Source organism: Rhea americana, unplaced genomic scaffold (genome assembly GCF_003343005.1).
Source record: "Rhea americana isolate MKP2758 unplaced genomic scaffold, rheAme1 scaffold_512, whole genome shotgun sequence".
In the NCBI taxonomy this organism is placed as follows: Eukaryota; Metazoa; Chordata; class Aves; order Rheiformes; family Rheidae; genus Rhea; species Rhea americana.
Window position 1 is genome coordinate 1 of NW_028186660.1, and position 136615 is coordinate 136615.

The 136615-nt window shown below is 39.2% G+C and overlaps 1 protein-coding gene and 1 long non-coding RNA gene across 2 annotated transcripts; one reads left to right on the forward strand and one right to left on the reverse strand.

Moving 5' to 3' along the window:
* Nucleotides 1-19544: 19544 nt before the first annotated feature.
* Nucleotides 19545-87396, reverse strand: LOC146588439 (uncharacterized; the record flags this gene model as incomplete). The annotated part of the gene is made up of 7 exons (XM_085318002.1): nt 87334-87396; nt 85420-85525; nt 78795-78862; nt 62206-62311; nt 27156-27250; nt 26840-26866; nt 19545-19718 (listed from the first exon to the last, which is right to left on the reverse strand). Coding segments are annotated over exons 1-7 (639 nt in total), but the record flags the coding sequence as incomplete, so codon positions are not given.
* Nucleotides 57119-61909, forward strand: LOC146588440 (uncharacterized). Its single transcript, XR_014897424.1, has 3 exons — nt 57119-57202; nt 58818-58983; nt 60284-61909. It is a non-coding gene; the product is annotated as an uncharacterized LOC146588440 (long non-coding RNA).
* Nucleotides 87397-136615: the final 49219 nt, after the last annotated feature.

Genomic DNA, 136615 nt, shown 5'->3' on the forward strand with positions numbered 1-136615 from the left:
TCTATAAAGCTCAGTGTTTCACTTAGGGTGATGTAGTTGCGTTGGATTTGTGCTATTCAAATTTAAAGCCGAAAAGGACATTGAATTTTTAGCTAAAGACTTACTAGGACCCAATCACCTGAGGTCTAATCCAAATGTGGACTCTGTCTACTACGCCAGGTACTTAACATGTTGATCTGAAACACCTAAGCAGGACTGAAGATAAAGAAAGGTGACCAGTTTGTGACAGGTCACCAGAAAACCTGAAAATCCGTCTGGTTTGTGGGACATGAAGATTCACATGACTCTAAACCTAGTACTGTCTACATTGCATCTAAGTGTCCTAGGAGAATCTGCAGTTTGCTCAGTTTCATGTTTCATGATGAGATAGAACAACTGCTTATTTATAAAAAGAGAAAAGATCTTTTTTGCAATCAAAGAAAATTGCTGGTCCTGACGTCAAACTCAAAATGATCTTGTCCTTACAAAAATGGGCTAGGCAAATCTACAGGTAAATGCCCTATTCATACCCAGAGGAGATTTAAGACAGCCCCTCAGAACCAGGTTCCAGGACAACTGTGCACAATCTCCCCTCAACCTTTGCATGAAGGGGAAGCAAAAGACAGAGCTGGTCAACTTTGCATGGAAACTTTCTGGAAAAAGTAAACAGTTAATCAAGGAAGGTTAAGACAATATGAAATTTATATCTCCAATCTTTTTATCTGCCTGTAGAATACTCCTTATAATATTTAAAATAACATCATTATTATTAAGTGTAACAATCTTTTCTAATACAGGTGTATAAACATACGCACACTACAAAAAGTGGTATTGAAGAGAACGGCAGTAGTAAATATGTTTATTAATCTTACTCCATACTCAAGATTATTATCCCTAGATACTAATGCAAATTTTCCACTTTTACATACATGACATAAAGAGATGGAAAAAAAGGACTTTTGCAAGGCCTGGATAATTCCACGATAAATAGCAACCTAGAATAGAAAATTACCACACAACTAAAAAATACCATACAAAATTAGAGTTATATTCCTTACTTGATGTATTTCCTGCCAGTGAAATTAACACAGCAGTAAACTCTATTTACTCTAGTAACAAGAGGAACTGTAAGTTAATTTAATTATAAAATAAGTCCAAAGCTATCTCATACAAGCATATTATTCATTCAAATGGGCAGAAAGAACAATTCTGGATTGCACTGCACTCTGAGAACAAACTACCCAAAATATTTTTTCTGATGCAATTTATACTCAAGTCTAGTAAGTGCATGAAATTAAAGCTGTGGGGTTTTTTTGTTGTTTTTTTTTTAAAACTACTACAGCTTCTAGGGAGCTCCCTTCCCCTGTACATGCATAACAAAGAGGTGGCTTCTGCCATGGTGATACGTTCAGAGCCTAAAGAGAAGTCAAAGCACAACTGGTAGGTAAAACAAGAGGGATATCAACAAGCACAAGGTATCAAAGAAATAGTATTAATCAGCCCAGATTCCATCACTCTCACTGGAGTGTCTTTGAGTACAAATCTATTTTGCCTGGTCTCTGACATGCAAAGTTTTTGTGGTTGCATGCTCATTCAATCAGCAGTTACTATTAATTGTACTTCTTAAAATGTTCTAAGTGCACCTGCCTTGAGCTTAGAATGTAAACTACAAACATGATCAGAAGGGAGATCCTTCTTTAAACTGTTGTATAAGGAAGAAAATAACCATCCCTCCAATCATGGATTTCCCAGCAACGCTGCAGCTTCCGAGTCTTGGACACATGGCAAAATACAATGCATGGAGTTCCAAATCTGCTTTTTGAAAATCCCACTGTAATTCTCAAAACACTTCTTAGCCCATACACTGAATCAATCGTCTTGCTTGCAGTTTTGAGACACAAATGTATCACATATTTTGGTCAAAGCTCTTCAAAGAAACATTACAGACCAGAGACCTTCTAAATTTCATGTGAGAAGAAACTAAAGCTTGAAACAGACAAATCAATCCCCCCAAAAACAAATTAAAACTAGACTAACAGTGAAACCCAGATATGTGTCTAGATCCAAAGTTGGAGGAAGAAGGTGTTCTTTTCCAATAAGCAAGGAAAAGGAAAGAAAAATATTGGGCTTGAGAGAATCACAGAATAATATAAGTTGGAAGGAACTAAACCTAACACCCTCACACACACCCAAGCCACCTCTTCTTAGGGGTGAACAAATCCAGTTCCTTCTCCTCACATCTCATGTGCTACAGCCCCCTAACCTTCTTGGCGGGCCTCCACTGGGCTCGCTCCAGTATGTGAACGTCCTTCCTGCATTGAGAGCCCAAAACAGACCTCTCAAAGCCCAGATGAGATCTTTCGCTACACTCTCACTAGTCCAGCCCTGGATGCTGTTGGCCTTCTTTGACACAAGGGCACACTGTTGACTCATGTTCAACTTCATATGCTCTTATTCAAAATGAATAGACAGAATTAAACGACATGATCCTAAGAGGAACATGCATAATTTTCAGCAAGTTTTAAATAGAGTTACTGGGACTCAATATCCTTGAAGCATATTCTTCAAGAAAGAATCCCAGGCAAATAAAGACAAGAGGCAGAACAGGAAGAAGTGCAAAAAGTGTCAGTTAAAACCTGTCATTAGAATATACAATCCTAACAACATTTATCTTGGGCTTGCAGTACTACTGCCAAGACCCTCAAAAATAAGTATGAGGACATGTTTAGTTTATCTATCAAAAAGTCAGGCATGTATAAACGAAAAAGCACTGAGATTCTCCTAGAATTTCTTACAATGCAATAATGTTCCCTGTATTTCTGAATCTGCTGTTCTCAATCTGTCTTGCTGCTCAGATGGGGGAGTCAGAACAAATCAGTTTTCAGTTACATGCCTCTGGATAAAATTCATGAGATCATCAAATTAAAGTTGAAAAAAATGAAAGTTCTATAGTGGAGCAGTGATGAAAAGTATCTTCTAACATTTCCAAATTCTATGTTGGGATCCAATCAGTGGTTGTATCTAACTCTTTGGTTTCCTGTCATATTTGTTGTTGCTCCGAAAGTTTCTTTAGCACCTAGTAAAACTACATATAAGCACACGTCTTCCCATGCCTACAAAAAGATCAGTGCATACACCAAAGAAGTTTAGCTGGCCATCCTGTTTTACACAGCTGTTTTCAGACAAATGTGTAAACCTTTTATGGGTTTTTTGCCTCTTCCCTCTCTGGGAGCACATATTATCTTTCTTGAAATGAGAGTAAAGCAAGCTTGTTATCTACTTGCAAAATATCGTGCAGATGCATGCTTTGTGTCTGTCTGGCTCTGTTGTTTCTCAAGAACTAGCATTTCTGTTTACCTGTCGGCAGATTTTTGCATTCTCTGAGCTTTGGTAGAAAAGACAGAGAAAATTCATTTACCCCTAGATGTGAACCTTTTTTTTAAATAATAAAATGTGACCTGAAAAATTCAAGAGAAATATCTCAAAGAGCGATTAGGAATAATATTTTAGGGTCGGGAGCAGTTGTAACATGGGATCACATTCTGATAAAAGTGTTTTAGTAGTAAATGTGGAACACTTCAGCTCTATAAAAGCACAAAAGGTACAGAGAGCAGTATTTGTATTCCATTGGCATGATTCTTGAATTCTATTTGCAAACAAGTAGATCCGTAAGTTTTATCAAACATACACTTTACTGGCCATCAGTAACATTTGCAACACAACAGTCTGAAGTGGGAAACTTCCAGGACCAAAACCTACTTGTGTTAGGTAAGCTGTAATAATTCTCACCATTGGCACAGGAAGGGTGTGAGGATCATGCAGTGGCAGGGCTGCCTTGCAGGAGCCTCCCAGAGTTTGCAATAATTTGAACACTGACATTACTTTCCAAGTATATTTTGACTTTGTAGTTGTAAAAGCAGTGTTTAAAACAAACGTTATTTAACATTATATAAAATGCCTGCATTTCTCAAGAATCCTTCTAGCACTTTCCCCATTCCCAATATAACAAGAGAAGATCTGAAGAAGCGGCATTTAAACATTGTTTTCATTATCTGCCTGTTTGCTATCAGCTCACTATTTGCTATTGGTTTACACAGTACTAGAGGCCTTAGGGTTGTGCTTCAGCATTACTAGATATGAGAAATGCAAGCTGTCTGTTATGTATTAAAAAAGGTTTTCCTGTAATGACCTACAATGCACAATGCAATCTCATCTTACTAATAATCTGGCATCAGGAGCCTATATTTGGTGGCAGTTCGCAAAGCTGTGCCAATTTCTTTGTTTGCTTTCCTTCCCTGAAAGATAAAAATGTACCTGGAACACTTCTGTCTTTGTTCTCAAATATCTAATCTTGAAATCCTCTGGACAGAGGAGGGGAGAAAGAGCAACTGGGTAATATTATGTTGGCATCCCTTTGCATAGCATAGCTTAAGTAGAAATTATGGCTTTTACTGCCCATGAAGCAGGACATGTACTTAGCAGGAGAAGGCTCATTTTGCAATSAAATGATCAGTGCCAGGTGCCTGTAGGCAAGTCACATTAATGCACTTTGCCAAGGACGTCAATCTGCAGCCAAAGCATTTTAGAAACATAATTTAACAGCATTTTAGCATTTTCTGATAAATACAATTTTTATGACTTTCCGCAACTATGTAATTTCAGTATTTCACAAGCGGCTCATCTATATTTATGCAGCAAGCACATGAATTCATTGCAGCTAATGTCTTACTAGACCTCTTCATGTCCATGTGACAGGCAACTTGCCTGATTCTGGCTATCTAGGAACTCCAGAACTGTGCACATAAGTAGGAAGCTCCATCTCTGGACGAGGACTTGAGCTCATTTATTTCAGAAAGGGTGTAGGTTTGGCTATACATGGTAAAGAATTCATACTTCTACACCAAGAGCAAATGGTTTTGTAAATGCCTCATATGGTGCTTACATAACTCAGATAAAAATATACCAGAATATGGGAAGAAAAAAAAATCAAACTAAGGAGAAAGCCATCAGGAAGACAAACACACACACACTATTACTAGGGTTTGCCAATGGCTTAAAGAACAAACAAGTAAACCATGTTCTTTCTGTTTTCTCACTCTCTTCTCCAAAACAGACATTTGGGGTCAATTACTTAATTCAAAAGAAAAAAAGGGGGATGATGACTCTATTTAGTAAACCCATTCTTTCCTATTCATAGCGCTCAAATGTAAGAAGGATCAGAAGAATGAGGTCCTTGTGCATCACCCCAGCCAAGTGCATCTGCTCAGCTTAATTTTCCCTCTAAACTTTAAAGAAGTCTCTTTTAAAGAAGAATGATGAAAAATGTAGATGTTTAAACAACCTACAGAATGCCACAAAACTTTTCAAGTTCTTGTTAAAGACCCTTCTCTGGAAGGGACAAAACGGTTCCTATGTGCTGGCCATAAAAGCTGCTTTCTGTGCCACTATGAAGATGCACCAACCTCTCCACTTGTCATCAGAAAGGTGTGACCACCTGCACAAGTCACCAGGTGCAAAAAGCACATGTAGTTATTACAGAAAGAGCTGAGATGCATGGGAAGCAACACTCAAATATATGTAGAAAATGTATGAATAACCCCATTCCAGATCCTGAATAGTGTATAAACTTAAGCTTTTCTTTTTCATTAGAACTCTAGACATTAAATGACCCATGTGATATATCAGTAAGAATGTGAGATGCCATGACTGCATTTTAAGCATTGAGACTTTTATTAGTTGAAACATGTTGAATATGACACTAGACTCTATTTTAATATTCAACTATTTTCTCTCAAATCTTCAAAGAGTGATGCTTAAAAAAAAGCAAAGTAACTATTTAGTACTTTGCAGGCATAGAAACAGTGAAAAGAACATGTTGATTCTAAGTGCTGGTAGTGATTTGCTACCTGACCATTTCATCATGATGCTTTCTCTAACTGTGCCATGTCTCTCTTGGCTGTAGGACAGGGATAACAATACGCTCTTATTGTGTTCAATTCCACTGAGAATGAAAACCCTACGACGCAGGATACTCCAAAATTGTCAGTTAAGGAACAGCCTTTTTAATTCAGGATACACCTTTAAGCCTTACTCAGTGTTTACCATATAATGGTAGGGATAGCAGAGAAATGCATGCATTTACTCTTCTTAAAATAAAATTTCTCCAAACTTCGCAAATGGTCTGGATAATGATTATAAGGTCCTGCACACTGTTATATATATGGTGTGCATCTGCCATTTATCTTTGGTGAGATTTCTGACATCCAGAGAAAGGAGGGCATTAAATTCATCTGGCTTACCAATAAAACACAGGGATGAGCAAGTAGTGATTAGTGACCAGTCAACAAGGGGTGGGGGGGAAGCTCATGCCTGGAAATGGTTATTTACATCATCAACCATGGTCCAGATGCAGGTGGTGGTGGAGGGGGTTAAAGATGAAAAAAAATCTGTACACAGAAGCAGGCAATTTATACAACAAGTTCAAACAGATTATAGGCCAATTTGGCCCTCAGATGAATACATGCAATTCTAATGGGAGCTTTAAAAGAATATTTTAGGGCAGAAATTGGCCCTGTATTAGGCCATTTTTTATTGAACTAACAGAGTAGCTACATTTATCCTGCAGCAATCATCATGTCATACAGACACAATTTGACAAACTGAAGGCTGCGGAGCCTTCAAGGAGACAGCAAATGCTGCAGGGATTTTCAGGTGTTTCCCTCTTTTTTCCTTTGAAATACTAATGGCRATCTTCCCATGAGCTGGGAAGTGATTTTCTTGTCCCATTAAATTGTCCAAAATATTACTTTTTTCTTATTTTACAGCAGGATAGATCTAAGACAAAACACAAAATGAGAGAAGTCTTTTCTCTTTCTCCCTGTCCTCCAAACAAAAACAAACAAAAAAAAAAACAAAAAAAAAAAACCAAAAAAAAACCTCAGTTTGTCTTGTGAGAACTGTTCTTTTTACAGAAAATTACATACAATTATTCAGCAAGAAAAAGAGGACCTGGAGGTTCTTTGAAATTAAAAGATCAAAGTCCCTTTCACTCTCAGGTGACTCAAGGAGAAAAGAGTATTGAGGTGGTGCTGTCTCATCCTTATCATGGACCTTAACCATAGAGCTAGTAGGTATTCCCCATTTTGGAATGTCTCTCCTTTGGGCTTTTGGAAGTTGCTGAAGCAGAAGAACTTGGGATCAATTAAGATGTTAGCTTTTTTCCATTGCAGAACACAAAACAAAAATATTTCACAAGGAATTTGCCATCAGTCTGTTTCCAGACCAAGCATTATGCTCGAATTGTAAAGATTTACACTAGGATTTTTCATTTTTTTGTACATTTTTTCATTTTGTACAACTTCATTCTAGATAATCTATTTACATTTTTATTAACCCTTCCAAAATGCAGCTTTTTCTAGATTTCCAGGCATATGAACATTCTCAGTACATGCAGACCTGTCTGCTATATCTGAGTAAGGACTGTGATTGTATTATCTTAGATAACGCATAAAAAAWTTGGCTTGAGAGGAATTGCAGTAACATGAGAAGCAATTTCTGCTAAGACTCATGCTAGCATGTAATGTGCTATCAAACAGCTTTTGATAAGGAACAGACGTTTCTCTTCTCTTTTTTCTTCTAAAAACATGCGCCTCTATTTATACATAGCAAGGGTTTTCTAGCATTTTCACATTATGGATCACGGAGTAAGATTGTCTAGTGAAGTCTGCTCCTTTCACTTGATAACACAACCTTCCTTTGACTCGTATGAAACTGGCCTTAAAAATTTTTTTAAAAAAAGCACTTAAAAGTATTTAAAGTCATTCTAACACAACTTAGCATCTGAGAGCATACCATCTGACTAGTCGATTTTTCAGTAGTTACTGCAAGTGCATGGCACAGCCCTACTGACCCACAGGTACAATAGCTGAAGAGTATGTCCCACTATTAAACAAGTGTCACACTTATATTAAATAAAATGTGCATTTCTGCTGAGCAGAATGAAAACTAATCTCATCTCTCTTGAACTCTAYGCTGATGACACCTTCTGCAACAGACACCTGACAATAGGGACATTTAATGTTTTGATATTAAGCAGATAATTAAATAACAAGCAACAAGATATGAAACCATTAGTAATCACATTTTTWTAATAATGGATGAAGTTGCAAACTAAAATTTAACCACTGAGTACTACTATAACGATTACAAGAACTGAGTGTGTGCCAGAATATGAAAAATGGTCGATCAATCAATCTATTTATTTATAAGTGTTTCAGGCAGAGCTTTCCTACCATCCCTCTGCATTGATGTATGAGGATAGCCTTGAACTACACTGTTCTGAGCAGCTGTTCATTGGGCTGAACCTCTGGCAACAGGAAAGGTTGGGGGAATGGCAGTTTCAGCAACTTCTTTTCCTTGGGCAGAGCCAAGTTGATATTTCCTTAGCTGCATTCCAATTTATATTAGCTGTCTGTTTGGGTTGTGAGGGCATCCAATGTAATACAATGTCACTTAATACATTAAAGACAAAAGATCAGTTATAAAAAGAGGGGGGTTAGATAATTTGTTAAAAGTTCAAAATATTAAGATATATTACTGATGTGTTACTTATCTCACACTTTGATTTAAGGATGGAAAATCATTTTCAGTTAACAAAGTCATGCAATGGTTCTATGAGACAGGCAGTGATTCACCACATTTTACATATGGGAAAGCTGAAGTCCTGTGAGCTTAAAAGGCCAAATGTAAGATGAGAATCAGAATGAAWGATCTTAAAGCTGCATCTTGGAGGTTTTAAGCTTCCAAGTAAATATTTGTCTAGTGTGCTTTCAGAAATATTTCAAATTCCAAGGGCAGGCTTTAGATTTAAGATTAAATCACTATTGGATCATTTTTATAAGTGGTTAGAAACTGTTCAGAGTGAACTCCAACTTTTCCACATCAATTTTCTATACCAACTACTTCCCTCCGTGATGCATCTCTTATCACAGCTGGACCTCTAACTTGTATATAGCCTGATCTGTAAGTGATACAAAAGAAATTTCATCACAACATGGGCTGGTGGTTCTGCAGAAGTTCATGAGCTGTGGTATTTTTGACATGGAAATTGTTTAGAAAGAAGCACCCCTKGTGGATCTGAAGTCTTCTTTCTGGTCAATGCACAGAATAGCTCAGGTGAGCCTCAGTGGTGACCATGTCCCTGACTGTGAAAGTTGTCATTGTTATGGTGTGCGGCTTTGCTCAATCATGACCAAAGCCAAAGGAAAATGGGAATAAGAAAACTATCACAGTACCTTCCCTTGCAGCCTTCTTACAAAATTTAACCCATTCAAACACGACAGCCATGAAGAACACTTCATTCTCACCCTTGTTCTCGTAGATGTCTGTGTTGTCTCACTGCCCATTTGCTGAATAATTTTTCCCTGTAACTATGAGACCTGCTCTCTGATTTCAGGCATATTTGATAGCAATGGTAACCTAAATTGCTACTCAAGTTGAAAACTGCACTGAGAGACAGACAGACYGACCAACCAACCCAAGCTGGTCCTCCTCTTCATGAAAAGGACTTTTATAGCCATTACAAAAGGGGGCCAACTAGAAAATTAATCCACTCATAGCTTTGAACCAGTCATACCACATTCTGCCATTTGCATGCAATCGGACAGGCACTGGACAGGACATATTGATGATACCAAGAACATGAGGGATAGGAAGAAGAAACCAAGAAAGGAGGAGAAATAGGACAGCAAAGTCTTTCATTAGTTATATTACTCACAGCACAACTTGTTAGAGCTAGCAGCCTTGACTATGTTCTGTTTAAATAATACAAAGGTTGAGTTCAAGGACTCWAGGGAAAAAACTATTTGAGCCTGTAAGCATAGTAGAAAACTACTCCATTATTATTCTATGGTTTTATGCATGTGAAATTTGTTCTTTCAGCATTTCCATTAAAAAGTACTCCTGTTAAATACTAAAACTATAGCTTGGTTTAAGTAACTTCACCTGAAAACTCCTGTAAATTTAATGCTATGGTTGGCAGTCCTTTCCTGACACTGTAAAATCTCATAGACAACGTATTTCCAAAAAAAAAAAAAAAAAAAAAAAAAAAAAAANGGCAAAAACAAGAATCACCTATGTTTAAAGTGTACAGAAGTGGTTAAAGATAATGTATTAACAAAGATTCCAAACTATAACATGTTCACTATAGCCACCTCTTTTTTTAACAAATAATTATTAATGAGTTATCTTGTTTATGCACCCTAAAAAGTAAAATAATAGTGGTTTGAACTACTGAAATAATAAAATTGTTGAAAGAATAGATATCATACACACAAAACCATGGGAAAAAAACACCACAAGTCCTTCTTCAAAGGACAGCTAATGAAGTGAAACTAGAGAAAAGATGTATATTCCACTTACTATTGGAGCCATAAGACCCCTTGTACTTCACTGTATGTATGGACTAAAGATCTTCACTCTCAAACTTCTGAATATTATCAGGCACCAAAACTGAACCTTGAAGCAACAATTTAACTGCAAAACCAGACCAAGTTATTTACCCTTGGACTACTTGCCAAAAGAAGTCAATGAATAAAGCTGCTTTGAGAGGACCTTACATACCCATTGAAAGTGGCCGCATTTTTCCAGCRATCAACTGTTTGTTACAGGTTTCCCAGTCTTAATGTTAAGGTTCATAATGTCTTTTCCTTAGGCCATATCCAAGCCTAAGGAATATCCAAAGTTCTATTTTACATACCCTCATAAAAAGGCTTTACGGTCAGGAGAGCGCTTACTTTCTAGTAAGGCAAAATTGCACATCAAAAAATACATACATATGTTTGCAAACTGATTAAGGAAAAGAATCTCACTATAACTTTTTAGCTGTGTTTCAGTTCAGTTTATATTTATCCAAAGAGGTAGACCTGAGGAGTACTTTGTCCATATTGCATACATACTAGGAGGCTTTAAAACTACCCATAGATTATCTATCACTTTTGAAAAAAAATAAAATTATCATTAGGATCCGTTAACAAAAAGACTAAGAGATAAGGAGGTTTCCAGACAAGCCAATAACAGACTGAAAAATTGAATACAAGAGCTCCGAATGCAGTAGCTAAAATTTTTTCACCCTTGAACTTTTTTCATCCTTGAACTTGATTCCCACTACACAAAGATACGAGAAAGAGAAGGACATTAGCTTATATTGCATGTATGAAGAATTTTAAAAATCTAGAGGCTGACTTAAGAGTGGAATTAAATTTACATTCATCTTGCTTGAAAATTCCCACCCATGCTGACTGAATATATATTTAGTTCTATAATAACTCTGTTTACTGAGAACATAATTTAAACAGGTTTCTAAGCATCTTACATTACACACAAAATCTCTAGCAAGGAAAGATTTTACTCCATTCCTCTAACGATCACTATATCTAAGATTCAAGATAAAACGTGCATCAATATATCAGAAAAAGGACAAAAAGCCTGTGGATAAATAAATGTGATTAAATGTTAATAGCTACATAAAGAACATAAAACAAGAATGAAGGCCTCCCCCTCTCACCCTCCTGAGGCCTGTTTGTTTGTTTTTAACCACACTTCCTTTTACAAAGGCTGGCATCTTMAATTTATTCTCTCTCTGTCTCTCTCCTTCCCTCCATCCCACACACACCCCACACGTACACACTGAAAGGGGCACTAGAGTACAAAAAGGTTGCTAACGCTTTTCATTTTCACCGCACATTACAACCATCACCTAACTCTGGGATAACAGAGCAGTAGTACAYGCCCACACAGATGCCCCAAATCTACTTTTCAGTTCACAAACCACATGAAGATAAGACCTTTCATGCAATGTAATTCTAGTAATTCTCTACACAGACTGTAGCCTGGGATAATGGTATACACTTGTGATACTGTTGTTTAAGTGACTTAGTTTTCCCAAGTATTTAAAAAATAGCAAGTGGTTTGTAGAATTACTGGATCAGAAGTCAGACAGTAAGGGCAACATTGCATGTGAGGTTCAGGCTGAGCAGGATTCAAYGCCTAACAGCGATCTCCTGACCTTACCCTGCTCCCGGTTTGGACATTTGGACAGCTGCCTATCTCCAACTCCTACTAACAGTAAGGTCAGGTGGTATCTTCTGAAAATCAGGCTGCTAACCTTTTCTACCTTCTAGTCTGATCCAAGAGGGCTTATTCACATCAGATCAGACTCTTACCTCACCCTGAGTTTTACCCTTAATGCTCACTTGAAGTGCTGCATACTCAAGTTGCTGTGTGACTATTTATCTTCTTATCTATAAGCCTTACATTTACAATCTCCTCATTCCCTGCACATAAATGTAAGCCAGCATAGCTCACATTCACCGAGATACAAGCTACTGCTCATTTGCTGTATATTGAAATGCTCACACAGATTAACTACAGCAGAATAAAGCACTGTGATTCAGCCCCATCTTTCTTTCTTAGTGGTAACATGTTCAGACCTTGCTGATTATAGACACCAAATGGAAAGCAAAAGGATAGGAAAAGGGTAGGCAATCTCCAGGCTCAACCACAGGAAAGTACTTCAATCCCCAACACCGCTAACAAACCTCTGACAACGCCAGCTCACAAAATCTGGGTTTCACTTTCTCTGGGTTTCAGTATAACAGTGACAGCAGTCCTAAGTCTTGGCCTTGTTTGACAACACACTGGAAGGGTTAGAAAAGTCTTCCATACGGCAGACTTGGAACATGCTTACACTAARTACTTGAGGCTCAGAAACTCACTTTCTAAACTGACAGAGGCAGCAAGACTTCTGAGCTTACAAGTTTGTCCGTGGGCAAGTCTCTCTACAGCCTGCTTTCCAGGAACCCTGGATGCTCAGCTCCACAATGACCCCAGCAAGTCCCTCACCTACTCACTGAGATAACAGGGTGCAGGGAGGACCACAGAACATCCTCTCAACTTGCTTGAAATGTGAACGTTTTTGCCAGTCTTCTGTACATCTTTAAAAGTGACATAACAAGATAACTGTAATCAAACTGGCACTTTCCCTCATGACAGGACCACTTGCATGTTCCTGGGAGTTCATGCAAAGCTACAGCAGGGTTTCCAAAGAACCGTGGACGTTCCTGGCACAGTAGCCGTGCCAAGGACAGGGTGCAGCCAGCATAAGGCGCAGGGGAGCCCAGCTCTTTCCTCGTTTGCTCCTTCTCTGTGGCCTGCTCCAACCCTGAGAACAAAACACATTCGACCAAGACACTGCATAGTCAGATAGGCCTTTATTGGGACATTAATGTGCATTTCAATTTCATTATTGTCAGAATTATTCCGCATCTGGGACTTGTATAATTTTTAGCCAAGTAATTGCCACGGTCATTCAAAGAGCTGAAGCCATGGAAGCAGGAGATCGTAATCAGCAGTGACGTGACTTGCACCACAGCTCACTCTAGGGCTGTTGTTTCAGTTTAATGGTACTGACACAGACGGAAAGTGGGAGAGGGAAGAAAAAGACAACAAAAAACAGCGGTAAAACTCTTTCTTGTTCCTGAAGTAACCACAACAGATTATAACCTATACTTCCACTTTCTTCTCAAGTCTAGAGTTAACTGCAGGAAAAATCAATAAATACAATGATACCCTAACGAGGGGCAGTAGTTCATGAAAGTAGTAAAATAAACTGCTGCATAAAATGATCCTTTGTACTGCGGAAAGCCAAACTGAAATATGCTGTGGCAGCTTTGTAATGTAGATGGGAATGGTTCCTATATATTTAGCCAAAAGCAAACGTAATTGAGATTTGACCCTTTCAACTCAGTATAGTACCATTTTTGAAAAGGTGATTTTATTAGAGTACTAAAATCACAGAAAACTCCTGGTGTTGCTTTCTTTTTCCTGCTTTTACAAAACATATCATGGTAGACTCTCTCAAGACTTGACAAGAACTTTTACTTAGACATCAATACAACTACATAAAGGAAATCAGAAGTATCATGGAGAAACCATGTGTAGAAATCGTGGCTTGAAAGATACTGCCACAGTGATTGTGGAAATACCAGATAAAAATTGTTCTCTGTTTTCCAAGGTACTGCATACGCACATTTTAGCTGTTCACCTACAGGTTTAGTTGTATAGTTCTTCGCTATGAAGAACAATTTAAATAATAATAATAATATTTTTTTCCTCAATGCTACACAGAGCAAGTTAAAAGTCTTCATAGCCAGTCCTCTGCTTTAACCAGGAAAATAAGATCTCAGAACCTGAAAGGGAATGGACTTCGATCTCGCTGTCAGAGATCTCTCTGTACTAACTCTGAGCAGAAAAGCAGATCTGCCCACATGCATAATGCCAAACTAAAAATCTTTGTAAGCAGAGAAAGTCTTATAACTCCTCCCCATTACAGTCATGTTTTTTCTAACCTGCGCCCACAATACAATTCTCACAGGAAGACCAGTTCAGCATAACTGATCACAAGTTACACTCCAAAAACGCCTCTTGAATTGTATCCCTGAATATATCCTTCCAGAACCTAGGCAGCTTCCCACAAGACTGCATATTTCCACAGCTTTTTATATCTACCTGCTTAGGATAGCAAGCTAAAGGTTGAAAGGCAGTATAAAATCTGGAGAGGAACAAGAGTAATGCCCCGAGGAAAGCAGGTGGGTACAACAGCTACTTTTGAAATCAGAAGCAGCCCAGGGCTGCAGTGAGACTCTCTTCTAGCACTTCTCCCAACCGTACCCTCTGGGCTCTGGCAATACTCTTCAACAGGCGTGAGCATTTTGGACCCTAGCAGCTTCGGCTAACACAAGGAAGAATGTAAATAAATTGCAATACAATTGAAAATGCCCTTGCTCTGAGTAGGTAGGTGCATTAAAAGCCACAATATAGGGCCAAAGACTAAAAGTGTAACACCACAAAAGCTGAAGATCAGTTTCATCAAATGCGCAGAGATTAATTAGCTGCATCAGGCTACAAGTATGACATGAAAGAGCAAGTGCTGTATGAGGAATGCACCGTACACCGCAGCTCGTATCAGCAACCCATGCTAGACGTTAACTGGAACAGCTGTCAGACAGCACACAGTTCTGCACAGCATTATATTCGGCCTAGTAGCACTTTGGTCCAGTCTGTCATTAAGCTCAGTTTATTCGTATCTGTCTGAGCCTAATACTGTCTGCTAGGTGGTGCTGTGGGATGGCTTTTCTAGAGGCAGAGAAAACATTTTTTCCCTTTCTCATTGCTCACTGAATTTTCTTCCTTCCTTATGAGAACAGCTGCAGCATTTTCTGTTTCTCGGTAGTACTAAACGTGCTGTGCCTAGTCGCTATTWGCTGTAAAGCCTATGCTGGCTCCCCAGAAGAGTCAGCAAAAATACTTGTGCCTAAAGTGTTCACCTGCACATGTCCATACCCATGCAGGATAGAAACAACCTCGGATGAAGGCAGGAGGTATTAATATCTACTCTGAAGATTTCCAAATCTGCATTCTCCTTCGGTTCTGGAAGCACAGGACATTCAAGCAAACTAATTATTATTGACCAAACAGGATTTAGAACAGACACACACTTGCAAATTAGCATGGCTTCAAAGGAGAGGGTAAATCTAAAATCCCYTGAAATTCCAACAGGGGAAATACAGACCTTTTTTTCTCCATCCAACTGCAACTTATTTCCTCAGGGAAAGGCAAAAGCTTTAGAGGACAACCCCCTGATAGGGAATAAAATCAGAAGGATGCCTTTTTAGGCTTCATTTTTTTTCCAGGTAAGAAGGAATAACTGGCAGAGCAGAATGCTATCACGGCTGTCATACCCACAGTATCCTAACCGCTGCAGACCAGGGTTGCACTACTCGGATGTGTCAAAACATGCTGAGCTAATGACCTGGAGGTAAATGCAAGGCCATGACCCTTATTTGTCCGTCTAGGGACATCCATCTGTTCCACATAACGTTGTGTCAGTTTAGCCAAAAGATGATGAATAATCCTAACCCATTCCTCTTAGCAAAAGGGATTWAAAAAAAAAAAAAGGAAAGCTAAACACAACCATCCCCTAAGTGAGTAAATGCAGTATTACTGCATCAGGTGATGATGTCAGGTACATCTTGCATTTGATTTGCAGATCTTGTCCAGCGGCCCATGAACATCAAATCCAAGAAGAGCGTGGCTGTAGGCAACCTAGACCGTAATGGGGTGTGTGTGTGTGTGTGTGGGGGGGGGAGACGACAGAAAGGAGATGYGATCTGCGCATAGAGCGCTGCAAACCACTGAGGGCTCCACCAAAGTTACGCTACCAGAGACGCAGAGGGGAAAAAACATGAGAAAGCAGGCAGAATTCTGTTCACTTTTTCTAAAGGAAAATAGAGACCAAACCACATAGGAGCGATCATTTTAGAAAAATCTCATACACTAATACCGGCTGGTGTCTCTTGTCTCGGCTGACTCTTTCCCTCTAGATTTTGCAAGTAAGCCTGTACTTCAGAAAGCTCTGCTAGGGAAGTGTTTGAACTGCAAGCTGGGGAGGAGTTGCCAGTCTCCTATAAAATCTGAACAACGATGTGTTTTGACAACCACACATYGAAATCTAAAGTACAGTGGACCAAAAATGGCTTCTGAAGAGGATGCTTTAGTATGCGATTACTAAAGAAGGAAGCAGCTACTTGATGCTGAAAATAAAACAATTGCCACAGTCTTTTAATGCAAAACTGGAACAGAGGAGACTGAATAATGTAAGGAAATATCTATAAAAATTCCACACTGGTTGAGTATTGGACAGTACTTATGTATCGAACAATATTTTTTCTATTGAACTCTATTTTTTAATAGAGTCTTCAAGAAGAAAAATAATAAACAGCAAGGGGCAATACATGAACCCCTTGCTGAGTTGGTACTATCAGAGAGGCCTGAAAGATGAACAGACAGTACACAACTGGCCTAGTTGAGATGCATTTCAGTGTATTGTGGAACCAGTTAAGGAACAAGCTGGTATACTGAAAATCATTTTGAAGTGGCTTTATTATTTAAACTGTCTAAACTAGAAGACTGGGGAAAAAAAAGGAAGAAAACATAGGAGAGAGCCTTTCTTTTGATCTTGATATTGATCTTACCAAAAAAATTCCAAACCAAAAAACACAATTAAACTCTACACATTTTACCAGACAGCTTCCTTCCTAAAGACTAAATCACAAAGCCGAAGAGACCAATGTAAAATCCAAGAGGTGACCTCCATGAGTCCCCAGGGCAACAATCTCCTGAGGTAACTKTAGGGACCCAAGCTAGTGGCAACTCAGAGGTTTCTTGGCATGCACTACACGCTTAATGTGAAGCTATCACATGGTTTCCATTTTTAACACAGCATATTTTTAAGTATTGTCCAAGTATCTTTAGCTAGTAACTGCTGCTTTAAAGAATAACTATATCTAAATAAAGGAATGACAAGCATTTGTGAGAGGTGCCAGAAAAAAAGATATGGTAACAATTAGTATTAGGTTCAACTTTCACCTATGCATCTGTCTTTAACGCATATAATCTGCCCCTCCACTCCCTCATGTTCTTCCCCTAGGGCTGTAAAATCCAAGAACAGTTTTGCAGATGAGGCACCAAGGTGTAAGTGAATTCAGAGACTGGTTCAAGAATGTACTTGGAGTCCAGATTCAACCTGGGTCTTCCAATGTAGAGGACTCCCTCGCTTGTTGCTGGGTCATTCTCCCAGTCTAAGCTATAAGCAAAACACTGATATACTAATGGCTGTGCAGACTAAACTGTCCCAAGTCTGGTTTACGTGATGCTGGAAAAACRTTAGAGACCAGCTTCTTTCCTGTAGGCAAAATTCTACAACCACGCATACACCAACAATGAGAATAGTGATTAATTTAACAGGAAAAACGAAGAAAATGTTATATTGACTAACACTGCTGCTGTCTGAAGGAATTTCCTAGCTCCAAAAAGCTAGGATGTTTAGAAAAAAAATAAGATTAAGCACCTGAGCTCTACAGAATACGGAGGATCCTGTAAGCTTCACATCTGCAGACACAGTGTACACAGTGGGTTCAATTCATACTTTTAAAGAAACAAGATCTTTGGACAGCCAAAAATTTGAATCAAGTGAAATTTCTACTGCTGTTTCCTCACAAACTGTAATTTCATTTCTGCAAAACACATGGTCTCCTAGAACAAGGATCAACCCCAACAGTGACATGGTTCTCAGAAATCTATAATAACAATTCAGTAATCATCAAAATAGTCGGGAGAGGAAGAAGCAACTTAGTAACAAAGGTCTAAGTCTCCAAAAGGTTTTTACAAACAGTGAGAAAAATGAAGTGATTAACAAGAGCACCTTACCCATATCTTATAAATAAATTATACCACACTAGTCACAGAATGAATTMTCTTGGGGTATTATGGTAAATATGTGAGATAAATCCAAAGCTCTGTTAATATAAGGAGAGATTACCTACATTCTTCAAACCTGAGGGAATATATCAAAATTGACTGTAACGCCCTCTAACAGTCATAAAAAGCCAGAGCATTAATATATACAAAAGAATGCAAAAGGATGACCACCTCCTTTCTTCCCCCAAATTTCAGGAGTCATCTCAGCACACACACCTTCACAGAACTACCAAAAGCTCTGTCTAAAACCCAGGGCACTTTATTAAGCTTCAGGAATTTGTTTCTTATATGAAGGAGAGAAGGAAAGGGGACTTATCTATAACAATTTGGCAATAAAACACCAGTGAGGTACCTGTACTTAGCACTTTCTGGAAACATACTCATTAAACACAGTCCATTTTCTCAWTTTTTATGTTGATTTATCTTGTGCACTTCTCTACTGCCACACATCATGCAGACATGAACCCCAATCCCCCYACTCACCATGATTAAAGGGCCTCCTCCTATGAAAGTGCATCTACTAATTGCACCTATGATGGACAGAGCAATCAGTGCTTACCTACYGGCTCGCTGAAATGAGCTATATGCGATTGTGGGGACATGAGGACAGGGTGTAAAAAGACACTTGCTACTGATATGTGCCAAGACTCTGATTTTCAAGTCCCCCCTCCCGCCCCCATTTTTTTCACATGAACCACAATCAATCATCCTGCAGTCTCACACAGCAGCAGCTCTAAAGTAGAGCCATATTAGATGATACTCTAGGTGATTTTAGACTGAAAATGCCTGATGATTTGCTTATGCACTTCTTTAATGTTCTTCTTCCAATATCAGTAGCTGTCAAGTTTGGCAGAACAAAGTATTAGTCTTGGAGAAAAGGRCTCAGGGGAATGAGGAAGGATTGCTAAGTGACTTCCTACCAGGACATCTATATTTCTACCTAGGCCACATGCAAGCTCGTGCACAGAGGCACTTGCTTGTGCAGTTCACACCCTCATTCTGCAACACTAGTGAAACTAGATAACGTCATATAGTTGGATAGYGACATTACTCGGTGGACCTGAGAAAAGGTGAATGACTATGATAATAAAAGATGGGGAAAATTTGATAAAGTACTGCACCGGGAAGTATGAGTTGGACTTTTGGCATATACTTATTTCAACTACTAAATGAGATAAAATAAACTGTACCACTTCACCTTCGTTGAAGATCCAAACTAACAGGTTGGCATTTGGTGGCATTTCAATAACTGACCATGTACCAAAGGAGTTGTTTCTYCTCCACTCTTCAAAGTTTTCCAACAGTCCACCTGCCCTCTGACAAGCATCATAGCTGCTATTAAAAAAGATGCATTTCTGCATCACCTAAGAATGACAGAGACCAGAAAACATGAAAACTTGAATATTGAAGCATTACACATCTGAGTTCATGWGATAATAGTTCAACTAGAGATTTAGTCATAACTGCATATTTTAACTTTAAAAATGTCCTTAAAATGCAGCTTATTAAACTCTTTACTTAGGACTAACACTATTTCTACCATATGAAATGATAATTTAGTTATCTCAAAAGGTTTGGCATAATGTCAGCAATGCATTTTATATTGGTCAGGTTGATTTCTGTGTTCAGATATGGGTAAATATCTCAGATAGGCACAATTTTTGCATTGCATGGTCTTCATTATGAATTTGGATTACAATCATCTGCTTTTTATCTTCAGAGGAACTTTCTTGTATTTCTTCACTCTTTTCTATTTGACCATGAATGGTGGCAAGTTTCCTCCTCTTATTATTCAGGCAATTGATTTTATAGCAAAAGACACTCCAAACTGGTGGCTTCAGGCATGCTGGACAGACATGTAGGCTCCATTTGTTTTACTTGCATGCTGCCACAATACAAACTTGCACCTCTACTTTCCCCTTTTACAAGAAGCCTAGACTGAACCTCTGATAGAAAATCCTAATAGCTAGGGYAGGTTGCAGAGCAACTTGCTCACAAATGTGAATGACAATGTATCCCTGACTGAACTTCTTCAAAGAGATCAACACAATTCTAAAAGCTAGCACTGATTTTGTTGTTTTTCCTTTTGTTTCACTAATTCCAACGCTAGCGTAACACTTGCTTTTTTCTTTCTTCATGCCTTTCTTGTATAGCACGTCTGTGTATCTATAAAAATGTACGGCATTTTCTGGATATACTTGAACATATTTCATTCATTACTACCAGGACATTGTCTCATACACATTTCAATAGACAAGTCTGAGTGAAAACTTGAGCCTGAACACTTGCCACACTGTTGGTGGTTAAATGTTATATTTTCTCATTCTCTACTTCAARTGAGTTGAAATCAGATCTCTCATGACGTGGGGAAGTTGTGTGTTTTCTAGTGTGGTCTTAATCACAARAGTTCACTCTGAACACTACTAGAAAAATGGGCATACATGCCTTCAAAATACTCAGTGAATGCAACAGATTGAGCTACAGAGACACGTATTGCTGCAGGACCGGACTACTGAAAATGGACATGTCTGATGGAACAACTTTGAACCCCACCTGTAGATATGGTAAAAAAGAGCAGCATAGCGCTTGTCTGCTATGTTGGATAGACCAAACTGAGCATATAATGYAGTCTGCACTGGCTGGCTTATCCTGTTCCAAGTTTATTGCAACATCCTGATCTTTATCTTCAAAGTACTAATTAAATACAATTCAAAATAAACTATGTTCATGCAACGGTGCAGCTACAGATTCTGACTGAGAGACCTAGGGAAGCTTTCCATTGGCTTCAATAAGCGTTGGCTCAAGCTCTTAAAAGGCAGGAAGTAGGAAAGTTAATTTCCTATAAACTCTGGGTTTTATTTCTCCCTCACATAACCATTTTTATAATAATAGCTAGATGCATCTCAGACTGAATTTAAGATCCAGTTCCTAAGCTGATACAAACATTCACCATTCTGCTCAAAACAGTTATGCCTATTTGCCACAGCTCAAGATCCTGAGCATGGTACGGTTAATGGCTGAGATCATGTTGCTTTGGGGGTTCTAGGTAAGACTCTCTGCTTTGCTCCCAACCCTCCTGGTAAGCAACGGAGCTTGAGAGCCTGAAAGGCTGGCACCTCACTGTTTTTTCTGTCTATGGCAAACATGGAAACAGAATGAAAATACTGATTTATCTGAGTTTCAGCTGGATGCAAGAGCTTCAGTGTCACGTTTACGGCTTGTGCATTAGCTGYATACAGTGTCATTTATCAGGGGCTGCAAAGGAGTTCATTAACTATTGAAGCAGCACATCAGCAGGGAGACAGCACATGAAAACAAATAAAGTAGGTCTCTGGGGTGTGTGATATATCCTGAATGCCTAACACTTTTAGCAGGCAAGCTTCTCTAGACCACCCTCCACATGCATTAAGAGAAAAGCAAAAGAGAATGCTATAGCATAATTGCTAAATACGTGCCATTTCATCTATMAGGCAACAGTAAGCCAGGAGAGGCCAGGATATGCACACTGATTTACAAAATAATTTATTAGAAAAATTAATGAGATGCAAATACATCACATTTCCAAAAACCTCATCAAGAGGTTTTACTGTCCAGTCCCTGGTGGTGATTTAACACGTTTTGAGCTTCGGTGAGGTCCAGATCCTATTTTTAAGCCTATTTATACCTTTTAATGCCCTTTCATCTCTAACTTTCTCCATGACTATAAATTACTTGTCGCTATATATTTGCAGATCCAGTTTAACATCCMTTTGCTTAAGTTTCGGTGAGAAATTTCTCGAGAAAAAGGAAAGCCCAAGCTCAAGTCATAAGCAGAGCAGAGAATACCACATGACTTCAGTTGAGCACATGTGTAAGCGATCTGTGGAAGAGAAACCAAATTAATCAAGTGCTTAAACTGAGTATTTATCTCTCCATACCTTAACTGTTTCACTCGTAAAAATAAGTTTAGTGCTGCGTGTGACTAAGAATATTGTTTCTCTCAAAATTCTTCTGAAATGCACTAAAAGCAGCGTTAATGTAGTAACATGTCACTAAAACTGTATAGGAAAAAAGTTCTACTGAATTGTTTTCTTTTGGAAACAATTTCTGTTTTGGAACAAACAAATTCTCATACTATAGCTATGTCCCATTCGAACCTCTTAAAAAAAAAAAAGAAAAAAAGTAGTCTGATGTGTCTTTTGCTTTGAGATTGTTTTTTTCTTCTTTTGGCTTCGATTATATTTAAATTATTGAAAAAGTCCTCACTTAATGGCAAAGGAAGCAAAAGATTCACACAGGGCACAGGGACAGCTTGCTAATTAAAATTCATATTTAACCTTGCAATACAGGACCCAGACAGAAGCAAAGTAGAAAAAAAATTAAAACAATATGCGAGATAGGAATCTTTAATCAACCTTGTTGCATCAGCCTAGCATTCCACCTAGTCTTCTGGGGTTACCCAGCACCACTTTGAAAATGGATTACTTTCCACCAAAAACAATGCCAAAAAGGGGCTTTAGTTCTCCTGAGGGAAATTAGAACAGCCTGGATCATCAWATGGGAAAAATAATCATTATCAGTAGCACTCAGAAAAGGTGGTGGGGGGTGTGTGTSGGGGTGAAACCAGACTGCAGTTTTAGAACACTTCATGCCATACACATGCATTTAAATATCAGTGCGAAGCAGCAAAAGCTTGTGGGTTTGTGATGCCAAAGAGCTTCTGCTTCCTCTAGTGGACAACGTACACAGCTGGTTTTGCTTAAGAGGGTTTGCTCAGAAATGTACCTTGTTGTAACTAGTCCTGCAGAGGGTAAGGTACTGAAATCAGGTAGAGTATTGTATACCCTCTATTAACAATTCAAAGTGAAAATAGACGCATGTGGAACCTGTACACGCTAACAGATAAAAAAAAAAACATCAAAAGGACTCAGTATCACTGAGTACACATATGTCTTTAACCTGGGATCCCTTGTTTTAGGTAAGAGAAATTTTCCAACGTGCCCTGCCATCACCATCACCCAGAGACTCTGCCAGGGAGTGACCCACCATGGAGCTCTGTGGTGCCAGCTGCCAGCATGAACACAAGGCTCAGACCCCTTTACAACCAGGCTAACTATAACTTGCGATCTAATGCAAAAACTTAATTCTAACCTCAGCAGCAGCAACATACAGCTGGCAGGAACCCTGAAAAAAATGTTGAAGTATCATTTCCCAGATGCTGTGAAGCTGAACCGAGATTTACATTAAGGCAGTTACAGCAAGATCCTTGATAAGTTAGTTTTTCCATTTTCTTTCTTTCTTTTTTTTTTTAAAGTAGCATTTTTGGGGAGGTGAGAAATTCTGAAAGTAATGTTAGCTAGAATTCATTGACTTTTTTTTTTTTTTTTTTTTTGGGGGGGGGCGTGAGGTAAAGCAAAGTATCTTGAATCAAAGTTCCAAGCTACCAAGGAACACCAAAGGAAAATTTGGTTGACATAGATATTTCCTATATGCATAACTTTCAGCCKATATAATATGATCAGATCCTTGGTCCTGCTATAGCCCTCTTTGTTACTATTACAGCAGTACACTRCTGACTTCAGATATGTATTAAAGATCCCTGGAAGCCAACAGAATGTAACCACACACCTACAATTAAGTACATACTTGAATGCTTCGTTCAACRGGGAGAGACTGCTGAATTGCTGCCTCTATAATTAATGATGAAATAGTAGTGATATACATTTAAATTGGGATTATGTGCTAAGTGTTTTATGCCAGCGATCTATGAGCCACTGATGACTGCAAATGGATCTACAGCCAGTTTGTGGAAAGGAAATCACATTGCCACAGTCTCTGGTAACTGGATACATCTTGCAAGGGACTGGCAGTGGCCCTACGAGGTTAAGATTTGCTGCTAGATGCACTTACCTTTAGACAGCACGGAGAGGAAGAGCATTGTTAACTTCTAGTTTCCAATTTAACACCTATATAACACCAAGTTGAAACAGGAGATTTTTTTCCCCCAGTAGTGAGTGTGAGTCATCTAAGATTAACCTTCTCCTCTCTTTTCAGTTTCTCACCCTGACACTTCAGGTGCATCTGATCAAGTAAAAGGATATTAGCACTACCACACCACTGSAATTTTAATCATCTCCCCAATAACTGAGTTTAGAGTGAATTTTGACAACATAGTGTTAAAATTAACAGCAGCTTTTGGTAATCCATTTATATAAGTATCTATGGATGACTAAAACCACAGTAAAATTAGCAAGAGTGAAGAACAAAATGGCAACAATYGAGACAGACTTTCCAGAAATCATTTATGTACCTTCTTTCTGGCTAATTTCACTTTCAATCCTCTCTCCTCTTCCCCTGTCTCCATGCAGAAGTATCACTAGSTGCCTAGAGTAAACTTGGAGGCAGGTGACAAAAGAATAGCTATGGCATGGCTGARTGTGACAAACCCTGAGGTCCTCTGCTGAATGTGTGCCCCTGACGTGGAAAAGCACACGCAGTAATATGTAAGTGAGCAATGGAGAAAGAGCCAGAAGCCATATACAAATAGAGCAGAGCAAGTAACAGTAAAGGGTCAGAACCATTATAAAATTTGACAGAAAAAATCTGCAGCAGAACAGATTCAATTGTCTCTGCTGCAGAGTCTGAGAAAACAAGAAACAAGGTGTCCAGCCACAGCTGCGGCAGCTAATGACTGTATTCCTTCTGTTTCCTCTTAAAGGGATTTGTCCTGATACTTAATTGGCAATTTTACTATTMCTTTTTGTTCAGCAGTGTTAACAGATTTTTCCCCTTCATGGCTGCAGAGAAAGAACTGGCATAGCAGGGCTGCAAATTAGATTGTAGGTATGTTGCAAATTCCACAGATTCAATTTTCACAGAAAGTCAAGCCCACCTTTAAGCGCATAAAGCAGCTGTCACACCGCGCACTCTGATAGCAAGCACGTCACACTTCGATTAAGTGTCGGCACACAGACGGGGACTTTGTTGGAAGAGAGCTCTCTTCCAACAAAGTCAAATAATAAYGAAAAAGTGACTTTGATGCTACCTGAAACCCAACTATTCAAAGCACATTGCCTGCATTCCTTAGCTGCAGGCATGGAGCCAGGATATGGAGATAATCATTTGGGCTGACTATGGGGGAGGGAGACAGGAGCTTAAGGAGAGTTRAAGTACTTTAGTCAAGAAAATCTAGCCGGAATTTAATGTGCAAGGTAGCAGTACAGCCACATTTCTCTCACTCTTTAGCCCACTCCCATTACAAGCACTCGAGAATTAAAATAATCATGGACATTATGGCAAGTTTTTTCCTCTTTTTTTGCTTGCCTCTCTCATCTGTTCCATAGAAAATGAGGGTCCATACCAAGAAAACCACTTTTCTCTCTTTCGGCATGTTTTTTCCAATTGTGGCTAACTTTCCGTGTTTCRAGAGGGCAAACTGCCCAGTGTAACACCCGGCCAACAGTGGAACACTTTACGTGGGGGAAAATCTTCTCCTAATCTTCTCCCAAACATGCACTGCTCATTTAACCATGCCCTGTATGCCTGAGATTTGATAATCATAGTTATCATCTTAGTTTTAATATCTACCAATATTGCTAGTCAATCCAGAATATATCAGTTCTTGTAAGATTGCAGCATCTGTTTTTTGACTTGATAACCTTCTGCAGCAGTGAAATTTGCACATTGTAGCAAAAATTCTGTAGTGGCTAAAAAAAGGCCCCTGGGACACTAAGCTCTTTTTCTGTTATGAAAGGTATTTTAAATGGGAAAGGAAAAGAAAGGAAAAAGCAACAGTATCTCTATGACTTTTTGTCACTACAGTATCCAGCAACAACTATCACGGCTCAGCCACTTCTGAAAAGTCTCTGGAAATTTCCTGGTATTTCTAACTACAGATTCAGCTCCGCTAATTATGGAAGAGCTTTCACAAGTTTTTAATATTAGCCAACATACACTTTTCTAGCTACTCTGTCATTCAAGTCTGTCCCAAGCAGATCTAAGTGACAAGAGCAGGAGCACTCCCTGTAGACTATAATGAAGACCCTTAGATTTGAGAGCAAACACATGGCAGAATACTATAATTGCAGCTTTACCCACCTACAACCCTTTGAGATTATAGCCCTGCCTAAAACCCTTTGGAGTATTAGCAGAATTCATGTTCTGCTTCCTTCTCCACCTCCAGGATAGATGTCCTTAAAAGTGGGTTGTGCACTATATAACTTCCTGCTCCATGGGGTCGGACAACTTGAGTAGCATATATTTTGATACAGGTATTCAGTTGTTGCCTCCCTGAATGMAGGGTTCAGCAAAGTACGCTCTGCAGACAGGCACCAGGCTTCGTCTTTTAAAGCCTTTTAGGCACAAACAGGAAGTCACTATAAACTTTTCTCGACCAAGGCTGAGCGTAATTGAGTACTATGTAAAAGATAAACTATAGAAAAGGATTTGCATTCATAGAACTGAAAGGGGGACAAAAAAGCGAGACAAAATACACAACAAATCCCACTTCCAAATAGCATCCTCGGAAGAACAGCTGCAAAAAATAAAAAAAAAAAGTAATCTTCGCCATCATCAACTGCAATGACAGTACAGACAATAATATAGGGCTACTCTTTGCTTTTGAAAACAAAGTATGTGCCAACTGCATAAAATACTATAAAAAAATAACAGTCCAGTGTGCCTAGGTTTCTGTGCAGAGTTGTGTAATCATTTATAGCCTAAGACAGAGCGTGTTTAAACCCTAAACAAGCATATAATACAAATAAAACACATTTAAAAACCACTGCAAACATATAAAACAAGAATATGGGAGCACATCTTACCTTTGATCCAATAAGCGTGTACAGCCACTGGACAGTTTCATTATGATTTATTACTCCGTTCATACCATCGACATACAGCATGATTTGGCCCAAAGCTATCGTAAAGAAAAACGATACAGAAAATATAATCAGATTTGGAGAATATGTCCTACAATGCTAATTAGTGGGGCAACTTACTGTTAGCAGCATTTTCCAGAGACATGGGGAGCTGACCTAACACAAGATTTTGGGCAAGATTCTGCTGGGTGATGTCCCTAGGTAACTGCAATAACAGTTCTGATTTCTTTGGGATGAAGTAAGTGTGGATTTCATCCAAGGGCAAGCAAAGGCGCTTGTTCTTTTCTGAAAGATGTTACACTGTATTTTCCCCAAGCTCTGCAAATAGCCTGCTGCATAGGGCTTGCTATCGCTAACTGTCCAAACGGTTCCAGCATCTACAACTTGTATATTCTGTGAGCCAATATTGTTACCTTTTGTTTCAGCACTATGTAATGCTTGGAATCAGTATATTTGGATTATGTTGACTGTTACACTGAATTTCAGTGATTTGAAATTAAAATAGAGCAATTAACACAAACAAGTATAGCAAATATTCACCAGTGCACAGTGGTCTCTGGCAAGTGACTAACTTTTGCACTTTAGTGAGAAAATAAAACATGAATAAAAACAACCCTTCATTTATTCTAAAACACTTAAAATAACATTTCAACACATGCTAACACAATACTCCATAACAACAATTTCCTACTTTGCAATCCTGCTAATATGAGACTTTCTGAAGACAACAGCTATCAAATCTTTTTTGACTGATAAAACAAGACATTTTTCATAAGGATTATGAAAAGTGGATTAGCAAAATTAATCTCGTATCTTCAAAACCTTTCCCCTGTTAGATCTTCCACTTTATAGCAGGAGATCAAAGCACAGCAGGATGAAAAAGACCTCACTGATGTAACACCTTTCAGCACGGCCTGTTGGCTTAACAGCTCCATTAGGTAATGCACAACCTGACAAGTCACAAGCACGTTGTTTCATTGGGGNGGGGGGGGGAAGAGGGCTGACCCACAGGGTGAGGAAAATTATGATGCTATTAATCTTCCAAACACGCTCCAAACCTTTGCTAACTTTTACGTAGGTTGTGCAAAGCGCAGCCGTGCTTTCTTCTCGAGGGGATCTTCGCAAAGAAGCGAACGTTAGGCAAGCGCTTACGTACGGCCCTACGGCCAGACACCTAGCTGCCCCCTGTAACCTCAGTTAAGTCTCCTCCTTTTCTCTTTGCTCTAGGTGGTCTCCTTAGAGTTAAAAAAAAAAAAAAAAAAAAAAAAAAAAAAAGTCGTTACCCTATATAGTCAATCAAGCCAGAAAGCGAGAGCAAGCGCTGTCTCGAGGAGATAACTAGTATCTCAGGTATCTCAGGCCGGCTGCACTGCCTTTCGCGTACGTCCACATCTGGCCCGCTACACAGGAAGCGATCATTCAGCACGCTCCTAAAGGCGCATGGCTCAGCTGAATCAAATTAGGCAGGAGGGACACAGGCCTGAGTGTTAAGGTAAAATTAGAGCTGCAGCCAGTCAGCAAGAAGAGATAAGAATTACCCTGAGTGCATAAAGGGCTTCTTTGTACCATCTCCTTACAAGTACAAGAAAGGGGAGAACGCTGCTCCCCATCAGTAATCAGAGAAAGTTTTTAATTCTTGTTTTTACTTCCTTTCACTACTAAAAAGATTTGGCCTTTGATCGGGATGAGATCAAGCCATGATAAAGTCACCAAGCCTTTCCTTCTTTCTTTCTTTTTTTCCCCTCTCCTGCAAATTCTTTGGTTGGGGGTGAAGGGATTTAATTTGAATTTGAAACAAATGCGAAACAAATTTTACTCTTGGCACATGCTTTCCAAATTAATATAGAAATCAAAGACAGCAAGAAGTCTGCTTTTAAAGGAAAAAACATGCGCACAATAGAAAATTTCTCTACTCCTTATGCTTAAGACCAGCTAGCCTGGATGCTTACATGAGATGGGGGCTGCATTACTCTTCATAACAACACGTAAAGGCAAAATAGTAGACCTTACAAAGAAAATACAACAAAATTCAGGAGATTCCTGGCAATTTTTCTCAGATATCACTAATCTTGTCCCCCTCTCCCAATCCTCTCCACTTTTTCTGTCATTATCAGATGCTATCCCAAGTATCTAATATTATCTACATCTTTACAGTAACATGATTATTCTTTTGGAACTCGGTGGAGAATTACTAACAAGTGAAAGAAACTACTGCTGCCATTCAAACTAGCAACCAATAACGAGAAGTTTCACAGGACTAAGAATTACAGAGAACATCATGAAATAGCTTAGGCAAAAGATATGTTTGCTGCAGAGCCACATTGTCCACATACAAGTCAGTAATTTTCTGCCACACATGGAGTTACCAGCTGCTGCCAGACCTTGGAATGGAGCTTCATATTCTTATTTCCTGTCTTCATGGTCAGAAAAATGAAAGCAAGACATTATGGGGTTGAGGGTAAATCAGCTTTTGTTAGAAGGAAGAATAAGCTATGGAGAATCTGTATGTACTTAATAGGTGCCCTCTGCAGGAAGCTGCTGCCTTATAAACTCTTAGCAAAGGAAAAGAATTGAATTTCACGAGAAGAGTGCAAGGAAAGCATTATTTTTTTATAACACGTGCAATGTCTGTGCTGAAGAAGAGGTACCATCTAGCAGCCACACAACACAGGATTGGAGTGGGCTCTCAGGCCCTCCTGGGGTACGTGTCTGACTGAGTGGGGCTCACCAGTGTTGTACCAAGATGGRGAAGGATGGCAGGTTAGCCACAGGGCACCCCACGCAGTTTTATGTTCTCTGCAGCTTTTCTCTGTAACTGTAGCCCATCTTTTAGCCCATGACTGTAATCTGCTAAAAATGTTAGAGTTACAGTGCAAACTCCATGTACCCACAAACATGTGCATGTCAGCATGAACACGCACACACAAACACCATGCAGATTCTCGTTAAAAAAGAAAAGCAGGATAATTTGCAATGCAATCTAGAGCAATCTGAGGTTGGTTCAGAAGGCCAATCTGGTTCAAAATCATTTAAGCAYCTATTTGTATGCGCCTTCAACCAAACTCCTTTTCTCACTGAAAAATAAGGAGGCTATTTAATCCATTTAATCCCATCTCTTGGCTAACTGGAATTCTTGTTGGAAGTATATCAACAACATACTTGCATTAGGAAAGCTTGCTATTGTGCAATAGGGGGCTGGCAGAAGGGGGTTAAATATGGAGCAGACTTAATCTGGAATTCCTTTGTTCCCAGTACCTTTGTCAAACCCTTAATCTTATGTGAAAGTAGCTTATGACTTTACCCATAGTTGTTTTCAAGTAGAATAYTGCTGGATTTCTTAGGAAAGGCTTAGGTTAGAAAAAGGCAGATCTGCCAGAAACTTCATAGATAGCTGTGGTTTTAAGAAAACTTCTAAAAACTTGCCTGTCTTGGCACTGACACATTGTTGGGCTTTTTTTTTTTTTTTTTTTTTTTTTTAATGTAGAATTAACAGGACAAAAAGAGGAAAAAAATACCATAAAATTTCATSATCTTGAACRTRATTTTAAGCAAAAGTCTTCTATTTCTCCCATCCAGAGCTTCAAACTTTTCAAAGCTAATTCCTGCCTACACACCTGCTTCTCTCATCTTCTCTATCCACTTCATATTTGTACCACAAAACTTAGAGAAAATAGCAGCACTAAATCAGCTGAAACATGATCTTCTTCAAGTTTTCTAAAAGTCAAACCCTATTCATCACATCAGAGTTACAGCAGTGACACGTATTGTGGTTACATTTGTTTAAATAAGAATAAACAAACAGGCACAATAAAGTGGGCCCAAGCCAGCCCCTGTCTCTCAGCAGATTTCAGCTCCCAGGAGAGCTTCCAGCCCAAATTCAGCAGGAGCTTCATATGCMGCAGTAGTGGTGCATGCTACAGGTTGTATAGTGATGGGTGAGCCTAAGTGCTATACAGAGCTGTAATGACCCTAATTTGGAAGAACTGCTGTTAAAAATCATCTTCGCCACTGCTGCTGCCTGCCAGACACGCTCTTACCTACCCTTGTTCCAGCTGGTGGCAAGTTCCATCTTCTCTGCTGCACATGCATTGATTTACTTTCAGTTAAAATACGCGTTGAAGTGTACTGAGAATCCTTTATATCACAGCCTTCTCCTAGGACCTCCTCTCCCTTTCCCTCTAATATCTTACCTATAAGTTATAAACGTTTTGCACATTTCATGAGTGTCAAATAAATAGAAACAACAGTATTTTGTCATTTACCACATAAACAGTTGGCCAGATTTTCACCTTATTTTTACCAGCGTAAAAATCTAGTCTCCTCATGATATGGCAAACACTTCTAGGAGAAAACACCTTTCTACCTCATTTAATGAGCTATGAAAGGTTTGTGTGATTGCCTCCACTCTACTTGGAATAGTCCACAAAAATTACTGGCTTATTTACACTATACAGGATGCCAAAAAGGCATACTCCTACAAAGACAACATCTTGATCAAGGAGAAAATTTCAGCATCTGTCTAGTCAAGGACAACATGAGGGAGCTAATACTGTTGTCTACTATTATATTATGAAGGTGTCTGGAGGTTCTAGATTTGCTTGTAACACATTTCACAGCCGGTGCTTGCACACTGTGCAATATCCCAGTTTAATATCCCAGGATATTAAATATATCCCAGGATATTTAATATCCCGGGATATTAAACTACACTAAAAAGTACACTGGAGCACAAATTACAAGCTCAACACRGATTTCAAGCCAATCAGTCAGTTCTGCCTGGTTAGCACACAATTTACCATCATTAATGGTTACTGAAGCGAACYAGCAGCATTCAGACAATATTATGAAATACTATTAAAAATTTAAAAAAAGAAAGTCCCCCAAAMCTTGCAAAGGCTCAGGCCTGAAAAAGTTAGCGTTACTATCACCAATTTACACTGCTTACTATAAAAGACCTTTTTTCTTTTATGGTGATGAGAAGCACAACTTTTTACCATCCAACTACTTGAAAATTAATAGAAACACACTAAGCGTCCCTGCTTCTGAGAGGTAAGTCAGATAAAACAGATGACCTGGTCTCTTCACCCCCTCTGAAAACAGTCTTATTAAGCAGCACTGTGCTAGTCCCAAAGAGTAATACTCATTCCACAAGGTGAGAACCGGCTACAATTTTTAGGACTTTTCTTTTGCATTGTTACCAGTGATACACTTTGTTTTAGTTTCAGCRCAAAATCTGCTATTTACACACCTAATTCCCATTTCTTTACTCCTGCCAAAGCTATCAGTAATATCATCCAGGAAGTCAGAAAATGATTTTATTTTTGGCCACCAGCACACAGATATTTTTTACCTCTCATCAAAGTTTCTTTAAACCCCAACTCTTTGCTTGACCCTTCCTCTTAGCTCCTGYTCATTTATTCCTTCCTTTAGCACAGACATCACGGTTGAAACATGRTAAGAAATTCATTTTTCAGAACTCTATTAATCAGTTATTTGACTTCTTCACAAAAGAGACAAGACTAAAGTTGTAAACCAAAACTGCCAAGACAGTTTTGCACAGATGGGARTATCTTGCGTTGTTAATGTAAAGCAGAAGGTTTTACCCCAGCTGACACTGCTTAAAGTCTAGCTTTCAGTCTTMCACAGTAAGGCTCAAAAGGATGTGGAAACTTCAGCCTGCTAGTTTCAGACCCAATGTATTACTCGAAGTTCAGATATTTTCACAGGTCTGCAGTTTACAGGTAGAGTTTATAGGCTTTTAAGCACAATCTTCATTTTTCCTTCCATTCTGACAGCAAAACATACAAACGTRTAACAAAATCCCTCTATTTTCAGGCTGCAAATGAGTGACAAAAGCACGAACCAGAATCCCCCCCCCACCCCGAGATTAGAGGCTCAGGTGACACTGCTTGCCAGAGGCCATCTCTGGGCAAAGCTGGACCAACGGGGCGGCCCGACCACGCGCTCCCCCAGCGCAGCCAGCACACCTGCGTGCGACACGCGCGGGCCTGGCGGCTGACATTGCTCGCTCCGATGGCATGCTGCAAACTGCCCTTAAAAGCATGTTTCATTTAAAAATCAGGGTCAAGCTCGCAAAGAAACTATTTATTTATTTATTTGGTTGCTTGGTTTTACTCTCTGCTTCAAAATGTGCCTTCATCATTATTTTAACTCCAAAGCGACGGCACGTGTATATTCGGAGACTTAAAATTTCAGTCGGCCCGTTAAAGCTCCCTGTTTCCAAGCTCCCGTCTGTCCAAGCGGCACAGGCTGGCAAGAGTTTCCCTCGCCCACCAAAACGCACAGGAAACACGGAGGGAGATTTACACTGCTGCCGCTCCCGGCGCAACGGCGAGCCCTTCGGCRCCACGTTGCTGTCGTTCCCTTCCAGCCACGTGTCCGTCCTTATCAGCACCCTCAGCCGCGGCGCTCGCCGGGGGCCCCCGGCAAAGCGCGGCCTCGCCGCAGAGCTCCGAGCAGGGCTCCCAGCGCCGCGGGGGCCGGGGCCCCCTGCACCAGGCCTCCAGAGTGTCCCCAAGCACGGGCGCCACCACGACGCAGGAGCCGGCTGCAGGGGACACAGGCAAGTGCTTTTCGGTCCCAAGAAATTGATTGTCGGTAGAAACCTCAGCCGTAAATCAGGCACAGGGCGCGCAGCTCATTTCCGAGCCTAATTATTCACTTAGCGAGCAGGTGGCGACTGCGGTTGGGGACAGGGGAGCAGCAGCTCCTCTTCCCTCGCCTCTTTTGGGGAAAGGTACCCRAGTAGTTAGCTGGTTTCCATTTTCACGTTCCTTTTGCCACCCTTTCTCCCCAGGATTTTAAAAAAGGGTGTGCAGCAAGTTCAAAGGACGCTTGGCAGCTTATTTAAGAAACCTAAGTACTTCCGCACAAGCTGGTCCTCTTTGCAGGAGAGGCAACACGCAGGGCAATAAGTAACAGAGTACTCTAATCTGGTTAAATATAGTAGAAGGTAAAAATATTGCCCCATTAAAAAGAAACCTGCAATTAAACCCCTTCTTAATGAATGAACAAGCCCATTCCTGCATTAGATCACTGCTCTGCAGGCACTGAAGTGGTAAATTCTCAYACAGCCTTTCTAACAAAATATCAAGCAAACATGTAACATCCTTAGGTCTAGGAATGCAGGTAATTTCAACTAAACRGAAGTTTACATGCATGGAAAACCAAAATATTCACATTTTGCACTGATTTGATGCAGACACAGACCAAAATCAAAAGCTTACATCAGACACTATCATTTCCCCCCCTAAAGTCTAGGAATACCAACTCATATTGCTAAGTTTTTTAGAAAAGACATAAACCAAATTTGATGGTTTGGATGATTTACAAATACATTTTAAAAAAGATTTTTAAAAAATCTTCATTTCTCTAGATCARGTGTGCTATTAAAAGTAAGCATAGCATCATTCATTAATGATGAATGCCACAGAAAAGGTCATAAAAAATTCATTTTGTGAGAAAAAAAAATTGACTAGATGCACATTAAAATATGACCATTCATTCTGGTTCCTTCATGMAGCAAAAGTCCTATGGAGAAAGAGAATGTGTTGCAATTCCAAAAAAAGATGATACTGTGAGGTTTTATAGAGGGCTGGATTATGGCAAGTGCTTCCTGATTGAATCAACCTAGGCTGTAACATTAAACAAGCATTCTTCCAGCACGTGTACAAAGATATGCCCATTTCATTAGGGTTTAATTTTCTGGTGGCTTTAAAATATTGTCTGTGAAGACATTAGTGCACAGAACCTCAATACTCAAGAATCAATAAGTGATGGCATGTTTCCAAGAGCGATTTTCTTGTGAGGTGAAGTATTCTGCAAAAGTATAGGGTAAGCACAGGACTCTACCTGTTCAAATACTTCAGCATTTACTCCAGTTAGCTTACATCTGAGAGACTAAGCTGTGGCTTTTTGCACTAAGTACTCTTTCCARTCCTGCTGCGTAAGAAGTCATTCGGTGCATGGTGGAAATTAAGCTCTGTTTTAAGCTAAAACAGTTCACRCATCAGTAAAATTCTGCAAATGGCAGACTCATCTTTAATTTCATGTTTTAAGCATTTTATAAAGAACTTAGGCTGAGGCATCCAAGCACTTTACAATACCACTAAAGTGTGGTCTGAACCACAGACATGCCAAGGCTGGAAAGGACCCCTGGAGGTTGCTCAGCTCCACAGCCCTACTCAAGGCATGGCCAGATACAGCAGATTGCTCAGGATCACATCCAGTTGGGTATGAGTATCTCCAAGGATGGAGGCTCCATAACCACGCTGGGCAACCTGCTCCTGTACAGTATTTTTTTTTCTTCTATTTAAATGGAATTTCCTGTATTTCTGTTTGTGCCCATCATCTCTTGTCTTTTCACTGGTCATCACTCAGCCTGGCTCCATCTTCTCTACTCTCTCCAGTCACGTATTTACTCCCTTCCATTAGATTTAAATTGAATTAAATCAAACTGAATTTAAATTCAAGAGTAATCCATAGCCTAGAGATAAGTAAACTGAGCTAGAAGCCAGAAAACAATGTTTTTTTTCTTAAATTTAAGGTTAAGCTAGGAAAATTCAGCTGAACTCCTAAGCAAGCATGCCATAGTTAAACAAGCAGTGACCCTAAGTAACATAGTTCAGTAGGTAAGATGCAAAGAAAATGACCTTAGCAATTCTATTTGGCAGCCAATTGAGTAATTTAGTCTGGCAATGTGCTAGAAGTGATGGATTTCAAGGCCTTCCCCTCCCCATTAATCATCATGAATGCAGGCCTTCTGTCTGTGTAAATAACACTAATCCTGACTTTGAAGGTATAAAGAGAGAAACACAAATCAACCTTTCCAGAATGGAAAAAAATAATTTTTGCAGCTCCCTTTCTTGAACTCCTCAGAAGCCTATTTGCCCTGCACAAAGAGAGGCCCTGCAGGTGCTAGCTGTCTTTTATCAATCATTATCAATTTCGCACAGCACAGCGGTCTGGAATTCCTGCAGCCCCTCCAAATGCCAAAAAGCTAAGCCTGGAAAACAGAGGCAGCATTCAAAGCGAAAAACRTAACAGTCAGGTATGGGTTCGGAAAACAAAATGCAATCACGATTCAGTTATAGCAATAATTGCTTATTTTGASTGTCAGACACTGACCTGGGGTGCAGAAAATCCCAAGGAAACACATGAAACCATTTTCTTTCCCTATTATATGCAAGTAGCAACTTAATTGACTACAGTCAGGTATTTTTGCAATGATTACCAAAACAGAAAAAGCACAGTGTCACAGGGTTTCTGTCCTATGTGAAAAGTAAAGAAAACGAAGGGGTAAAACCGCTAGACTGTTCAACGAATGGACTAGCAYATATGGAAGTAAAAAGGCATTCACATACTGAACATTTTTAGTTCTCAACAGCACTTCTTGTTAGGACAACAGTAAACCTTGTAGAATGCAACCTGTCRCTTCTGAAGTGAAGATGATTTGTCCTTCATTGACTTTCTATTTTTCACATTTCCTAAAATTTTCATTTTCCACATTTCCAAGTGTTTACATTTTCCTAAACAAAAAGAAAGAATCACTGGAAGCTGAAAGAAGGAACATAGAAGACTGTGCACTACTAGCTAATAACAGAAATAAAAGGAAAAAGAGAGGCTCCTGGGCATGTTGAAATCTTGAACATTGCTYTACCCAAACAGTACATACTAAAGTTTAAAATATGATCGGTGATGTCACGTTGTCATATAGCAACATACTGTTGCCGTCACAAGCACTAATATTTCCCCAGATAGCAGTATTTTGTTTTTTTTAATATTATTTTTTTTTAGTTCAACTTCTTTCTCAGAGGTGCTACTCCGAGCAGTTAAAAATGGGCCAGTTTAGCACCCTGAAATAAGAATATTTCAATTGGATAATAAAGCGAAATACACTTCAAATAACTAGAACTTTGGCAGGGAGGCTTATATAGAGTCAAAATGATTTCAATGGGCGCATAAACTTATTTCTGTAAAGATCAAAAGCTGGTCTCCTAAAATCAAACACTACACCATTCTCTCCAATAGCCATGGGCCTTAAAAACAATATATGCTATATTCTTGAAGAACAGAGGCACACCAAAGGAAAGATGAGTGAAGAAACAAGAATCACTGACTACAGTAATCCTACTGCTGGTATTTCACAGCACTTCTCACAGAGGGTTTTGCAGGAAGCAATGTTAGCAAGCATGCTGCCAAAAGTTACACTTAGGTAGCTTTCCAGTTTTCAGTCAAATTCAAACACTGTTTATTCTAACTGGTGATGAAAAATGTGTTTGGGGAATACCACGGAAGAGCTATGCAGAGAACAAAAAAAGCATTTCTCCAGCTATATTCTTTCTGTATTTAAGTCTCACTTTGTTTCTTTATATGGCAGTGCATTTTTCAAAACACATTGTCACATAAAGAAAGTAAGGGACTGTGCGTCAAAAGTTTCACAACAGAAGAAGGGTTATTTTAAGAAACAGTACACAACACCTTAAGTAGAAGTAATTTTTAGCTTTTCTCAAACAGTTGTGCTAAAATGACATGAGCTACAAAATACTAATTGAGTCAGAAAGTTCCTATGAACAGATGCATCTGCTTTCTTCATCTCCATAGAGAGAAATGCATGAAGTAAACAGACAGCACAGAAATATTAAGGTCATTCTGGGGACACCTGAGTAGTATTTGAAACATTAGTGACAAAAAGGTAGAGATGATTTGCTTTACATAATTGTCATTTTCAACATACATTAAAGATTCCCTCGATGCTTATGTCACTTGGAAGCCAACAGAACTAAATTAAAGTAATTCTTCAACAAAGTAGGGCAAAGAAGTGTGCCTGTTTAGATGCTCCAGTCACTGCTATTAAGCCATAGTAAATTCATACTCTGGGGTTTCAAAGCGAACAAAAGGCTAGAAGTCAGGCTTTCTTACATTGTCCTAAGGACCTCATTACAGAGTGTGGGCTACAAAAGATTCAAATTAAATGGCATGAAAATAAAGCCTGGTTGAATCAAGAGCTCTACATTTTTGTCTACTGAGGGATGTAAAATGATTTTAGGAAAAAGCGCACCTCATTTTTTTATTCATTGATTTGCCTTAAAAAACAGTAAAGAGTAGATCCTAATTTGGCTACACCACTTCTTTTCTTCACAATGGCACTGCGACAGATAGCAAAACTGAATTCCTGATGTATGTATACTTTCAAGGTATTTATCATTCTTACGCTGTGCTTGTCGCTAACATTTTGTACAGACTCCACCTTGCAGTAATGTGCGTGCCATTAAAGAATACACTTTCATCTCCCGGCTTCATGCTTGTTAGGGCAAATCAATGAAAGGCTCTGTTCTTTAAGCACCGGCTAAACAAAGCCAAAGTCAGCACTAGAAAGCAAACTGATATAACACTTCATTAAATGTGCTTTTTATTCTTTTTTGCTTCAATCGTGTCTGCTGCTATGTGAAATTTAGGGTCGAGGCTCATTTCCAATCTCACAGTAAAGAATGTGCTCGAGTCACAAGTTCGTACTGCACATTTGAAGYGGACTTCTCGTGAGAAAAAGGTGCAGGAAAGAGACATCATTATAAAATCTCTTTTCAGCAGAGAGACTGCACTCTTCCAAAATATTGATTGAAAATGTTGCTTTGTGTCTCTACTCATTCATCTCAGATAATGAGCAAAGATTCCTCCCAAATTAACTGTAATTCTCTTCTAATCCCTCCATTCTTGTCTCCTTCACTGCCCTGACACTGAGAATTCCTCTCAATACTGAATCCCACCTTCTTACAGGGACTCTTAAAGCTATTGTTCTAAAGGAGAAATGTAGCCAAATCATTTTCAGCAATGTCATGTTCGGACTCCTCTTCTCCTCTCTAACTGAATTTAGACAAGTTAATATCCAAGTGGAATGCATACCAACTACATATCTTGTTGGAAGTTTTTTTTTTCCTTCTCAGAATTCACAGGCAAAGAGTCACTTTACAAAGATGTAATAAATCCTAAATTTCAAGTGATCATCAAAAAAGTYGTTTACAAAATCTCTACATTTTACTTTATTTTCTTATTAGATAAAAAGTTAATAAAATATATTCAAAATGAAAGAAAAATATTTGGGGCTACAACCTTCATCGGCTCTAAAAATGTGACRGGTATCATGGGTGACTAGTTTTCGTCCATCTGGAGGCAGGTGGGAGCCAATAGTGCACTAACTAAACAGAAAGATGAGGGTGGCGCATTTATCAAAGTTTGAAAGTCTAAATTTTGTGTTCCTCACAAGCTATGTAAATAAGAAACACAGTTGAAAAATCAATTTTACCTCCAAAAAAATTCTTTGGTGATTTTATTCTATGATTCTGATGATATGCTTCTGTGGCCACAATAGTATTGACTGTCAGCTGCATGAACAAAAACATGTTTCTGAGACTATATTATGGTTAATGCTCTACTTTCTGAAGTGACACAGAACTGGGATCCCTGGATAATACTAACCCTGAAGAGTAATGGTAAAGAGGCAGTTTGAAGACAGTAGAGTTTAACAGCTTTTGCTATTAAACATTTCACAACACTGTGTTTCAGTAAATAAAGTGGACTGAACCCAAAATCCCTGTGCATAACCAGCGTAGAATACTGCATCTTCGGCATAGTTAATCCACAAGATAAATGGATCATAGGTAATTAACAGTTTCTGAAGGTATTTACTTAAAAATTAAAAGAACACTGGGCATAAAGAATCAAGCACTCAAATTTTAAGAAATGACAGAATTAAAATCACTGTGAAAACCTTCATTCAGCCTACCTCACACACAAACTTAACTTTGTCAAAAGCAAGTTCAAGAAACACAATTTTTTTAGGTTTGAGCACTACCTCATTCAAAATAAGGGCTGGAAAATATTGTCTAAAAAGCACATTCCCAATGAGTGATCCTAGTAATTTCTTAGTGCAAACCTAATCTGAAAACAGAATATTTCATTTCCTGCAGGGTTTTCTACAACACACACAATCTACAGGCGCTTCAGAGATCTGAACACATTTTCCATATAGCACACCTATGACATAGAAATCATTCTAGTCTATAAAATTGAGCTTCCACTAGCTTCAGATGCTGCATTTGAGACACCTGATGATCTGATTTTTTGAGGATGTGTTTTGTTATTGCAGTACCTGGATATCTCAGTTGATAAGAATGGCAGACCTTCAGACACAATCTGTCTCTCCATGTGGAGACTCCTTAAAATTAATCATAAGGCCATCCTTTTCCTTCCTACACTTTAAGGACTCATTTGCCTTCTCACTGCTGCAGCAAAAGAGACAGGGGTCACTACAAGCAAGAGTTTCCCTTCCAGACTGGCCTCTACTCTTCCTTGACAAAAGTGCACCTATATGGTGGGAAAAAAGATTGTTTTGTAAACAATAAAATGAAGCAGCTGAACTAAGAGTGACTGGCAACCTTAGGCTGTTAACAGGGCTGTTAATTTTGGCTCACAGTAGTAACTGGGAATTATTTTTCATTAATCTCATCCCTTCTGGTTTCTCAGGGCAAAAAGGTGTAGTCCTTCAGAGTTTGTAAAGTATAAATAATGAAAAACTAAAGAATTAAATACCTGAGTTGCTCTGTTTTTATCAGTGAAGAAAATAGAGTGGAAATGAAACATTGTGTTCCAMAGCCTGATCCAAAGAAATTTATGTTAACATAAAGTAAAAATGAAACAGAAGAGCCCAAAAGCCAGTAATTCACATTTTGCGGTCAAATAGCAGAAAAAATAAATGTAAACAGTAGTTATCAGTTAAATAAGGACAGCTGCTTGCTACTGCGTAAGAAAAATCTCAAAGAGCTTTACAAAATCAACACTACTGTAATAGAGTTGATTTAAATTTTTAAAAAAGTATATATATATATATTTCACAATCCATTGCATAATAAATGTTACTGAATGGTTTTACATCTTCCCGCGAGTATGCTGAGATGCCAAAATATTGCTCTCTGTGAACTTCCGAGAGCTCAATTTTTGCATGTTCACTTGTGAGAGAGCTTCTAAGTCAGTTACATAAATTAAGTGCCTAAAACACATCCAACCCAAATGACTTTACAAAAAGAAATAAAGCATGAAGTGCTGAAGGAAAGAATGAGCATTGCTGGTGCAATCATTAAAAAATAAAATCTATTCTTTCCCATCTTCCGTAATCTCGTTTTGACTTTGACATAGAGAAAGGCTCACAGCCAGGATTGTTATCCAAATTACATAAATCTCTAGAGAAACTCTCCAGGCTCTGTAACTCTGTCCTTACAAAACCTTCCTATTTCTTCCTAATKCTGCTTTTCTGCTGGAAAAGACTAGTAGATAACTATCAATTCCTATCAAATGTTCCTATAGAAGAATGAGTGCTCCTCCTTGCAATRTATTTATGGGATGAGGCTCAGAAAAGGAAATTAGTTCCCAAATTTGAAATGAGCGCAGTGACTACAGCAACACAGTACTCCATATGGCTGCTGCTGCCTCAGAAAGAGAGGCAATTCCCATATACCCATCCCGAATTCCTGAGCCGGGTCAGAGGTAGGGAACTGCATTTACCGCCGTGCAACCTATTTCAGGCAGCTGGGGTAGCTCACAAAGTAAACATGTTAACACTTTGGGGAGGTCACTTTGAGGAATGGGAGCATTAGTAAGGCAATCAATTCGAGGATTTTTTCCTCTTCTGGGTTGACCACAAGTGTAAAGCTCTTTTGCCTTGGTTTCCTTCCTTTTCCACCATATCGAACGCAACGCAAAGAAGAATTTTTGCAGGTGTTCTGAACTGAAATTTTCAGAAGGTGAGAGAGGGATTTTTCTGGAGCTCTTAGAGTGTCTTCTTTTTTCAGGGTTATTTCAAGCATGATATTTTATTTAGGCGTTGCCAAAATAAATACTTCAGAGTTTTCTCATTAGTCAAAGGGATTTAAGAACATGCTTAAAGGAAATGAGCCAGCTAGCAAAACAAGCAAAACCTTTCCATGCACTTCACATACTCCATGAAAAGCGGCCAGTCGGTGGAAATGGCACCTGTAAAGCTAACTGTTCAACTGAGGTGTGTTTGCCTTCTCCTTAAAAATCCTTATTCAAAAATTCCACACGGCAAAGTGTAGAGCCTCTATGTCTTTCCCTCTTCTGAACACTAAAAAATGAAATTCAAAGGGAAGGGGGAAAAAGTGTAAACTTGTGAGATTCAACAGTCACCTTTCATTTCTTCAAGAGTTTAATTACACAATGTTTCATAGAGTTAGAAAGTAAAATTTAAAATTTAAAACAGAGACACAGTGAGGTACTAGAGTCCCATAGGGATGTCCAAGGGTCACATTCTCTGTATGCTACAACTGCCCCCACCAGAACTTTTGATGACTACAAAGTTGAAATCAGATACAACTACATTTACCTCTTCTGTCTTCTTTCATTGTGTTTTTTCTTAAACCTATACTATCAACTTTTAACAAGCTGCCTGTATACAACATACAGACTACATATTCCTCATCCAAGTAACATTAAGAATATTAAGTTTGCATAAGTAAGAACTCAAAAGCTACCTATGTTTTAGTCTTGGTGTTAAGGGCTATCATAGTGCTTTACCCTTGTTTTTTCTTGCCTTTTTTTTTTTTTTTAAACAACTGTGTCTTTCCTTGCATGACCAATCACAAGTATTGTAGAGTTAGAGATGCCAGTCAAAATCTATGTGCAGAATTTTGCCTTCTAGTTAGGAAAATATTTTCCTTTAGTTTTCCAAACCCATCTTCATTAGCACATGCAACTTTGCTTAAGCATATAAAATTCAGATAGTTAAAAGACTAGGAAAACCCAAACTGGAGATTAAATCCATTACCGTGGTGCAGATCTCTTCCTCTAAGTCATTGCTACAGTCCAGCAACTGTTTCTTCTCCCTTCATCTTGCAGTAATGTGTATTTACTTGCATGTGTGTATGCATGCGTTGTTTAAAGAAACAAACAGTATTTACAGATATACATGTGCATGCRTGAAATATCTATTCCTACTTACATATACATATCGACAGATCTTCCCCTCTCAAATTTGTAGTCTTACATCATCATAATAAAACCATAGCCACTTTATGATAAATGCCTTCAAGCAAGCATGAACGGTTTAATGAAGGACTGCAGCTTTTTTGTATAACCTTTCAAATCATGTTTTCAAAGCCTATACCTTCACAGGGGTTTCACAAAGCTATTTTTACAACAAAATGCATGCTAAAAACAACAGATGACATTGCCTCATTTAGGGACCAAGACAGCATGATATGTTTGGACAGAAAAGTTCAGCTTTCACAACACCTTCACCACTCAATTCTTATTCTAATATCATTCCAGTTCTGCTGAGGAAGATTCCAGAAAGCTCAACATATTACTATTTCTCAATCTAGCATTTCACCATCAATTTATAAATTCTCCCTTTTCTCCCCTCCTGAGTTAAATTTTTAATCTAACTGTTTTTAAGAGCAACTTTACACAGTGTTTAGTGAAAGAACGATGGTTCTACTGCTTCCATTTTCAGATTTTCAATGTATAGCATTTTTAGCCTGAATTTTTAAGAGCAAAAAGTCAATCCAAAGTCATGATGGATGTTTTCACTTAGAAAATAAGTAATAGAGAAACTTCCACAAGTTTCGGAAACAAAGTGAAGGAATCTGAAAACATACAAGCACCATCTGTGATTTTTCAACATTAAATAAGCCCACATGATGCAATTTATAATAAAAGTAATCTCAAAAGCAAGAAGCATACACTGTTCACAATGATTTGATAAGAAGCTGAAGGAATGATACGAATACTTTAAGAGCAGGAACAACAATGAACAACAAAGACATGGTGGAAACCTGAATTTTGCCAATGATAGCCATATGCATCCAGAGAGAGGAAAGAGCTTAGACAAAAGGAAGCCACTTTAGGAGCACGTATAGGCCACTGGCTAATGCAAATATCTGATTAATGGATTAATCATTACAAGAGTACCAGTTAGCAGAAACCTGCAGCAATGCACATCATCTCCCTATTCCTGACTTTGACTTACAGAATAACTATAAAAAGCCATAAAAGCACAGAATCACAGTCAAAAAGCAATGTCACAGGTGTAAACAGTATAAGTCTACTGCCTCCTGGTAAGTTAAAGTACCTTCCCTTTATGTTTTGTTTTCAACAGAGAGAATTATAGTAGCAGTTTTATGCAGGCAGCCCACTCACTTAAATTATATCAGTCTCTCTATTACATCAGAAAACAGATTTTCTCCTGAAGAGGGACAGGCCTTTCCTCTGGACAATTTCCAGTAATTATTAGCTTATGAACAATTCTTCTGACTTTCATACGTTTCAAGGAAGCAGGTTCTTCCATAGAAAATCACTGCACAGCACTAACTTTTCCTCTCATGCAAGACGAGACAGGAGCTTTGTTAATCAAGGCCACAAACTGATGAGCACGGCAGAAGAAACAGTGGTTACAAAGCCTGGGACACTTTCCAGAGCACACACAAATAATTTTCACTGAAAATACTGCCAAAAAGCACACTGTCACACAATCAGAAGCCTCGTAAGGATGCCCCAAAGTTTAGTGATCACGGCAATAATGAAACCCCTCACTTAGTGATCTTAATTTCAGAAAACAGCTTTACAAAGCCCAGACCTCTTCTACTTGTTGGTTTAGCTAATGGAAGTGACAACACTCACTAATTAACATTGATTTTTCCCTTAGGCATTCTAGATGTTGTCATACCACCTGAATCATTTATTAAACCCTCAAAATGAGATATCAGGTGATGGTCACTTATTGAAGCCTCATTGAAACAGGATTTATTAATGCTTGACTTAATAAATGCTTGAAAGCAAGATTTCATATGTATGACTTAGCTCACTGGAAGTAGGAGGCCCAGCAAAATTGAGTGTGACACAATTTTCATTTTGAGATGCTCTGGGGTTTTACTTTTAAGTGCAATAAAAAAACAAAAAGGTACAGAGTACGGAGTCARTTGCCTTTTGTACAAGTCATCTTCTGCTTGAGAAAAAAAAGATTGCTAAGTAAAAACTTCAGTGCAGCTCTGAAGAGATTTAAAACACAGTCATTCTGGCATAGGGAACATTTTCCTTCATGTCTATTACCCACATGGCCTTGRAGAAATATTCCACTCCTCTCCAAGCAGCACAGTGCCAGCTGCATCATGCTGTGAAAAAACCGCACTAAAAAAAATACTGATGGACAGCCTCTCCACACCCTTCATAATCCACAGAAGAGAACACAAATGCTCATTTTTATGAGGCAAACCGAACACGGGTAGAACCTGCCTGAAGGGGCAGGATGGGCTAGGCTAAGCATGGTAGCCAGAAGAGCAGGAAAAGAATTACAACTAGAAATCCTAAAATAAAAATGCAATCAAAGAAAGGGTGTTAATTTTATCTTCACTTAAGCACTGAGATTCAAAYACTATTACTCCTGAATAAATTACATAGAAAAGAGTTAAATGGTAAGTAAAATGGAACTTCATTGTAATCTATATCTCACAATATATACTAATAACTTCTGGACTGTTGCATTTTAATTTTATACATAAAAGCAATCCTATAACCACCTTAATTTTGTTTCATATCTAAGTACTTTAAAAAAATGTATATGAATTCCTGGGGGTATCCATCCAACTCTAGTTATCTCTCTGACACAGACCAATAAAAATATTATGCCTATTACGCATTGTACCACTATTTCAAAAACACTTACAGGTTCTTTTGGCATGCTTTARCAGAATTCCACACTTGGTTCCCAGGACTTGTTTCTTTAGGTATCAGCTGGCCTTAGGTACCTGAGTGATTATCAAGCTAGTCTGATAAAATAAACATATAAAAACTGGGGTTTCCTTGAGAAGTCTGTCTTTATTAGCTACCCAGAGGTCCTGAGGAATCCAGCTTCTCCACTTAGCCAAGTTAGGTCCCTAATGTTGAATAACACAAATACCTCATCTTTCTTCCTTTCCCCATAAAAGAGAAGAAAAACATAACTTTGGATAGATTTTCTCCCACCTTGCCTTTCTCCACTCAGTCTTTAACAGAACCAGTGGCATCTTCTGACAAATAATTTGAGCAACATCACAATAATGCATACACCTGCGTGCATGAGCACTTGCCCAAGACAGCAAACAGCCAGTGCTTGCACCCCATGCTAAAAAAAGCCAAGCAGGTTCATACAAGGCTGAAAGGGTGGCAGTTCCTGTTGGAGATTTATTCAAGCAGTAGCATCCACTTCCCATCCACCTCCATCTCTCCTGGAGCAATAAGTATGTCTTTAATTAACAAGCAAATACAGCTCTCCAGGTCATTTCCCAGGTCTCTCCACTTCAGTCCTCCTGTTCTTCCCATTGCTGCCTCYTCCTCCTCTCCTGAGAGCAGCAAGGACTCGGGTGCTTCTGTCCTCAAGTACCATAATTCAAYCCTGGTCATAACTCCAACCACTCTCCAAAGAGAAGGCTAAGTCATTTCTATGGGGCTTCACAAAAATGTCTTGAATACATAATTTTATCCACAAACTTCAAAAGATCATTTATAAAGACAGTAAATATCATAGCATTTTACAGATGATAAAACTGAAACACCTGGAGTAGAAACTGCCTTGCATAAGATCATCCTATAGGTCTGTAACAGCAAGGGTATGGTAAAAACAAAAACAAACAAAAAAAAAAAAAANAAAAAAAAAAAAAAAAAAAAAAAAAAAGAAAAAAAAGAAAGAAAGAAAGAAAAGGAAAAAAAAGGTGTTTCAGTCTGGTCACCAAAGCAAGAATTTCACACACACTTTGCAACAGAGTAAGTCAATGTCAGTGCTGGAAGCAGCAGTTCAGCCCTCCTCAGGGATGCGCCTTACCTTATGCTGTTTCAGCAAATCATGTATGTCCATGATAGACTGGGTTAAAAACCGAAAAAGGTCAAAATGATCCACCAAAAATAAGTAATCAGTTAATTTTAACCCAGAACAATTTCACATTCTGGATGAATGGCAAGGATGGTGCAGATATGGGAAAAAATAGCCATAGTACTGAAGGACTGCCAATTTACTGCACTACTTTAGGACAGGAAAATGATGTTTTCCCTAAATACCTCCAACTAGAATAGAGGCAGCAGAAGCCATCTCCTTCACTGGCACACATACATAACCGTGTAGTGGTGCAAAGTGAAACCAACCGAAAGCTTAAAGCTGGTTACAATGAGAGCAATATTCTGTAAAAATAAAGCTGCTTCACAGTTTTGGTTTACTGGATGCTTTTCCACTAGCAGTAATGACAACGTAAAGATGATTTGAAACATCAAGGGGAAGAAATTTAAAAAATGAAAGTTTCTTTGACTCTGAAAGATCTCTGAATTTCATTTGATTCAAAAAAAAAGACAAAAAGTAAACCACTTTCAAAAATGTAGTATGCAATGTTCTTCATTAGCTGCTGGTTCAAAATACTTTCTAGCTATTTGAGCATATGCAATGTGGTTCAGATGCAATGTGGTTCGTGTTGAGAATGAAACAGTTGGAGGGAAGAGCAGAAATGCCAAAAATAATCACTATATTTAGAGAAACCACAGCCCTATGTATTCTACATGAAGTATATATTAAGATATGTACTAGCATTTTATAATGTGCAGTAACACGTTTGCGGTTCTTACAGCATAGTCCAGTAAGCAACACTTTTAAAAGATTTTTTTTTTCTCTTTAAGATTACAAATAAACACAAAGGAATATTACTGAAAAATGAGAGTTTCAGCTAAAGCAACACTGCATTACTCTGACTATTTTTAATGGAAGCTTCCAAATTTTTCAGAGCATATACAAAAAAGCTCCTATGTTTTAAGGCAGTGATCATGATGCCTTTGAAATGAAAAACAGGCAATGAATGTCAATGCAAGCAAAACATCTTTCAGTGCTGCAGGAAAAGCAACAAAGATTACTTTTCCAATTATTAACATAGTTTTTCTGTATTACTGTGTTTTTGTTTGCTGGACTATTGCAACATAACAGGCAAATAACTATGTAAAAGTTTCTTAGTTGTTTAAGAGTTCTTGACCTAATTTGTGTGTGTCTCACACATGTCAAGAGCAACTACTATACATGTCAGCAGTGTAACAAAGAAAAAAAAAAAACCCAAAACAAACCAAAACAAAAAACCACAATCAAGCCCATCAGGTCTTAATCCTACATGAAGTAAAAGCTTCACAAAGTCCTGCTTGCAAGAAACATTCCTATCTGCAACACTTCGAACTGTGTACACCATTTCGTGATGTTTATGCTTTATGTGCATACACAGCAGCAGTTTCAAGGTACATCCAAGTCCAGAAGGAACAGTATTTCTGTCACCATCATCTGTTAAGGACCAGCTCCCGTAACTCCAGAGCAATCTATTTATTTTTTTAATCTACAACCTCAGGTTTGGAGTGATATCATTAACTGATGATCTTTTCTTTTCTAAGCTTATTGCTCTTCCAACTATAGAGTAAAACTTGAACATATCATATCTATTACAGGCAGAAATCACTAAGAAAATACAAAGAATCAAAATTTTTTTAATATCTCATTATTTTTAAAACTAATTTCACAACTTCAAAGCATTGGGGGTTTACCATGTCCTAAGTCTTGCAAGTCTTCTGATGAGAAGACATACTGAATGTATTCTTGAACATCTCAGCAATGCACTGATATCCGAGCAAACAGAGTTTAAAAGTTTTAAAAGTCTACTTTTTTTTCTCTTAAAGGCATAAAGGATTCATCTTGTAGAAGTGTTAAAAAGAAAAAAAGAAAACTAGAATGAAGAAAAAAACAAAATCTTTAATTATAAATAAAAGTTTCCAGAGAACTAACTTTCTCCCAGTTCATTCATACATTTAATTCAGAAGCCAACACTGTTGCCGTCATGGCCCTCATAGGACTGGGGGAGAAATCACATGCCCTGCCAGAGATCATGCAGCAATTGTCAGCATGTCGAGGGAAATGATCCTCCCCCTGTACTTGACCCTGGTGAGGCTGCATYTGGAGTGCTGTGTCCAGTTCTGGGATCCCCAGTACAAGAGAGACATGCAGCTACTGGTGTGAGTCCAGCAAAGGGCTACTAAGACGACTCCTCACATGAGGAAAGGCATAGAGCTGGATCTGGTCAGCCTAGAAAAGACAAGGCAGACAGGGGATCTTATCAATATGTGTAARTATCTAAAAGGAGAGTGTAAAGTAGATGGGGCCAGACTCTTTTCAGTGGAGCCCAGCAATAGGGCGAGAGTCAATGGGCACAAACTGAAATGCAGGAAGTTCTGTATGAACGTGAGAAAAAACTTCTTTACTCTGCAGGTGACAGAGCACTGGAACATGTTGCCCAGAGGGGTTGCGGAGTCTCCTTCCTTGGAGATATTCCAAATTTGCTTGAATGCAATCCTGGGCAATGCGCTCTAGGTGACCCTGCTTCAGCAGGGGGGTTGAACTAGATGGTCTCCAGAGGTTCCTTCCAACCTCAACCATTCTGCAATTCTGTGATTAAGGCTCTGAAGTAGTGCTCAAATATGAATTGTTCATCTTGGATTCACTATGACTTTTTGCATGGCTCTCCTTTACTCCAAAGCACAAAGGACAGAGCAGCTGAACCACTCCTCTGATTCCCTGACAATTATTACTCCAGTATGGAGGAAGAGTATGTAAATCAAGAATAGAATATGTACCATCTTATTCATACTGACACATAAAGAAATTACAACTTCTTTAGGATAAGWAATTGTTAGTTCTTCTTCAAGTGGCTTCTGCATGGATAGCGCTGTGTGTTTCAAATGAGCAGTATCCTCACAGGATAACAGGAATAAAATGTTTTAACTTTATCAAATTAATTTGTTTTCTTGACCACAGTAAATTGCCTTCTTTKCTTAGAAGATGGTCTTGCTTGAGGCAAGTATGTGATGCTGACAGCCATTCCTGGAATGAGTCTTTACATTTCAGGACAGAAGAAAAYTATCTTATTGCCATAACCTTTGTAAAGGGATGCTTCTCCTGAAAACATCCATCTAGTGACAACTGCAGCCAAACAGCAGTCCAAATACTGAAGTTGTACCAAAGTAATGCATTCAGATACACCTCCAGAACAAGTGTGTCACATTCCATCTACAGGTTGGTTCACATCAAATTCTGAAAATGGATTAGGATAGGGCTGCTTAAAACTACTGCATCGCTATGTTCAAATGAACTATCATATAAAAAGTGCAGGCCATGACTACTTGAGATTTGCTTTAGACAAAAAAGATGTTAGAAAGGATTTTCTCAGTGTGATATGAGAAGTGCTCTGAGASAGGATTCTGTAAACACTTGTAGTGCTGCCTTGAAGTTTCTGGCAGAAGTAGTATTCTTTATCTATGAAACTGCACTTCAAGAGGCTTGAATTGCTTTGGATCAAACACAGTTGAACAGGAGGACTGAAACTGAAATGCCTATCAGAAAAAACTTTGAAGCACTCATCTATTTTACGTGACACTAAGAAAATGCTGCTTTGTCCCCAATCATGTTGGCCTACATGATCTTTCCTAACAATATTTTCATGATTTAAGTCTTGTACAGTTGCCCACTGAGCAGTCCCTGTCCATGGTACTCAGTTAACCAAGATCCTGGTCAGCACATGCACTGCCTTGGGCCCTAGGAGGCACATCTCACCACCAGCCATTCGACCAGGCTTGGGAAGAAAGACATGTGCAATCATTCCATCAGTCAGGAATTGTCCTGCTAGCGTGGACTGATGAATAGGATTCTAGTTTTTGCTCCTTCAAAGATAACAGACACTGGCTGTGTTATCAACAAGATCGATAAGTATGTAACAAATCTGTAGGCTTCCCAAAGCCTGTAAATACGAAGTTTAGCTGCACAAGTATCCTGTCTGACTCTTCTTCCTCACTTCATCCTCTCCTTCCATTCAGTGCAATGAAAGGCATGAAGGACTAATACTTTTCGTGAAGCCATGGGCTCTGACAGAAAGCCCAATGAGGATCAGACAGTCATGAAGAGAGATGAAGTCACTGGATTAAATAAGAGAAATAACGGCAAGACTAAAAGCTATTTGGCTGGAGGGAACATAGGAATTAGGACAGATACGAGAGATGTTGAAGGAAAAAAAATGGACAAGAAATAAGACACTAAAATTGTGGCTACATATTTGACAGCCCTACTGCAGTACACATTCTTTTTCTTCTGTCTCAGGCCAAACTCAGGGTTTTTGCTGGCACAGGGTTTGTGTCTCACCACAGAGAACTGGACTGGGAAATTCAACAGTACTAAAAAATAAAAACACTCCTGCAAAAGCCCACCTTTTTCCCTGCTGAGCAATTTTTCAGATGAACACATTCCTCTGTCAGGTTCATTATAGCATCACACAAACACAGCTGTGGTGCCAGAATCCCAGAAACAGCATAGAGGTGGGAACAAGCAATGGGAAGGAAAGATGTTTAAGTCTTCTGAACAAATTAATGTAAATGAATTGATGATGTAAAAGTATTGATAAACTGATGAAGGGGAACAGAAGTTGATATGGGGAGGGGAAAACAGTTCACATATAGACAGATCAGAGAGCTAAAACTAGGACAGGCTGAKCAAGAGTTTAAATGGGGTAAGACAYATTAAGAGAGAAGGAAAGGCAGAAACAGAAAGTGTGCTATCAATCTGAAAATACAGTCCAAGGAGTCCCCAAGACAGCACCGAGGCTTACTAAATTTTTCTGAATTCAGAATACATCCACTCTCTGTGCCTCATTTCCTTATCTGCAATGCAAAGATAATGCCTCCTTTTCAGCTCTTGAGAACAGCATAGCATTTGTGAAGTTCTTGGATAACATTAGCTGCAAACCACTGAAAAAAATCCATGAGGAGAACAAATATTTTATAATAGAGTTTACATAGCATGAAGTAAACCCGAAAGCCTTGGGAAACACTGATGATAAGACAGCCTATTTAAAAGGCATTTATTAAGTGCACAGGTGTGACAGCATTCACTGACTGAAGCAGKGCAGCTATGCAAAAAGCCATACTCGTGTGTGATCACAGGCTGTATCAGCTTGCACACAAAGGGGGCATATGTGCATGCAAAGCAAGGTATACAGGTATTTATTAATTTTCAAGAGTATATTCATCAACTTTAAAATGTTCTTAGTGTATTTGTTGCTAAGTATCTTAAGGAACACWGCTGTTGTAAACCTTTATCAAAAGCATAAATATAAGAATATTCTTAGTGATCAATAAATCAGGTTAAGAAATGCTACTATCCATGCTTCCCTTACAAATATTATCTTGAATCCTAGAAGCAAGCTTGTAGTAACTCAATACTGATTTTTGAGAAGTTGGAAATCACGCATCAGTTTCTGCCTTAAAYGCAAAAATGTCTGGCCCATCACAGCGCACAGGTGAAAAACAAGCACCTGTTCCCTGACACAGTTCTCTGCACACAGCAGCAGGCTGCTGTGATACAGAGCCCCAGAGTAAAAGTCTGCCAACAGTGACCCATGTCACTTCAGCCACTTGAAGCTTGTCAGAGGTCAAGCGCTGTGCAACCCCACGGTACCTAAAGCCGACGTGGGGTCTAGCTTTCAAAAYGATGGAGCTCTTTCTGAAGAGGTATGGAGTATGCACTTAGGAAGTCAGGGTTGGAAGGGGAACAGAAGGCAGGAGACACAGGGAGAGAGGAAGCCAAGACCCTTGTTCGGAGAGGTGATAATGCGTAGTAGGAGGTTAAGTARGAAGAAACAGAATATGGCCCAAAATTGGCAGAAGTCTTTACTGTCCCACCAGCCATTTAAATAAACCACTTAAAACATGCTATAGGTACACTTGTTTCTGCTGAGCAGTACTTTAGTGATTCAAGTCAAAGTACAGTAACAGCAGAGTCATCTGATGGCACTTCTAGCAAACAGTACAAGTTTCTCTGTTTCAGSGAATGGGAAAAAAAAGTCAAAAGAAAAATAGCAAACTCCAAAGGAAAGTCTGCCCACTTCGAGCTTTCATTTGAACTAAACCTTTGGATCTTCCCCTATATAGCAATCTTTCCTGAGTTAGCAAGTTAACACTGCTTGCCTTCCCAGCACCAGGGAGACCTTTCTCTATGGAGTCTCTCTCACTAAGCCATGTACCATTTTCCTTCCTTTGATGTGTCCTTTCAAGGAACCTGAGGGCAAACCCTAAACTCTTCTTTTCTACTTATGTTCTGTATATTTCATCCAGGCATCGTCTAGATTACTGTGCAAGTTTATCATCAAATCATTATCCTCCACCTTTAACTTACTTGCCACTTTTTGGAAACATCAATCTCTGGGACTGAAACATTCCAGCCTTGGTCTTATGTTCAGAGGCTGCTCGTCTTCCCTGCTCCCATGCACCCTAAATATTCCCTCCCACTCTCTTTTTAAAATCATTTTGGTCATCTCCAGAACCATTTGAACAAACAAACAAACTACTCTTAAGTTGGTAGAGGAAAGAATACTTGTTTTCTTGCTGTTAACAAATTAAAAAAGGTAAAGGAAAAAATAAATCATTTTGTATGGCACCCACCTGAAGTAAAAGTCTCTTCACTAAAATGCCTGGGAAGAAATTTCAAACAAAAATTACTGAAAATCCATCTAAACAGCTGACATACTACRCTTCCAGCAGCTAATGAAACTCAGCGCTCTCCATTGTATCACTAGGGGGCAGAAGATCTGTACGTTCTCCTTCCCTGGCTTTAAATCARATAGTTTAGCAAGAAAATTTAAATGGAGAACATTGTAAATGCCTCACAAACTCAAAACCTGAAAAATTCCTTCTTGCCTGGAAATATGATGACAAAGAAACCGTGTTAAAATTACAAACTTCATAGTTCAAGGTGGTCTTTAATTCCTACTTTGTGTACAACTCTGATGAAGACTAAATCTGTGCTTTCCCCAAGGGTGCAACTGCTGCAGCAGACAGGGACCGACAACACCACAATACTTTTCCACATCTTGCTTCAACAGAAAAGATGTRGTTCTTGTCATCTTTCCCATGCTGGCATGGCTTTGCTGAGTGTCAAGGGTTTGCTGTCATCCCCGCCCAGGCACTCATTGACAACTTTCATGTATATGTGGGCAGTGTGGGGATACTCCTGTGCTCTGCTCTCCAACACCACCATCAGTACCCCAACCCATGCATATGAAAGTACGGAGCGCTAAGACAGTAAATTGCTACTCATCCTTCATAAAGAAGCCGCCAGAAGTTTCCATCTTTTCTCATTCAACCCTTGTAAACACTCGGCTCTTAGCTAATTCTGCCTTCCCAAACTGCAGCAGGCAGAGTATGTCTTCTCCTCTCCTCTAACTATAGTCCTTAGATCCATGGAGAATTATTAATATTTTTTTAATATTTTGATTGCAAACAGAGGTTCCAAGAATGCCACTGCCTCATGCTAATGATAAGGAACCTTTAAAGAGTTTACAATCCACTGTTCCAGTTTTCTCATTGCACTTCGGAGAACATGACCTACAGAAATGCATACACATGCACTTTTACAATAAATACAGACAGACAGTGCTCAGATGTAACTAAAAGTAATTCAAACATATCTGGAAACGGAAATAAACTCCAAAGACATTCAAAGAATCTCATTTGTGACCTGTCATTATGCCATACAACACTCATTTTCATGGAATAACAGTCAGCAGTTACTAATGATCAAGCATTTTAAATACACATTTGACTTTTTCCCCCTTTAAAGGCCTTAATGTCCTCAGCTTCTATGTTTCAGGACAGAGTACTTTATGTGGCACCCTAGTAATCACCATTACAAATACCTGTGGAAGCATCTAATCTTGAAATGAGGATAAACAAATGTTATTTTCCCCACTGTACTATACAATATATTGTACGTATATATTTATTCTAAATAGTTCATAATGAAATCACAAATGGCAGAGGACTATGTGCAATCCTGCAGATAAGCRCCAGCTAATGAATGTCTTTATTTCATGCACATTTTCTCCTTTTCTCATAAATCAGTCTTTTCATATTTCAGGTTTAAAAATTACTACAAAAAAGGAAGGAATACTCTGTAATACAATCCCACCAGTTGGAATTAGTACATTGTTTTCCTTCATAAAGTTCAAGTAGTTAAATCATATAACATCCAAAATGGCTTTAAAGGCTCCTGGGACTACTTTCCAAGCACTTACTCTTTGCTCAGTAGTTAAGGATGTGCATTTTTCATGGTTCAATTCCTCATTTTACACAGGGTCTTCATAGCCTGAAGTGTCACATTTCATGGGAATTTCACAAAGCATAAAAAGAAATCACACAAACACTGAAGATTCATTTTCAYGTAGACAGAAAGCAACCCAAAGCCTTCCAGCCTCTGTCAGCTTTAAAAACAAGGGAAATCCATAATTTTATGGTGGTGTTATTCCTGAATTCCATGTAGACTATGAGAACCCTATATCCTCCTTGTGAACAGTCACAACATGAAAGGCCATTTCATATAGCACAGAAAGCAAGGACCAGCTCRGTTTATTTGTAGATGTGTAAATTACTATATAGTGGTTAAACTTTTGAACTCAGGTTTGATTCAGTGCCAATTCCCATCCCAGACCGGGAGGATTTGTACCGTATGCAGTGTGTTAGGACCATCTGGCTCTATTTCCAGACGGATCACAGATCAGAATCGCATCCAGGGAGAGGAGAAGGGAGGAAAGAGAGGAGAAGGATTGCTCCACCAGCTAAAGGAACACTTAAGACTGTGCTTGGTAGGAAGCTCTCAGTCAGGAAGCAATAAAGGCAAAAATCGATCCTAATAAATATCGTTTTAAAATAATCAGATGTGAAATGAAGAAAGGTTATATTTGCTAAAAGTATAGTTTAAAAAGGAAGAAGGATGTTTTCCCTCTTTTTAAACTGTATGATTTCCAAGGCCAASCTCTCTGACTACCCTTGAACAAGTAAACAAATGCATTTAGTCCTGAGATCCTGAGGAGAGTTTTACAGAGATGAAAGAGAATTCAGCTACTGAGCCAGGAAGGCCCACTGTTTACATTACTGATCATGGAGGTGGTAAAACATGCAAACTGGCAAAACGAAGAGCATTGTCATCACACCATCATTTCTAATCTACAAAGTTCACGAACCAGGATTCAAACTCCGCACATTTTTACCCCATAGCTTTGCAAGACACAAAAAGAGGAACACCTCGAACACCCTGAGGTTTCAGCAAACATGTAGCAGGCACAGATCTGATTTTTATGAGTCTGCTCCCTTTGATATGAACTACAACAACTGGCACCTGCAAAGCATGCCAGTGGAAAGCATGCTGCTTTTACAGATGGCAACAGCCCAGCTGCAGCCCAGCACTGCTGCACCGCTGCTCAGCAGTGCTGCTGATTAACAGGTCTCATTAGCACAAGCACGCTACCGCGCTATGCTGCCTTTTAGGAATCTAAGCATCTCTCTCCACCCAGAGTTGCTATGGATATATCAGCTTCCAGGGAATCAGTTAGCTGTTAAAATGGTTTTATGGTCAAATACTCACAGGACAAGAGTGTAACTCTGGTATCTTTTTTATTAGAGTCAGTAGAAAGATCAAAGATTTGAATTTACAGAAGTCCCTCTTGGAGGCAATATTCTTGATTGCTTTTGGCACTTGCTTTAAGGCATAGATCTATGGCTATTTTGAGATCAGCTGGTAAGTTTACATAATTTTTAAAGGATTGCTCATGAGAGGTCAAATTGAGTGCTTAGAGATGCATATAAGCCCTCCACAGATGCATACAGATACCTGCACATCGAAGGCCAAGGGAAAAGCATTAGAAAACTTTTGATATTTGACTCCAGGAAAAGAAATAAAGGTAAGCCTAATCACATACTGTCTGTTCCTAYCTACTTGTGGCTCTTGCCATAGAGTCTGAAGTTGCTAGAATACCTTTCTTCAGCTGGAATACTTTACACAGCCCTCCAACACACACTGAAACAGGAACAATGCAAAGGTATGCCTGTTATATAGTATTAATTCCATTTTCACTAATAAACTTACATTACTACCATCTGTTTCTCTGCTGCAATACCAGTTTAGCAAGATGTGTTCATTTGGGATAGGCATAAGCTCTTACTGATTTTGTTTCTCTTCTTTTGGTGTTTATACAAACCATGCTCATGCTRCAATGCATCATTTACATTCACTGCAGATGCCCCAGCTCCCCCATCCTAAACTCTATATAATACTTAACCTTCAATGCAAAAGGCCAAAGTCACATAATCTGTCAGGATGAGGGAGGAGAATTCAAGAGCACTGGAATTATCCTGGTCCCAGCAATAATGAGGGATCTGTTAGGTAAACACAGCCAGTCGATTCTTGGAAATGCACCAATCCCCGCATTACAGAGAGCCAACTATAAACCCCGAGTATTTCAAGCAGTAGTTGGCTTGATGCAGAAATGCCATCAGTTTCCTGATAACTTCATGCTTGGCTTYTAGAACAAGAGGGTTATAATCAACAGCTTCTACCATCTGCTTGCAAAACTTCACCCGCACTTTCTGCTTCCTCTAACTTCTGGATATCTTTGAGCACTCAGTGTCCCCGTGACAGATAGGAACCAGACCATACAGGACTGAGTTGTTTCAGGAATTTAATCAGCTTTCCTAGAATGTGCAGCACAGCCGTTCATTCTAAAGTTGGCACACAGGTGAAATCACATGCCGCCAGTTTTATAAATAGGCCTAATTGCTGGAGGCTGTAGTGACATGCCTGTGATTGAGGTCCTCGTCTGTCACTTTAGCTACCTGACTCGCTATCTGGACATCTGTGTCCAAGTCTGACAAACTCCGGAGCAGTCTGTACATTTAAACACCACAAACAACTAACAGATCACTAACTTCATATTCAAATAGCAAAATCACTCTGCTTTATAACCAGTATCTTTTAATATTGAGCAATTTCTCTTCACCTTTTCAACTTTGTTTAGCTAAGCTTGTATTGAATAGTTAAAAATACCACAAGCATGGATTTAGAATTTCTTTGCTGCAGGAGTAACTCTCACTAAATCTGAAYGCTGTATCTAAAGGCAGGATTCCCTCAAAGATGCTTTGGGATAATCACTGCCTGACGACCCAATTTTCTCCTCAGCCTTAGATCTTTGACATTTTTTGCTGTAACACGGTCAAGGCCTCTCCCTGTTTGGATACCTAGCTTGCGCTTTCAGACCACAGGAATGAACCTTCCAGCTTTCGTCTAATTCTGGACAACACTAAACACYGATCTGAATCCACAGACAGACAATTAGGGATTCAAGTAAGCAAATAAGCTCTGCAAAAAGACTAGACGATCTTTTGACAGCCTTCTCTCTGCGGACCAGTGGCCCGAACCCCAGTGGGCAGAGTTGCCCACAGACTGGTGCCAGCGGGCTCACCCCTGAGTACTCCCTGCCTCACTTACCCAGTACGTTTTTATAACACTTAACCTTGGGCCTGCACACATTGTTCTCCTTTCTTACCTTCCCAACAGCACTGGCTAAATTAAAAAAAAAAAWGAARATTGCCATAATTTTATTAATTCTTTAGCTTATGCTTAGTCATTACATTTCAGATGTTGCTTTTTCATTCCAGGGCAGAAACAGAAGAGAGGTGTGTTCAAAATGATATCCAAAGTGCCTTCAAAATATCATCTATATTAATCCTCAACAACTGTGACCATTCTCCTCTGTCTTCGAACTCATTTCCATCTGTTTATGAATGTTGATGCAACACCCACCACATTGCCATCTTTTCACTGGTACAGAAAYGTTTAACTACAGTCACTAGTGCACTACACTTCCTTACAGAGATTCTCAAAAGGGAGGGGGGAAAAGAAAGAAGAATAGTATTCCTGTTTCTGTGAAATTCAGCCACCCACCCACACAAAACTCACTATTTCTTTACATCTCCATAAAAACTTGAAGGAACATTACAGAGTAAATTTAAGCCAAAGAACTAATAAGTAAGGAGGAGCAAAAGCTGTGCTCCAAGTAATGTTTCAACAGAGTAACTTGAAAGAGAAGCTCTGACTACTGTAGTTTCGGGGCCTACAGATTATACAATGAGAAAAGAGAACATYTGGGGAAAGGTTCTGTGAAATAATACCACTTTACACGACCTAGCAGAAATAGTCACTCTGTAGCACTTGACAATGAACTGTCTTGGTTGCTCTGTATTATTCCAACTAAAAGGCACACTGTTACCTTCTATTCACTTAACCATTAAAGTAACTAAAACTTTTGTGACTCATACTTCTTTTTTTTTTTTTTTTTTTTTTTTTGGCAGTTCATTCTGCCTTGAACCAAGTCAAAACTATTAAGCAGCAATTCGCTGTCAGGAAGCATTTGAGTGGAATGTTACAGGCCTTCAGAAAAAAGGAAAGCAGCACTCTCAAGAAATAACTAACACCTGTAACATTTCTGTATATGTGTAATTACACCCTTTGTGCACCTCTAGGTACAAAGATGTTTCTTGACAGTGTGCAGGCAAACAATTTCACAGAAAATACTCAGAACCTATGTACAAGTGTAGCACTGTGTTGGTGAGCCCTAGGAGAACGAGCAATGTCCTGCATAAGATTGCCGTTCAGCATCAACACTGCAATCCGTGTTAGGACCATGAGAGGCAAACAGTAAATTAAAYGAAAGTCGCCAGAGGAATTCAGCTGGAGTATGGAACGAAGGAGAAATCGCATCACTTTTTTGTTCAGGTTAAGTCTGGTGAAAATAAGGAGGGTATTTCCCATGCCAAAAGGGACTGCAGACAAGGACACCACAGTTGTAAGGCTGAAAASCTGCAGAAAAGTGCTCCTTTATCTCTGTGTTATCTCTGTAACTTAACACAGAGTTCAGAGCTTACAGGACCATCTCAGTGTTAATTGTGATGCACCTCTGGTAATATTTACATACCTACACACACCCAGCACTGTCTGCTTAGCAAAATTCAGCACTGCAATAACACACACAACTGGCAAAAAAAATCAGCCACTTACTATAGTCTTCTAAAAACAACATACCAGAGAAATAGTCTTACATGATGTATTTTATGTTCCTTTTCAGCAGCCTCCTCAATGTATTTGGATAAGACTGGCTACACTGTACTTCCAAACCTCTCTCTATCTCATGGCACATGCAGACCTATYCAGAAAGCGCACACTGGTTCCTGGAACTGAAAACCAGCTGACAAAAACTTGGAGCTGAAACAAGCTTTGAACTTCCTGAATGACAATCAAGACATAAATTTCATTTCTAAAATAGAACCCAAGTCACACAGAAAAACATTGAAAATTGTACTGCTGTAATAGATGCTAGGATACACTATGCAGAGGGAATTTTTAGCTTCATGAACCAGTAAAACATAATTCAAAAAAACTGAACACCACCACACTTTAGATAGTACCAAGCCCTAAAAGTCTTCTTGTAACAAAGTTCTTAGCTTTATGGCATACTTATGCATGGGATTTTTTAGTTTTAGTTTTTTTTAAAGGAACAGCAAACACTTGCTAATACTAGTGCAACAGCCTAGGTTGTAATTTCCTCAGTGCAATGCCATGGACATTAGCACCAAGACCCTGCTGTATCAGTCACTGAATTCAGTGGAAACTCAACAACTTCAGCAGACATGGATTCAAGCTCTTAAGCACAGCACAGCTACAGAAGCCACACACCAAGAAACAGACCAGAGCAGTCCTCCCTGAATTCTGGCTGCACTGGGGTCATCTCCAGTAACATACACATGAAGCGCTTTATTCCTGTTGAAAAGCAATCTATGGGAAGGGAAGTTTCAATTCTTCTTAATCCACTCCGGAACGCCAAATAAGCTCTCAGTGAACTGAAGCTGAAGATACACACAATACTGTGCTAAGATCGTTCAGATGTGACTGACTTCTCTGACGTTAGTAGATCATTCTGTCAACTCTTAGGCTCTGTGCCCTGGATCTGATCTGATCCTGGTAAAGATGAACTGCAGGGCTATCCTCTGTTTGCATTATGAGGCTACCTGGACACTCAGGTACTGTAAATACCTGTTAGGTTTCTCTGTTTTGAATTAGCAATATTTGGCTACACAGTCAGCTGAAGGGGGAAGACATCATCCAGYTGAGGGAGATCAATGCTGAGCTCACAAAGGAGTGAAACACTGGACTGAAGGATAAGCTGGTCAATGCAGCATCTTTAATTTGATTCCAGTTCAAACTTTTTGAGAACATTTATGACTGTCTCCTAGAAATCATTTTCCCCCCTATCTTTAGAGAGAGAATCTTTTTTCTTTAATATTTTTGTATACTTGTCTAGTTTTATTGTGGTACACAGTCTTTTATTCCTGAGTGTATGTAAGCTATCAGCCACCACTGCTCAGGTACTGGCAGAGAACGAGTTTTGTGACAGTAGTTTGGTTTCTTACACATCCTAATAAGCTGGTATTTGTACAGATCTAATCTTCAAGTTCTTTACACGAAGTAAGTTACACTTACTACTCAAATCCTCAAACCTTAGAATTAGGTTATCTAAAAAAATCCTTTTCTCTCTTTTTCTTTTTACTCCTCAATTTGTAGATTGAGTTTTGGCAGCTAAATATATCAAATTGACATTTTTAAAGATAGTTATATATGGATAAAATTCAGATGAGCCATCTACCACAACTATGTACTTGTTTGTACTTGTTACYATCTCTGCTTACTGTGAGATCATGCAGCAATAAAGATTTCTCAGTGTGACTCTTCTCCTCTTACTCGTAGTTCTTCAAAACACTAAAGCAGGTCTCTCAGTTTCCAGCTTGGGTTTCCTCGTTAGATGAAAACTGCAGGCAGTCATCCTACTCCGTGATGAGTGCTAGCCCCCACCCCACTCCTTAAATTTCCCACAAAACATTCAAGAATCTGGAGCAATCTGAGAAACATGTTACAGATGCTTGACGTGACAGTCATARCAGACCTGAGAAAGAGATTCAGAGCAATCAAAACAGCTTTTGGAATTTTTTTTACCTCTTAAAATGTAGTTCTGATAGTTCTGGTCTGCCTCTGCTCCCACCTTGATCAAGCATGTTAGACCTTCAGCCACCACAAACTCATGAACCAAGTCCTTGTCATCCTGCCACAAAAGAGAAAGCTGCATTACAATTTTGAAAGACAAGGCAACAGAGTACACCATAACGTAAAACCAAACGCAGGCCCGTAACATTGTCTTTGTGTTTTCAGATGATTTAAGCAAGTTCTTCTGAAAGACRTCATAGAAGACATTTTAAAATCAGAATGAAATGCATCTATGCAAGGCAGGAAAAACACTCACCTTTACCTTTTACCTTTAAGTCAACTATGGAAGATTAACGTTAGTAAAACGTCTGACTTTGATTGTCATTATTTTTCTTTATAAAAGCCTGCAGACTGTCTATCCAATACTGTAATTTCATCAAAAGCTTACTTCCTTTCCAAACTATTTCCTATATTTAAGAGAATCTTTTTTCTGTTTTTTAAATAATACAAATTCAATTACTAGCATTTTCCCTTAATGTAAAAATACCAGTCAATTTCAGCAGGCATTTAAGAAGTCAACATGCATTAACGTTACCTTAGAACAGCCCTGTCTAGCTCCACTTAACATAAAATTTACAGCACTTAAAATTGAGTTGGCCTTGCACAGAAGTGACCTACCTCTCGTTTACGATACAGATGCAATTTCAAATTACACAAGCTATGTACAATTGGTATTGCTACTTCCATGTAACTTTAACAAGCTACATAAAGCAGAGGCTTAAGCATCTTTTTAAAAAATATAAGCACAAATACAACAGAATCTGGAAAAGAAAAAGTATCACTGACACATTGATGTTTAGTAAAAGCACTAACAACTCAGAGCTCTTGCTGTTATTCTCATTAACGAAGCAGCAAGAAGGACCAAGACTAATAATTTGATGTGAGTTAAACTCTTAAAGTAACCCACTTTTTGATCACGAGTCCTTTACTCAGGGTAACCAGGTGACACCATATCACATACCAAGAAGCACAGGGCATCGGTCAGAGCTACATGCAGACTGCTGTGAGCAGAGAACGGAGAGCACAGTGTCTGAAGCCTCCCTTCTCACTTTACACAAGGCTTATGTAGACAAACAGAGAACTACTAAAAACTTGATTAAACAGCACTTAATGAATTAGCTACATAAACTAAGCATGCAACCAATCTAAAATATTAATGGTACMGATCTACTCTGCAGACAAAATCATCATGCTTGCTGAATCCCTTCATCTGATCATTTTAAAATGACAGTTCATATGTATTTTTCATGCACAGAAGCATATTAGAAATTTCAGCTTTCCAATATTGCAATTCTGAGCAGCCAAGATCTAGATAGTAGATAAACAGCTTTGTAAATAGCCAAATTTCTGAATTTGCCACATACRCTAACTTATAAAACTGCCAAGATAGCTAAAATAAGTCTCTTTAACTTGACAATTCACTGGTGGTGAATTTCTTTCATTCTTAGAAATGTATTTCTTTCATTAGTTATGTCATATAATTTTTAAAGGGTGGTGAAATAGGATACTTGAAAATTGCATGGTTATCTGGCAATTTATGGGACATTAGGAAATTATGGGAGGAATATTTTTAAAATTGTAGGAGAAAGTGAAGCAAAAATAAAATTTGTTAAATTTAAATATATTTTATACATTCATATACATGTATGCAAATTTATCACACAATACAATTACTTATCCTTTATGTAAAAAGGAAGCATACAAACATTCCCCACAACTTTCCAAAACACGTGATAAAAATCCAAAACCTGCAAGATAAAATTCACTGCTATACAGGCTCGCACTCAAAATTTTATTTATTTCCTACTCTTGCTGTTTTCTTTTTTTGCGGGTGTCGCGTTTTTCTTCATACAGAGAGAAGGTCTGTTGTGCCTTTGGCCAAGCCACCAGCCTGAAGAGCCGCCAACCCACAAAGCATGTCCTCGCGYACAGGAGGTGCATTGGGAAGGGGCACGCGCACCTCCGGCAACCCTGTCCTGAGCAACAGCCTCTGCAGAGCCCTTCGCAGCTGCCGTCATTGAGATGGCCGAGCTCTAAACCTCCGGCTGTTTCCCTCAAGTTAATCTATGTGGCCATCGTTGCCGAAATTCCTCAGACAAACTTCTAGCACAACATTTTACAACCACCCCCAAGCTCCAACAAGAAAAGGATCCCTGATAAAATGCCTTCTGCTGATCAAAGCCACATCTCAGTTTTGGCCTCCTCAAACTTGAGGAACTTGACCTAAAACCTAGCACCTACAAATAAACACATAACTAAATGTGCGTGCATGTAAGCCAGCTCACCCTGAATGACAAGCTACGTTCAGCTCCCCCAGTACGGTGGAGATTCACCTGCAGCACACCTCTGAGAAGCAGCAGCAGACCCAGGGGACCCCAGAGGAGATTCCTCCTTGACCATACACAAGAGCCACGCAACTGTTGCCTCCCATGCAGCCCTTCACGTAAGCCATTTTTACTCAAAGGAATTTGAGTGAGCTCTCGCTCTTCGAGATTTTTGAAACTTGCTTCTCCTAAAACGCTAAAAAGAGGAACAAATCCTGGGAGTTTGTCAGGTAAGCTTAAAGTAAAGTTTATTCACAGTTCGGATAAACTAAGTCTACACACTAGAGGAGCTTGCATGCCATTCCCAGTGTCTAGGAAGTGAGTTAATTTGTATGCCCAGGTCAACAGATTCAAGCTTTGTGCTACTAAACTAAACAGAAAAGGTGCCAGGTTTCTTCTACCCAGAGCGGGCAGTGCAGGAACAGGGGCAAGGGAGGGAAAGTACAGAAGGATGCAGATGTGAAAGAATTTAGCAAAAAGTAGTAACACACTACAGAGTCAAAAAGCTGTGGGAAAACAAGCTATTTTTTCCAGAAATATGACAAACAACTATTTTATTGGACCACAGGTGAGTCTCTATTTAGAGAGAAACAAGAAATCTAACAATATGAACCACTGTGTGGGATATAACTGTAATGACTGTTTCAGTTGGAACGGCTCTCTAGCTCAGAGCATATTTATTAATACATTCGCAAAAATCTTGATCTTGCATCAACTTCTGAAAAGCAGGCTTGCAAAATCCTTAAGTTGAGAAAGAAACCTATTCTGGTTTCACTCAAAATCAAACAACAAGACTGGAAAACCAGACAAAAAGAATAACAACTGTGGTCTATGGATTCTGAGATTTGTTGGTAGACCTAATATGGTCATTTTGGAAAAACAAAGAACATTTAAACAATACAAAAAAATTATTCCTAGGCAAGAGAAGTTAACAGTAGTCTAGCTTCAGTAAACTTCAGCTCAGGCCCAAGGAAGGAAGGAAAATTTTCAACAGCACATAGTGATTGAGGGCTGTTGACATTCAGTGAAAGATAAAAACAAAAATATCCTTTATAACTCCAAGGTATTGTAAATATTTATCGGTGAATGCATATTAGAATATCTCCTGGGGAAAATTTAGCAACGTAAAACAGATCTTCAGCGTGATGTATTTTGTGAATTAAATGCTTTTTTATTATTATATTTTAAAAACAAGCCTTCTGGAACTTTCTCAAAGCAGCTGAAGGATTAAACTGCTACAGGATAGAGTCATCCTTAACTGAAATGAGATATATTGCCGCAGAACTGCATAGGAAATGAAGGGGCAGAGGGACTATAACCAGACTACTTCTGAAAAGCAATGAATAAACAAATCAAACCTGAATTAAAAAAGGCTTTTAAGGTACTTCTCCTGTCCCAAATAAACGAGAGAAAGAAGGTGTAATGAAGCAGAGCACAAACACATCACGCGCTAGACATAAATCTGAGCTCAGTGCATTATCTACTCCATCGTGTATACGCGGGGCGAGGGGAGAAGTCAACATCTGGAATGTGCAAAGGAAGATGAAAGGACTCCAGGCCCATATACTCCAAATCAAGAGGAGACTGTTTACATCCATTTTGTTCCAGGGTAATCTTTTCAGACCCATTAACTCACTGACTTGCCAAGTGAGGCGACCTCAAGAGTCAAGGCTATTCTGTGGCACAGGCACGGGGCTCGCGTTTCCAGCAGGAGCACGTTCACTGCGCCGGATGGAGAGCAAGTGGGACAACACYGCACACAAGTAGCCACCCTGTGCGGGTGATAACGCTTAGAGCGAGGGAGGGAAAGGTTGCCATCGGGTATGGAAGTGGACTCCTCCACTAATATCACAAAGATTTATGACACCTTAATCAGCCGGCACTAAAGCACTGATGAGAAAAGCAGCAAAACATGGTTAAAACTCCTTAAGGTTCCCCCTAAACTCCTGCAACCGTAAAGATCGCACACTGACACAAAAACTAGCTACTTAAGGGCATTATGAAAAGATACCAGTGGCCTTGTCAGCTAGCTGTATTTAACCATCCRTTCATAGACTTAGAATAGATAACATCTTCTCCTTTGCTTTGGCATTTCAGCAGCAAGAAAAGAAAACAAAATAAAGCATATGTGTATGTTTTAGTGCAATGAGTAATAAAAATACATGAAAATATTGAAACTGGTGAGTTTAAAGTTTGCTTATCAGGCCAGTAGCTGAAAAATCATACAATTCATGCTTTTACATGCATAACTCAGTCTAGCTATTAAAAAAAAAAAAAAAAAAAAAAAAAAGACAAACTCTGATTAAGCTGTTTACAGTATGTGCATACACCAAAAATGCACTAGGAAAACCTTTGCTGTCCTACTAGTTGTGTCCCCACACTCCATTTCACGCACTCACTCACATGGGCTTGTGGCATATTATCTGGGGATGAAGACTGAAGGTTTTTTTTTTTCAAGGAAGAGCACTTTCCTATAATGCATCTTATCTGAAGTGCAGCTTACACGTGTGAAGATAAATTGTTTACAAACTGTTGAACGTTAATCTTTCTGAAGCCTGCTATTTCTGTGGCCCATATGTTTGAAAACTTCTCCCAAAGCACAATTATTTTTCTGTCACCTGAAAGCTTTTCTCTTTCTAAGAAGAATCAAGGCCACGGAACACAGTTTCTCAAGGGGAGAGGCTTTTTCTGTTTCTAATAATTTCTTAATAATTTTTTTTCATAGCTTTAACTAGCACTAGTGAAAGCTATATTCCAAGTATTAAACTATTTGGGGAAACTGGATCAGTAACTCCGTTGTCCCATTTGGATATCCATATTCATATTTCTCTTTTATGTGGCTAACAGCTGTGTAATGTAYTGTCTTTCATAAAGAATCATAACAAGAAGCTTGTCTATGATATATTCAAAAAGAACCTCATTTTTATTTTTTGTTCCTTTTGTCCTAAAAGCTCTACCACTGTTTTTGGTTGCTTGAGCACTGTCATTTTTAATCTTACTCTATACATCTTTCACCTATTTCTGTTACAAAGTTACATGTTTCATATTTTATAATGTTCTTGAGTTTAATTCAGGAATCATAGGGTTTCCAGCCTGTTTTCTCCACATGAGACATTATTTAATAAGCAAGCAATCACATTTCTTACCAACCAAGCTTTCCAAATGCAAAAGTTACAATTATCTAGTCCTAAAAGWGACAACAGTATGGGCAGCAAGGATACTAGTCATATCCACGTGGATCTTCTTGCTAAGCACAAATAGCAGGGAGAAAAAAAATAATTTTGACTATTGGCCTACTGCGGGGAGGGGGGGAACTCCATCCACGCTCCATCATGATTCACGAACCATAATGACTGACGTGCTTCAGATCACAGTAAGAGCTTCACTCTCTGGCCTGCCTCTCCATAACAGCCCTATTAAGAGCCTGAAACTTCGATTTGATTTCTTGGTCCAGCTGTGATTTTGTCTTTAGACCAAAAGTCGTAACTTCACAAAAATATTGTGTATGCATGTCTTGATGTCATGATAAATTCATGTGACCATTTGGCAAAGGATAACATTAACCTTGCCAGTTCACCATACAGGACAGCGTGAGAGGAGAAATTTCAACTCTACCTGACTGACAGCTGAAGGSTAGCCTCCTCTGAGGTTTAAATCTTTTGAGATAAGACAGTGGAGGTGTACCAGTAGGGCAAAARGGGCTCATTCAGATGCTAAGTGGCTCCAGAAGTCCAAATTTACTACTTTTTAAGAGGGGCAGCTAGGAAATCTTTATTTACAGCTATGTCCCATCAACAGTATATAAAAGTCTCTACATTCACGTATAAGATGCAATCTCTCTTTGAAAACGCCTTCTTTCTCAGATTCCCCCTATGAGGAGTATATGCTGAAAGAGAAATCCTAGATGATTCTGCTCATACGAAAAAAATAAAATAGCGAGTAAAAATATATATATATGGATTACTAAAATGCCAGCCACTCACAGAAACTCCCCCTCAAAATGTAATTGATGGGCACCCTTTTCAGAAGTGAAAAGACATTCTCCCTCCCCTATTCTTTTTCTCCTGCAAAGTYAAGATAGGATCACAAAGTTCAGCTGGGTTTAGGAGGATTAAGGGCTAGGGATTAGGCTTTATTCATTTAGGGATGTAAATTAGCTGCAGAGGGACAGCAGCTGACTGGGGAGGAAAGAGGCAGGTCAAAGAGCAAAGCATGTGCAACTCCAGGCTTTTGCAGCTATAAACCTCAAACGATGATGCATCTTGCCGCATTTTACACTCAYTTTGGAGAGCACCATTGCCCAATATACTTAAAAAGGCCCCTTTCGTTAGCAAGCAAATGAAGGAAGAATGATAAAATTCAGGTTTCCAGTTTTTAACATTACCAATTATGGTCCAAGTCCTCTAGTCTGCTTTACTTGCCTCTTTGTATTTCTAGTAGTGCAAAGGGAATAGAAAACAACTGACCTGTCTTAAGCATTCCTCCATTTCTAGCTAAAATACACAAAATCACTGTAGCTGGCTCCTAACCCAACTGCCCTTAGCAGTACATGGGAGCATATGGTGGTGACCACGCTGTACTTCCATTATCTGAGAGACACGATGCCCATAGGTTGCCTATGTATTTTAAAACATCTATACAGTGCTCTGCCCCAGCAGCAATGGAAAAGCAACAGCCAGTTCCCCTCTTGGTCCTCTTTCAGCCACCCAGCTAGCCATGGGACCCCCCCAAGTCTGTTTGATACATACCACAATAACGTCTCCACAAGAATTAGTATTTATAACTGTTGCTACCTGCCTTCAGTGTGCATCACATCTGCTAGTTACCAGTAAAATAATTACTCCCATTGAAGAGACTACAGCGATGTAGTAATAGAAGAGTTATGCTGTGCTGTATTGGAAAAAAATCCCAGACCATTTCTGGAGTCCAGCTTTTTTATTGGCTAGGCAACAGGTTGCATTTTATAGATCAAGACTGGCAAGCAATGTTTGCAGTTAGAAAAAATCTCATTTTGGCTTGAAAACTGAACAAACATGGTCAGGAAGTGATTGAAGCAGCATGGACCGCCAAGATATAATTTATAGTTACTTTCCCACACTTCAAACTATAGTTTTCTTCTTTGGATTCAAATTAAATACTGGATTGCAAATCCAGAAGTGCCTGGTACTACCTGGTTCAATTGTCAGTGTTTATTCCAGTGCATTTCAAGAGCTATATCATCTACAGAAAACAAATTGGAAAGAAAATCATCCTAAYCACATACATTTATATATGTACAAGTATTCGTAGTCCTATGAGCCCCTCTAGAATCTACTGCTGTTTCAGCCTGAGTTTATTTAAGTAGCTACCAAACTGAATTYTGTGCATGGAGCTGATAGCCAGTGATTAAAGCAGCATTAAATATTAATCTTAAATATTATAATAATAATCTTAAATATTAWTTTAATATTTTTAAATATTAATCAATTAAAACTCTGCTTTGCTTTACGTCAGAGCACTAATTGTAGAACATGAACCAAATGCAGCACTTGGGCAGCAAGGAGGAGAGTTTCTACAGTTGCAAAGCACTGGTCTCTTGAAGTATTTTCACTCTGATGCTGGGGAACTGTTCTCAGAAAATACTCTAAGATAAGGACCTTAGGCAGCTTCAGTAGTCTTCCTCTCCCCACACWCCTAGCACTTCTAGAACCCCAGCTAGAAGAAGAGTCCCTAGAGTAAGGAAGTGCCATGGACCGAGATGTAACAAAACCACAATCAGTAGGAGGTAACTGAGGCAGTGGCAGAAGCATTTTGGTGGTGGTGAACTTGACAGACATGAAGTAGCCAGCTTATCCCCCAGCAGAAGCTCCTTCTACTTGCCATCTCTGCTGGTTGCCAACGCCCTTCAGCCACCCCACTGCTCTCATGTGCTGTCCTGCACTTCTGCACCTCTGCCCTTCCAGTTCTTTGCTACACTTCCCTCACTGACACCACACTTCCCCTATTTGCTTCTCTCCTCCAGGCTTCACACCTTCCCAACTCACATGTACACAATCTGTGTAGAAGTAAGAGCATAATGTGACATACAGAAATCACTACTTTTATATTGTTCCCCCTTTTCCTATTCTTCCATCTATTTGCATAGAACATTTTACAATAGCATGAACCAAGATCACTCCCCTCCCACTTTCCTTTCCCTAGAGTAATTTTGGAGGTTAAGTAACCTGTCTCTAGAGTAATTTTAGAGGTTAAGTAACCTGCAATGCAAAGTTTGGCTTCTACTGATGATCACAAAAAAATTCATGCTCAAGTGTCAATTCTCTTGCACCTCATTGCAATGAGCTGGTTGCTTAAGTATCAAACACCATTTTTTTTTCAGTCTTTTAAGCACCTACAGAGCACATCTGATGCCAGCTAATGATATACTGGGCCATTCAAGCATAAAGAGATCAATTTTATTTCTTTCCAATTTTAAAATACTTGAAATACAGACCAAACTACTCCTAACTATGCATTTCCATCTTGGTTTACACAAGAGGGTCCTGAAATCTTCCAAGAAGTAAAATGTTTGCTATACAGCCATTAATCCCCTAAAATCTCCCTTCTTAAACACTCTCACTCTAGAAAATAAATATTCTGCTGTTTAACAAGAACAGAAAAGTTCACAGTTTGTATTCCACTACAAAAATACCAGCAAAACAAATACAGCATTTGTTGGTGCTGCCTCTTAGCAGAGCAGAGAAGTTACAATAGCACTTGCTATTTTGCACCTCCTCTACATTGGGGAACATCTCAAACGSTATGCACTTTTACAGTTTCTTTCAGGTAAGCTGGTAATTTAAATAGGTGAAAAACAACACGGGCAAAATTAGTCTTAACAGTTAATGCAACTTTCCAAAACAAATCACATGAAAATTAAACAAAAAACTCAATACCCTAAAACAGCTGTGCAGTTGTTTTATTACAGATAGGATTACTTCAAACTTTGGGATATTGGGAAGTATTCTAATGGAAGAGGTTGAGAGATCACTGGATTTGTTCATCTGTCTGAATTTTWAAAAATATACAAAACTTGAAACAAGAAATTTTGAATACCTTTTCAGTAATGCCAAGACTTCTCGAAGAATGATACCTTAGAAACAACAGATATTCAGATATCTAAGGTATCTAGTGTCACCCATGTAGCTATTTCAGTATCATATTAAAAAAAAGCCTTGAGTCAAGTCATGGATAAGAATCAAAACCTGCTTTATTAGATTTGTTGAGATTTCTCAGAGTCAAATCAGTATTTATTTGATGTTTCAGGCATATTTAGATGATCAAGTTCCAGCCAATAACAATAGAAAGGAAGTAAGCAGGAATACAACAAATATTTCATACATTTATGAAAAAGACTTAAAACTTTAAATCTTTGTTAGTTATCTCTTAAATTTATCCTTTTATCATGGAAGCCTAATAGAAAAGAGTCATTATTCTAAGAAGTTACACTTCACTAGAAAAGATTTCTTTTTAAAAAGGGGGGGGGAAATGAGACCTGGAACTTTCTTTCAATTGTATCATATTCATAATTGTATTGCTTTCCAAAAGGTCCAGTAGGCCATATATTAATTCATTTCTTTTTCTTTTTTAGATACGCCTCACTTGTGTATGAATCAAGAATTGGCCCACTAAGATTTTGGACTTCTCTTCATCAAGAGTTTTCTTTCTTTTAGATACATTAAAAAAAAAAAAATCCCCCAAAGGAGGGGAAAAGAACCCCACAACCTATCACCTTTCAAGTTCAAACTTAAACTTAAGGAGTCCCTGCAGAAGACAGATATTGGCACTTACACATACAGAAGAAAACAGAAGTTGCACTAGAACCCTCTAAGAGGAAAACGGAAAAAAATTAAAAAATGTCTGYGGGTGTAACTGAGATCCTCAAAGAATTACTCATCATAAATTGATTTAAAAGAAAATAAAAAGTGAATGCTTATCAGCAAAGTCCCCCCCCCCATATCTCCTTTCTTTTTAGCAGATATTTTAAGACCAAGTTCTTCACTTACCAGAACCAAATTATTGGGAGCTTGATCTCTAGCACATTCTCCAAGAAAATCTTTTTCTCTTTATTCTGAATGTGATGTTTGCCTTCTTCAGTTCCTGATTTTGGTTATTAAYTTCTCCTCTTTAATATGACTTGCACATTTCTGGTATCAGATGAGGAAACTTGCCAGCAGGAAATTATCTTACTGCRACACTAAAACATTTGCTCTTGGTTCTTTCAGTGCACTTAGCCTTGGAGTTGCAGAATACCACACTGAGCTGAGAAAGATCCTGGAGCTACTGTCCAGCCTCTACTACCGAAAAGGTTGAACTATCCATTTCGGTTATCTAACTCGCATTCCTTTCTTAGGACTGAGAATTCAACTATACTACAACTCTTAAAACAGATTCAAGAAAAAAAAATGAGAAGAAACTCTATTACCATTTCAGTAAATTGAGCCATTCAGAAATAAAAATAAATCATACTTCAATAGCAGATTAACCTATGCAGTTACTAGCTAGAAAAGCTTTGGTGGCCTCCTCCATGAAGATGAAATACTTTGTTTTTGACCTCTGAGTAGCTCACTTGAGTGCAAAAAGAACACAAAAAGTACTGTCATGGCTGTCCCCGTTTGTTCAGCACAGTTCATTTACACGTATACATACCACTGTCAGGTAAAGTCATGACAACATCGAAACTAACGAGCTTTAGGCTACTAACTTGATTGGGTTGCACAGAATTGCATCCCTTGCATCTTGAGCAGATAGAAGACACACCAATACATTGTGTTTCCTCCCCCAGCCCCCTTTTTCATAGGGGAATTTAAAACCACTAGAAAATGCCTCATTCAAGAAGTCGCCTACAGCAGACTTTATTCAGGGACATTCTTTCACGGCAGCTAAACACAGATTAAACATATTTGCATTGTATTACATACCTGAGGAACTTGGAATAGAGATGGATTAAGGTTTCCGGTTTCAGTTTAGCGATTCACACAAATTAAAGAATGACAACTGCTGGCTTCCCAGGCTTGTAGACYATTCGTGTCATGGAAAAAGTCCATGTTTTGCAATAGTACTAAGGATAGTTTAAATTCTAGCCCCTTACATTGTCTAGGAATAAAGACAACACTGTATTTGTCTGTAAACTTGGGAAAGTGAATTTGCTAATATTTAATGCGACATATATTTTATCGTTAATCTTTGAACAGGAACAAAACGTATTCTCTCTAAAATAAGATTAAGATAGATACGTAAACTGTCATGTGAAACTAAGGTAAATTAGCTTCGGGAAGGAAACCAAAGTTTGTCTCTTCTTTGTGGCTTAACCTAGGAGCCTTCCAAAAGGGCTCTGATTAGGGTGAGCTGGTAGCCTGAGCGACAAGCGGTGGCAGCAGCCTCTATGTCAAGTCTTGCACAGCTTCCAGCCTCAAGGAGCCATCAGTCATCCTCGCCAGGGCAAAAGGAGCAGCCTCCTTCCTCCTCGCCCTGGGGAGACGGACTGCAGCGTGCCTCCTGCCCTCCCCAGGAYCGACGGTGACACCTGAGCAGCTCCAGTGGGTGATGTTTCATTTCACTCCCTGATAAGACTGCCGCTATCCAAACACCTTCTAGTTAATGATTTCAGGGCCCCTAGATAGTTGGCGTTTGCAGCATTTTACACAAAGCTCAACTGTTAAATGATTAATGATTTTTTTCTTCTTTTTCTTTCCTTTTTTTTTTTAAACAATAGAAGAAAATCCTGTAAGAGAATTTTGAAACTATGTKGCCTGCTATTCTGACCACAGTACAACCCCTGGACCAAGGCTCMTCAGGGAAGACAGCAGACCTCCCACATTTTTTGAACGACATTTAGTAAGGAAAAAAATCCTAAAAGAAAACTGCCTTTTTATCTTAAAAAAAAATACCCTTTAGTTCAGYTTTTCAGAAAACCTAATACACTGACAGATTAAAAATGTTTTCCACAACTTTAAGAAGCCATGAAGACTTACATAGGATTAAAAATTTCAGTTTGGTTGAAACATGTTTTATAATTTTCTTCTTTTTCTTACCTGGACATATGCTCACCTAGTTCATTTATATTTTTATATGATGCAATCAGCATAATTTAAATGATGCTTTGTACCTACAGGACACTTTTTTGTTCATAAGTTCTATAACATGCCTGCTTTATGTTATGTCTAGTTGCATCAGAGGTTTTGTAAAATAAACTTTTTTAATGTAATGTAAAATGCGTAGTACATATTTACACATACTTTCACCCATTCTTTCCTGCCTTTAAGACTCTTAAAGACTGAATAAAGTAACTTAAGGAGTTGTATTTTTTTCCTCTTTTACAATATCATGATAACATAAAAGAAAAAGGGGTTAGATCACAATTTTATAAGCGCATTAGGCTGGACTCTGTTCCTGAATGCCTTTGGGAGTTTTAGCGCTCATACCTAAAAATTCATGAATCCCTGATAAGCTCAAGAACACTATAACTAACACAACAGGGAACCAACTCAAGAGGAGCTAAACTGTAGGTCCAAGGTATCGTCCATTATATTTGGGTTTTTTAAATTACCTTATGGTCAATTTTTTAATATACTTTCATGATCTGAACATTACTTCCCTTATTCCATAAATGCATTTGTGGAAAAGTGTATCGGTAAATCAGAAGGACACTGCAGTACAATTCAGCAAAACATCGCCACTAYGGATATATCAATCTTTCAGAACAAATAACAACAGCAGGAATGACATTACTGTCAAAAAAAATGCTTTGCACACCCTTATCGTTTTGCCAAAACCAGCTCACCATAAGAAACGAAAGAGAAATTCCAAGTTTGTACTTGCCAAATGAATCTTTCATTTAAATTTTGAAACAAAGGCATTGCATTTGCCAAACCTTGCTAAGCTTCACTGAGACCTTGCGTGAAAAAACAAAAGATCTGACTATTTGGAATCAGTTTTGATGTAAAACTTGGTCTCGCTCCCACTTAATACAAACAAGAGACTGCACATTACCTTGAAGTTCTTCAAATTAAAAATGATACAGACATAGAGCTGTGCCAAATTAACTCTGCTATGATGAAATGATTATAAAAGCATGGTGTTATGAAATGGTTTGGCACTTTAAGACATGATGAATTCTCTGCAACCTTCTGAAAACTGTTAAAATGAACATTACATGAAAATAAAAAGGCTAGTCTTGAAGTCAATATTTAATTTCCAAAACATTACACTCTTCAAGAACTTAAAATACTAAATACAATGAGGTATAAAGTTAAATAGATATTCACGTGGAAGTACACTCTTTTTAACAAAATTTAACACAATGGTAGATAAATAGATTTCTAATGCTAACATACTCTAATGTTATACACTAATTAGGTAAGACCATTTGGGCAACAGTGTTTGGCCTATATTACCTCAACTTGTACTTTTCTTCACTGATTTTCATAGCTCATCTTTACAAAAAGATGAAAAATTCTACTTATGTTCTTTTCTCACTTTTGGTTTGGTTCCTTTTAAACCAAACTAAAACTATTTTTGGCGAATGCTTTTAACAACATGGTAACTAGTGTTAATGACAACAACAGTTTAAAAAAAAACTTTTAGTTTTCTTTTTCCAATTTGATAATATASTACATCAAATATCTGAGCATATGACATGAATACTCTCCAGCTTGAGACACATTCCCTCTTAATTCTTCCACTAATGTATAACCAGTCCTTGCTTTCTCATAGCATATAATTTTTTTTCTAAGGGTATGTTCATTCAATATATGGCCATAATTCTCTACTAGAAGTTACTACTTTAAGTGGTAATAGATAACTCTCAAATTCCTCCCCAGGTTAGGTATATTAGAAAGCAGAAAACTCAAATTCTTCAAGGAAAATTATGTTCTGAAACTATCAGACTAGCTTAACTTAAAAGCTACGTCCGTTTCTGATGACTTTCCAACAGTCTAGATTTGAACTGAATTCTTACTTTACAATTAGGTAGATAATGYCTCTCTCCAAGCAAATCTGGTCATCCATTTGTAACAAGTAAAATGTGAAGAGAATTGGCAAAGAATGAAATTACAGCTGGAAATAACTAGGATAAAATGGTGTGTGTGCAAATTTTATGACTAGATTAGGATAAAATCTTAGTTACATTGTCCTGGCTCCCTATACAATCAAGGTTCATGCATCAATATTTGTTTTTGCACATCTCTYCTCTCTTCCTTCTCATTACTTTTCAACCCATCGCAGCAAATTTATTCGACAGGTAAGTATTTAAATAACATCTACTCCCATGAAAACTGCTGATCAGGTAGAAGACAGAGACCTTAACAGTGCATTCACTGAAAGTACTGAGCACTATCTGCTCAGAAAACACTTACTAGACTTCAAAAAACCTACCTGGGAACACTTACAAATATCTGAACTGCAAAAAAGCTTTACTTTGAGTTGCGGGAAGGGTGGGAAGAGAGGCTTAATACTTATTGTTACATATGCATGGGGGCTCAAATTATGCTATAGAATATGTAAATTCATAGAACTGCAAATGAATACTTGAAACAGTTGCGGTTAACAGAAAGAGAGGACATCAGGGACAACTGTTGGAAACTTGTCTAATTTCCTCTGAGCACACAGTCCACTCATTTTGCAAGCTCACAGGGACACCCAGCTTGTATCTTCATGACTCTAAAGAGTCTTCCCTGGGAATACCTTGAAGAAGCAATGGTTTTGCCAACCTGTGACCACAAGACAACCAGACTGTTTTGGARTTGGAACTCCTTTCCAATCCAAAGATTTCAGAACTCAAGGAGCTTTGTTCTGACCCAGAAAGATATCTTCACTTACCAAAATTCTCTAGGAAATGGGATCCCTTCCCCAACTAATCCTATTGCTCAGAAAATCTTCATTCTGGCATTGCAGGCTTCAAGGCCTGCAAAAAGTATTGTATATTGAGGAAATCTGCAATTCTGCAGAATTATTGAAATATTGTTGTTGTTCTTAGAATAAATGCTTATTTCAAAATAAAACAAAATGCTGAACTAAGAGTTTGAAACTCTTGCATCTGTTTCAAACACCGACACCTGCTGAATAAAGTTACAGGCTGTCATCCTCCGCACACATCCATTAGTAAAGGGGAAAGTGGCTTTTTTCTTTGTTTTTTTATTGATTTCACTGATAGTTACTGACAGAAGTGGAATGTTTTCATCCAGAATTCAGTTTTAGGATCAGACTTGCAGTATGCTTAGTTCTCTTTGTTTTTTTATTGATTTCACTGATAGTTACTGACAGAAGTGGAATGTTTTCATCCAGAATTCAGTTTTAGGATCAGACTTGCAGTATGCTTAGTTCTCATCCACTTCCTCTTTTCCTCTTCTCTGGCCTGTTCTCTCCAATCTGATTCATTCCAGTCGTGCATCTTTACCAAGTCCTTCCCCTTATCCAGGAAAAGGAATCTGAAATCCAAGCATTTCAACCCACTCTCTCTCATATTTGCCCACGGCACTTCTCTATCATATCTGCTCCTTCTTCGAAGGATCCAAAGTCCTGCTGATTCCAGGTCTCCTCCATAACAAACATAACTGAATCCATGTCTTCCCTTAAACTGGTCAGTCACAGCACTGAAGTATCTTTCTGGGCTAATCAGCAAATTGGGGCCTCTTGTTTCTAACCTAAATCTAAATTCCAGCATCTTTGGAGTTCTCCCACTATATTTTGGTTCCTCGTTCAATCTGTCCTATGTCTTCTCACATCCTTTTTTAAGCTTTAGTATGGCTTAAACCTAATCTATTTGTCAACAATATTTCTGTGGACAGGATTAGCCCAGTGTAAGGCCATCATCCCAAATGATGGTTTTCTAGTTCCACTTTATGCATCCTCCTTCCAATCTTCCCAATAAAAACTACCTATCTCATTGTCCAAGGAATAGCCTAAGTTTCCATGCAAGACTCCCAGTTTTATTTCCTCCCTTCCTGGCAGGTTCCAGCCATTAATTCTGCCATTCCTCCGCAACCAGTCCTGCCTTGTTAAGACTGAAGGAACAGAGGAAGGCTGGTAGATCACAAAGAGAAGAGAAACAAAGAAGCAATTGGCTAATTGTACTTCAAAAATGAGGTCCTAAAAGTTTCTCTTTTGCCAAAACCTGTAAGTCATTCCCTATACAGAAAAAGAAATTCAAGTCATGTTCAAGTCTCACAACGGAGAGCCACTGATAACATAATCACTTACTTGAAATATTTGTTTCAAAGAAAAAAGTGCCCGTCTCAGCTCCCGTCCATTGGAATTGTAGAGTTTTTCTGAAAAAAAGATAACAGTGAGAAGGTCAGCACTAACAGAACTGTCAACATTGCTAAAAAGGGGCACAGATTTCAAAAGGGTTAGCGGGAAGACTCAGTGCCAACTTTCCATTAGGCAGAAGGCTGTCAAAGCAAGCAAGTTTCTTGTTCATATATAGAGTATTCACTCATTAAACATCACAAGTAAAACCAGAGTTTAGCTGTGCATAATTACAGATAACATCTCCCAAGAGAGTTCACTATAGTTTCAAAAAACATTGGCAAGAAACAATACTTTAAGGTCATTTTAAAAATAGCTAGAAATACTCTTCTTTTGCCATTAAGGTAAATTTAGGGATTATTAAGAGTGCCAGATTAATATCAAAAGACTCAGCTGAGAGCACTCTCTGCTTTCGTTATCGCAGCTAGAGCCACTGAATTTCATCCTTGCCTGCCTTCCCTCTCGACATTCTTTTCCAGTGCTCTCATCTTTCTATTGTTAATCCCTTTCTACAACTGCAATGAACATTAATACCAAAAATAGCTGGACAGTCTGTTCTAAGCATAATTTAAAACAGTGTTTTATCCTCATGAAAACTTATCTTGATCTTTTTCTAATAAAAGCTAAAGCGTTCTTTTCATCATCCAGTATGGAAATACACTACCTTGTTTATATTCCTATTACACGGGCTCATAGAAAACAATTAAAAGCAGACAACAGTAACTCATCTGCTATCTTTCCATATCCTACCATAATCTTTGTGCCTTTGGAAGATTTTTGTACTGTATGTTTTAAGCTATTTATTGTGTATGAGGAAGTGATTTGTGACACTGTGTGTGAATAGAGCAGAATGTAACTAAAGGTCTACTACACAGATCTGTATGGCAGAGAAAGGTTTTATTCAACAGCGGCCATACAGACGCCTGAATTTTCCTGTGTTGAATATTACTGCTTTAACATATTATGCAGGCAATTACTAAGAAAAAACAAATCTTTGTGATCAGCTGCCATGACACACACTGCTTCATCCCAGATCATCAGAGGACCTATCCCGCAACGGGCAGCAGTAGCGGCCTGCAGTAGCTCAAGATCAAGGTTAGCTTGCCTCTGGAGCAGGAATATAAGAAAATGAAACATCAACTCCTATGTTTTCTTTCTTACTTTCCCTTGCCTATTTCTATTCTAATCACTAATTACACTGCAAAATGACATTAAGTTTTATTTCCCTTTTTCTCAGTAAGTTACAAAAAGGCATATCATTTGAGAATTTGATGCATTTATAACTCAGTAATCATTTTTCACTTCAAACAAAGAAGGCAGGTTTTAATTTAAGACAAATGTTTCTTATTCTCAACAGTTGCCTTCAAGTGAGGAGAAAAAAAAAAGTAAAGCTTCAGCAAAACTTACACTTTTTTGTAAATCTCATAAGTAATTTTGTTCATCCCTAATTGCTTTTGGTTTCAAAGGCAGAATGTGTAGAATTGGCAAAACTATTATTGTTATAAGTTGTCTCCTTCCTTGTACTGTTTACAGAGTCCTGACAAAATATTGGAGGAAAGGATTTCATTTCAAGCCATAAACTTAGAGGCATGCTTTAATTACTCTAGCTTAAAAACACACTGGCATGTGAAACTACATTTCTTGGCAGAATAAAGAGGAATTTTGTCAGGAAAGCTTAAACAATAATAAAGGTCTTTTAAGACCTGGTTTGTCAACTTTACATGCCATATTACACAAATTATTCTTCTTTGAAAGATACCTCCATCTGGCATTTGTTATTATTAATTTCCCTCTATTCATAATTCACCAGCATCCTATGAGCAGAGTCTCTCTAAACAGGGCAGTACATTATAATCTTAATTAAGAGAGGCACCATTTCTTAAAGTGCTGGCAACTTTGTGCATAAATATCAACATTTTAACAAATGCCATCTGTTGGGTTTTTCCTTCAATGGGAACGCTTACCAGCCCAGCCTGAGGGAGAAATACTAACGAAGCGCTGTTATGATACTATAATGGCAGTTACTGTCATCGGGGCATGCAGATTTCTGGTACATCTCAAAAAAACAAAGTTGAACCGCCTCCCCCCCAGCCTTGTTCTTTTTAGGGTGTAACATCAAATTTGGCCACTAGGATGGTCAAGTGCTACAGCAGTGCTACAGTGTTCAAATGCAGCAAAAGAGAGAAGTTCCTAACTGCAGTTCCAAAAAAAGATCTATCACTGAAGAATCAATAGCTACTAGATGTATGAAGTTTTTTAATGGTAGCAGCAACCAGACAGAAGCATGCATTGTAAACATTTGAACTGGTCTGATACAACTTTTGAGGAGCAACGATTAGGATACGTCATCTCATTCCTGATATTTCTTGCCAAAGCACAGCAATCTATATAAAGGTAAGTTCACAGTTCCCCCTCACGTTGAGTTCATCTTGTTCAATCAACTCAAGAATACAAGTTTCTAACCATTTCAACTTACATTTTTGTGTGCAGGCAACATACTGTCTACCCTTTTCTTACAGTGGTGGCAACCATCAGAAACGATCACAGACCACTATCCAAGGAAGTAAGTGAACAGTCACACTTCAGATTTATGCTACATTAGAAAACATTTTGGTTTAGTTTACTTCAAACCAGAGTAAAAAACCCCCAGCATGGGAAAGCCTACATAAGTCAAAGTACACTACAGATCATTTTATAAAAGTTTGTATCTTTATTGAATTTCTGTGGGGTGTTTTGCAGAAAACTGAATGCATCTGTGCTGAGAGACACTTGGGAAGCYGTTCTGCAGCCTTATAGCATTCCCATTATGTGAACACCACGGGGACCTCGGTGCTTGCTCCAAAAGGCCTAGATGGGAACTAAGACCAAGACCAAATAAATCCACAGAAACCAGAAGACAGTAACAACCAGGAAGCTGTCTTTCTATGGCAGAAAAGTACAGAGATGATTGTAATTCCCGCAGGGGCACCCCTGACAAAGGCTCTTTTATCCGAAACGAGCTACGCTCAGGGTTTTGAAGCAAGAGTCCCAGCTGCCCCAACTGCTACTATCACTAGAACCAAAAAACCTGAAGATGCTCCTGGGACAGAGGAGAAAAAAAAAAAAAAAAAAAAAAGCTGACTTTATGTCAAGTGTACTGCACCATGCAGGAACCAAAACACTACCAAAAGTGATAGCTGTTTTGCTTTTCTACAAAAAGCATAGCTCCTGATCACATTGGTCAGGTTAGAAAAGTTCCTTAAAAAGATACAGGGTAGCCAAAAACACAACATTTGGTTGGCAGAATTAAGGAGTTTGGATGTAAGCTTGAATATTTATGTTAGTATGACATCAGGCCAGAAACTGAACCTTTGAACTTCAAGTAAAACACTAGCTGTTACACTTTTCATTGAAGCTTCAGGATTGTCTCATCTTTTTGTTAAAAACAAATGAACACACACTACCGCAAAAAAGCACTCGTGACCTTCCACAGATCAAGTATAGTTTGGAGGCGCATTACATAACTTCCATAATGGATCAAGATTAAAGAAGATAGAAAGTCAGCATTTTAGAAATCTGACTGTGTCTACCTAACTAACTCTCCTTAAAAAAAAGAGGAAAAGGGCACGTCTGCAGCTATGAGAAAGGTTTAATTGCAGACTTACATATGATAGAAAATTCTCCTGGTGGTTTCCTCTGATGTTAACACTAGAGGGCACTGCTTATTTCTTTATTTTAAAAAGGAAAGGGCACTCTGTCCCTCCATGGCACCTTCCCAGTGATTGAGCAATAGCGTTCAGGATGCTAAGCCGGTACTTCAGGGACCTTGAAACTCAGCTTTTTACTTGTAGCCTCTAGGAAATTCTGAGAAATTAAAAAAAATCAGCATTGCCAGGCTCAAACATTCAAAATCAGAGTCAACTCTTCTGAAACAAAGCAGATAGAAAACCAGGGGCTAGTATGAGCTTAATTTTCCATTTTTGTTGCAACCAAAAGCCACATTTGTTAAATTATACCCACATTTGTTAAATTCTCCTTTGCATCATAGGGCCTAGATATACTTCCTTAAAAACTCATGAGATTTTTAGCTCACCGCTTGTCTGCACATCATGTCTCTAGGCAGAACATCGAATACTATATCAGACTTGTGATATAAACTCACATATGTGAGAGGTACAAAGCTAAATGAATTTACTTTCTTCCATTAATAGCACTTTGGGAATGCAAATGCCTACACTAAAAGAAAATCATTATTTACTACTCTGCTTCTGTAAAAATAACTCTCCTAGAGAGAAAAGAAAACCCACCCACAGCAGATAAAGAGTGATTTCTCCAGATGAATCTAAAGAGACTAGTAGTCGCTAAGTAGGTGAGGCAATTTGGTTTGCAATTGGCATATTTTCTGGAAGGGAGAGAGAGAAAAGCCTTTTAGAGATTTTTATTTCATCAGCCTGCAGATAGTTTTCAAAGGGYACTATGTATTTTCAAAAAATGACCTTCAGATGATCATGTTCCACTGGGTATTCATCTCTTGACTGTAGAGAAATTGGGAGTATTTTAAGCAAATAATAATTTGCCTCTTTATTCTTAATAAAATCAYTGATGTTTCTTCTACTGTCTATGGGAAAATGAAATGTTTTCAATCTACAAGAAAAAAAAAACTTGAATTGGCTGAATATTGCTTGGTGCAGTCCCATGTGTAACACCTGACCTCTGACCGACAGGCTACCATTCTCCTCCCTTCCTCTTCCATCACACCCATTGAATTAGTCCCTGGGATATAGTAATTTATGTAGCATCAGCCTTTTGAGCTATTGGCAAAGGCTAGTGAACATCTGGGCTGAGCACAAATGGGAGTTGCTCTGCTTCACTTGCTGCTGCCTGAATGACCTCCACATTTCCCATCCATGCCTCTTTTCTTCAAACTATAATGTCAAGATGAAGCTCCTTTCCTTATAAAAACATAAAAGGGAGATTAACTCTATATTTGATTACATTAGCAGGATAGCTGGTGCAGATCTAATTAAAAGACCTCTTAAATATTTCCTGTCATTCATTTYTAAATTCAATGCATGAGACAGAAGTAGCCACATTCTCTGGCTTCCACYAACCACTAGAAATCAGGCTCATGCTTGGAAACTAAGGTCTTACTTCTTGCCTTTGTAAAAATAATAATAAAAAAAAAATTAACTACTCCTTAAACAGAAGTAATGAAACTGTCCTTCAAAATTCAAATCACCTGTTCTCAAGTTTCCACCAGCACTGAAGTAAAAATCAAAAAGTAAAAAATAAATTTAAAAATTTTTAATAATTGAAAACTCCAATCTTCTTGTGTATGATGAATACCACGCTTCCAACTTCACTACTATGCTCCTTTAATTTTAACTGGGTCTTACTCTACCTGAATCAATGGAGTTACACAACTCTTAAAACTGGGCAAGAACTAGATTAGCAGAGCAGTAAGTCAGGCTCCAGTCCTGAAGATGTGTGTCACAGAATAATCTAAGACACCTCACAGGACTCTATAGTGGGCCCATGAGTACACACAAGGCTGCAGATCTATAAAATTACTGTATATAAAACTAATTAGTGCAACGTGCCATTCCTTCACTGTATAGCAAACAAATTAAAGCGGTGCTTTAAGAAAAGACTTGGACCTATGCCAAAAAGAGGCTCTCTCTAGTTTTGATTTTGTCCACAAAAGCTGGTAATAAATCTGTTGGCAAGACAATACGCTTTCCTTTTACTCCCAGACCCCCTAGAAAATACACAAGAGAGGGGATTCATTCATAGGCACATTGCCCACTATTACATTAACATAATAGCTTCTTCTGCAGAGATTACTTAGTTTTGCATATTACAGACCTTCAGATTTTTTTTTCTAAATGTGATTTTATTTTCTCTGTATAAATACATTTTTATGCATTCATTAGCACAACGTTTATCACCTGTAAACTTGAACTATATATTCCCCTACTAATCCAGGGATAAATGACTAGCATTGAGCGAGAAGAAGTAGTTTTTAACAATCAAGTACAATCTGATGAAAAGTAACAGGCWAAGCGCAAACTATGCTAAGCCTGGCAGCTGAACTCCAAACTCCCGCCAGTGTCAGCGCCRCACGGCTCCCGCGGATTTCCAGGCTGCCTTGCAAGGAGCACGCTGCAAGCTCYCAGGGAGAAGATAACCTATTGCAAGCTCATTTGCATTCAGACATAAAACAGCCACTGAGTTAATTTATCCAGGTTCCCTCCTTCCGTAGAGGAGATGGGGATCCTTTGTGGCCAGAAGATCTCCTGATGCCTGCAGATGAGAAGGGCTTCCCATGAGCCTGCTTCCTTATTCCCTCTCTAACGGATCCCCAGGTGCAGAGTGGGAGGACAGAAAGGCACAGAGCAGCCTCAGACACCCCTCTCCTCCCCATACCTAGAGCCACACGGCCAGGAGCTCAGGGAAGAGGCTCCAAAGACAGCCACCTCCAGAGAGGAGGCATCTGCAAGCCCTGGGGAGCCTGCGGGTTTGGACTCAAAAGCAGCGACAGCTCCACAGTGGGAACAGCCGTGGGAATGAAAATTACCCAATATTGCTGTACACTTACCCTTAAAAAGTTTCCTGCCTTGCAGAGGAGAAGTGTGCGTTCCTTCTGCTGCAAGAAGCAAATGGTCAAAAAAGTGTGCTGGATTTCTGCAAGGAGAAACTCCTTCCTTCCAGAGGAAGGAAATTGCATTTTTGGGAGACAAACTTGAGCTAACCTTCTTTGGATGCTCCTCTGAAGCACCAAAAATGCCAATTTATACCTCAAGTGAATTAGTATAAAACTGTCACAGTATGAGAACAMTGATATATTTTAAATTCAACTGCAAATGTATCCCTTCCTCCCAAAGCCAGTGTCCTCCAAACTAACTATGCCTTGTTTCCAGCTCCTATATAGCCACAGGATATGACAATGGATCCAATAATTGGGGGGGGGGNAAGGAGCAACAATAAGAAAACTCCAAAGGACTGAGGAGTAAAATGATAATCTCGAGGATGAGGAAAAAGAGACAGAGTAATAAGCAGGAGAAATAACATCAAAAATAGCACAGAAGACCAGAAAAGAGAGTCAGTAAGTGGGAGAACAGCCAGTAAGGGTAACCTGATGAAGATGGAGATTTAATTTTTTTTTCAATATAAAAACAATAGTGCTTGAAAAAAACTGTAATGCTTAAATGTTCATCTAAAGAGAAGTAAAATTTAGGAATTAGGAAGCACAGGAAAACCTGAATGGGAAATTGAATCACTCATGTAAAACCCACAAGAGAAATCTTCCATCCAGGATAGGCTCTTCACCCTGCAAATGCAGCCTCTCCCATCTATCCTCTAAGTTTTATTCAATATTCTAGATTCATTACCACCATACAGAAAAACTACAGCAAAAGTAGTAATCCAGCAAGATTTAAAAGCATATATAGCTGGTAGACAGGACTTTTCGGTTGTGTTAATCTTCCCTTATGCAAGCCTGACAGAATTAAATTGATCCCTCCTCTCAACCATTTCTATCAAAATTCAGCTTATTCTACTTTGCTTCAGGCAAACTGTAAATGTGTCGTGGATAAACCACTAACAAGAGTTTGCTCCTCGCAAAGCTCTAAAATGCTGTTCCTTGCCTCTTGTGCACTAATCCACATGAATGTGGAACCAAGAAGAACATTTATCATACTACCCCTACACACTAAGGCAAATAAATGCCAATGATTTACACTAAAGAGAGATGCTAAAACACAGTAAGTGTTTATACAGTTAAGCGCAACAGGAAACCTTAGTTCTCATCTGCTGCATCCTGTGGGTTAAAGATATAAACCATCCACTACCACTATGGGAAAAAGGACACAAACAGCAAACGAGCCCAATGCAAGATGCGCCTAACAGCAGGTTTTACATGTAAATTCTGAAGTAAGAACTAGAACAGGACAGAAAAACTTYGAATCAACAGTGAATCACACTAGCTGCACAGGAGACAGCAGCAACAACCCCAAGTTGAAAGCTATGGACAAGCGGAGAGAGCAAGCCAATTCTGATTCGTTTTGTTTCAGTTCTCTGCAGCCCTTCCTCCCATTTCTAAATTACTTCTCACACTCATATAGTCCTTCTGGTCTTGCAAGCTAGAATATAGAGTTTTCCTTTAGGGTCATATTTCTTAYTAGTAGGTATCAGGCAGGATAAATTTGAACATATGTGGGGCAAGCCTTTCATTCAAAATAAGGGCAACAAAGTACACTGTATAAATCCATRAATAAAGTGAAGAACTAGAACATATTGCTCAATTTGGCCTTCCTTCCTTCCCTCCTTGAAAGAAAAAGCAGTATTAGAAAGGCATACTTGAAAGTTACAGCCTTGCCAACATATTAACAAAATTAAAATCCCCTGCTTCTTCAGCATATTCATTCCAGCCATGGAGCAGACACTGTGATGTATTTCCCTGCAATGATTTATTTGTACAGTCCCTCCTCCCTTGAATGCAGAAGGCACTAACCTGCTCTTCAGTTCTGAAGCGCAGGAAACAGCATTTCAGCTCAATAACTTCAAAGGAGCACATTTTTACGTGTCAAAAAAAATGCTGTGACTGTACTTTCGAAAAAAGTCAAAGGGCTACAGAAAGGAAAAGGCTATGTAACAAGGTCAAATATTACAGCACCATACTATAGAAAGTGGTGATGGAAAAGACTTACGAGGTCATCTTGTTCATCCCCCTACTAATGCAAAATTGTTCCCTAGAGAGTAATACAGTAGGAAAGTAGTAGTTTTACTAAAATATAGGTTACATAATTCAAGAGAATGGAGCCAGGGAAAATTGCTAGAAAAGAAAATAATACAGAAGAACTTATTGTTTTCTTTAGAGATTACTCTTAACCAATCTGAGGCTAAAAAATAATTATCTAAAAATACGTAAGTCATGGCAAATCTTTAATGTTTGTTTCAGGTTTACAACTAGCAYTCTGAACTGCTGCACTGTATACTTGTGTTTGAACAACAATATATCTCAGTGCCTCTTGGGTTACAAGCACTTGGTAATATTGTGCTAGGTGTTATCTGAATTTTCTGTTTTTATTCCACTTTAAACATTATGCCCACATGCTGCCCTGCATACTCAATAAGCATTACCAAGCCAAAAGCAACCTATCAAAAAAAAAAAATTATTAGGCACACCTGCTATGCCTGAAATTATGAATGTCTTATCTGTGTTGACAGCTTGGCAAGAAGCAAAACATCTGAGCGCAAGGAGACCATTGATTTGTGCCAAGAACATGAACGAGCTCCTGAGCTTCAAGTCCAGACCAAATTTGACAGTTGCATAAGACATGCCAAATGATGTCTCTGGGACCAGGGCGTTCCAGTGGCCCCAGTCCCTCCTCAGGCAGYRCCTCCAGTTATATAGCAGGCTACARACCTCAGAGGCTGCTGCCTCCTAAGCAGCYGCAAGTGTTCAACTCTCTCACGGACTCTGCAAAATTTTAAATGCCAAGTATGGCCCACCTACCTGATAACAAGGCAGCAGGCAGAAGAGATAACACCAGCAACAACCACTATGGTAAGGATGCAGCTTCTCAGTAGATTGCTGCTGACGGTTGCAACAGCACTGAATGTCTTTAAATGCCGAAGTTTGCATTACACATACGTATGTGCAACGCCTCCCCGTCTCACAGCCATTCTGCTGGGGGAATGCACTCCGACTCAATTTTTTTAGACATTCAGAGCTGCCAAGACCAAGTATTCACCACAAAGCCCTCACATACAAGTTACACTAAGTGCCCTGAGAGCCACAGCAAATATTAAGGATTAATATTCATCTGTATTCCAGTATCACCCAGAATCCTGCCATAAAATCATAAAAATTCACTGTGGAAAGGTTCTGGAGAGGTCATCTACCTCCCAATGGAGCTTTCTCTATACATTTTTTTTCCCAAATAATTTAAAAATAGAACAAGCAAAAAAGCTTCAATGGCAAATTGACAGCATCTGCAAGACATTATTCCAATGTTTCACTCAATTTACTATTGATAATATTGTTTTCTAAAAACTGATTTATTTGCTTTTATTTTACCCATTTTCCTATATACAATCTTAGTCTTATATATATTTAAAAACTCTTGTAATGTCTCCATATAACAATCTGTTCTTTAAGCTARAGAACTTTACCCATAGCTGAGCTTTCCTAAACCTCTGATGGTGGTTCTTGTTCCTGTGGAAATCTCTCCACCATCCCAGACACAACGCCCAAACCCAGACACAGAAATTCAGCTTAGACTTTACCRATTTGGAGTGGGGAAGGGAAAGAACACTCCAACAGACCAGGGCTTTATTTTGCTAAGTGTCACACAATCACATACCAAAGGACAAAACCTTCTCTAATAGTCCCATAGTCCCCTACCAGGCATAGAAGGGGGAAAGAGGGGAAGGGGGGAAAAAGGAAAAAGAGAAAAAGAAAGAGAAGAAGAAGAGAAGTTAATTAACCAGTTTGCTTCAAATAACTTGACCTATCTTTCCCATGTGTCCTGATGTGTTTTAGGGTTCTTGTCAATAGGATAGTTTTAACACAGATACTTCAAACCTGTTTGCCTTCAATATTCACTTCATTATTTAAAATCATTGAACATCCTTAAGATATTCAAATCAAATAGAGAAAGAGAAAAACACTGGGGTTATGAGAAAGGTTGTGTGAAAATCCAAATCCTAAAAGAGGATGTATGCTTGAAGGATATACTTAAATTACTGAAAATTAATTTAACAGAACCTGATTTGCAACATAAAAGGAATAAAGAAATATCAGATATGCAAAAGGACAAAGAGTTTAGCACAAATACATTAAGCAGATGTCAAAATACYTCAGGGTCAGCAAGTTTCCCACCACTCTGCAATTGCTGGGACACATGAAAACCACACCACTTTCACAACTGAAAGAGGAGGAGGGGAAGAGGTAACAACAACAAACTAAAACAGGATCACTACGTTTTTAAAAATGAAGCAAGAGTGGATCCCTCCGGCTCCAGCTACCCCAGTATGTGAATCTCCTTGGATGGGGCCATCTGGCCCAGCCCACGGCCTGGCCTGGGCGCCCGCAGCTTTCCGCAGGGTGGCTCTGCTCCGAGCATTCGCCAGCGCTGCTGTGGCACGCCGTGGATGCAGGTGGCTGGCACATCTCACATTTCACTTTTGGAGCATCTCCTCCATTTTCACAAGAGAAAAATATCCCAGATTGTCCAGCAACAAGATATGTGATACTTGTATTCTTTCATGCATATATCCAAGTACAGTGTTGTGAAGCCTACATCGTCTGAGCAACCGCTTCACCATCATCAACTATAATAAACTAAATACTTTATAATAAATATTTTTYCAAGTTACATTTGGAAATCACTGGATTTGAATAAGTGAATTAGCCACACAGCTCCTATACATCTATGTGAGAAATGCTTATACATAAAATAGGTTTATACTTAACCTCTTGTATAGAACTGAGTTTCATTCCCTCTCTTCTGTTTCTCCTCCCCCCCTCCAAAAAAAAAAAAAAAAAAAAAAAAAAAAGAAAACAACACCTGGAATAGTCCAATAGGCTGTACAACTTGTGCGTTTAGGCACAACAGCATAACCTGATGCTGAAAGCTACAGAAGTCCAATGCTGGGGCATGCTTTGGGGACTTACATCTCCCCCTTCTGCTCTGGCTACAGACTGTTTTTTTTATGACTGCAGCCAAAAAAAGCAGTGCAACACAYACAGAGGTTGAACCTTGCCAGCAGCAGGAGCCACAAAAGGGCCAGTAAGGGGTCAGGCGTCACCCATCACACAGCCCAGTCTGCTCGAGACCCGCTCTGACAGTCCATGTAATCCTCCGCCTGAACCCCTGCCCGATCCCTGCACCCTGAGCAACACTAACAGCAATTGATCCCTTCGGTCATACACCTTACGAGGGTCCAATGTCTTCTTTTATACCAGCAGTAACATAATGTTGAGCTCATCTGCAGCTTGCCTTTTCTTTTTTTTCTTTTTTTTTTTTTTTTTTTTTTTTTTTGTGAAAATAGGGAAAGAAATCAATGAAGCAGGAGAAAGTAATTTTCTGTAATTTTCTTAAGATCAGCGTGTCTGACTGCAGTAATTAATCCAAGAACACTGGATCACACAAAGCTTCAGGATGCCATTCTTAAAAGAAAGAAAAAAAATCAATAATATATACTTTCATAGTACTAAAGAAGTAGTATTACAGTCCTGAAAATAAAAAACCCTCTGATTATTATACAGAAAGCCTCTTATAAAATGGCACGTACACATTTTCAGGTGTTCTCCGAATTTAATATTGTATAATTGTATTTGCTCAAGTTGGTGCATACAGCTACAACCTAGAAAAAAATGGAGGAATAAATGTCCTCCAATTTCTCCAAAAAATTACAAATACATACCTCTCAGAATTTCTACGTCACTTGTACATTTTCAAAATTACATTGACAATTACTCTGTGCCATAACGACAAAACTAGAAAATATTCAAATACTTCTGCATATTGCCAAGCTATTGTAACACATAAGCAAGGAAGAGATAACCACCGACACTGGCTCCTCTTACCAGGCCAACAGGAGTTCTGGAAATCATTATATTGATTATGCTAACCTCAGTGCTAGTATTGAATGATATTTTTGAATATTAGCATTAGCTTATAGAGCTATTCTAATTAATCACGTGTTTCTGCAATGAGTCTAAAAAAATATTGTGAAGTGTATTTATGTTTTTATGTTTTTAAATTCAAAATGCATCCTTAATATGAACCTGTGTCTCCTTTTAAACATAAATACTGAGTTGCTCCCACTGGTAGCAGAGGCAATGCTTACTATTCAGTGAGAATAAAAGCTTCTGGAATGACATCTAAATAGAAAAACTCCACTCGTTTCGAGACCGAGTCTGCCTGGGAATAGGTGGGAATGCTTGACGTAGGCACATACGTTACGTCACATTCTCCTTCYCTAACCGGGGCCCTGAATGACCGGTCGCAAGAGAAGAACAACGGCGCAGGAGCTCCTGCAAACCACCGCAACCCAGCGGCAACACAACTTCGCTTAAATTCTGAAGGACTGAATCAAGCTGAAGCTAAGCGACATCTCTGCAAACTAGAATGACCACGGCAGCTTAGAAAAAGATTTCTAAAACACCCAGCTCTGGCAGCAGATTYGCCTTTCCGAAACAAAAGCTGCCTAACCCGTCTGCAAGAAGTGGTGTGCTGCCCGCTACAGGAACCAGCTCTCGCCGTCTGCCTCGCACTATGCAGAAACTGAGGTGGGACAGACGGACACTGGACCGCTCCTCGCTTCACTTGGACTAATTTCCTGCCTAAGGGGTCCTCCTCCCCCCACAACGATTTTTCTAACAAATACAAAATAAGTGAGAAGTCTTTCAAGCTATTGGCTTCCTTTCCATACAGTTCAGGATAGCTCCTAGGCAAAGTCTGAAATAGGTATGAAATATGATGTTTGTTGCTCAATAGCTAAACAAAGCAAGCAATCTTGTTTAGTACCGGGAAGCCCATAGGTCTACATTTGTTAAAAATAATAATGAAAAGCTATTTCTGAAGCATCTTAAAATAATTTTTCTTTTAATCTCCACAGAGAATATGCTGTCCTAGCAGTGGCTCTCCAAATACCATCTATCATTCATTTATACTTTCAAACATTCCTAAAGTGCATTTTCTATTTACTGCATTTGGCCTGAACTTGTTTAACATATGTTAGTGTTATTTATCTGAAGTCATTTATCACAGCTGTAAAACATCTGACACACGATGGAGGTTTTCCAGTATATCATGCCTCTCACTTAATTCCATCACTGATTAATTTCTGCTTCCATATAGTTTGACCAAAGCCACAGGAAAGAGCTCATCTGTATCGATTTTTCTCTGATCGCTCTTATAAATTTTCATCGCTGTATGGGAATGGTACGAACTCAGTCACTGTAAAAGAGTTCTACTTACCTAATTAATCAGGAGAATATCAAATATATATACATACGTTCACCCTTTTTTTTTTAAGAAGGATTCACGTAATAATAAAACTGCAACTTAATTGCTACATTGATCAGAAATTACAATTCATGCTATAAATACAGTCAACTACTATGCAAAAGGTTCTTTTTTAAAAAAATGCAAAATATAAGGTCCTTTAACACTGCTTCCTTCCTCCCTTTTCTTCTTTCCATGAAGGGCACAGTAGGACTCCTGATGGCAGAGCCCCCGGCACAGTCCTCAGCAGTTTGGTGCAACGTATTGGTCTCACACAACCTCTAAAACAACTTCAGAGACCTACAGCACAATCCAGCAAAAGAGGTCTAAATTTTGCATTGCACCCTCAGGAAAGCAGTCAGGATTGCTCATTAGAAGAATGAGAACATCCTTCTGTTAATGCTCTTGAAAGCAAAGACATTCATCTCTTTCATTCCAATATGCATTTGGTCCATGCTTTACTGGTTCCCCCCCTTTCTGAAAGTATTTGCTCCAGGACTGGCTTCAGCACTGCCCAAGCTCAGTCTTTCCAGCTGCTGAACAGACCTAACAAGCAGCACCTGACTTCTGCAGATGTTTTCAGTTTCAAGGCCATTAGAAACTTTACAGGCCTTCTCTCAAGCCTTTCCTCCAGCAATGGGATTTCTAATAGAAATTTAAAATTAATTTAATAGTTCAATAAAACTTTTTCCTCTTTTTAAATTTCCCATTTGTCATCACTATTACTTGCTGATCTCTATTTCAAAGCCTCCAAAATGCCAAACAAAACCATAATCAAATGTAGGGCTGACTGATTAGACATTTGATTCCAAGGCTTTCTGACTTCTCTCCCACTTTTTTCTTTAAATACGTATATCTTGTATACATACACACACATATACACACACACATCTATACAGATACACCTACACTCACTCATTTGTCCTGATCATCAGTTGTATTCCATATTGCACATAGGTCATAAGAAATACAAAAGTTTTTACTTTCAGAGTAACTCAATCCAGAGTTACATCAGTTTCACAAAAAACTCACACAGGTTATAAACACTTGAAATCTGTAAGTAACTCTCCAGGAATACCAGATACCAGACTCTCTTTTTATTAAAAAAAAAAATCTTCCTGCTTTTTCACTTTCATTCCCAGCTACAGCCATTCTCACTGTCAAAGACTGCAAATGTGATCATTGGGGCTGGCTTCAATGTTCATCAAGAACAAGATACACAGCCACTAACACAAAAGTTATGCATACATCAACTGTGTTCCTCAATCTTTCTTCAAAAATTGCTGCATAGATCTGCAGAATAACTGAGGTTGGAAGACAACACCTTCGGAGATCAGCTAGCGCAACTCCCTGTTCAAAGCAAGTCCAAACAAACCAAGTTGCTCAGTCTTGTCAAGCTCTGATTACCTCCAACGATGGAAACTCCACCACCTCTTTGGGCACATCTACCAGTGTTCAAATAACTTACAGTGAAAGGCTTTTTCCTAGCATCTCATGAGAATTTCCCATGTTCCAACTTGTTCCCAGTGCCGCATGTCCCTCCACTGAGCATTTCCGAGAAGAGTCTGGATCTCTACACCCTTCCCAGCAAGTAGCCATAGTCAGCAGTTCCATCCCCCCAAGCCTTCTCCTTTTAACACTGAACAAACCCAGTTCCCTCAGTCTCTCCTGGAGCCATGCGCTCCAGCCCCTAGCAGTCTTGGTGGATGTCCAACACTGGGCTCCTTCCAGTAAATTTATCTCCTTTTTGTGCCATGGAAAGCCCAGAACTGGGGACAGAACGCCAGRTACAAGGGAAGGATCACTTCCCTGGACCTTCTTGGTAATCCCTTGCTAATACAGCTTGGTACAGATTTGATCCTCTTCGCTGCAAGAATGCACTGCTGACTCAAGTTCAGCTTGTCCCTCAGGACATTCAGGTCTTTTTCTGCAGAGCTGCTTTCTAGCTAGTCAGCTCCCAGCCCATACTTTTGTATGGCATTATTGCCTTCCCTTCTGTTGAACTTTCTGTGGTTTCTGACACCCACTTCTCCAGCCCACCTGGACAGAGGCACCTTTTAAGAGGTTAGGGGTACAAACTGAAACACAGGAAGTTCCATCTGAACTTGAGGAGAAACTTCTTTAATGTGAGGATGACAGAGCACTGGAACAGATTGCCCAGAGAGGTTGTGCAGTCTCCTTCTCCAGAAATACTAAAAACTCGCCTGGATGCAATCCTGTGCAATGTGCTTTAGGTGACTCTGCTTGAGCAAGGGGGCTGGACTGGATGATCTCCACAGGTTCTTTCCAACCTCAACCATTCTGTGATTCTATGATAGCAGGTTTGCCCCTCCATTATGTGAACACCCCCATCTCACCCCAATATGAAGTCACCAGCAAATCAGTTAAGAGTACATCTCACCTTATTATCTACATCATTAATGAAGATTTTAAATAATATTAGCTACATTATTAGACCCTGACAGTCTAACTAGTTACTACTGTGGAATACCAAAGGATGTAATTGATTCTGAATTACTCACTTCCAATGATAGACTCTTCTACCTATCTGCTGACACAGTTGCATAATTTCTCCTGGAAAGCCATTGTATAAAGAGAGCAACTTAATGCCAAGCAAAATTCAGAGTGCAGAACTCATAGTCCTGTTACTCAGACATGAATAATTTCCAATTTCCTGTTGTAGGGTAAAAGCTTACAGCTACAGGCAAGCAATATATTTAGTGACCAAACTAAATGATTTACTGCTAGTTAGTAAGGCCATGAAATTACAGCTCCTACATCAGCTACAACAATACACAAAATACACAACCTTAGTTACTTATCGCAGTCACATATGAATACAATCATTCTTGAACCACAGAACTATCTTAAAAAAAACATGTAAGGAGTAGTTGGCCCAGTAAACACTGAACAACCATTCAAGGTCCACCTCGCAAGAGCACTCATGGAGTTGTGTCCATCTTTCATGACTTCACTGAAGAAAATCAGTGATTGATAGACTTTGAAGTAGACAGATTTATTCATGACAATAGTGTGCATGAAGGTACAACTTCTTTTCCTTAGTTAACACGTAATTTTCTGTTTGTCTGAAATGAAGCTTACATGGTTCTGCTGTAACTAGTTGTTTATTTTTCAGCATTCCCTAAAGTCTGCTTTGTTCATTTAAAGCACATCAAAGATGATACTCTCTGTTTCTTAGAGAAGCACAAGCAAAGAGGGAGGAGAACAAAGTCGACTAGTACACACTTCATGAGTTCTTCATTCTTTTGTAATGTTATTGTGTTTCATAATTTATTTTAGCTGACTCTACAGCTGCCTTACCTTCTACTCCAAACTACATCCTTTGGGGGCAATTCAGTGATGATTCATGTTACGTACATCAATGGTATACAAGAAAGCTTAGTGGAAATACTATAGGAGAGGCAGGTCTTTACCCAACTGTACAGAATTGCCAATGCCCACAGCCTGAAAACTGGGCATTCAAACAGCTGTGCTGAGTATAGACCCGGGAAGCATTTCCCCAGTAACAGCTATAGCTTCTAGCACTTTTTTTTTGGCTTTGTCTTACAGTCTGGGTTGTGATCAGTGGCGTGAAGTCCAGCTGGAGGCCAGTCACTAACAGTATACCCCAGGTGTTCATACTGGGACCATACTGCTTAACATCTTTTTAAATGACCTGGATAATAGGATAGAGTGCACCTTCGGAAAGTTTGTAAATGCTACAGAACTGGGAGAAGTGGTTGATACACTAGACCATTCAGTGGGACTTCAGTGAGCTGGAGAAATGGGCTGACAAGGATTTCATGAAGTTCAATAAAGGGAAATGCAAAGTCATGCACCCAGGAAGGAATAAAGCCTGTGCTTTCCAGGCTGGGGGTCAACCAGCTGGAAAGTAACCTGGCAAAAAAGGATCTGAGGGTCGAGTGACATAATGAACACGGGCCAGCAGTATGCTGTTGTGGCAAAGAGGTCCACAGCACTCTGGGCTGCATTAGGAAGAGCGTTGCCAGCAGGCTGAGGGAAGAGATCCTCACGCTCTACTCAGTAGCGGTGAGGCCACATCCGAAGTGCTGGGTCCAGTTCTGGACTCCCTGTACAAAAGAGACATGGACATATGGAAAGAGTCGAATGACAAGCCACGAAGATGGTTAAGGGACTGAAGCATCTCTCATACAAGAGKCTGTCAGAACTGCGACTGTTTAGTCGGAGGAAGGGAAGGCTCAGGGGATCTTACCAACGTGTATACATACATGATGGGAGGGTGTAAAGATAACAGGGGCAGGCTCTTCAGCAGTGCCCAGCAACAGGATAAGAGGCAAGGGACAAATTGCAATACAGGAAATTCCATTTAAGCATAAGAAGAAACATTTTTACTGTGGGGGTAGTCAAACACTAGAACAGACTGCCTAGAGTAGGCGTAGAGTCTCTGTCCTTGGAGATATTTAAAACCAAACTGGACAAGATCAAGAACAACCTGCTCCAGCTGCTCCTGCTTTAAACAAAGGCGAGATGATCTCCAGAGGTCCCTTCCAACCTCAACTATTCTGCGATTCTGCAAACACACTTCAAAAAACGCTGCATAGTTTCTCATCCACTTGACAGAGATGAAGCATACACATTCTACTTTGCATATAATCACCTACTTAATGCAAAATTTTAAGTCCTAGTCACAGTTTGCAATGTATAGTTCATAAATTTACTTAGTATATGCATTGTGTGCACTGCATGAACATATTTGGGGATCAGATCCTGCCACTAAAAAGTAAAAACTCTTCTGTTTTTCTGTTTTTTGTTATTATTGAGTACTTAGTACGTACTTTATTGCTTTTTATTTTTCTGATCTCCTGCAGATGGAAGTTTTTTTTTTTTTTTTTTTTTTGTGCATACTTTGCATTGCTCATTAATCATCCTGACACAGGTATATTACCATGCAGTAAAAAGCAAGTGAACAGCTAGGATCTGCAAGAATATTAAAAGGACCAGATCCTTCCTTTGGAGTACCTTATAGGGCTTGCAGATTCAAAAAACCACATACCTCAGAAAATATCATATGTAGTACAAGAATTCAAGATTCACTCGCTATTCCTGAAAAATCTACGCTTGTTTCCTGCATGGTTCTGCAGTCTCACACATTGCAGATTTCTTCTCTTGAAGAACTCTGTGAAGCAACATTATGAACTACATAATCATATTTTAAGTTGACAGTACAAACTGGCTGGTAGAGACCTCAGAGTAAACAAATCCCTGTTCAGTCTTATTTCAGGAATCCTATATGAATGTATTTGTAGTCAGACTGAATCCATGTGCAGATAGTATCGAAAAGCAATACCACATGCACAGGTCAGCATTAGTTTCAGATACTCAGAAGAGGGTTATAGGTTTTTTTCCCTTCTCCTAACAAATGCACTACAGGCAGAGAGAAGGGCATGGGGGGKTGTAGCTAGCGTTAGACTCTTCCTGATAACAATCTCAGTCACACTTTTCTTGAAGAGAAAAGCRTGCAAAATCACTCCTCTAGTCTGTTTTATAAAGAAGTTATTCCTTTTAGTAAGGACTTCCCCTAAACAAGGGTGCTGACACTGAATATAAATCTAGTTCATTTACATGGTCATCAAAGTATAYTGAATTCTTCTGCTACAGACCCCAAACATCCTTGCTGGTGTCAGCATGAGCTGCCAGGATTTAAGCAGAGYGCTAAAATCAGCCTTTGATCACATGCAAGGGAGAACACAACAGATGACGCATGTGTTATCGTGAGTGCTAGGAATATCGAAGTTTGGGGCAGGAGTCAGACTGAATAAAGCCTGATGCCATCTCCACCAGGTGAGGGGAGTTGTCGCTGGTTGACACTGCCAGAGCTAGCAGCGGCAGTGCGCAGAGCGTGGCCTGCCTGCGAGGGCTCTGCCGTGCTGGCCACCCAGCTGAGGGGCTGGCACAGGAGCTCGGGGGACCCTCCTGGAGAGGCTGGCGCAGCTTTCTGCTCTCTGGCTGCCAGAGGCAGTGTGTTCTCTCACYGCTTTTTGCTCACAGTATTTTAGTCAAGCCCCTCACAGGTGCAGAACAGCTTTACCCTCCTACTACTTTCACAGTCTTATTTCAGAGCAGAAATTTAGGCTCCTCCTTATTGCTCTTCTGTAGCCTTAGCAAATGATTAATAACCACAAATCAGCAACTTTTGACCTTTGTGAAATTGCCAGATCACAGTGACTATGTAACCTTGGATCTGCACACACAATCACTCTTTCAGTCGTTATTACTATTCCATCAGCACAGCTGTGAGTGCCTATGAAGGATAAAAAGATCGCTTCTCTTTTTTGAACTAAAAGATTTAATTTTCTACAGCACGAAGTTTATGCCATGTTAAGCTACAGGTACTTGAAGGGCTGAGAAATGCAGAGTAAATATATGAAATTTTAAGAAACATCCACAASGAAAAAACATGTTGAGCAAGAATGACATACAGGTAGGAGCTAGAGCAGGAAARGAAGACTGAAAATCTCAGCTCCTCTTAAGTCAGTTGAATGTTTCCCACTGAATTTAAAGAAATTTTTACCTGCTAAGAGCTAATACGGATGCAATCCCTTTGCTTTGTCCATCAACACACACACAAAATATTTTTAAAGTCTGCGCAAAGCCACTAGAAAATAAGAATGATAACTGGAGACGGGTAGAGCAGAGGACTCCACAAGAAAAAAAAAAGTGAGCTGTACATTTGATTATATTCTGTTACATTCAAAAAATACTAAAATGAGATTTCATAGATGAAACACTAGAAGTGTTAYTTCTTCCTTCTACAGGAGGAAAACCATGAAAAAGTAACCAGCTACGCAATGTTGCCTTAGTGGCATTCCCAGTCCGCAACAAGTCCTAATCCATGATACAGAAAGCAGACAGTGAAGTTGAAGGGCTAGACAAAATATTGTAACAAAATAAATAAATAAATAAAAACCTTCTCCGTAGACTATTTCTTCCATGTATCTCCTTTTTATTGCTTTTGGCTAGATTTTTTTTTAAGCACATCAGTGTCTCCAGACTACCGCCATATGCTGTATATGAGACTACCTCTTCAAATGTGTACAGAAATCTTCAATGGGTGCACAACGTGGCAACTTGCTTGTTAAGCAGCATTATAATTCCTGAGAGTATTATACCTGTGATCTACACTCTGCTTGGGCAGCCTATTAGTTTTAAGATGTTAGTCTAGACCTATAAAGCCCTAAATGGCTTGGGACCTATTTATCCAAGAGCAGGGCTGTTTGGAGGTTTTTCCGATGAAATAAAAGCTATAATGAGAAACGCTGGTTCATTAAGTTGAAAACATTGCACTCAAAGTCTCCTGCAGCCAGCAAACTTTCTCCAATAGAAAAAAACAAGATAGAATTTAAGGCTATTTGCCTAGATTCATGATAGCTGGCGACCCAGGAAGCATACRGTCTTCAGCCCAAAGAGGGTCCTGTGGGAAACTGCAGGGGTCTCCTTTTGGGAGGCAAATCGCAAGAGAAAAATACATCTGCGTGAAAACTGCAGATCCTAAAAGGCTGAAAGCCCCTAGCACCCAAACTCCATTACAGGAGCCCCRGAGAATCCAATCTGCAAAGTGCCCACAAAATGAAAAAAACGTGCATTTCAGCTGCAAATTTCGGAAAAATTAAGTTGGACTTGCAGTACGTTTCCTTCAATATCGTTTTTCTGCAGAAGTATCAGGATGGCATTTCCTGAGCAGTTTCAGAGCTGTGCCACAGAATATTGGGTGTGTTTGTGAAAACCGTCTCTCCTCACTCTCTGAAACTTCAGGGGTTCTCATGTCTGGAACAATCTTATTTTCTTCCGGTGTTTTATTAGCAGCGCCTCTCTGAGAAATGCCAGGTGGCACAGTGCCCAGAATCATTTGCCAGCTAAGCTCAGAGGATTGGGCATTATGCCATTTGAATTAAAAAAGAACTCTAACTCACTGATAACATTTAGAAATCAAACCAATAAAACAGAAAAACAACACTAATGGAAGTAACTTCTGCATGCACTCAGATGATGGCTTTTAMTGAAAAATGTATGGCTGCTGAGGGAAAAAAAAATATTGGTGGCCTTTTTTGCAAAAGATAGTGTTCAAATCAGAAAAATCTATGATTTCGCTAGTTTCTGAGAATGTCAAGGAAAAAAAAAAAAAAAAGAGGAATTTGCTCACTTAACTACAAAGGTTACAATAGGTTTCTTCCCCCTACCATGCCAGGCCTCCTCTAYGGCAGTGAGCTCAAGCTTACAGCAAGATGTGCTCCACCCATCACCCCTCAGTGCATGAGAAAGGGAGAAAAGCATTTCCATCTCAAGGGAATGAGGGATTTTTCTTCCCAATCCCTTTGCTCTTGCATTTTGGCCTGCCCTTCCTAAAATAAAGAGGCTATTTAATTTATCAAGACCAATAATATCATAAATAGCCAATTAAAATGTCTTACGGGTAAAAGAAACAATAATCCTCTCAAATCTTGCCCAGATCTACAACAAAATCCAGGCTATTTCAGCATGTGCATCTAGATGATTGTATAAACACACACGCTGCAAATCACGGACAATTCTATAAAGTATAAACTGTTCTTCTGTAACAAGTTTTTAGCTTTTATAGCCTAGAAACCCCTAAATACAATACAGCCCACGGTGGGAGCATGGGAAGGAAAAGCATGAGGCTAATAAGGACATGACTATTAAGAAATAAAACAATTCAAAGCCATTTCCTATAACACAATTAAAGACAAATATGGGAGGCAACCTTGGCTTACTCTGACCACTGTCTTTAGAAAGTATATCTATTATTTACAGCTCCTCCTTTATTCTGTCAGAAAACAGGATTTAGTAGAAGACAGTTATTTTTCCTTCAGCTTCCTCCTGTTCATCCTGGAAGGTTCACTTACCCCACAAATATTGTACAGTTTCCCTCTTGAAATACTCCATAGTTTGTTTTAATTAACGCAGACAATGGCTAACCAGATTATAGAAATCATTACGAGAAAACYGTCCCTCTCTGTCATACACAACATCCAGACTCCTTTTCAGAAACATCTGGTGAGAAGCATCAACCCCGGGAGGAGTTCGCAGGTCCCCTTCCAGCTTACAAGCACGGAGCACTCTGCAGGATGGAGCAGTTTTACCTTTGGTCACAACTAACTTTACCCCGTCCAGACGGTTTGAGGCCCAGACAAATCGCTTGCCTTTTCACCACAAAAGCAGCACACTGGAGACCAGCAATACCATTGGCAAAATTATTAGCGTCCTTCAGACAAACGTGGCCATTTCGGCGAAAGCAGAACCCTGCGCGGGGCACTCGACCTCTCCGTGCCTTCACCACCTCCCGCGGCCGGGTGCCCGCTCGCGGCCCTGCGGCGACCCCCCAGCAGAAAAGCGGGGAAACCTCCACCACCCCCAGTGCCACCCCTTCCCGACTCCCACGGGAGACAGTTCTGTCCCCACAGAGTTAACACCACACTGCAAACACCTCAGTATTTCTTTTAACAAATCCTGCCTGCTGCTTAGCCCAGGGTATATACTAACAACGTTTCCGGTTGTGTGCAACACGCAACCGTGAGCCAGGGATTCATTATTTTTTCTTACACCTGATAGATGTTTTCCTTCCATCCTCTTTCCGCACCCTCCCATATGTCACAAGGTTTTGCCATTTGGTTGGAAGACAAARGTGTCTGAGATCTTGTTCTAGAGAAGCCAATCTTAAAAGGAGAATTTTCAAAATATTTTAGATGCTAAGAAAACAAAGAAATAACGTAAAGGGAAAAATCTTAATTTTTCCCTATCCCAGGACCCATGCCTTTAAAGGGATAAACTGAACACCTCGAAACCACACACACACACACAAAAAAACACAATCAAAAAGGGACCTGCATGCAAAGAATAATCTCAAAAGATAACTTTTTCCAAAGTTAACACTAGAATTCCTTCAATATATTGCATTTTACATTATATTTTGATATATATTATTATATATATTTATATTTTGAGATTACAAAAAAGAAAAAGATTTATCTTGGTGAATCTCGTATTGTGAAGCAGTAATTAAAATGGCATTTAACTGTACAGTCTTTCCATAGGAATTTTAAAGCGTAAATGCCTCCTCATCTTCATTTTCATGTCACTGCTCCTCCCTCTACCACATATCTATAGATTTTTACACCGTTCATTTAGATATCTTATGGAAATTATATAAAGGTAGTAAATTTTTCATCCTCAGTATGCTTTCAAAGAGTCTTTGTTACCAAAGAAGGATGACTCGTTTTCCTCACAGCAACGCTCTGATAAGAATAATTGATGGATTTAAAGTTTTGCTCTACATCTGTTTGGATCTGTGATTGCTCTTCAACATCCACCAACTCAATGCAATGCTTCCACTCCAAAAGTGTTGTCTTTGCCACTGATAGGCCTCCTGTTCCTGAAGGACAAAGTTGTCCTCAAACGGACCACAACATCCATTTCCTCATCATTCAAGCTCTGTTTCTGCTTCTCCTTAGAAGTTTGTTAGGACCAGATTATTTACAGGGCTTACACTGTCAAAAGTCACTGATCTTTTTTTCCTCCATCCCGAAAGCTTCCATACATCTCATTTTTCCAAAGGTCCAACTTRCCTTACAGAACTGCTCAGGACACGACACGCTATAGATAGGCATAGACTACCTAGATTTGCATTTTGTGTTATACCAGGCCCATCGTCAGCACCAACTAACCATATATGGCAAATTTATTCCAAAGTGAAGTTTATCAGGAGCGTTTACCACATGYGTGCACACACAAATTCTGTGGACATTGACATCCCATAAATATCTTTCAGGAATATTTTTAATCAAAACATGCTATTGCTTTCCACTACCATTATGATGTTTGGGAATTCATCACCAAAAGAATACCCAACTATTCAAGTAAGACACTTCACTGGAAAATTACACCCGCAGAAAGATACAAAGCAATATTTAGTGCAACTCCTTTCCCTTTGGTATGCTGGTCTTGTTCCCAGCATGAAGAGATGTAAAAACAGACAGATTATAGCTGCTCTAAATAAAACATACTGGATAAACAAGCTGGCTAAAGCCTAGCAAGCTAGTTATATATGATCAAAATATCTGATAACTTCAAAATCTCTGAAGCTAGAAAATAGTAATAAAAAGTAAATTAAAAATAAATTAAGAGAGTTCCTGATAGAAGTGACCCAGGACCAGAACTTGAGGTTCAACTACTGCCTGAGCCTCAGATCTGCAGACGATGAATCTGAACATGGTAACGTGCTCTTTCTACAAAGTATCGTTCTCTTTCCACAAAGGATCAAAATAAATAAAACTTTATTATAAAATTAAAATCAAGCACCATTTTTCTGTCATTACATCAGAATTTGCCTAAAGAAATCAACATTCCTGGAGCCAAAGTACTCTAGTCATGCCACATGTGCTGTCTGAGGCACATTAAATCATTCAGGAATCCTAATTGCCTGGTATCTGGCTTCAATTTCCCCTGGCAGTTACTTCCTTAATGTTAAACTACACTAAACCAGCACCCCGTAAGGAATGTTTCCTTCCCTTTGAGAGTCTGTCCTATGAATATCCTAAGCAGAGAAATCTTTTGCAGGTAGATGGAAACCGTTTCCTAGCCTGCAGCSTGAAGCGTCACAGCACATTACACCACCTACCCACCAGAAGCTTTGTCCAACGTCAATCCACRTCTCCCGGTGTCAAGGGTGTCTCTTGGTAACATTTTTGCATTCTCTCACATTGCTCTCTGAGGCCCAAATTCGCAAAGCAAAGCTAAGTAACATTTTTCTTAACGTCTGTGAATAGACTTGCGTAAGTGCTTGAGCACGGAAATGCTTTCACGAGACTAACCCTGTCGTGTTACAGGAAGGTAACGTAGCGCTGTTCCAACSTTGCAAAGTGAAATCGCACTAGCTTATACTAAAGGTGAACGACTATTCCCCTATCTCCAATACTCATCATGTAGAAGCCATAGATAATGCTCTACATGTCCAAATAAATGAACAGAGGGTAAAAAAATCCTACTATGTATTTCTATCGCATTTAAAAGCCAAGTACAAAAGACACCGTAAGAACTACTGGGAATTAAGATGTGGAGACATGGCATGCTCAAACACTGTTTGTGCTTGGCCACCTTTATCCATAACCTCCGAGTCAAAGTAGCTTTAAAGACAACCCAAGGCTGAAGTCCTCAAATCTTCTACTCATTTGGTTTATTTAGTAGAAAGACCAGAAGACAAAAAGTTTTGTTTTCATGCTATCCCCAGCAAGTAGAACTGAAGCAAAGACACTTGATGGCTATATTATGTCTGAAATCTTGGCTTCAAAGCAAAGGAGAGAGCACAGTGTGGGTGGGCCTGACATTACAGCTGTTTTAAAACAAAGAGCCTATATAAAAAAAAAAAAAAAAAAAAAAAAAAGGTTCACAAGATTCACCTTAAAAAAAGTTACGTTCAACAATAATGAAGATGAGGGAGAGGACGTGTGTGCATGTGTGCTCATGGAGGGAGGGAGGCAGGGAAGAGCAGTGGTGCAATAAAACATGATACTTAAGAAGGTTGTATCCAATTACAGTTGTTGCCAATTACATAAATAGTATCCTTTAAGAGCTTTCTGACTGCATGACAGTAATTGAGCCATATTTTATAAAACGGGAATAGGTGTCTGATACYGATAACAACAGGCCAATACATACCAAAAAGTTGGGAAGTTACTTAAATTAATTACACGTCTCTCTTCAAATAAGATGCCTCATGCTTCTACAAACTGACTTAGGATAGCGAGGACCACCTCAGCAATGAATAAAAATGTTGCTGACATGACTAAACTTCAGACCATGCTTTCCATCTGTATATTCCACTTCAACAGGACGATTCTGCTCTTTAAGCAAAGAGAAGTAGCAAACATACTAAAATACCACACATCCAAGTAATTCTTGCCAGTGTGTCTCGTAATGATCAAAATGATCACAAGTGGAATACATGACGATTTAGGGGACAAATCATAGCCACCGTTCTTATTGCCTGTGGCTGACTTTGCTAACGTAGTTTATTATAATGAATTTTTCAACTGCAACAATAGTTTAAAACATTTGACATGCTTTCTGACATTAGGAGTTCTAACATCCTATAACCTATCTTTTCTGCTCTTATTGCTTCATCTCCCTAAACCAACAAGCATGACCACACACAGCAGCAACATTTTACTATGTCAAAAGTGCACTACCATCAGCATGAGATGCACCAYGATGCCACACGATATGCTCCTTTTCCTCACAGACACTACTTTAGGAAAATACCAACATCACATTTCACTGCCTATTGTGGAAGATGTAATATCACCATTTCTTTCTGAACCTTAGACTCCCCCAAGAATGCCCATGTATTTAGAAAACACCTGTGAACACAAGAAACCCAAGTGACACACACCTAATGTACTTGAAAACCCCATCTATACATGCATGGTCTGATGACTACTAACTTTTGCACATCTGAGGAACTACGCAAACTTCCCCTGCATTGTTTCAGCACTGGGTCAAACGTGTTACTAACTTGACTCCCATACTATCACTCAACCTACTCCCAGTGATGCAAGGAGGCAGGACCTGTTACTAAAAAAAGAGAAGTTTTCYTACTTTGGAGGAAACAGGCACTCTAGACATGGAAGATACTAGTTTCCCATCCTTTTTCAGCAGGGTTACTTTAATAGCCTTGCCTCAGTAAACAGGGTATCAGAAAATAAATCAATGCCGGGCTCATTCTCCTCTAGCACAGGACTGCACAGGAGAACACAATACAGCTGGACCAAGCCAACTCACCTCTGAAGGGTCTGCTTGGCCAGTGGGAAGATGGCGAGAACAACCACTCTTTAGAAAGGCTGCCAAGAAGCAATAGTGCCCACACTGCACTCGAGAACAGCACGCTGCCAGCATCTCTAAGGTGACTTGCTTCACCTTCTGGACATGGACATTGCAGATGTGAGCCCAGAAATGAGGTCTGTGAAGGTATATACCCAAGCAGCGCTGTAGTCAGTACCCTGGCAACAACGCTTGTAACAGACGGTACCTGAAGTTGTGTTACTACCTGTCAGACAAAGCAGTAAGCCTCTTCCTTGGAACCAAGAGGGTTATGAGCCTGTACCAGAAACATCTCTTGCTCTCCTAAACAGAKCTCTGCTGAACAGTGCAGTCAATCTGTGGTTTTGATTCCGAGGGCTCATGTGGCCAGCAATAAGTAACATCTTCAGTGCTGATGGGAACATCAATTTAGAGCAAATTCAGATACCCTGATATCGTAAATCTCCTCCCTCTCTCACATACTCATGAATAAAAACCACTTACTCCTCCAAATAATGCGTGTGTAGAGGCTGGTATGCTTAGACTAAGAATAATCATTTGGTGGGGGAAGAGGGAAATGGCAGGCAGGAGTTATTTGATACCTATACGGAAAGGACACACACGGCTCCATTTGCTCCCAACAGGGTATTTCACTTCAGGGGCCTCCACGCAGATTAAAGCTTGAAGTCTCTTTTGCTAACACTCTTTTGTTTTGTTTTTCCCCTTGGCCAACTATTATGGCTCTAGAGTCACTGATAATAAAAGCAGATGTTTGTGGCCACATGGGATGCTTCTCCRTACACAGTGGCTACTGCATTACATCACATCAGTCACTCCCTGACATATACCACATGTATCACATTGATTAGTAGCCATTTTAAATCCCATTGACAGTGGTGGGATTAGATGTGCACAAATACTAAAACATAGACTCCTTCCCCATATGGTGAGCATAAAAGCACTGGCTTCCTTTACTCGCTCCCCATAACTGTGTGGGGGGCATGTCTGTGTTTGGCTGCATAGTCTGTTGAGAAACAAAAATGCTGTTTCCCTAGAGGTTAAGCTAATTGTAGGATTTATGATGAAACCATCGCACTGTCTCCAATATATTTTAGAAAGGAGTATTTGTCTCTTGTTTTGTGCATTTCTGGCAACAGAAAAATATACATAATAGCATGCAAAAAGCCTGGTCATTCTCAACACAACTGAGTCTAGGAAGTTTTCTCTGTTCCATAAAATGCAGGAAAGGGCTTGTGGCAGAAGCAGCAAATCTCCAAGTCCTCCCTTAAATTCTTCGTTAGAATATCTCACTGATGTGTTCAAATCTGCTCCCTGATCCTGCCCAGGCAAGTTTAACCCGGGAATTACTTCCTGCTAGRTTTTATTTTTCCCCCCCTTTTTCCTCCCTCCCTTTCAGTGCAACACTAACTCATTTATTGGTCTGATTCACCTAAGGGTCTTACATGCGATACCAAAACCCTGATTTTGATCATCGTCTTTGCTTTCATCTGTACAGAGCCCCATGCTGGAGSTACGTGATCTTCCATCAGCTTTGTAATCATTATTACAACTAAGGAGTTGCACTGTAAGGAGTAYTACAACTAGTGCTAATACAAATTGCCAAACCACCTTGAAAATGTACAGTAACTATCTACAGACTACACATTTTCCTGAAACAGCAAATACATTAGTAACTTACACAAATAACTATGCACTAAATATAATCACTTTTCAGTTGAGACTCAAATATTCACAATAAGTTTATGTTAGATGTCCATTCACAGCAGAATTTTAATTTTCTATGCTAATGGAGACATAGATTCTACCTGTCAAATGAAAATGAGTATAGCACAGGAAACATTTTTCTGGCCAGGTAATTTGCAAAGAAGAATTGTTACGTGATGATGTCTGGGATTTTGGATTCTCACAAGAAAATCTTGAGAAGAGAGCTTAAAAGAAAATATATTTTAAAAATATTATCTGTTAATTCAATGCAGATGAGAAGGACTCATGGGTGGAAAGGAAGGTGCAATTGGAGGAAGGGGAAATCCAATAAACTTTGTCGTCCTGCCTTTCCATCACACATGTGTTTGGTTAATCCTTATTATTTCCTAAGTTAAGCAGAAATTTAAAATTTCTTAACATAAAATAGGTAAGCCCTATTACACAACTGTAGTTATGGGCGTGTTGACATTCAGCTATTGTGACTAGAGAAGACCATTTTTAATGTTTACCTAATGTCATGAGAGGTACAGGTAGTTTCTTTAAAAGTTTGATTTCACACACAGCCTTTTCACCTACCATGATATATATCAAAGAACAATAAAAACAGACAAAATTATTATATAAAATCTTTGGACTTTCTCATAAATTAGAACTGAAGAGATACAAAAATAGTAGCCTTTTTCATAAGACAATAGGTAACAGTGACTTGGTAAATGGGACTGCACTGTCCATTTGTCGTACTGCAGTGCATCATTTGTCACGTTCAGTCTGCTAGACGTCCTCCCAGTTTATATCAGCAGCTGAACTGTAGGATACAAGAGAAGCAGGACATGTCCTGTTCAGCACCACCAAGGCTTACAGCTTCCAGGCACCATGTGCTGGCAGCRCTCCAGGAAGCTCTGCAGCAACACCAAGAACCTAGTGGGACTAAAACCCTCCATTTAGTCTCAAAATCCCACTGGCAAGGGCAGAAAYACCCATGTCTCCTCTCTCTCTGCAAGGATAACATGTAGGTGAGTCTCTTCTTCTTTCCCCACCCTTCCTAGCCCAAATAGGAAAAACACAATAAAGAAAAACACAAATAAACGTGCATGATGATAGCTTTCTATTAGCAGACCTCCCCGGGAGACCTGAGCTTTTCTTAAGGCTGTTCACAAATGCCGTATGGGTCAACTCAAGCTTTTAGGTGGGCTGAATTCTTTGTCGTTGACATTCACTGACAGCTCCTAAACTCAGAAAGAGCATCAAAATTTTAACTCCTCCAGTTTCTCCTTCTCTTAACTTCATGCAAGAGCAACTGTTGGGAGCATGAACTCCACATTGTGTTGCAGCTGCTAATCCCACTTGCTTGCCTGTGGCATACAAAGTAGCTAGTATCATGTCACTGGTATTAAATTTAGCCAAAATTCTCAGGAGGGCATTCTTGGTGCAGGAAAGATGGGAAAATAGAAGACTGGCAATTTCTGTTGCAAGGAAGGGCTGTTTCCTTCATTCTCGTGCATCTTGTGCTTTGTATGATGAAGTAATGCTCCGCAAAAGACTGCAGCTGCAGTGGAGGATACTCTCAAAGACACCAACACGCTCTGGGTAAGTTTTGWCTTCACACAGAAGCACACATTAAGTCTCATCAGCACCCTCTCATTCTCTATTCCAAGTGATAGGTTCTGCCAGAAGCATACTAATCCTGTCAAGGTAAATACCTATGAGTTTTCAGGTGAGAGAATCAGGAGCTATAACTGGCTGCATGCACACATCTGTTGTTTTGTTTGCTTGTTCCCTTAAACATAAACTATTTCCTCCTCAGATCTATCCTTCATACCATAGGTGTCTTCACAATCCCCTGTTCCAGATCAGAAATAACAAAGAAGTCATCTTGTAGCTGAAGAACTGATTAGCACTTAGATAACTCCACTGTAATCAGAYTCCTGCAAGCAAAATAAGCCTTGATCCAGTAAATTTCTAAGAACTTGCTCAGTCTGAAAGAAATCTGACAGTCAAAAAAAAGTCTTAGTGCAAAGACTAAGATTCAGTCCAGCAGAATTTTTACATAGCTATTCCATGTCTTGAGTCTCCATATTCAAAAATGACCGTAATAGTACTTTCGTATTTCATGGAAAAWTCAGATACGAATTTGCAGAAGGCTGTTTATTTATCTTCACGATAGACTAATAATCACAAGTCAAATATATATAAATTTCTTAAGGGATGTAAGACCAGAACCATACATTTCTGTTATATTCCAAACAGATCACTTAAATTAAAGGCAGTAGACCCAAATCTGATGCATCCTACACAATTTTGCAAAGCATCAATCTCCATCAGAGGCAAAATTGCTGCTATGCACCATTCATGCCTGGCTTCTCAAGCAGCTGGTTAGTGGAGTCAAATCACTCCCCAAATTCAGCTCTTTGGCATTTGAGTTAGCTGCACAGGTAGTCGTTTTCTTGCTATCTAGACAGATTGTAGAGATCTCAAGTAGATTTCAGACCTGAAAACAATTTTAGAGTACAAAAGGGGCTGGGGAGCAGCCACSATGTTTAGCATCCGCAGTTTATGAGCTAGGATTGCAACCTACTTTGGAAACGGCATGATTCCCACACAAGTCCAGTGTGAGCAGTTAAGCTCTGCTACTCGGTGACACCACTCCTTTCCTGGCARTAGACACCTGGAAACTGCAAAAGCTGCAAAACCAAACTCAAGTTAAGTTCTCCTAAACATTAAAAAAAAGCATGAATCTGAAGTTTGCAGCTGCACTTTATCACATTTATCCATATAAATAGACCAAACTCAAAGCGGATCCAGGCTTGAACTTTTCACCTCGTGCCCCTCTGTGTTGAAAATGTAGCTGCTCATTTTGTCAGTCAGACCAGAAATTCTTTAACAGACTTGTATTATATTTCTAGCTAAGAAATAACACTCTTACCAAAACCCTACTGTGCTATGGTGCCTAAAATAGTTAGCTCACTAATATTGTCCAGGTTTGGAGGTTATGCTTTGAACAACGTGTTTTGACTGAACAGCTTTTTAATAATCTTTTCAGCTTTTCCCCATCATTTATCTTTTTGGAGCATAAGCCGCTCTGAGTCTGGATAGGTTTCAAGTATCAGCAAACAGAACATTCTTTTCCTGTGGGCACTACCAAATATCATGAAGAAAGCAAGAGATACTCAGGAGGAGATCTCAGTTCTGTGGTGAGATCCTAAGCATATCATACAAATTGAAATGTCCCTTATTAATTCCTGAGCAAATGTCACACGTAATGTTTAATAAAATTACCAACAAGTGATCAGCTACCATACGTCATCAAGCCCTGCGTTTGATCAGAAATAGATGCTTTCACAGTTCTCCCTCCCACCAAAGAAAACACTCCCATACATGTAACCACATGCACTGAACACAAATTAAAAAAAAGAAAAAAGAAAAAAAATATAATTCCAGTTTCTAGGGTCTAAGTAGCATATCTTGCTGGAGTCAGCTGTCGACTAGTTGTCCTAGTGGGGAATGAGACACGTGGTCTTTCTGGATGAAGACCAAACACAGGTAACAATACTGCTTTCTGARTTTCATCCCAGGGAGTCAATCTTACACAATATGGTACCACGCTTTCCTCTTCATTTTTTTCAGAGTAACTGGCAGAGAAATCTGGTAGTCGAGATGCCATGCCACACTTGACTGCAGCCAGCCTGCATAGAGCTGCTATAGGAATATCTGAGCTGRTAACACAGTTTTCATGCAATCTAGGCAATTCACCTATTAAAAAACACCACAGTGATTTTCTTTCATTTTCTCAACAAAAGTTTATAGGCAAATGCCAGCTTTTAAAAGGTATTCGGGTGCCTAATGACTACAAAGCATYTCCTGGCAATTTTAAAATACCAAGGTAACTAACTCCTACGGAAATCAATTGAAAAATTCACTACCACATTAAAAATAAATAAATAAAAAATTGTTTAGTGCACCAGAGCAAGCTCTAACCGTTAATTACTGTATTGCTGCATTTAAATTGTGTATGAGSCTTGTTCAGTAACTCCGTATGGGGAAGTTTTCTTGCAAATCAAGGGTGTGTGTGGATGACAGGATTTGCAGTCATTTTTTCATAATATATTTTTGAAAATTCGTACAATTCGAAAGTTAATATTTGTTGTTTAGGTCTGGAAATATATGACCAAGTTCCCACAAAACATCAGTCTTGAATCTTAAGAAATCTTTGATGCAGACTGCTTTTTAAATGAAATGGCAGCTTTCTAAATCAGGTCACCCTTTCTTTGATTAATTTATTTTCAATATAAATTCATTAATAGTTTTTTTCTTTCCTTTTTAGTGGCAGGAGTCAATCCCACAAAAAAAAAAAAAAAATTCCAAATTACCATTACCGCGTATGTTTCTGAGAGATTTGATAGTGGTAATATCCTGCCTTTGAGTGAAAAATCACAACTACAAATAATCAGTGTTCTGGCCTTTGGCCATTTAAAAATGCAGCAAGTCTAAAACATAAAGAGCAGCAACAAAATCTGCAAGCRAGCAGCACTGTGTTAAAGGGTGCAGCCACTGAAAAGGAGAGATTATAAAGGAATTATTTTTTGATTAATGAACTAGAAGAATTCAGATTTCCCCAGTTCTTAAACCACTCAGAATATCAGCTCCCTGAGCTCTCTCCACATGTGGTGCTGCAGAAAGCCTTCCCTTACGCTGTGCTGAGACACATGGACTCTTCTCACAGCAGATGAGCTGTGCCAACCAAGAGCTCCTCTGATCATCCCCCTTGAATCGCCTGGATCTGACACAAATCTCACACTATCTGAGTTACAATGTGCTGTGGGGATTTACTACACACAAACACAGTTCAGCTCGCCACTCTGTTCAGAGTAAAATTTATAAAGTTACAGAACCAAAGAATAATTCTGGCAGGAAGGGATCTCTGGAAGATTTGTGGTCCAAACGCCCACTCACTGTGGTGTGCTGAAAATCTATATATGAGCTAATTGCCACGGTGTATACAGTAAAAAACAGCAAACATCAAGATATCTAACCAGGGCACTCCTTTTAATGGGAGGACAGTCTGCTACATCTAGTTGGGAAGTCTCTATTACCCTAATAAAAGGTATCAAATCACCTTTCTTCCACTGAATGGCTATCCAACAGAAGGGACATTATTCAAAGACTGCCTTTTTTATCTGAAGACATCTATCACACCAAAGAATCTGCAGCTGTTAAAATGGCTTGGGCTCACACACTGAAATAGGTCTGCCTAGTTACTCAAAAATGTGTGGCTTAGAAGCTAAGGGTGAGACATCACGGTTACTGGTCAAAAGGGAGTCTGAATTTACACAAGGAAAAAAAAACATACACTAGACATYACCTTGCTTGAGCTAAAAAGAGAGTTGACCAGAAAGTGCTCTGAAATTAGGTTTTGAAATTGAGAGAATAAACATGTGAGGTGATTAAATTGTGGGGAAAAAAAGAATAAATATATAATTAGTGGCTCATCTTTTCTTGTTTCCATCTTTTAAGAGCTACTGACTAAGGAGTACTAAAAAGAATGTACTCTGGTGATAAACAGTTCCTTTTTCATTCCTTTGTCTTTCTCATGCGTGATTTTGGGGTTAAAATAGCAGTGCTTCTCAATGCTGCAAAAGGTAGCGACATTAGGGATTTGCCACTTCAAAAGAGTACCTCCAACAGCTTCCAAAACTTATTAAACTCATATTTGAAGTGCTCCTCGCTGGCATTCTGTATGCATGAGAAGTCTGAACAAACCTAAGGCACTGGAGCAAACTGCAACTGGAGCAAACTTAAGGCATCGGAGCGAAGCGCAGGACGAGGTGTCATCCTGCTCTAACTGAAAAGCAACGGCAAGTTCTGCATTTGTTCCAACAGAAYCGGGTTTTATGCTGACATAAATGCTGCCTGGCTTGTTTTGTACTCTTTTTTCATGAAGACATCTCTCTCTGTCAAAGAAGGATATCTGTCCTGCATGAAGCCTGATATTATTGCCTTACTGGATTGCCAATTACTCTGTTAACTCTTAGTCCTCCTTGGATCTCCGAAGGGTTTTATGCATATAAAGCAACCTGCACACCTTGCTTACTAGGTAAGTGGACTTGGTGATTTCCCTCTATGGCCACTTTCCTAAGGGAAGCCTCTGAGAAACCCTGTCACTGCAGGAAGCCCAGGGTGCCCCTAGCACGGCATCGCCTTGTTCCCTGCTGCCGCCTCTCCCGCCGTCGCAGCGCTTGCTCCGCGGGCAGCGCCAGGCCTTCGGCCGGAGGCTGCTTCGCCACGGGGACGGTGCAGAGCCTGAACGGCCAGCATGAGCCTAACACGTCCCGCTCCACRCACCCCGCGAGCTGAAGCGGAACCTGAAACGCCGCCACCGTAACACCTTTGGTGAAAGGGCACGTTTGGCCACAATTAAGCACTACAGCAGAACGCTGCTTTTTAGCTATGGTTCAAAACACCGCGTATTTAGGACTTCCAAAGGTCTCCTCGGGGCATGGTCAGAGGGGATCAAATGTCTGTCAAGGAGGCTGCTGTTTGGAGGGACAAAAGACACCCACCCCCACGCCCRACCCCTCCACCTCCCCCCGTGACCATCCGCACTCAGACGGGATATGCCACCACACGACCGGCGCCTCCCCTTCTCCGGAGGTACGGATGTCACTTCACTGAGAGCAGCCTAGAGGAGAACGCTTCTGTCTTACCTGAGAAACTATCTGGTTAGCCAAATGCACCTAACGCAGCAGCAAAACACTTGATTTTGAAACCTTTACGACACCTTCTCAATCTAAGCAGTTAGATTTAAATTTCATGAAATAAGTAGCTCACATCACTACTTATCCCTAGCCAAGYTCTTACAAAACAAGTCTGCTTTATGCTCCCTGGAGTTTTCTTATTACTTAACTACTTCAGATCAAACTATTTTCCAAGCTCCATTAACGTAACTTTATTTATGAAATTCTCATGTTTCATGAGAATCTGAAATCCTTTAAAAGAAATTTCTTTTATTCTGAAGAAACACCTAAACATCCCCATAAGTGGTGAGAATCTGAAATCCTTTAAAAGAAATTTCTTTTATTCTGAAGAAATACCTAAACATCCCCGTAAGTGGGCAACTGAGATTACCTTGTAGAGGTTAATTACAGTTTTTCCTAAGCTTTAAAATCATACGTAACAATTTGATTCCAGCAACTTTCCCAACACTAAAATAGCACATATGCACTTAACGGGTTGTGGCAGTTGCTTCATTTTTTTAATACTGTAGAAAATCATTACTAYAGATGTCTCTAGATTTTGAATATTTTGAATATTTTGAATTCCTTCATATTTCTACAAAAAAGAAAATTAGTACATACAGATCATACACAGAGTTCAGAAACTATTTTGGAAAACATTTTTCAATACCTCATCCCTTAGAGGAACAATGTAACTTTGAAAGGTGAGGTTCTTCCAAACCAAAAGTAAGTTTTCACAAATGTTTTTACTCCCCTTCTTCCACAATATTTACTCAAAAGTAACAGACATCACTCTGCAACACTGGCATCACACAGCCATAGAGGCAAACTGTCCCCCTTTGGGGAGGTACATAAATCACTTGATACAGCACTAGAAACTGCAGCTGATTCAGCTTCGACRATGGTAGTGAGACATACATTGTATCTGCCCTTTCTTTTCTGCTAATATCAGAGCAACTGTACGTGTAGTCTCCATATCTGACTTCTGCTAATGCTGATCAGTATTCAGCATACATCTCCATAATAACGATTTTTATGGCTATAGAAAGTCTCATTGTAAGCATCAAATCTCAAAAAAAAAAAAAAAAAACAACCTAGCCCTCTCCTGCCAGTCATAACACAGGAACACAAATACCAACAGACAACTGGTAGGATTTTCTGTATCTCAAAAAAAGCTACTTTTAATCACAAAAAAGGCTCCTCTGTACATAGCATTTTGTCTGTACATGCAAAAGATAGCTATTTTGGATGTAACACTATCTTTCTAAGCAAATTTTCTAGGCATAATTTAACTAGACTTTTATATATACATGTACACACACACACACACATAATTTGATCAAAAATTGCAGCCTGAAAAATTAATAGACAACTGCATCAAACATTTTGGTCTTGTTCCATTAATCTCGGCTTCTTCAAYGTTCATTAGGCAAATTCCACAGCACAGCTAAGCATATGGCTTGTTCTCATCTCCTTCAGGCTCCAGGAGTTATTTTCAGTTTCAGATCCAATTTTCAGTCACAGCCTTCTCTAAGAGACCCTGCAATTGGCCTTAGGATTGAAATATGGCCTGAGACCCCTCTCAAAAGCAGAAGACTGGCAGAAAAATACTTGGAAACTACCCAAGCACAAAATGTTATTGGAAAGTAATCAATCTTCTCCTTGTTCCTGACCTGTTTCTTTTAGGCCTTGGTTACACACAACCTTTTGTCTTTTCCCCAGCCGGCCGAACAAAGAGCGCGCACAAGTCACCAGCGACCCCTCAAAGAGGCCTGGGGAAACCTTCGCGCACAATTGCTTCGCTGTTCTAAGAAACCTGCTGTGTAACCAGCATTCAAAAGCTCCCCAAAGCATCAGACTGCAAAATTCACTCAGATGTATCTACTGATAAGATAGCAAGGATAAGATACGTAACATGTATTTCACCCTATTCCCATGTTCTTCAGGTAAAAAAGAGATGTGCCTTTTACTTAGTGAGGAAAACTTTTTCCTCTAGACCATAAATTACAAAAAGAGATTTTGTAGTCTCTGAGAAAACTTCATACTGGCAGTACTTTCTCCAGTGCCACTGCAATGGGAAATGAGAAGACAACCAATCGGCAGTGGGGGAGACGGGACAGGACATGACCTGCTATGAATTACAAATATTTGTGACTCCACTTTCCCAGGTCTTTTCCAGCTTTAAGTTTAGCAACATATTGTGCTGAACTTGAAAAAAAGGTCAGCAATGAGCTGTGTTGTCTTGAGGGTGATGCGCTAAAGAGCTCCTAGGTATCACGCCACCTCTCGCATGGTCAGCGGGGATCGAGACCCACAAGCAGCTAATTCAGCTGTTACAGAGAAGGAGCCTTCGTTGGTCTCCTTCTCCACTTTCATTAGGGAAAGGAAAATTTCCACAGCCAAACCAAACCAATCCCGTATCAACAAATTGACCGCCACAACCTCGTTAGCATTCTCAGCAAACAGCCCAAAGAAGAAGCACCTATGCAAAATAAAATACTTATCAAATGCCAACAGTCACCTCTTGGGCTCAAACGGGCAGCTGAATCATGTTGTCAGGATAACCTGAAGAATCCCGACTCGCTCTTATTTACTTCAATACATTGGAGACAAACATGGTCTTCTTCCTTCTCCAAGAATATTACAAGCTACTCCAWTTTTCCAACAGTTGTGCATTTACAAATCTTTTTTTGTACATAATTTCACTGACCAAATTTCAGCAACAAATGGATAAAAAAAMCAAACTAGTCTGTTCATCTTCACCATATACTTATCAAACTCCTATTTGTTTCTATTACCTACTGAAAGTAAAACTGACAGTCAACCTGAAATTGCTAGTATTTGCCAAAACCTAGTGTTACAATAAGAACTGACTGCAGGACAAATTTCAAAAGCACTGAAGTGAATTGAGAGGCAGGGTCCAAATTTGAAAAAATGATCTAAGATATGGGTCATAAATGCTTAAAGGGCAATATAAAAGGCACAGTTTTTCTTTTCCAAGCTAGCGATAGAGCGTGTCGATGGAAATGCAAAGAGAGCTGAGTCTGGTGCCACGGCGGATGTTCCTCCCAGGCCCCAAGAGCAGGGCTGCCGTGCGTTTCTGCAGTGATGCTAGACAGTCGAAACAAGCAAGAACAACTTTTTTAAAGGAGTTCCTAAAACACTGTTTGCTTTATATACCACAAGAGATTGCACAGATGGAGATAACCAACAGGCAACGTTCCTTACTGCAGGTTAAGCAGCATGGTACAAGGAGAAGTCGTTCTTCCAAGATTAAGAAATTAATAAGCAATCCTAAAAATTAGTTTGTGCATCTGCCTTTATCTTGATATCATCTTCCCTGTCACCACTTTTTCCTCTCTGTGGTCGGACAAKCAGTACCTCAGTTAACAGGTAGGAGTTTTGAGCTCTGAGCTCAGTGGAAAGAAACAGCCTAGCCCATTCCCCAAAAAACTTTACTAGGTGAAAAGAGTGGTTAATTATTGTTTCCTTCCCCACTCCCCCTTTTCTGTAAAACTAACACTTAAACAGAGCTCTCATTCTGAAAATTAGACAGGGCTGAAATAACTTGGAACRTAAGAACTGAAATACTTTGAGGCTGAGAATAACAAAAGAAACTAAACTGTCCAAAAGTAGGCAGAGAATTACTCCTTTAAAAGCTGCAACTCCCTAAATAGTAGCTAATATTAAAAAAAAATTCTTTTTACTTCCATGTCAACYGAGTTAAACACAGATGTTCTGCAAAAAGACCACAAAAAAAAGACAAAGAGAACATTAGGTCTGTATGTTTTCTAATTGCATTTCAGCTATTGTTCCATAATATCTTGGCACTTGCATCTTCGAGCAAAAACAAAAAGAAAAGCATGAAGAACTGAGCTCATTCAAGCAATCCTATTCAGTTCACAAATCAGATTTTATTTGTACTGCTGGAAGATATACTGACTTATGAACTGGAATAGAAAAGACCACAATCTCCAGTTCAGCAAACTTACCTCGGCTCTTTAAGTTACAAATAGGGAAATTCTTATTTGTAAAGAAAATTAAACCCACACAGCCTTATTTTGAGCCTGCTTTTTTTGTTTTTGGCAGAATCCAATAAAATTTTCTAATGAAAGAAGATCTGGGAGTTTATTTCCTAGCCCCCTTTCGTATGCTTTCTGTTAACATAAAGATTTTCATTTAACAAGTACTTCTTATTAGTGACAGACAAAAAAAGACAATATTCTCTTCTCTCTTTCGTGTAATATTGCCATATTTGTCCTAAGATAAATCACAGAACATAGGCCGAAAGCACAATACAACATTTCTTTTATATTTAAATGAGGGATTAAATGCCAAGGATCAAAGTTTGGGGAAATTTTAATCAAGACTAAATGGACTGAGACCAGTATGGGCCCATGTTGGCAATCTGGCAGGAATTTGAGAATTATAGATCTAGTCTGGCTACCATAGCTTCTACAGACTGGACACCAGACAGTACAGACATGTCATGTCTGCAAGGAGACCCTGGGCATGACTCTCCATGATGCCACCCTTCAGTACGTACTCATGGTATGCTTGCTCGCATGAAGATGCAATATGGCATTTTGGCATCAGCATTTTGCAGAGACCTCTCCATGCTGAAGGTCTATCCTGAAAATCAGGTGAATACTTGTCATATTTAAGGATTCCTTCAGTACTGATGTAACACAGGCAATGAATAAWATCTGCCATGGCCCAAGACTGAAAATCAATACCAGCCCGTTTTGAGCTATAATATCTTATGCAATTATTAGAACACTGATGGATACATGAGAATCACTGAACATATGCAGATTTGTACTTGCTGTGTAAATGCTATGTGTATCTTTATGGACACGCTATTCCTGCAAAAATTAAGACCACGAAGATTAAGCACTAAAAATGGAGATCCTGAGTCTYATGCAAGCTAGCTGTATTAAGATCCAAGAAGCCTAATTAGCAGCTACAAAGATAGGGAAACGGCAGGAGCAAGCCCTAACACCTGGATACAAGATTTCATTTTTAACCTTGCACAGGAACCAAGGCCAAACAGGCAACAATAGCAAACAGAAACAGTTAAARTAATTCATTTACAATATGAAAGAACATAGCAGACTTCTAGTCYACTCTTTTTGCCATGTGAAAGAGAATATAGGCAGGCTTTGTGAACTAGAAAAAAGACTTAAAAGGATATAAAAATTACCAATAGCAATCTAGAATAAAGGAAYTAAGAATTGGCTGACGTAAGCCTTACTGACAACGCAATGTCTAGGGTAAAACATGGACAGAGCCAAGAGAAACTTGGGTAGTTGGATACCCTGAGATTTATCAAAAAACACCCCATGAAACCCTTACAAGAGCATGCTTGCTACCAAARGCTAGGGCTCTGCCCAAAGACCCCCCACATCATGTTGCGAAAGGTGGCGAGTCATTGACTGTAASAGCCACAGAGAAATGCAGGACAACTGCGGCCCAGTTGGTGGAAGCACTTACACAGCACCGCGGGGCTTTGTGGCGCAGGAGCCACAGGCCAGCCATCGACAGGTGAAGGATTCACCCTGTTCATCAGGCGACTAAAATTGTAAGACATAAAAGCAGTGCCCTAACAAACCACGCCATCAGTTATTCTTAAAATAAGGCGCTCTCAATTACCAGCCTTATTCTGTGTGCTGGGTAAGATAAACTTGCCAAAAGGATTTACACAGTGGTATGGCCATGGAGGCTCCAACTCAAGAAGATGTCTCAGAAAAGGACACAGAGCAAGAAAACGTCCTGCCCTCTCCTTTGATGCCCAAGAATAGTCATGAGCAATTTAGGACCAAAAGTGATTTTTTTGTTGTTGTTTTTTTGGTTTTGGCTGCGTCTGAGCAATTCTGTGAAGACGGATGACTGACAAGCCAGTGCCAGAAAGCGAGATAAACCTACCGACATAAAACAAGGCATCTTGATGGGAGGGGAAGGAGGAGACAAAAGGAAAACAAAGACCTTAAAGAAACAAAAGACCTGAAGCACCCAAGGGTTTTCTTTCCAAAAAGGAATCAAGAACATATTTTTAATGGCAATAAGCACTTTAGTTATAAGCTTACCGTGTTTCAGATTAGCAGATATGTTAGCAGGCTGTAGTATAATAGCTTCAGGGCCCAAATAGCTTGCTCAATTCAAGTATCTATTCCGAGAACCACAGGAGAATAAAGTAAAATAATTTGAGCCAAGTATTTGTATAAAATTCTCATTTTGCCAGTACCTTAAAGAAAATAAGCAGACAGCTCTCAAATTGCAACTTAAACATGAGCATCTATTACTGTCTCCTTGTGGTTTATAAATCTAATCTTACTGCCTGTACAGAGCTAGCCATGACTTCTGAAACTTCTAAAATACCTTCTCTTCTACAAAGTCTTAGTCTTCATTAACTTTCCTTCCTCACATGCATTTAACGAGCAAAACTGATCTTTCTTTCCTGCAGTTGTCTTTAACAAGCTATAATCAGTCACTTTGACTTTCTCCTTTTTATAATGTAGTATATTAATGTAAATCAAAGGCCCATCAGAGGACTGGTGGGGCAACAGGCCTATGATCAACTCTGAGGATCAGCAAATTCATTACAAAGCCAAAACCAGAAGAGTTTACAGTGAGAGCATTTCAGAGGCAAAAAGGACTGCAATCCCTTCCACAAGCTCTTCATTTGTGTCACACTGGCAAGAGATTAAGAACTGTTTTTGGTTTTAAAGTTGCCCTTGATTTTATTTTTTCTGTAGTGTTAGCCTTTCAAAGTCATTTTTACTTAAGAGAGACAGCTTTCTCCAACTGGAGGATCACACTGATAAAAACGCTGTTTGAACAGTGCTTTGCAAGGAACACAGATGATGATTTTTAAATGGTTAAATTATCCATCCAGTATATGACCCTTCCATACTTGTCTTTATGAATGTATACATCCTACCACCATGTAAGTGCTAATCTCTAAAACATTTGAGAAAATAAGGCCACAGTCTAACAATAAAAAAGAAATATTTAGTATTATTCTTAAATAAATAAATGAATAATGTAAAAATAGCCCATAAAGTATGAAAATATAACCAACATGACCACTTACTGTACCTTTAGCCATAACCTAATTCTACAATTAGCCAACAAAAAAAAAAAAAAATCTTTTCTTCTCTTATTTCCAGGCAATATTTTCCTTTGGTCAACAAAATATAGGATGAAGGATTAGAAAGTCATCCTGCAGAAAGCTGCATGAGTGCTTATTAACCTCAAAAGACTGACTCAGAGGAAACCAAATTCCAAAACTTGACACATCCTACTTCTTCTATCCCAACCAGCTCTGTGGTTTCCACCACGATTTCTCCATTCTCCAGCAAAAACATCAAACTATTTGGCACCAGATGCAGTTCAGACAGTAATGGAGATCCCAAACAGAGCTTTTGTGAGCCCTGGTCAGACATCACTGTCCAAGATCAGGCTTACGCAAAGAGGCATGCTTAAACAGATGTTATTCTACTGAAGATGCATTGGCTTTGAAGTTTTCCAACTCAGCTTAAGACAACTGCTGCACAGCAAGGACACTGTCTGAGCAACTGTAGCATAGTTGTTCACAAAACACCCATAACCCCTTCTGAAGCTTTTATGCTTGCTCTTCAGGCAGCAGGATACAAGGAGGGGATTACACATTTCCCTCCTTGTATCCKCCAAGTAGTTGAATAATCAGAGCTAACTTGTTTTTTAAGGTACTATAACTGAAATTCTTAAGCTGCTAGTGCATTTTTGAGGTTTCCTGCATCTAAAGCATTAAAGCCAATATAGYTTCTCTTAAAAATACAGGTAAGTTGCATCAGCACAAGGCTTAACAGATACCAATTAGTGATCATTTTTTAAACAAACACCAGCATGAGAAAAGCTATCAACCCAAAAGTCACTAACAAAATCCTTTTAACACAAATACTTCATAAACTGTTGAACAGAGCCCACAGAATATATCACTACATTCATGTATATTGTTTAACAGTCTAYCATCTGTTCAGTAGCTGTGTATCAAAGTGTCTTAAACCCTAGCACAATTAAAATAATTTGAAAATTTCACTGAATTGCTAGAGAATATATCCCCAAATAGACAGATCCATCTTCTGTTATCTCTATAGTTGAAGAGGAAYGTACTCAAGAATAAAGGTACATACAGTTTTCCATGATAACGTACACATATACCAAACGCGCATTTGTCTTTTGCTTAAAGAACACGTACTACAAGGCAAAAAGCTAACAAAGGCTGACAATGTTTTGGAGRTAAACTTATGAAAAACGCAAAGAATTTCATGAGAAGGTGCACCATGTTACAAGATTTTCAGCTGCATCAAAAGCAGAAGATCATTCTTTTCCATTCTAGGCATGATTTAAAAACAAATATATTCAAGTATTCTCAGGACAAGAAGTTCAGCATTGAGAAAGTTTCTGATATGGTCAGGCATCTTCTACTCAGACTAGCAGCGATTGCCTTCTTTACAGTAAACACGTACGACAACCTCCCAAGGGCATCGAAGCCGTACTGTTAACCACAGACATATGATGCTTATTAGTACTTGCAGTCACAATCTGTCTGCGTTCAGAGACTCTTACTCTGGTTTATCACTAAACCTCAGTCACACAATGYGGATAACCATCAGTGGTTTGGTTTTATTTATTTATTTTAGTCTTGTCTTTCTTAACTTGTGTGCTCCAATTTTCTAAGGCTTGCAATCAAAGAACTCCTCAAACATTCAAAGTTATAAAATAATTATTTCAATGTGTAGAAACAAAACCAAGCTGTTGTGAAACTTCAAATAATAATAATCTAACTCTCCTGGTCTCATTTTTATGCTCTCAAGTCAGTGGATATTACAATAAGTATTTCAAAATAGGCCTTGCTTTTTTATTTACCTGCAGTACTAATACCACTTTTTATAATATCATTATACATCAAAAAGAAAAAGGAATTATGAAAGAGAGAGAGGATTTACTCTGCATCAATTAAAAACAAGCCACGAGTCCATGAATGCAATCTATCCCTTTTYATTCTTCTCATGAATTGTCAATTCACTGAGGCAAACAGTGCTCACTRTACTCTTTTCTGCTTTTCAATTAGATTTGGCAGTAACAAACTGTTGYCTTGCCACAGCCAGTAAGACTTTTTTGTGTGTGTATGTCTGACAGCAAAATTCAKATTGGCTGAAGTAAGGATTTCTGAATGAAAGTTAGCCAAGTGATTAAAGCTGCTCACTTTAAAACAAAGAGAAATCCTTAATTGCCTTAAATGAAAATCATCACCCACACACCAGTCATGGACTCGGTCRGCATTTCACATGAAGAAATGAGATGTAGTGCAATCTGTTGAAATGCACCCAAGCAGCTTTCCAAGGGGAGGAAGATATAAAGCTGTTTTGGGCAATGCCGAGAAATACATGATGCAAAGGTTAAGCACAGCGAGTCATTAGAAATCCATGACTGCCTTTAAATGTGCACTAATGAATGGAGGGCAGATTTGAGAAAGGCAGACATGGAACAGGCATCTGACCTCAATTCTGGTATGAGGTTCTTCTCTAGCTGCTTTTGGTCAAAYGGAGCAAAGGCAACCAGAAATCAGACATTCTGTCAGTAACCAGTAATCAGCTATCTTGCTGCTTTGAGAACAAATGTGGATCACTTCTACCATGTTAAGTGCTAAAAATAAAACAAGTAACTTTTGCATTATGTTCCTGTTTGGAGATTAATCACATTTTGTACATTCACAATGTCTTTTTTCCATCTGACAGCGACTGCTTCCTCCAGCTTTTCTAAAGGCATTACTTTGGCAGCACACAATAACCTGGATTCAGACTGTATGGCCTGCTGTGCTCTTGCAGCAATTTTGAGAAAACTGCTGAGTCAGTAAAATTCCAGAACTTGGGTTCTTTTGCAAATCACTGCTRGCAAATAATTTTGCGAGTTTGCAAAGTACTAGTAGAGCATGCATCATAGTGTGAGGTTCTTATTTTTCCATCCTCAAGGCCCAAGTCATGGATAAAGTCCTGAGGACAGCAATGGTCACATTCCCAAGAGCACCATTTCCCACCCCGCTACCAACAGCAGAGAGCAAGCAGAATGCTGGCCGCTACTTTCTAAGTAAGCATCAACATGCTCATATTCGTATCTGTATGTAAGCACACACTTCAAATTTCACTGATGTCACTGAGCTACATGTTCAAGTATTATCACAGGCAGGRATGGAGTTAAGTCTCTAATTAACAGCTTGTCCACGATGGGCAGCCAGAAGAGGAACAAAGGAGAAGTGCGGGCAAATAACCTTCAGATCAGCAGCAAGCCATGACAGCATACAAATATTGAGTTGGTACTGAAGGATCAGTGGATTTGTAGGGCTGGGGTTTTTCCATCCTGTCAGTATTATGGAGCTGGCAAACAAACATCTTATAATTGATGTATTTGGCTGTTCCCATCCTTCAAATAACCTCTGTCAGCCTATTACTCTAGGCTATACACTGCAAACTTGGTGCCTYTGCAGAGCTCCCCATTGAAACACTTTTTGTTTCTTTGGTAAGCCAATCAGAGGTCTTCTACCTACAGGCAATTTTAGGCAATGTAGCAGCAATTCATATGAAGTACTTTGGTCAACAATCTCTCACGACACACTTCCTTTGCCCTCAAAAACGATTCCTTAAATCTGAAATACTATAACTCTCCTTTAAATCCTGGAAAGTATTCAGCTTCCCTTTTCTATCACAGTTCATTTATCTTGCAAAAATTTTCCAACACAGATTGCTACCAAAAAATAAATAAATAAAAAAAAAGTCACTGTGGCTGATATTAGGCTCTGGACCCAAGTGTACACACATAACATAACATGGAAAAGTTTGCACTCAGACTCTTACCAGAACCGTAACTSCAGGGCAGAATACTTTGGCCACTATTCCAGTAATGTTTCACACTTAAAATTAYGCCAGTATATACAAGGGCACCACAAAATTATACTCCCATTTTGCTCAGGACTTAACAAGTCTTCTTCCCCCAGATAGTGGCTTTACTTTTTCTCCTTCAACATTCAGGAACCTTCAGGAAGGCCTCTAGGTCCAGAAGATCCTCTAAGTTTATCTCTACAATATGATGAGCACATCTAGAACCCTGCATATTCTTATCTTCCTCTCATATGTCCCCCGTAGAGTCTTTGAAATTACAAAACCTGTTGTGAGCATCTTCTCCTGCCTCTGTTCTTCCCCAGGGAAAAAGATGCCTGGCTAAGTCTTAGTGAGGAGACATCTAAGGTGAATTTGGGCTTTTAAGARAGAAAAGACTGCAGAGTCTGTAAACACTGCTCTGTCCTCTGAGGCAGAATGGGCACAGTCTGGSTGAGGCTTTCTGTGGGCTTTCCAGTAAAATGTAAAACCAAAGCACTAACTGTCTGTTGCCCCTGAAAAAAGACAGGTTTTGCAAAAGTAGAGAAGCCTGCGYCATCAGCGAAGCTGATAAAACTCTGTTTAAGATTTTATCTTAGTCTTCAGGATCCTTTCAAACCCTGGCAACAAAAGAGCACAAAACAAGGTAATAAAAGAGCCCAAATGAAAAAAAAAATCATGCAACTCTTCAGGCTCATATAACACTAATAAGGCTTAAACATAACAGGTTACCACTGAAATTTAAAAGGACCAGAGAGCTAGATAACAGATTTAACAGATTTGGGATATGTTTTTATTCAGCAGAGCACCRCAATCACACACATCAGGGCAACCACGGTAACCATTTCTGTTAATATTACAAGGTGARGGAAAAGAAAAGCTGTCAGCGGAAGCTGACCAAATGCTGTGCTCCTGCAATTTGGAGCGCAGCCCTCAGAGTCCAACGCACTGGGAGGGGGCAGCGGGAATGGACATGTCTCRTCTGCTGAGGACCTCTTGAAAATTAGGTATTTTCACAGAGACACTAAATATATACATATCATTTTTATTCAATGTTCACCAAACTTGCCCCTTAATTGAATATTAAGCTTTGAAAATGGAACTTAAATTCGAAATCATCATCATTTACTTATCCAGACCAGAGGCAGTGCCTGCAACATATCATTCGCTCTAGCAGTAACTCTATTTAATAGATGCATTACACTGCAATGTTTCCACAATAACTACTGTTTACTCTATTACAAGGGAGGGAAAAAAAGCGGGGAAGTGAACATAACTGCAAATCATTTCTCCTCCCCAGAACGCCCTGTTAAAATAGCTGCAGCCTACGAGCTCCAACAAACCAAACTACGCAACCGTTTCCAGCAGCCCCACATGTATTTTTTCCTCACTTTCTGTTCTGTGGGAGAGTTCTTCTCTAAACTGTTGCTGTCCAGATGCAGAGATTTATACATGTCTTGTTTTGCAGCAAAATAGAAAGCTTTTAAAGACCAAAGGTACTTGGTCCTTGACTAGGAACAAGCTTTTTTAAGCTTTCCCCCTCCCCATCTTTTTTTTCTGAGCAGTAACCCTTTTTACATCAGCAAGACAGTCTCACCACTCTGAATCATAATTCACTCATCACCAAGTACAGGAAACCTAGCCCTTATCTCATTAGTCAGTACTGGTTCTTCAGTCTAATTTATTACTTGTTCTGTCTGAAATATTTAGACACTGGTTAGGAYGAGGAATTAGGATGAGGAATTTTCACAGATGCACAACTGTTTAATAAGGCCAAGTGACGCGAAGACCATGGACYGGATCCAGTTAATTAGGGCCAACACGCCACGTTCTGCCTCTCTGTGCAAACTCCCAGCATGCCTATTTAAAGGATGAAGAGGGTCTAGSATGCCTACAAAAACCACTGGTTTTCAGAAATCTTCGAATTTCTAAGGCCAAAGCCTTTTTACAGTCAGATATGTAAGGACAGCCGATTAGGTTTTATCCATCTTAGTTCAAACTAGCCTCTCTTGTAAGTAACCCCTTTCCTCTCAAGAGAAAACCAAAAGCAAAATCAAAACAGCAGCATATGGATGCAGCAACACGTCTTATAGGATCACAGCCATAAATCTAGGCAGAGTCACTGAAAACTAGCACTCCTGCTAATTCAGTTTCTGATCCAGGTTTTTTCTGTTCCTATGACACTGGTATCCATCTGATACATCAGTTTGCTGCAAAGCAGACTGAAAATAAACGTGAGCCACAGAGCCTGGCTTCATTATCACTCTTTTCCTATTTTCCTCCTCGTGATAGGCATTGTATAGACCCTCACACAGAACCTCAGCAAGCTTGCAATGTAAATCAGCAGAAAGGGCAAAATAATAGCTACAGCACCAGTGCCAGTCTGTAAAATTATAGAAGACATTGAGAGTTATTTTTGAGGTCCTGATGCTCTGCTGGACCCACACTTTTGCTCATCCTTTGCATGTTGGCTAAAAAGCGGCCACATCCCTGATGCTCAAACAGGAGATCGAGGCAACATTTCACATTCATTCCCAGACATGGTTACAGATGGGAAAATTGCTGCTTTGCTGTACAGCTAAAAGCAAAGACAATAGAAAAGGGAACACTTACAGGGTACATCTGCATTATTTGCATCTTTCTAATCATTGATCAAATGGGTGCTTGTTTACCCCTCCAACCCCCCCCCAAAGAAAAAACAGGGGACAAAGCTGGTCAGATTACAGCATGCTACAAAAAGAGCTTGAAAGATGTGAAAAGGGGTTTTAGAAGGCCTAAAACTTCGGATATAGATTTTTGTTAGAAGGTTTTGTCAGGTCAAAAGCCACCCTGAATGAAATGACTTCAAAATTATTGTGGCAACAACCCTCAAGAAGGACTTGCTTTCTAGAAGGTGGGGGGATGGGGAGCRAAACAGTTTTACGCAGTCCAGTAAGCGAACAAAACCAATTTTCTTCAGAAGGGATGAGCTGTATATAGCAATAACAATCTTTTCTTCTGGATTTGAACCCAGGGTGGGGTGGAAGTGTCTTCTCTCCAATTCAGATAAGCTGTACTTGCATGAGATTTTATCTCATAATGACAGAAAACTAATCTCTTCATATTGCACCTTTCACTAGATAAATATAACAGGAACTTGAAAAAAGCTTTATAGAAACCTACCACAAGATGTGGTTGCCCTAGCTGCACCTTAAATGTGATCTCCAATTAGACTATGCATTTAAAGCAGTGAACAGCTACCAAAACAACTCACATAGAATTATCTTAAAACCATAATTCCATCAAGTATCACACCTGAAGATGAAAACTGGCCATTCCAGTGTGCYGTACTGCAAAATTGTCTGATTACTTCCGCATGTTTTCTCCTGTTTTTAACTATTATGAAGGTTACACTGGCATGGATATATTAGCACTAGGCTTTGGCAACTGCAGGAGCTAAGAAACAGAACACAATRAAGTATAGGCTAATATAACATACTACAGTATATTAATACAATATACAGCACAGTATACTACTGTACAGCTTTGAAATGCCTACCATCTTAAAAGATATTTCTTAACACCRTCCTTAACATTTTGGTTCAGGTCATAACAGCCAATACATTTACTAAAATATATAAAAATAATTATGATGATAAAAGATTGAAGTTCCACACAAAGAAGGCAGTTAAAACAAATGATCAAACAAAAAACCACATTGCAGGTCTGATCCAGCACCCTGCTCAGGCCCGCACAATTCCCACTGAAGGCAACTGGGGCCGAGTTTCAATAGCTGAACATGAAACCGAGTCCAGAAAAAGCCACCATGCAAGTGTGGAAAAAAGGAGGAAAAAAAAGAAAATAATAATAATAAAAAAAAGCCTAAGAAGATTTATAGCTTTTCCAAAAAATATGAACAGAGCTACAGAACAGAATGTCAGTTCCAGAAAAGATAAGTTGCCATTCCTTTTTGGTTACAACCAAAGTATAGTATAAGATTTCAATCTCGTATATAGTTACAAAAGAGCCTTATAAGGCAACACAGCAGAGCATGAACAGAAAGGCTCCACTAAATACATTTCTAAACATTTAATAAAGGAAGGGCTATTTAAGAAAAATGGAGTACTTTACATTTCAAAATGCTTTCATCAAGACATAATATATAAGTGAGATAAGATTAGATTTTGAAAACTTAATTTAATTTTGCAATTCTGATATGGGAACTCTATCTAAATACATGGTATCCTTACAGAGAACATATGCTGACTGAATTCCCATGGGATTTTCCTACCTTAGTACCTACAGATAATTAAGCATCCATTTGTTAATTCAGCTGTTATTGATTGTTTGATTTTGTTTTCTTAAAATGCACAAATTCTGACTTGTTCACAATAATAATTGTTACCTAGAAAAAAGTGTATATTAAAACATTTTTCTGGGAAGGAGAATTTCCCTGTAGACTCTGAAATGACACCCAGCAAAGGAAGAATTTCTCAAAGGTTAAACTGTGAGTAGAATATGGGTCTACTGAGTCCCAACGCTTGCAGGTTTGAATAGATTTTCTTCCACTGAATTACATTTCCAGGCTCATCATCTCATATGATRACAATGGTTATCTTTTCACCAGTATGCTGGCTCTGGTGAAAGTTATATTTATTTCTGCAGATTTATTTTATATCCAAATTCTTTTCACCATTTGTCAAAYAAAATGCAAACCAAATCAAATTTCTACAGGAAAAAGTTATTCTACTTGAAACAGCTCCAACATCAAGCTTTGCTAAAAAGATCAACAGGGCTGAAAACTCTCAGATCAGAGACTTACAGGAAACTTCCATTTTCACTCCCCTTTAAAGGTAAACTGAAATTAATTTTCTTATAAACAAAAACCTAAGAACACAGGACTTTAACTCAACTTTCATGTGCTCTTCAAAGCACTGTTTGCAAATGCACTTACAAATGAGATTTCAATGACTTTTCATTTTTTAATACCTGCTGTGACTTGAATCAGGGGCATGCATTTATCCCGAAGCAGTTCRTGGGAGAGCATTAATGCCCCGTGCAATGTGAGGAATGCTGCTGTCTGCATAGTTTACGTGTGAATGGGAACGGCAGCTCCTACCTGGAAAATGCAGATTACAGATCTCACACCTTGGCCCATAAATAAGGGTTTGACCCTGGGACATGCTGAAACCTCAGCAAGTCCGAGTGCAGCCAGCGAGGACCAGCTTTCCAGTGGTCAGCGCCTCGTCAGCACGGGTTTGCCAAAGCAGCTCAGCACCCAGCCCGCCCCGCTCCTCTGAGAGCTGCTCCACCGAGCGCACGGCTCTGAGCGGTCTYGGGCAAAGCACCTCCAGGAGCCAGCGCCGCAAGGGGCCGCTTGTCCTCGAGGACAACTGAGCTGTCAACCCAAACTACTCTTCCGCCAGGTGTTTTATCACTTCAGCGCTTGCCTTCTACTTTCAAAATACTCTCCATACCTCTCCAGACACAGCACTTAATAAAGCAAGTGACTTAGCGTATGCAATTATTTCTGTGAATTTCTCAAAAACAAACAAGCCCGTCACAGAACTGCTCGTCAGCCCCATGAGAACGCCTGGGGTTCAGATCCCTGCCTTGCTCCTGATGCCATTTACCGACATTTTACTTCCAAAAAACAGGTTAAGTCCTTAAGCATCAGTGGAAATTTCTCACTTTARACCATTCCAGACCAGAGCCCTCCAGTTCAGCTTGTATGTTTCCCTCTCACGTCAAGGGTCACTGAGTAAATATTGAAATAAAAATATTCTCTCTACTTACTAAAACATTTCATTACCTCCAGGCAGTAAGAAGTCTCCAGAGATTATATTGTAGCCATAAAGCATATTATATCCGGCTTATATTGTGCGTTTGGAATCTACAAGGATTTTCTGTATATACTTTCATAACTACTGTTGTCTATTTAGGTTTCCTCAGACATTTATGCAATTTTTTCAAGGAGCAACATGGATGTGGGAATACCTAGAACTTGAATATTTTACCCTAAAATTTGACAAGGTCTCCTATCATTTTCAGTTCTCAATGCTTTTCTTGAAATTCACTGATTCTGTTTACTCAAGAGAGACTTGAAGAACGCCYGTAACACAGCGCCAGGAACGTCACAGGATCAAGCTGCAGGAAAAACAGCAGCAGAACAGAACGCTAACGGCTTTACACAGTCCAGACAGAAAGGACAGGAAGCCCTGCGACCGCTGCCTCCATACCAGCTGAAAGCCTAAGCTACAAATCATCAGACAACACTTACGCCCCATAAATAAATCTTCTCCTGTGTCATACGATTGCGCCTTCCTTCAAACTCCATCAGCAGTCGGTCACTTCTCCCGACATCCAAGTTCAGCTCTGCCGCAAACCTCCCTAGGGCTGCAGGGGCGGCTCAGGAGCCCCTGGTTAATCGTAACGACACCAGTTGCGCCTGCCCTGGGCTTTCTGCTAAAAATCAGAAGATACAGACCATAGCTGGTGCCAGAAGTGACTGTTAACCTTTCCCTTGAGCTCATTCGCATAGATTTCAAACTGGCACAGTGCTTTTAACACCYGTGTGTGAAGGAAAGATGCAGCAGGCTGACAAACGAAGAAGTTGGGTCTTAAGCACAATGCCACCGCGTGGAGATGCCTTCGCAGGAAGCACGAGCGATCACCCGTACCCAGAAGACTGAAGGAAACTACCACACAGCTCCAAAGCCTGCTATAATCTATACGCACGCTGAACGCTCTGCACTGCTGTAACTCCCTTCTGTGCTTAAACATCTATATAAACCTGTGACAGATTTAGACCTAAAATAAAAAAGGGAGAAAATAAAACACAAAAGGGAGAAAAAGTAGGCCAATGCCCAAGCTTTTAGCAGCCACAACAGCACCGTAGGAAGATTAAYAGGCTTTTTCTTAATCACATCTTCTCACCTAGATATTTTATTTGCAACCTATTAATTTTCCTCTTCTCTCTTTTGTTATATTGTTCCCTCTCTCATGAAAARCCAAAATATTGATTTATATTCTATATCTGTTTTCAACCCCTAATAAAATGCATATATGGAAAAAAAGAAACTGTTGCAAGACACCCACATTATACCATAAAAATATTTGGCATACCACTCAAGAAGAAATTAATCAATACATCCTCCACCAAAAAAAAAATGTAATAGAAAAAGCAATTCTGATTGTCCTATTATTCATTGCTCCATATGTGCTCCACCTTTTATATTATTTCCAATGACATTTATTGTATTATTTGACATTCCATAATTGTGCTTTGGTTTGAAAAGCTTAAAAAAAACAACAAAAAAAAAACTCTTTAAGTTTTGAAGTCAGCTATCTACTATCCCCTGCTACACTGTAGACACACCAAAAAATTGATTAAATAGTATCAGCTTCAGTATATCAAAATCCTTCCAGTCATCAAAAATCTTCTCCTGAACTGTATTAAATAAAAGAATACCACATACGCCAGAAAAACGGAGATCAAACAATGAATATCTGGCACAAAAATGTATGAATAAACGTGTAGTTTCAAGACACTAAGACAGAAGGTATGCAGGCAAGGCTGAGGATGGAGTCTGGCCCGTGGAGAAGGCAGCCGGCCGCGCGTGGGCTGCACGCAGCAGCAAGGGGCAAGATTGCCGCTTGGCAGCCTCCAATACTCGGGACTAAAATGAGAAAATCTAGTCTCTAGGAAAGCCACCGATTCCGTAAAAAACCTTCAACTAAACATGTTTTAATCTCTCCGTCTTTTCCCTTTAACACTCACAAAACCACATTTTTACTTGCACAGTGCTACAAGTTTATTGATGAAAACCACGYCTTGCTCTTATTCAGCATATGTACACCAAGGAATTACCTTATCAAGCCCAAACAATTTCTTTTTGAGGAAACAAGAAATAGAGAAATCTTTTGCAAAGTTCTGTTGTTTCAGTAATTGGAACAGTAATTTTGTTCCAGAAAGGCCTAATGGACTGTACTTTTTTCTACTTCATATCGTTTCAAGCACTTTATCCATTTTATTTGAACAATACATTGTAATATCAAGTAAAATTTTTTTTTTTAATTACAGAGCAAGTAACCACTGGGCACAGCCTGATAAAAAGCAGATTAAAGTTCAATTTATAATTGAGATTGTCCACTTTCGATTTTAATGTTAACTCTTGTTTACAGATCATCCTTTCATATCATAATTCTCCTCTATCATGGTGTTTTGCTGTTTGTTTTTTGAAAGAGGAATGCAGGCAGAAAAGTTGCATTCTCAAGAATCCTCGCTTTTGTCACTACTTGGAGAACTCTCCCGTTGCCGTTCACTCTCGCCAATGGYGCATACGAGTCGGAGAAGGACAATGCTTCCCCCAAAGGGAAAGATACAGAATTCTTGGGAGAAACATTACATAGCAACAAGATGATAAGGCAAAGCATTCGCTGATAGAAGAAACCGAAATACAAAGAATATATTTTGAGAAAAAAATATTTAGTCTGTTACTTCAGTCTGGTTTTTTGTTGTTGTTTGTTTGTTTGTTTAACTAAAAGCATCTCAAAAACTTTTAAAAAAGATGAAAAAAGATGAAAAAAATATTCATCACAGTTTTCGTAAGTCCTAGCTTTCATAAGTGCTTGTCCTAGTTTCATAAAACATATAACAGTAAGCAGTGAAACTCTAATAAGCGAATAATACGAGAAACTTTGACTTTTTGATTGCATACAATATTCAKTAGTAAAAAAAAACAGTATTACATTTTGTATATTTCAAATTTGCAAGAGAATTTGAACAGAAATACCATATATCAGTACTACTTTCTTTCCAGCTTACATCAGCTTGCGTCATGCACAGGAAAATCCCTCAGATGATTAACCACGCTGGCTCATCAGACGTCTGACACGTTTGCCCCGAGGAAGCGTTAGAGACAAACTCCTAGGTTACGTTTACTTGCGCAGGGTAGCCCAGCCCCAGAGCAAAGCTTAGCAAAGGCTCTACTCAAGTCACCAAGCATAGACAGACACAAGCATTCAAAAAAAATTCTTTTTTAAAGAAGATATTTTCATGGCACATAACATTTTTTTTAAAAAAATTCTTCAGTTGGTAATACAGCAATTAATAAAGAGAWGAGAAGCCAGGGTGGGGAAGGAGAGCAGTGCCCACCAAGGGGATGCCATGGACTGCCTGGGGAGCTTCTCCGACAGAAACCAGTCTGAAACGATAAACCTCTAGCATGGCAAGCAGGATGCTATTTAGATCATTTCTCAAGCGCAGAGCCAAAGGGCCAAATTAATTCCTTGTGTAACCCAAGTGACTTCAAAGGAGTTGGGCCAGAGATGAATTTGGCTTAAGGAATTTTAAAATGGACCCTGACCAATTCCCTCTAAGTACGATTCAGGTCTGTGGCTTCTTGTGTTACAAAACTGCCTTGGCTTTGTTATGTTATTACGTTCTTTATCAGAGCTTCTTATTCATACAGAATAGCTAAAGAACTCCAAACCAGTAGCACCACCTGATTAATATCAACCACTCTTCAAAGCATTTGTCTTAACACCAGGGGTGGCTGTTTTTTCAAGCTGGTGGGTCTCAGCACTGACGACTTCATTGTGTGGTCTGTCTGGTCAAATTTGCTGCTTAAATCCAGCCTTTAGCAGCTGAATGGTAATATTTTAAGTTGGCCATGAGCAGGATTTGAATGCTAAACTTGACCTCTCCACCTTTTCCAGTGTGTGTTTCCGTGCTTCCTCTGCAGCCTCCGTATGCCCATGGGTGGTTTTCTTGTACTAGCTGCCAGAGGAGAGACAAGATTAACGTTGCCTTCTTGCGTATCAATAGCCGTCAGCAAAACATAAACAGCCAAAATGTTGTAATGAGCCCTACTTATTATCCTTATATAAAATGGGATTTATAGTGATTGATCACATTTCCAGCAGCCAAAAGAGGTAAGTGATTGTACAGTCTGACTATTCCTCTCTACTTCAGCTATAATTACAGTTTGGGGGAGGGGGCTTGGACTAAGCACACAATTTTTACGCGTTTCTCCCCTAAAGGTTTCAAAGCAGTGTTTTAACTGGAAACTACCTCTGCAGCCAAAAGTCTGCCTTTAATACCCATGACTGCACTGAATAGTACTAAACTCTTCAAGCAGCCCCAGCAATTTGTGCGCAGAGGAAGGTCCTACTGAACATGCAAGGGCATCACTACTGGGCGCTGGACTATCTACCCAGCCTTTGTAATACAGCCTCCAGGGATGTTTTATGTCTGAACAAAACTGTAGCACTTCCAAAATCCTTGTCTTCACTTCCTGAAGCCTTTGCTGCAATGGTGAAGGTGGCTGAAAGAATCRTTTGAATCTGCTTTTTCTTCCATTCAAATTCTGTGTCTCTTACAGGTTATTCTGTTTTTTGTCAGATACAGACTTTCAGACTAAAGCCTGCTGAAGCGTTGCTAAAGCCGGACTTGGCCTTATTTCAGAAGAAAACAATGGGGAAAATGATTGTGTTATAAAGGTAAATCCCCTTGTTAAGAACAGCCAGTCCTGGCTCAATTTCAAGTTTCATCATATGTTTTTAACTCACCT